The 121,896-nt window shown below is 39.9% G+C and overlaps 2 protein-coding genes across 2 annotated transcripts; one reads left to right on the top strand and one right to left on the bottom strand.

Moving 5' to 3' along the window:
- Positions 1-59,707: 59,707 nt before the first annotated feature.
- On the top strand, positions 59,708-91,943 carry APBA1 (amyloid beta precursor protein binding family A member 1; the record flags this gene model as incomplete). Its single annotated transcript, XM_079548353.1, has 12 exons — positions 59,708-60,859; positions 72,722-72,823; positions 75,845-75,884; positions 77,992-78,137; positions 81,522-81,554; positions 82,671-82,757; positions 83,299-83,484; positions 85,824-86,003; positions 86,865-87,077; positions 90,648-90,767; positions 91,359-91,499; positions 91,872-91,943. The coding sequence occupies 12 exons, from the start codon at positions 59,708-59,710 to the stop codon at positions 91,941-91,943; spliced, it is 2,472 nt and encodes an 823-aa protein (XP_079404479.1).
- A 6,471-nt stretch (positions 91,944-98,414) lies between these two features.
- On the bottom strand, positions 98,415-120,510 carry ENTREP1 (endosomal transmembrane epsin interactor 1; the record flags this gene model as incomplete). The annotated part of the gene is made up of 11 exons (XM_079548206.1): positions 98,415-98,618; positions 99,598-99,887; positions 101,446-101,592; positions 104,141-104,216; positions 104,727-104,856; positions 107,637-107,770; positions 107,894-108,001; positions 108,719-108,847; positions 110,471-110,581; positions 118,334-118,390; positions 120,151-120,510. The coding sequence occupies 11 exons, from the start codon at positions 120,508-120,510 to the stop codon at positions 98,415-98,417; spliced, it is 1,746 nt and encodes a 581-aa protein (XP_079404332.1).
- Positions 120,511-121,896: the final 1,386 nt, after the last annotated feature.

Raw genomic sequence — 121,896 nt, forward strand, 5'->3', positions numbered from 1 at the left:
GGGAAGTTCAAAATTTGCTATATAAAATGTTCAGTTCTCTGAAAAACATAGGAGGGCATCCTAATAGTGCTTTCCGTTTGTGCACACTGAGTTTTACCTTGTTTATCTCAAATATTTTGTATTGCATGTTGATTATATTTTTACATATTCTAGTAGTACAAAATATATTAAAAAAAAAAAGAATATCCCTAGGATCCTAACCATCCTATGCAGATGTCTTCCAGAATTTACAGGTACAATTTTAGTGGTGGTGGTTGGTAATTTTTTTTCTCACTTATTTATCAGCAGACTTGTTTTTATATGTATTAGTAATAAGTATACTAAGCACAGCTGTAAGTTATTGTATTTCTGTAGAAAATGGAAAATAGTGTAAAATTGTTTTTGTTAAATGTTGGCAGTTTTTAAATAAATTTTTCGTCTCCTAAAAACTGTTTTCTGTGGCAGTGTATTTACCCTGGAGTAGAATTTCATTGTTAACAGATATCCTTCCGTATTGTTCCTGATCTCTTTTTGCTGATAAGCTTATTTTAACAAGAACTGTGCCATCTTATACGAATTTAGATATCAGTGGCTATGTTAAGGCACTTGCAAGATGAGGAGGTGATCCAAGATAGCCAGCATGGCTTCAGCGAGAGCAGATTGTGCCTGAACAATCTGATATGGCCCTCTGTGAAGTGACAACATCAGTGGGCAAAGGAAGAGTGCTGATGTAATCAATCTGGCCTTCTCAAAGGCCTTTGACATGGTCCTGCACCGCATCCTTATCTCTGAAGGGGGAGAGATATGGATTTGAAGAGTAGGCTATTCAGTGGATAAGAAATTGGTTGGATAGTCATGGCTGGAGGGTTGTGTTCAATGGCTCTGTGTCCTGCTGGAGGTCAGTGATGAGTGATATCCCTCAGAGGTCCATCTTGGTACCAGTGTTCTCTAATACTTTTATTGGTGGCTGGGTGTGTCCAACCTATGGCCCATAGGCCACACGCAGCCCTGAACAGCTAATAGTGTGCCCCCACAAGATTGTAGGCATGTAAAATTATCAAGCTTTTTTTTTTTTTTTTTTTAAAGCAATATTTTTCATGAGTTGATTGCACATAGTTTGAGTGCAGATTGCGTAGGTGACAACGCTGTGGAAGGGAGGGCAGCACAGTGCAGTGCCTCTCATGCCCACCACATGCAACATTGAATTGATATCTACATGTATTACATGTGCTTGTGCTACTGCTTGGCAAGGAAAAGGCAGTGATTACCAATAGTAGTATTTCAACTTACCTTCAACTTACATGTGTGCCTGTGATGACATACATTTTTTCGTATTAAACAGACATGTAAGATTTGGTCTTGTTATTTTGTAAAATAATGAGTTAAAGCATTCACTGCAGAAGAAATATACAAAATACTTGTGTGGTTCTGACAAATTGCCATTTTCAGCATCTCAAAAAGCTCACAAAAAGTTTAAGTAACTTGTGATACAGTTCTTGGTGGATTTGACTGCTCATTTAAATGAGTAAAATGTGTGTCTTCAAGGTGTAAATCAACAGATCATTGCTATGTTTGAAAACATTGCAGCATTTAAAATGAAACCTAAATTATAGCAAGCTCAAATGATGGCAAATAATTGTAGGCATTGTGATAAATTGGCTAAGCACAGTCCTGTGAACAGTGAAAAATATGCAGTGTTGCTTTCTGTTGTAATAAAAGAATTTTAGAATAGGTTTCAAGACTTCTGAAAATATCTTTTTTTGGTGTATCTGCAACTCCGTTTTCACTTGACATAAATAAATAGTCTGCAAATCTTCAAATGGAATGTATAGAGTTGCAATCAGATATTCAACTCAAGGAAAAATCTGATCATGTCTACCAGACTTCTGAAAGCTGTATGTTAGTAGAGAAAATTATCCTTTGCTTCACAATCACACCTTATTCTTGTCGTTGCTTTTTGGCAGTACGTACATTTGTGAACAACTGTTTTCACGGATGAAGCACAGGAGGAATAAAATAAGATGAAAAATCTCTGATGTGCACTTTAAGAACTTGCTAAGAATTGCAGCCACTTCCGTCAAACTAGATCGATGCATTAGTTGCACAAAGGCAAGGTCAGATGCCCCACCATTTTATGCTTTTGTTGCCCTCATTTTTTGTTTTAATAAGTAGTTTTTTAATTAACTATTTCACATATTTTCTGTGAGGCCAAGGCAGGTCCTTGCTTAATGTACCCTAGGCACACTGAAAAGTCAGACCATCCCAGTCATGTCTACTGAGTTTCTTAGTGCCACAAATCCACATCTCTTGAACACCTCCATGGATGGTGACTCCATGACCTCCTTGGGCAGCCTGTGCCAAATGCCTCACTATTCTTTTAGAGAAGAAGTTTTTTCTGATATCCATCTATATGATGAGTGCTCAGATGATAACTAATCTGAACTTGATGAAAAGTTATGTGAGGTATACTAATTAGTTTTGTAAAATTTCAAAGTATTTTAAATATATATGCATTAAAGCATGGTGAGTTTTTAGATCCACAGTTGTGATCTTTGGCATTTATATTATGTTTAGTTTTGAACTTTCATTTATCAAAAATTGTTCTTAATATCTTAAAACTGACTTCCATGTTAAAATATACTTAACAGACTTCATTTAACACTGCAGTAGATTTATTTCTACTCCTTGTGTTTCGGGGCAGTTAATAATTCTATAAAGAATTTCCATTCCAGGCTGTTAACCAAATAACTGAGATTCATCCTACTAAAATGTATTATGATAACCAGAATGCTGTGGAGTTATAACAGTACTAATCAATAAACAGGAGAAACATAGGTTAGATAGACAAACTATTTGCTGGATATGGAATTGACTAGATGGCTGTTCTCAGAGAGCTGCAGTCAACAGCTCAGTGTCCAAGTGAAGACCAGTGATGAGTGGCGTTCCTCTCATCATTGAGAGGAATGAGGATCATTGCTGGGACCAGTGCTGTTTAACATCTCTGTAGGCAACATGGACAGTGGGACTGAGTGCACACTCAGCAAGTTTGAAGATGACTCCAAGCTGAGCGGTGCAGCTGGCAAACTAAAGGGAAGGGATGCCATACATTGGGATCTGGAGAGGATTGAGAGGTAGAACCCTCGTAAAATTCAACAAGGCCAAGTGCAAGGTCCTGCACCTTGGTTGGGGCAATCCCAAGCACAGATACAGGTTGGGTAGAGAATGGCTTTGAAGCAGCCCTGAGGAGAAGGATTTGGAAGCGCTGAACTACAAAAGACTCAGCATGATCAAGCAATGTGTGCTTGCAAGCCCACAGGGCCAATTGTATCCTGGGTTGCATCAAAAGAAGCCTGACCAGCAGGTTGACGGAGGTAATTCTGTCCATCTGCTCTTCTCTCATGAGACTCCACCTGGACTATTGTGTCCAGCTCTGGGGCCCTCCACACAAGAAGGACATGGAGCTGTTGGAGCAGGTCCAGAGAGGGGACACAATGATAAAGGGATGGAGCACTTCCCCTTTGAGGACAGAGAGCTGGGGCTCTTCAGCCTGGAGAAAAGAAGGCTCTGGGAGGACCTCATAGTGACCTTCCAGTACTTAAAGGGGGCCTGAAAGAGGGTAGATTTGGACTAGATACTAGAAAAAATTGTTTACTGTGAGAGTGGTGAGATCCTGGAGCAGGTTGCCCAGAAAGGTTGTGGGTGCTCCCTTCCTGGAAGCATTCAAGGCCAGGCTGGATGGGGCTTTGAACAACCTGATCTAGTGGGAGGTGGCCCTTCCTATAGCAGGGGATTTAGAACTAAGTGATCTTAAAGGTCCCTTCCAAGCCAAACCATTCTATGATTCTTTTTTCCTTTTTTCTTCTTCACTTTTTCTCTCTATTTCTTCTCTACCTTTTTAGTTATTGGTTCCCTGTTTATTTATCCCTTTTTGTTTCAAAAAGATACTTGATCAGGTATCCTTAAAAGAGCAGAAGTTCTCTCTTTTTATTAGTCCTTGCACAAACAAGTTTGTATGTTTTCAGGGAAGATGAAAATCTTGCTGTGGTGTAGGTTATTGCATCCTAGATTGGCTTTATTCTTCATACTCTGCAAGATTTTCAGTTTGAGTAGAAACATAAATGCTTTGAAAATCCATGAAAAGATTGCTTGGCTTTTACAGTCCTGGCAGTCTAGCAGTGCTTCATTCGAATAAATGACAAAATTAAAAATGCTTCCAGCTGCTCCATGATTGTGCCATCTTAAACAGATACTGTAACTACTGCTAAGAGGTCAGAAACTGAAAATTACGAAATATAAATAATTTAATACCCTTTCTGTCTTAATGGACTGGGTTTTTTCAGTCAGCAGTTGGTCTTCAGTTATAATAGCCCAAATCTTATGTAACTGTTTTTTTTTTTTTCTTTAAAGAGAAATAAAGAGAATAAAGATGCTTCTTTCTTAAAAAAAAAAAAAAAAAAAAAAAAAGGAGATAAAGGAGATACACAGTTAAAATGCTAATTTCACCCTGCATGTCAAAGCTGTCTCCACAGTGAGACATTTTTAGGAACAACTAAATGAAGGAAACATCAGTTCCTTGCTAGACCTAGTGACAATTCTAATCACTGTAACTTTACCAGCATGTGAGGAGACTGTCAGCTCAGTGCTAAACAGGAATGACCTGTTGTTGACAGGTCATAAAGGAGAGAGAAAGGAAGCTGTGCATCACAAAATTGTAGAATGACTTGGGTTGGCAAGGACCTTAAAGGTGATCTAGTTTCAATTCCACTACCATGGACAGGATTACCACAACACTGGGGGTCCCACTACTGGGACACCACTCATCACTGCACTCCACTTGGACACAGAGCCCTGTCCAGCCTGGAACATCTTTAGGAATGGGAAATCCACAATTTCTCTCAGCAGTCTGTGCCAGTGCCTCACCACCCTCAAGTAAATATCCAATCTAAATCTCCACTCTTTCAGTTTAAAACCATTCTTCTTTGTTGTGTCACTGTCTGCCCTTGTAAAAAGTCTGTCACCATCTTATTTATAAGCTCTCTTTAAGTTCTAAAATGTCACAGTGAGATCTACCCAAAGCCTTCTCCAGTCTGGACAAGCCCAGCTCCCTCGATGTTTTCTTCAGAGGAGAGGTTCTCCAGCCTTCCAAGCATCTTCACAGCCCTTCTCTGGACTTGTTTCATCAGCTCCACATCTTCCTTGTGCTGGGGGCCCCAGACCTGGATGCCGTACTCCAGATGGGGCCTTACAAGGGCAGAGCAGTGAGGGACAATCACTTCTTTCGCTCTACTGACCACCCCTTTCTTGATGCAGCCCAGGATGTAGTTGACCTCCTGAGCTGCAAGTACACATTTCTGGCACATGTCCGGCCAGGATCCCTAAGTCTTTCTCTGCAGGCCTTCTCTCAAGAAGTTCTTAATCCAATCCATACATCTCTGAGATTGCTTTGGCTCAGGTGCAGCACCTTGCACTTGGCCTTCTTGAATCTCATTAGGTTACCCTGGGCCTCCTTCTATTGTATCAATTGCACTGCTCACCTTAGAGTCATCAGCAAACTTGCTGAAGGCACACTCAATCCCACTATGTCATTGATAAAGATGCTGAAGAACTTTGGTCCCAAGATGGACCTCTAGGAGACACCTCTCATCACCATATTCCACCTGGACATCGAGTCATTGACCACAAATCCGTTTGTGACTACTGAACAAATTTTTTATCCACCAAATATTTCATCCTTCAAATCTGTATCTCCCCAGTTTAGAGATAATTATGTGACGTGGAGCCATGTCAAATCCTAGGTAGATGGCATCAGTTGCTCTTTCTTTGTCTACTAATACCATCACTCCATCAATAGAAGGCCACCACCAGATTGCTGAGGTATGGTCTGCCCTTGGTGAAGCCATGCTGGCTGTCTCCGATCACCCACCTGTCCCTCGTGTACCTTAACATCTCTTCTGAAAGGATATGTTCCATAATTTGTCAGGCACTAATGTGAGGGTCACTGGCCTGTAGTTCCCCTGGTCTTCCTTTCTCCTTACCGAGAATGGGAGTGATGTTCCCCTTTTTCCAGTCAAAGGAGACCTCACCTTACATCCATGACTTTTCAAACACTAAGGTGACTTGGCAACTGCATCATGCAACTCCTTCAGAACCCTGGGATGCATGTCACCAGGCCCCATGGAATTGTACGTGTTCAGTCTCATCTACATCTCCATCCCTTGTCTAGTCAGAAGTTCCCATAAGGGAAGCAGAAATACAAGTTTATATAGTTTATATTTCCTTAAACCTGGAGTACAAATGAGGAAATGAGAAACCTACTGGATTATTTAGGTTTTCTTTGTCACACCAAATGTAAGATAGTTTCACATCTTCAAAGAAGTCATGCAAAATGAGAAACCTGCATGGCCACTGTAGTTAAGCTGGGAAAGAAGCCAAAGGACTTTTTTTGTCAAAAGATCCCAAGTTCATCTAGTCCTTCTGGTGAACAATGGAAGCTAATTTATGCATTGTGTTTATTGGAGTGTGGCATTCAATAAGCAGACTTGCCTTTTCAGGTCTTCTGCAGGATCACACAAGCATTAAGAGCCTGACTGTCGCTAGAATCAAATGGCAGTAGTTGGGCCTTCTTCGTATGTTCCACTGTTCCACAGCAAAGCCTATAAGGGGCATTTTCTCAATGTCTTTGTTACAGAATTTTAGAAGAATATACACTATTTGATTTATTCAAGAGTTCTATATAAAGCACTACCATCAACTTGATTATCTTTGTTCATGTCACAGAAAAACAGAAAAAGACAAAACTGTACAAAATAGCAACTAATTAACTAGTAAAGGGGAATAGTGAAGCAAAATTCTCCATACTGTGTATAGAAAATAAATAAGTTGAAGATGACCTTCGAGTAGATCATATTCCTTTAATATTTTTCCAAATATTCAAAATCACATTCTTCAATGAGTTGTTGCTAAATTCTCCCAAATACTACCATATATCATATTAACTACGACTGATTCCAGATGATTTGTTCTTCTATTATTTATCATTAAATTTTTTTTTTTCACTTTTTTATTATTTTAGGTCTATTATCTAATACTCCAGAAGGCACAACTGTTCTCTATTTATAGTTTTCTCCTTGCAAGCTGTCTGTTTAAAGTCCTCTTCATTAGATGATACTGCATTCTTTTAAATTTAAATTAAATATTTATGCATGTGGCTCCTCAGGCAAAATTAATGCTTCAAAGCATAACTGATTAGCTATACTGTTTTCTCAGAGTATTAAAATATTAGAAAAGGGACAACCTGTTTCAGCAGATTGTAGATAGTCAGGCTACAATAATTGCAACCTAATAGAAGTCCATCTTTCTTTTCTGGCGTGTGCAATGCCTGCTCCAATGGGATGATAGGAAATCATCAGAAAACAAGATTTTTAGAAATTTCTGTTGAACTTTTTGGGGGCAAATTAAGATTCTTCAAGATACCAAATCACAGATAATGAACAGGCTCTTTTGGGTGAGGTATAACATAAAGGAAGAGGAAGAAGAATGTCTTACAGAATAAAATCTCTGATGTCTTTAGTATCACCTTAGATTATACCTATACAAGTGACACAGGAAATGTTAGGCATCCTCTTGATGCCCTTGTCTAATGTAAAGGACTTTTTAAAGATGCTAGCATAAGAATTTATGAGGAAAAATACCCATGGAACTAGAGTGTTCCAGTTCTGCAGATTAGCAACAGGTTTAATACAGACACAACTGGGCAAAATGTTACCTGTATTTTATAAAGGAATTTATAATAAATGATGACATGGGTAAATCCCAGCCTAGAATTCCATAGGTGTAACTCTGAACTCCTGATAGCTATTCCAGAACAAACTAATGAAGAGGACTGGATGTATAGAACATTTTATTAATAAAATCTGTCTTCTCATTAATTGGACCTGGACACTGCAAAAGAGGGAGGAGTTACTTTGAAGGTTTCTCTTTCCAGGAAAAAGTAAAAATAAAAATGACACTCATCAGAATTTGGAAATGAAATTTCCAGTTACGAAAGCTATTTACTTTAATATCAGGAGATCCTCTGAAACAATCCTTGCTGTTCTAGCAGCAGACATTCCACAAATACTCTTCCGAGATTGATGCTTTTTGACATGAAAGCTGTAATTCCCAGCTTTCAGACTGTAAAAAGCACTCATTTATGTCCCTAGCGGATCTTGAGCTATCTGACCTTAAAACTATGTCAAGTTTCCACTGGTCTTTTCAGTCTGGGAGAGCTGTTTTGTCTGTGGCCTAAGGCTGAAAGTAGCAAGCCATAGACCTCTGAGCTGTGTGATTTCCAGATCCTGAAAATACATTCAGGTTGATTAGATTAAAAGAGCAATGTAGCAAAAAATGTTTCAGCTGCCACAGCCAAGGTTTTATCTAGGCTAATGGATATATCTATAGACCTGGAGTGTAAACATGCTGAATCCAATTAATGCACTTTACGGAGTGCAATTTTGTTTCTGAAAAGAGAAGCATTCAACATGACTTCCTCTCTTTGAAGTATCCAGGCCCAGTTAATGAGATGTGTGTATAAGAGCTGGGCCAGGTTCTTCCCCCTGAAATAGACGCTTTACTGGCACTCACACAGCGCTTTGTACCTAATGAGTCTTAAAAGCCATTGACACACTGGATGGTGTTAAGCATTTGTCTCTAAAGTAAAATACAAGTGGGAGATAAAAGCACTTACAACAAAAAAGTTCAGCATAAATAGCACTGCTTAGATGGCAATAGTGTCTGAATATTTCAAGATCAGGCTGCTTTGCTTCTGTGACAGATTACCACTGTGACTTAGTAAATATAACCTAATGAAACCACAGACATCACAAGCTGGACATTAAGTTATAACATTCTGAGATTGAATTTTTTATGCTTAAATGTGGACTGGACAGCTCTAAAAGGGCAGTTTACATTCACCCGGGAGATCTATTCCATGTAAGTGTGGTCTTAACCCAACAAGTGTTTCTACATTTTCAAAAAGAGCAAAACTGTGTTGCATAAATCAAAGCTTCACCGCTAAAATAAGCAGATCGCAACTTCCAGCATTTTAACTGAAAAAAAAAGATACATAAATAATGACTATCAGATCGATAACATGTTGGAGGTAGAAGGTCAATGATGATGCAAGTACACTGATACTGCTGCACAACAGTAGTATCTTTCCAAGTTCAGAAGTAACTTGTACCCAAGAACACCTGTTGATGTTGATGACAGTGAGACAAATGGGAAAAAAATGAAACTTAAGAAGAAAAAGATTCATAGTACAGATTTTTCTTTTTTCTTGAGCATAATTGAGCATGAAAACTGCAATGATTAGTCTTCAATAGTCATAAGACTTCAGTGGAGTCTCCTAGGTTGAAAGAGAGCTCTAGGGGTCACCTGGCCAAAACTACCTCTTACAGGAGTACAAACTTCGATCATATTCAATTCTTACTGCTTGATTACTGTGAGAGAGGGCTAGAAGTGCTTTATGTAATGTAACAATTCAGTAATGAACAGCTTTGAAAGCCTCTCAAGTCTACACCTGTGAAATTGTAACCTGGGGCTGTAGCAGGGCCATATACCAGAGCCATAAAATAAGAGAGAGAACAGAGCAGAAATCTCCTTCTGGTTTTGTTATTTTCACATTGAAAGCCATCAGACAGAGAGTTGTCTCCAGGATAAGAAAGAAATCAATAAATGAAGACTATTAAGAATAAAATGAGGTGTTGCGGTAAAATAGATGTAGAGGAAAGGGCAGCAGTTGTCTAAACAGCAGCAGTCACTTATAATTTTTCCCATTCTTTAGCAATGGATATTTTTTGTACTCTCATTTTCAGAATTTGCACTGGTGGAGTACTGCAGTGTTTTGAATAAGATATGAAAGTATGGTTGTGCTTACAGAGCGGCCAAGCATATCACAGGGCCTGGAAGCCTTTTTTGGAAGGCAGTGAACATTCCAAATGAACACTGTTATCATAGTAACTAATTGCAAGCCCACATATAGCATTGTTACGGTTGGAAAAGACCTCTATGATCAACCATCTTGTCCAACCACCCAGCCATCAACACCATGCCTACTAAACCCTAAGTATACAACTCCATGTTTCTTGAAAACCTCCAGGGGTGGTGGATGGTGTCTCCACCAATTCCCTGGGCAGCCTGTTCCTATCCTTGGCTACTCATTCAGAGAATAATTTTTTCGTTATATCCAATCTGAACTCTGCTATCTATATTTACTTAAGATAGTTTGCACTGGGCTACGCCTAAGCACTTCACAGATCACATTGAATGTCTCCAAGGATGAATTGACCACTTCTCTGGGCAACCTGTTCCAGTGCTTTACCACTCGTACTGTAAAAAACTTCTTCCTTATATCCAATCTAAATCTCCTCTCCTTCAGTTTGAAACTATTTCCTATTGTTTTATCACAGACCCTGCTACCCTTTGGATACTGAAAGGCTGCTAGCAGGTGTCCTTGCAGCCTTGTCTTCTCCAGACTGAACAACCCCAGCTCTCTCAGCCTGTCCTTGTAGGGAAATTTATTTTAGTCTTTACTATCTAGCCATATTGCTTTAAATACCATACATGTAAGGCATTATCTCAAGGATTTTAGCATTCTGTCTGTGTATGTGGAATTACTGTAAAGCATAGGAGCAATAACTCAGGGAAGCAATTACAACAGCTGTTTACAGCCTGCACTACAGATGAGGTGTCCGGCTCCATCTTTGATTCCATCAAGGGAGTAGAGATCTTGTAGAGATCTAGACAAAATAGACAGCTGCCTAGCCATGAGCCGCATGAATTCTAACGAGAGCAAGTACCAGATCCTGCACCTGGGAAGGGGCAACCCTGGCTATACATACAGACTGGGAGATGAGACTCTGCAGAGCAGCCTTGCTGAAACAGATTTGAGGATGTTGACAGCAAGTTGAATATGAGCCAGCAGTGTGCACAGGCAGCCAGGAAGGCCAACTGTATCCTGGGGTGCATCAAGCATGGCACTGCTAGCCTTTCAAGGGAAGGGGAAGGGAGTCCCTCTCTGCAATGCACTGATGTGTCCTCAACTGTGCAGAGTTTTGGGCACCGCAATTCAAAAAGGGCATAAAAACCTTGTAGTCCAAAGCAGGGCTACAGAGATGGCGAAGGGTCTAAAGGGCAAGACATATGAGGAGTGGCTGAGGTCTTTTGGTTTGTTTGTTTGGCCCAGAGCAGAGGAGGCTGAGGGGGCAGCTTCATGACAGTCTTCAGCTCCTCATAGGGAGTGGAGAGGCAGTGCTGGGCTCTGCTTTCTGGTGACAGTGATATGATATGAGAGAAGGGCATGGAGCTGTGTCAGGGGAGTATCAGGCTGGGGGTCAGGGAATGGCTCTCCACCTTAGGTTGATGGGACAGGCTCCCGTAGGCCATGGTCATGGCACTAAGCCGCCAATGCTCTTAGCCATACACGGTTTGTGATTTGGGTGGTTCTGCATGGAGCTATGCATCGGACTCGACGATCCTTAATGGTTCTCTTCGAACTCATGACCTCCTATGACTAATACCACGTTTGTATGCATGAAGAGGGAGCAAGCAGTCGCGTGCAGCGAGACACACTGTCTCGGTGCAATGCCCACCGCCGGGCGGGAAGGGCTGCCCGGCGCCTGGCTACAGGTACGCGATCCTGCGGCGCCCGGCTGTCGGGCAGCCACTGCTCCCCCCGCGGCAGGGTCGGGCTCCGGGCCGCTCTCGGCCCACTCTCCGGGGGCGTTCGGGCAGCCCGCTGAGCGGAGGGCGGTCCAGCTCGGCGGCCGCCATCTCCTCGCCTCCCACCGGCGCGGCCCGTGATGGCGGCACCGCCCCGCACCGCCGCGGGACCAGGAGGCGGCGGCGGACGCGCTGACGCGAAGGGCGGCGCGGAACGGCGGGAGGGGCCGTGCCGGGCGGTGCTGGCGGCGGGGGCGGCGGCCGGAGGAAGATGGTGGCGGGAGGAAAAGCTGCCTGCCGGGCTGTCCGCCCCGCGCTGCGCTGCCAGCCCCGCCGGAGCCGCCCCGCGTGGTGAGGAGGCGGCGCGGATCCGCACCAGGTGTGGAGGGGCCGGGCCGAGGCCCGGGTGCGGGACTCTGGGCCCCGCTCGACGGTGCCCAGCGGCGCGGCTGCGGGAGGGGCCGCCCCTCCCTCGCAGAGGCTCCGCGAGCGGGGAGCGGCCGGGAGAGGTGCGGCGGGGGGCGGGCGGGTGCGGGCTGGTGGCTGGGTCGGCGCTGTGCTGCGGCGGCCGGCGCGCGCATCCCGCTCGGGCCGAGCTGCAGAACCGCCCCTCCTCCCCCGCGCCCCGTGCCCGACGGCAGGGAGCGGCGGGCAGGCTGCGGTGCCCGGGGCTGCGGCTCTCGGGGACACGGCAGGCCCGAACGTGGCGGGGTTGCGGTGGCCCCGCGCGCTGCGGCTCTTTCTGGAAGGGTCAGCGTTAGCAGGGACTGTCCGGGCAGGGCTGCGCTGCCGCCCTCGTACATAAACCTGCCTCATAAGAGATGCGGGAACTCGGGCCGCGGCTGGGAGATCGGCTGTAGGGGCTGTAGGATTGCAGTTGGTTTCAGACGCGACTGCTCTCGTCGCTGCAACCGGAGGGATGTCCGCCGGCTGTGCGTGCACGGAGCTGCTGTGGGTGTAGGGCAGGCCGGGATACTGCGTTTCTGCTCCCTGGTGCGCACCCATCGCGCTGTGCCCATCTGACGGGAGCTCGCCCGGTGCCGTGGCGATTTTGCGTCTGCTTCGCGGATGCGGCCTGCGGCTCTCCAGCAGGTTGCCCTGGAAGATATCCCTGTCACAGCACCTCAAGTTCTACTGCATTGCTGTCGAATCCGTTCCGGCTGCACCTGCCTCTGCAGCCCCGTGGCCGAAACAGGCAGCGGCACCCTGTTTTCCTAGACGCTGGCACTGACAAAGAACCTGCTCGATCTCCAGGTGTGTTACATCTTAGTGATGTGCAGATAACAAAAAGTGAGGGACACATCTACATTTTGCCGTGTTGGGCGGTGGGGAGGTGCATGAAGGTGATGGGTGGCTGAAGGTTCTGCGGTGCATTAGTGCATATTTATACTCAGTAATTGAGCATCACGCAAGCTGTAGTGGGAGACGGTGGAAAAGACGAGAGCAGAAAATGCATCATCCTGATGCACTTTGGGAAGGGTGCTGTGCGTGTTCAATGGCTGAAATGTGAAACGGAGCCAAAAGCAGCCTGCCTCCCTTGGAACAGTGTGATCCAAGTTGGGGGATCTGTTGAGATTTGAGGCTAACCTGATTTTCATAAAGTAATGGCAACTCAAGGTCAGCTGTGTAGTACTGGTCATGCTATTTATTGGTCCGAGTTTTTCTTGAGCACTGTCAGTTGCATCTTGAAGCGTTCATCTTGCATTAAAACATCGTCTTTACTTAAAATATAAATGCTTTTCAGACCGTTGAGCTGTTTTCTAACAGACACAAGACCGACCTCTCACAAGCCTGTGGAAATAAAGATATGCACAGATTGTCCCTTTGGTTATAAATGCATTTTGGTTGGACAAGGAACTGACTTCTGATTTCATTGATACCATTATGAGCCACAGTCATGTACAGCGTTTGCATTCTTGAACTCAGAAAGCCTGCAGTATGAAAGCTGTGCCCATCTTTAAGGCACACTTAGTTTTCACTTCTTAGAAGCAGTGCTTATGAGCTCTAGAACCACATGAAAGACATGAAGGTACGAAAAAATGGAGTCTTTTGCTGAGCTTCTTGTTTTGTGTTTTTAATAGGTCAGTGTGATTGTTCATGTGCAGTATTTTAGTTATTTGGTTTGAGGTCATCTCAGTGTGCATTAGTATTTGTGGCAAATAAGGCAGGGAAGTGGAGCAGTAAGTCCAGAAATGTTGGCCGAGAAGGTTGGCCTTGGGGTGTTAATGCATCTGTGTACTTTCAGGGTTAGTATCCAAACTAGCAATCCCTTTAAAAAATAAAATAAGCTTTGAAGTCATGTAGGAAAACCAAGCAAGTGCTCAGGCTTTCTGCTTGTATCTATTTGCCTCAACTTTTAAAGATCCAATTTTGCATTTCTTTGCTCAGCACACGAATTGGATAGCTATTGACAGTAGATGTCCTGGATTTATTCTAGATTATGAATTAGAAGAATTAGACCTTTTATTTTCCCCTCTACCTCGCCCTCCCCTGAAAAAATTAAAAAAATAGAGGCACTTCAGACAGCGTAGTAAGCATTGTCCATAAACAATGCAGCTAGATTAATTGAGGCTTAACTTTGAATGAGGTCCTATTACTGTTGATTTAAGTCGAGCATTGATGTTCTGGTAATGCATTTTTCAATGTGGTTTTCTCATTTTACAGAAGATGAAGATTTCTACTTAATCAGAGATCTAGCAAGCAATCCTCTGCTCATTATTTCCAACAGATTGTGTGTAATATGTATTGTGTAGAGGTTAAAGGTTTTTGAAGAACAGATTGTTTTGTTTCATACTGTTGATTGATTTGATAAGCCAGCTGCTCAGAGCAGTGCAATGGTATTTTTCTGTTTCCACTGCATAAGACTGTGTTCTTAAAAAAAAAAAAAAAAAAAAAAAAAAAAAGTCATATGTTTGTTGTTTTACTTGAAGGATCTGGGGAATAATCTTTATTTGCTGTTTTCACACAGACAGCCATTTTGGTGATCCCTGTTCTCATTCTGATCAGCACTTGCTATGCGTATGGGAACTGAAACAAGGTGGCAGAAGACTTCCTTCAAGGCATTCCAGGGCTGCAGAACAGACTCCTTTTTTGGGGAAGGATTCATCCTGATGTGAGCAATGAGGGAATGAGACTGGTTCCAAGGAGTCTGTAGGGACATGCTGTTGAGAAGAGGGGTGCAGCTGTGTTATGTCCACCAAGTCCATCTTGTAATGACGGGATCATGTCCTAAAACATGTTCCCTAGATGATGATTTGTGTAATCTTAGATGTTATTCTTAAGAATTTTTCTTCATCTAATAAGGCTACAAGAAGACCAGTTTGCTGAAAAGCAGTGGGATTTTGTACATTAGAAAGGAAACTAGTGGAAGAAATGGATTATGGGTATTTAAAACAATGAAAATTCTAGTTGAGGTAGACCACGGTAGGAATTTCTGGTTTTTCTGTAGCTCAGCAAAAGGAGATGACCTGTGAAATCTATGCATTTCAGAATGTTCAATATATATGAGATGTTTTAAAGTCTTTTTTAGATATATGCCCATCTCCCCTGCCATCATAGGTTATCTGTTTGGTCTATCAAATCTTACTCGTAAGACAGCAATTAAATATTATTTCCTTTTTTTTTTTTTTTTTTTTTTTTAATGAACAGTTCAGTAAAAACTACCCTCTGTAAGTCAACAGCCACCTTATCATACATGAGGTCAAAATGAGATTTAAGAGTGAGAGACATCATGAAAAATCTGTTGGTAAATATGGCAGATTCCAAGGATGTAACAGCACATCCTTGGATTTTTTGGCTGAGTCCTTCTTGGGCTAATTTACCTTTTCAACTTAATAAGCTTTTCTAAGGCTTTATTCTTTTTATTTTTTCTAACGCATTCTGATCTGTGTGTTGCAATTTGTGATGACAGCATTACTATCACTGTGCATTTGTATAACGTGTATTCTGATGGGACTTTTGTCAGGTTTGAAATTGTGCTGCTTCTGTGGTCTTAAGTAGAACCACATGGAATCACAGAATCTCGGGGTTGGAAGAGACCTCAAGAGATCACCGAGTGCAACTCCCTAGATAAACCTTAATTAGAAAAGCTTTTTTAAAAAATGAACTGACATTCATATTAGTTGATGGGGGAGGCATTAGCAGGCAGAGATCTATGTCTCTGTCTTCCCTGGGCTGAAATAAAAGGTAGTGTTCTCCGTAATGCACTTCAGATCCAGCAAGCAGACAGAACCAGTCTTCAGTACATTGCCTGACGCGATGGATTCGGGGTGAGTGGGTGCTGTCTCTGCTGCTGGGGAGGGAAGTTGGCACTGTCTGTGGGATGTGTGTGGGGAACTGTGGATTTTTTTTTTTTTTCTTAACAGCTTTCTTACGCCAGCTCTTTTATGGTCATAGGAATAATATAAGCTGGAAAGGATTCCTGAACGTCGTCTGATCTAAACTCTGCTCAAACTGAGTGACTGAGACAGAAGGTACACATACAGCGTGTGTAGGGCTTGGCTTGCTCATGTCTGAAATTGGAATTGAGGTGCTGCTTCTCTGGGGGATTCAGAAATAACAACAATGTGCAGAAGGTTCTGCTTGCAGTCGGTGAGCAGGAGGCTATGCTGCTGAGTCTGGGCTTTCTCTGAGCAGGCCCTGCTGGGCGCTGCTGGCTCTGCTGCTGCCATTAAGCCCAGGGCTGCTGCAGAGTGCTTGCCTTGTGTAGGAAACAGTGGCCACCTCGCCTTGGCTCTGTTTTTCAGATCTGTCCTACTGCATTTGTTCCGTGCAGGCTGTCATGCAGGTATACTTGCTGTATGGTGTTGTCTGATCAGAAGACAATCACCTGCTTTTTCTAAATTGGACTCGTAAGACTAAGTGAGGAAATAACCTCCCCAAATTCAGGAAACATTTTTGTTTTCAGTTGTGTTGTAACATGTTTTTTTTACTTACCTATCTGTTTGATTTGATCCCTATTTTTTCTAAACGAAAGATTTGTTAAGATGTTTTCCTCCTAATTGTTGTACAGTGTTGTACCGTCACCTTTTAGCTGACTAAGAAAACCTCCTGTAATATCTGTGTTAAACAGAAGATCCTATGTAGAAAAAATCTGTGGCTTTGTAATTTCAGTATATCTCAGTGGACATTTTAAAAATCCTCTTCATGCACGTTATTTGTGTTTCTGATATCCTCAGCTGTTGTACCCTTTGTCTTTGGGTGTTAAATAGGGATAAACCTCAGGTTCTGCTCTCGCTCAATTATTATCTTGCCTTGCTGATAAATGATTAATGTAATCCACTTACAAGATTGCCATGACATCATTCAGATTTTGGCATGCTTAATTTCATTTCATAAGAATGTTTCAATGAGCAAATCCTAAAGTCCTTGATGGGTTCTTCCTGCAGGAAGGTGCTTGGGCTGCGAGCAGAGAGGGAGGGGTGGCTGAGCTGCCTGCCTGCCTTTGGAGCTGGGAGAGGGCTGCTATGTGCCTGGTGTTGGTGGTTCTGATCAGCTTCAGCATCTAGGCTTTCTAGATGCCAGCCGTTTTGCCATGACCTTATGTCTGGTCTGACAGTGCCTGGGTGATTTAGGCTTTGTTTGAAATCTCACATCAGTGTGTGGTTCTCACTTGTTGCAGTGTGCAACCTCTTTGGCCATTCTGGCTCTAGGTCCAATTTTATCTGTAGGTGAAAGTGATTTGCGAGTTCACTCTTCCTTCCTCACTGGAAGGAAACACTCAAGCAGTTAATTAGCTTAACACACATTTTGGTGATTTTTTTAATTTCTTTGTTTAAGAAAACTGTAAAGGTTGAATGATAGTATTTCAAGTTAGGCCAAACTGGCTTTGAATGTAAATATAGAGGTAATTAAGACCACAAAAGACACATCTGTCTTCTGTAGACGCACATCTGTGTATCAGCAGTTAGACACAGTACCTCAGTGTGCAATTCATCAAAATGTTCTGGATACAAGTACAACTACTTCATTGAAAATAACTATTATTTCTAGTTAACTACTGATCTCATTATTTTGGTCAGTAGTTTGCAGCCAAGATATTTCTTGAACAAAATTTTTGGCTGAAGAAGGAAAGCGAGCAGATCTTCCTAAAAATAATTGTGGAATATACTGTCTGCCTGTATCAGTACTCATTTTAGATTGGAGAGTCGCACTTATGTATGCGGTGCCTCTGAGGTACTTCAGTCCTGTTTTCTGGTGCATTGGTGGTGAGACTGCAGATGTTTCTGAAACCTGGTTCTTAAGTTCTTAATAATCTTAATAATCTTAATAGTTGAGGGACTTCTCTAATGAGAACTATGGGTGATAGGTAGACGGTTGGGCTGGATGATCTTGTAGGTCTTTTCCAGCCTTGGTGATTCTATGATCCTATGATAGCCTTGAAGGAGTAAATAACAGAGTATTTATCAGAGGAGATCTGTCTAAGCATAGTAGGAAGAACTGTCCCTTTATGGTAGATAGAAGCACTTTGAACTGAATGGCAGTGTGTAAAAGCTACATATTAAAAGATTATGGAAGCACTAAAGAGCATGTACTGTTCTTTTGAAGGTGTCTTACATCTGGAATCATAGGGAAGGAGTTCAAGGGTTATGATAAGGAATTTTTGTGATGTAAGAAAGATTTTTTTTCAGACTGTTGGAGGTTAAATGGATAGTAGGGTGAAAGTGCACTAAAAAAAACTGTTATTATTTTGTATTTATAATGTTCTGTGTCTCTGCTACTAAGGCTTGGAGCATTAAAAAAACCAAACAGGTACTCCCCTGAAAGATTGAGCTCCTGCAGCTGGATGCAATTCTGCTGTCTCTTTGCGCACCCCACCTATTGAGGTCTTTGCGTTTCTCTGATCCATGATGGAAATCTTGCTGCTTTAAGGCTTTTTGCAATATCTGAAATTGTTGTTATGGTGTAGGATCACACAAGCCACAGTTACTGCTTTTCTGGGTTGGCTTTGTAGCTGTAGTAGGATGCTGAACAGCGGACACACTGAATAATCCAGGTAAAACTCAGTGTTTTAGTGGATTCAAGTCAGTATTCAGCAATGCCCAAGTCTGTGTGTGAATTTCAGGGCAAAGAGAAGACACGTTTGTAAACAGGTTGTCCAACTCAGGTCTTCCAAATCTCTTAGAGGTAACATGCTGTCAAGTTGTTTGTGGCTGTTTATAAGTAGTTTGAAACACTGGTGGGTTTGAATAAAGAGACTGTGCTTGTATTGAATGGTCTCCATGCACAACAGCAATTTATGACTGCAGTTTCATTGGAAGCTGGCAGGAAGTCCAGTTGCACAAGGGTTTTCTACTGGTGTCACCAACTGAGCATCCAGGCCTCATCATGCAGAGCAAACAGGGTCAGGTTTTGTGGTCTGTCTACCTGGAGAGCTTGAAAGATGGGGTGGAAAGTAATGCAGTGTGAGCATAAGGGAAAGAATAGGGTGAAGGGAGAGCTATGGTTAATTTTATTTTTCCCAAGAGGAGAAATTGGGGTGCTGAAAATGCAGAGAAGCATAAGTAGTCAGCCATGTGTTCATTCCCTTTCAGAGGAGCTTGTGTCAGCTTAATGGCAGAGAGGTTATTTAGAATAAACAGTGTGAAACAGCATGTAATTCTGTCTTCACCATGGTAAAAAGCCTCGCAAATGCTGCTGTGATATGGTTTTGTAAATGGTTCCATAATCAACACCAAATTTTGCCATTATTATTGATTAAGTAATTGGAGTAGTGATTATGGTAAGGTAAGTAATTACACATGATTTTCAATGCTGACATCTGTAGTTGCTCTTTAAAATTTACATTGTATTTGGAGGAGGGAAATGGGGAAATGATAGTGTGTAATTGCAGCATCAATCTGATGTATTTTGATGATGCAGTATGTCAGTGAGTTGAGTTTTCTCATATTTGCAGTGATGTTTGCAAATACTAAATACATAAAGGGGACTGGGCAAACAGTATAGAAAGTACCTGTTCTTGTATTTTATATATTCAAATTTTTGTAGTTTCTGAAGTCTGTTTTTTGTTTTTTTGTTTTTTTTTTCAAAGTCCTTTAAGGACAGCCTAAGATCCCATGGCCACAGCCATTAAAGAGAATAATCATGGAGAGTTGGTTTTGTTTTGGTTTTTTTTTCATCAAGAAGGGGAAATCTCCCTTAAAATCACCACCATTCTTTTATTTTGCAAGGAGTAAGTCTGCTGTTTTAAGTCTTTTCTTAACAGAAAATGGATGGATTACCTGTTAAAGTTCAAGGATGCATATCTGGAACACATTTTTGTTGAGGAGACTAAAACCTGAGAATTTTAGTCTTCTAATGTGTTGCTCATTAGCTAAAAGTATTGCTGTGTGGTGTGCTTTCCTCACAGACAGTGGTTTCTGAATTCTCCTGTTAATGGTTCCCAGATCTTTTCTTACTGATGTTCGTAGTTTACCAAGCACTGACACAGAACTGATGAGATTTTTGACACCGTTGCTTGTGAGGAAGCATTTGAATGCCAGAAGGAAGACTGCAGAGAAGATAGACTGATTTCACCTTGCTTTTTATGAGATGGCAGCAGTATGGTTTCCTGTTTTGTTTAGGGACTTGGTAGAAATGCTTTTGTTTGGGTTTCCAGGATTATCTTTAACCTTGGTTCCTTCAGTCTCAGATACCTGAGAGGAAAGCTTCCTGTGTGCTTGTTACAATTTTATTTTCCTGTCTTCAAGTGTTACATGTGAATATGGAATTCTGTCTTATAAAGCATGATAGCATTGTCATCTTTCAGATTCACCTACCCATGGGTCATCCTTGTGGCAAGGTGTATAAGGTGGTCTCACAGATGCATTTCATACTGTGTCTGGTGTACCTGTTCATGCTTTGTTGTAGGTACTGTGTGTTTTAAGCGTGTTTGGATTGTATGTGGTGGGGATTTAATCTTTTTTTTTTTTTAATAATTCTCATCCATCAATGTCTGGCTTGTAAGTTATGTCGTAATTATGACCTCTTGTTCCTTTTTACCCAAAAGGAAGCTAAATTTCCCGCTTAATAAATGAAGCTCCATTCATGAGTTCCCAGTGAATGTGACAAATTCCACAAGAAAAAATTGATATAACGGTGGATTGTATCTGCAATAGTTCACGGTTCGGAGGCACTGCTTTGAGCAGGGTCTGCTGAACCTGTGGAGGAAACATGGAGTGTGTGAGTTCATGTGTCTGGATGTGCGTTTCATCTGGAAGCATTTGTTTCAGAAAAAAACAACAACCTTTATCTCTTGGCATTTGTTGAAGAATTATGGCCAGGATTAATGGGTAAACCTTGGAGTATAAAGATTGACAGGTGCTTCACTATTTTGACAGGAACTGCTTCATTGTCCACAGTTAGAAGCCCAGTGTATCTAAATAAATCTGTCTTCTCGTGTTAAAGGCCTGGCAGCGTGTGGTTCTGTGTTGCTCTGATACAGTAGCATGGGGGATAAATCTTTCGGTTCTCTTTGCCTGAATTTTAAAGAATTTACTATCAAAGAAATCAAAGCAGTTTCATAGTTGGATTTTTTAATAATGCTGAGTGGTATTCATCGGGATGGTATCTATTCATTCTTACATGTTGTGTGAATAAGATGATGTTTGTTTTTTTCCTACCACAAATAAAGGTGCTCATTGACTTCCAGAAATAGAAGACCTCATTGTGAGAGATGTGGACAGAGTTTCTCTTGTTAAAAACTACATGTTAAGTACTTGGCACCTTTGTATGTTTGGTTGGCAAAGGAAATTCCTCTGTTGTTGCAGCTGTGCACTGTTTTGTACAAGATTTTTGCACTGATTGTGCACAGATTTGTACAAGAATTTGTGCTGTTTTATTGATTCATTAAGGGCAGGTGAGATGTATTCCTGGATTGCAGAAACAAGCTTTGGCTTTTTTTTGTTTTTTTGTAAACCTTTATAAAGTATCAAGAAAATAATGATACTAATTTTGAGCAGAAATTGAGTTATTAGTCTTCCTCTGAAAATCACGTTTAGTTTTAATACAAGTAAAATAATTTTTTATTTTCTTTGAAATGAAATGCATCAGAAGTCCAGGTATAGTGGTTTCAAATGGCCATTGTGAGAAAAATAGCTACTTCTGCTAAATTCTGACCTAAGGGAGACAGCACTGAGTGCAGGGAGAGATGCTAGGGGGGTAGTGTTGGAATCTTAGTAGCAAGTTTCCAGTCTTGGAGCATAACTTTCCATTAAAAGTTCGGGATTAAAATCTAAAAAGAAGATCTACTTGACTGCCGTATTACCAGCATCTGCCATTGATGTCACGAGCTGACATAATGAAATGGGAGGCATTAATTTCAAGAGCAGCCCTTGTACATAACTTTTTTCTGTTCTGAAATGATAGAGTGATTGCAAGACATTTTGATCTACTTAGCTATTTTGGTCATCTTGCGTCCTTGTAGGTCGTTCATGCAATACTGTTGTAGTTCTGGAGATCCTCATTGCCTTAGTTCTATCTTAAAATCTGTCATTGTGACAAATGCTCATTATTAATTGAAGAGTGATTATCATTATTTCTGTCAATGTGGCTGTCTGATTAATCATGCTGAATTTCATGATGATCTTTGTAATACACCTCCATTTACACATTTTACCCGTCACCTTTAAACCCTCAGCAGGCGGAGTGAGCAGCATGACCAATTAAGCCATCACAATCTGTACTTGTCCAGACAGTAATCAGACATCAGGCCTGACTGCTGGATGATAAGAGTTGCAAATTGCAAATGGTATTATTGCAGCTGTTTAGAGCTGGTATTGTGGCTTCAGTACTACTCAGAATTGAGGAAATTATTTTGAACTATCTCATTGAATTGACTGATTTTCTGAATGTGCTAAGAATGGAACTGCTTATTTTTTTTCTTATGAGCATTTCATGACTTAACAGATCTGAAGTTCTATTCCTTCCTCCCTCAACTTTTAAAATTCATTTTTTAACCGAAGAAGAGCCTTAGCTTTGAGTCAGAACTGAGAAAGTACAATCTCATGCAGCAGGATGGAGCAGACTCTGTTACATTTTGAGATCTTTAGGATTTATCCTGCTTTTTAAAGCTCTGTGAAACTTTCGCAGACGTTTGGGACTGGAAGAACAGTGAAGTGGTGTGGAGAAGATAGCATGGTCTTAGTTGCCATGTACTGTGTGTGCATTGGTCGCTCTGTTGAGGTGACTCCAAAGACTGTTTTTTGATGGTGTCTGATGTGGAAGCCTGCTTGCTGAAACAGAGAATTTACATGCTCTGATGGTGGTGTGCCTGTCTCCTGTGCTTCATGGTGGCTGTGCTTCTTTTGCCTCTTGTTAGTAGTTGGAGGCGTTCGAAGACACAATGCAGCTTCATGGCTTGAAGTTCAGCAGCAACATCCTGGAAGTCGCCAAGTCTGAGCGCATTAAGCTCTGTGTGCAGAACACAAAACAGAAATAGTCATTTTTTCTTGCGTGAATTTGAATTCTGACTGGAAGATGAGCCAGGAAACTGTCAACATTTGTTTTTGTTCTCTAAGTCTGATAAATGCTGTTATTGTTGCTGGTTTGCAACCCAGATTAGAAATTGTCGAGACACTGGGGGGAGGTGCATTTGCAGTTTTATGTTGAATGGACAGGCAGCTCAGGTCTAGAGTTTGTGACTTTTGGGAACCTACAAGATTTAAAGTAATGCTAACGTTGTCTTTTTTAATGAATAGAAAACATGTAATTACAAGACAACTGCCTGATGCCCAGAGCTTTTTCGTAAAGAATTCATAGTCTTCTGTGACTTGGCTAAATCCACTGAAACTTTTGTAAAGACTTCTGTGTGCATTGTGTGCCAAGTGCTACAAATGTCTGGAAGTTGGTAATAGAAGACATTTCTAAACGTCCTTCTACATGTTTGTTTCTATGTGGAATGACCAAAAAGATTAAAGTGCTGCTCTGTTGTTGGGGAGTAAGGGCAGAAATAATGAATTGATAATCCTCTCTACATGTAGGAGATTGCCTTTTCTGTATCAAGCAGCTCTTAGTATATTTTGATAGTTATGATCGTGTTGCAGGCTTACATTTCCACTAATTGCTCCTGGAAGTGTCCCTTAGAGGAGCACATTACACTGCCATTTTCAGAGCAATGAGTAGACTGGCAGAGGGTAACATTAAGAAGTCCTGAACAGCAGCTAAGGCTATTTTGAACAGTGACATCCAAATCTCTGAGATGAAAATTAAAGAAAGTGGAAGGTACTATCAACAACATTCTTTCTGAGTTTAACTGTTGCTTCCTTAAGTGGGATTTTCTTCCTGAATATCCCAGGATTACAAATCCTCTGGAATTTGGAACAGATATGTGAGTAGGAAATAGCATCTGAGGGTCTGATCTGTTTCTAGGCTAACTAGCCAACCCAGACAGAGATTTTCAATTGAATTTAGAAAAAGCAATAATTCTAATGAGGAAAGAAAGATCGTTGATTTACATCTTTGTATTTTGCTGTAATCATGAGAGTGGTGCAAAGCTATATTCAATTTTGTGGAGTTTACATATATTTAGAATCATCATTATGTCTATGCTTAGTATTTAATCCACAAGTTTGTTACTGTCAGAAGGCTTACTTGGGGACAAAATGGAGATGTCATTGTGGCTTTGTGAACATCCCTAACGGACATACCTGTATTTTATTTGGAAGCTATTCTGAAAGCAAGTTTCCACATTGCCCTTTTGGTACTGCTCTCAAACAAAGTCTGTTCAAGTAACTCTTTCTTCTTGTTGAAAACCATATACCACACTCTTTTCATTCTTGCTTGAGTTTAAAAACTCTTTTAAATTCAAAATGGCTCGGTTGATGAGAAGCATTTTCAACTCAGTATTTGCATAGGTGTAGCTAATAACAAGATGCTGCCTGTATCCATGGATGGCCTGTGGTTAATTTTGTATTCTCATTTTGTATTCTAATGTTGTATTCTGATGTTGTATTTGCTTCAAGGTGCATTGTAAAATGTGGAAAATATGTTCCAGAAGATGGAACATCTCCTTGCTCAGTAGCAAGGATAGCTTTTTACAAATATGTATACCAGCTTGTAGCACAGAGAAGGGTGAATAGATCTGAAGAGGCTGTTTCCTTGATAGTATACATATCTAAGTTTTCAGGCTTCAGGTACCAAAGTGACTTTATTACCGTTCTGCCTCTCTCTAGTGTAGGTAGTTTTGATTCCAGTCTGGAAGGATTTGCTGTCAGTTTTTAATTTTGATAAGGAAGTTTTTCTGTAAACCAACAAACCAAACCCAACAATAACAACAACAAAAAACCAACACACCTTAATCTCAGGAGCTAGTCAGCTGCCACTGTATGCAGCTTTAAAGCAATTTTGCTATTATTGAGGATTTGTTGTTGTTGTTGTTGCTTCTGGAATCAAAGTGGCACCATTTAGCCTTGTTTTGTGACTGTATTTTTGACTTCCCCATGGTATGATTAGGTGATTGGGAAACTGCCCATTCAAGGAATTGTCTCTTTCAGATCTGTAATTCTGTGTTTGAGAAATGCTTTTGTGCAGTTACTCCTACAGGTAATGTTTTACTTTCTGTCACTTTGTCCCTATTTATGTTGCCAGAAAACAGCAAGGTTCAATAGACACATTGCAAAATTTAGAAAAAATCAGTTTTGGATTAAATCTGAGCAGGCCCATAATTTATCAAATAAATGTTTGCTGAGTAACTGGACTCTGTGCAATGGGGCTTTTGGTTGGTTTGGACCTTTCTGCAGAGTCCCTTATATTAAAACGGTATTCAATAAGATTACAATATTCAGATGGAGTGTCTTCCTCGGTATGACTGGCTCATTATTGTTGGTACCCATGCTGTGTTACATCCTCTACTGCCCAAGCGTCTGTGTTTGTCAGCAAAGGTGGGCCACATGGAACCTGATTTTTGCAGGATTTCAGAAGTTTGCCTTTCTTTTACAGCTTCAATTCTTTGTTATCCCACTCTTAATATTCTATCCACATGTCTTCCAAGAAAGCCATGAAATTAGTTAAGAAACAGAATGGAAATAATATAAAGCTGAATGCTTGGGTCATTGTGGGCCAGTTTGTGCCTGCAGGTTGGCCTACTGACTGCTGCCAAACTTGTGTTAGCCTTTCTTATAGTAGGAGGATAAACTGGGATTGCCCATTCAGCTTAAAGAAAATGCACTAACTTTGAAACTTCTACCACTATAGAATAAATTTAAAAGTGACTAGTGGTTAAAAAGTGAAAGGTGAGAAATAAGCAACTATTTTATCACTTTAACATGTTATTTGTTCATTATCAACCTTATAAAAATCCTGTATTCCAAGACATTTAATCATAGGGATTTTTTTCACTGTAATATTATACATAGCATGTAAATCTTAACTACTGTTTGTGATTCTTTGCTACCTTTCTGGTAAATGGTAATTGAAAATCAGCAATGTAATATATAAAATCTTAATTTATTATGCCTATGTGTTTCTGTTTGAATTGTATCAAGTTGTATGAAAACATCAGGTGTACTTCACAGATGTGATAGCCTACCCACAAAATTCACAAACAGTTTTTTACAAATGAGTTTTTTCACAAACAGTTTTTTACAAATGAGTGAGCTCTTCAGAATGGTATTTTTTATTATCTTGGAAGAGATATAGAATGTAACGGTAACCAGATTTTTGCATATTTTAAGTATTTTCTTTTAATGTTTTTCAACAGAACTTTGATCTAATTTGGAATCCCTGCAGTTGCTAGTACTTGTGCATCTACCAGTTGCTACATGGTGACAGCCAGTGGATTAAAAAAAGCAAAACCCATCTTCTTCTCAGTTATAAATAAGCTTGCTAGACAGTTGAAGTGATTTCATGTATAACCTTTTCAGTGCTAGGAATGATACAACAAATCATCAAAACAATTGTATTAGCATGACTTATTAGGGAAGAGAGAACCATTCAGACTTTTTAGTTTTTTAAATATGTTTTATCAAAATTTCTGGGATATTATCTTACTAAGTATATGAAAATGTAGTGGACAATTTTTATGCTCGAAAGTGTGATGATACATGGTGCTTCTCTCATAAGCATTTTTTCCTCCTTATAACAGTAAACCAGAAAAATTTCTTCATAGTTATCCTTACCCTAAACTGTTATGGTGTTTTCAGCCATGTGTGCCTGATTCAGTAGGTTATGAAAGAAAACTAAGTATTGCCTTTTCAGAGCTTTACTAGGAGATAATAATTTTAACTTCATTGGCTATCAACACTGTAACTTTCTTTTGCCTCATCTTTGAGTTGTTTTCAGATATGTGTAGACAATATAAAGCATTGTGGACAGATTAAGTACAGATTTTAATTCTTAGCTTTTATTATTCTGTTTTCTGTCCTTCTCACATGCTCCTGTTTTATGTGATTGCCCTAAACAGCAGGAAGACTCAAGGAGGTTGTGGATGCCCCATCCCTGGAAGCATTCAAGGCCAGGCTGGATGTGGCTCTGGGCAGGCTGGTGTAGTGGCTGGTGACCCTGCACATAGCAGGGGGGTTTAAACTAGTTGATCTTTGTGGTTCTTTTCAACCCAGGCCATTCTGTGGTTCTGATTCTGTGTTCAGTATTAGGACAAAATGGAGAGAAAAAGTTGTTTCTGCAGGTGTTGACTGCTGTAAACCTGAAGCACTGAAATATATGCACTTGCTATTAAAGCTTTTTTTTTTTTGTTAGAAGTTTGGTGCTAGTTTGTATACACAGCTTCTTTACATTCCAGAGTATTTTATCTTTTTACATTTACTAGCCTGGTTTGCTCAATTTCTTCTGCTCATTTTCCTGTTGTTCCTTCCCAGTTGTTCAATTTCTGTTGAAAGTTAATCACTATGAATTACATTTTGGCTGGAAACACAGGGCTAAACAGTAGTCTTACTTTGTAGATATAGGTGGCAACCTGCCTTCAGAAGTACACCACCATTTGTTACAGCTGTTACGCAGCTAAGTATGTAGCCCAGATATGTCCAGTTGATGACCTGCAGGCTGCATCTGGCCCAGCACAGCCATTCATATGGCTGCTTTCTGCCCCAGGCCTTCATGGCTGGCAACTCTTCCTGCTGAGCAGGCTGGCCCAGCCCTGGATGTAATTATCACTCAGTAACAACCAAACTTTGGTGTTCTATTAATGCTATTTGGGCTGAAATTGGGACAAGGGGAGGGTGCACTGCAGTGCTAGCTCAAGGGATAGCAAATAATTGTATGCATTGTGATACATTGGCTAAGCATAGCCCTATGAACAGCAAAAAATATGCAGCTGTACTTTCTGCTTTGATAACGTGATGTGAGAGCAGGATTTGGGATTTCTAATAAGATCAGTTTTTTTTTATATTTGCCACTCTGTTTTAAGTTGACATAAACAAGTAACCTGCAGATTTTCAAATGGAATGTACTGAGTTGATATCAGACATTCTACTCAATGAAAAGCTTGATCATGTCTTTTTACCAGACCTTTATAAGCCCTCTTTTTCCAGAGAAAAATATCCCTTCTTTCACAGGTACGAGTTACTCATGTCACTGCTTTTTTTGGCAGTATGTATATTTTTGAACAACTGTTTTCAAGGATGAAATTCAGGAAGAGCAGAACTTTGTCAAAGATCTCAGATGAACCCCTCGAGAACCCATAAAGAATTGCAGCCATTGCCATCAAACCAAATTGATTCTTCAGTTTCACAAAAAAAATGAGGTCAAATATCCCACCAATTTTATGTTTTTGTGGTCCTCTTCAATTGAATAAAAATTACTAAAGATTTTTGAAGTTTTGTTACTTATATACATGTATTTGGAGGTCTGCTCCAAAAGTAATGTCTCCTGTTTTATTATGTTAGTTCAATATCAGTGGCAGATGATGATATTGCAGTAGAGGCCAAACTCTCCTACCATTGTTTCATTGCATTTTATTGCCACAGGACAGATGGCAGCAGAGGGGAACTCTCAGAATAGCCTCTGACGTTAAAATGCACTTGAAGCAACGGTGTGTCAATTCCTCCATGTGGAAAAAATGGCCTCCACTGACATTCATTGATGTTTCATGAATGTTTCTGGAGACCATACTGTGGATGTAAGCATGGTGAGGCAGTGGGTGATATGTTTCCATGATGGTGACAGTGTCACCTCCACTGATGCAGATTTTTATGAGTGCAACATGCAGGCTCTTGTTCATTGCTGACAAAAACACACAGCTCGTGGTGGTGACTGTGTTGAAAAATAGTGTTTTGTCGCTGAGAATTTGCTCAGTCGAAGAGTGTTATTGTGCTATTTGTATCTGTTGTATTTTTCATGGAAATAAGTGTGAGGCAGTACTTTCAGTGCAGCCTGTATATATGCAGACCAAGAAGATTCCCCATGAGTGAATTCAGTGCAGCTGAGGCAAGCCAGAATTTTGGACTTCCGTGATCTAGACAGTATGTAGCAACAGTTCACTTCCTTTGTGTGCTTCAATTGCTGATTTGTGTGATTTGTTTATGTAAATGTTGTGGGGAGGCACTTATAAATGAAACTGTGGCTAACAGTGGGATTTTTCACATCTATCTTTCTGATTATAATTTTAATTCAAATGCTGTATCCACTGATATTAAAGACAACATAGACCTTACTTTGCTATGATATAATATTTTCAGAGAATATAAGCTTTAGGAGATGGTTAAGTAGATTTTGTAGATGCATGTGTTCTTTGTCAGCACTGAATAGACTTAAATGGAAAGTGGGTTAAAGTAAAAAGGAATCTTTTTCACTTAAAAAAAAATTGTAAATATTTGCAAAAAAAGTTTTTATTGATTTATCGTCTTGTACATTTTTAATTCTTCTTCTAGAGGAAGAATTTTTCAAGAACAGTTGATTCTTTAACAATTGATTATTTTGGTTACATTTTTTGTGTTTCAGCATTTGTGACTGAATTCCACTCAGTGCTGCCCATTAGATTCATTTTTAACTGGGCCATAGGTTGCGTTATGTAAAACACAGGGAGGAATCTTAAGATATTGAAAGGTCTGGGCTCTAAATTATGGTGCTATTGACTGATGTACACCTGAAGCGTGTTTCTTATGTTAGGAGCTCTGACGGTTTTGTTGATTTTGGAGTACCATTGAAATTGACTTCAAATTGCACTAATAGTTATTGGAGGCACCCATGTTCTGCATCAGATTTCTACCAGATTTCTCTAAGTGAGCAGCATGTGATCTTAGAATGAGTTGTGAACTGTGAATCACTGAATGAGCACTTATCTCAGCTGTTGTTACAGTCACACTAGGGGAGGTGTTTCTGAGGAAGTTAGTGAGATAAAAGCAAGCACATACCAGTAGCTCAGTGCTGAAATGGAAAGCTACAGGGATATGGGAACTGCGGGAATTGTTTCTGCCACAGATGCATTCAGGATACTGAAAATAGCTGTGGTAAAGAGAAGGCATGCAATCTGTGCTTGAATTGACAGGATATAAATAATCAGCTTCCACTGAAACAGCACAAAGTCAGACTAGGTCTTGGAGATGCTTTACTAATAGTAAGGATATTGGAACACTCAAGCCTGACCAGCTGATTGTGGATGCCTTTGAAAATCGGTAAATGCTTTGAAATATTGGAAATGTCACTGATGCTGACTTCAGGAACAGGCACGTTGGTATGACTGTACCAAGAACCATCTCAGTATGCAACTCTGTGATTGTAGAGTTTTTGATATGCTACCATGTGACTGTTTGATTTGAGATTTTTTTAGTTACAGGGTTAGAATACAATGAGGTGGAGGAGGTCATAAGCACCACCAAGCTCCCCCCTTTTTTTTTTGTAGCGTGATATTGTAAAATGAAAATGAATTTTCTGTGAGCTTCCCTTTTCCCTTTGTATCCAAGCTGTACCCTTGATGGTTGGTTTCGGCCAGAATTAGAGGAAGAGTTTTGAAAATAAATCGATTTGCATTTTATGACATTAATGATCAGATAATGAGAAGATGTGCTGATTTTTCTCCACAGAGATTCAAAGGAGCTGAACTGACTTGTGCAGAACTTGTCAGTAGCCAGTTGACTGAGCAGGTTGATGTATTGAAGAACCATTCCTTCTGTAGCTCTGGACTCATTATAGATTGTTCTGGTTTTTGTCTGATGAGATTTTTCAAGTGTTAGAATTAACTTTGTTCTGATAATAATAGAAGGTTCTTCTCAAACCCATAGAATTGAGGGTGTTTTCTGAGTTGTCTGAGTACCAAGGTTGCTTTAATTTAAGAAGAATTGATTTAAGAATTAATTTAAGAACCTCTTTCTTTGCAGAAGGAATGTCTTCATCCTATGCTCGTATCTATTATTGTAGTATTGTGTTTATAACTCTCGACTTCTTCCATTATTTTTTCATTTGCACTGATTAAATTTCAGCTATAATCTGTAGCAGACACCATAGGAATCATGCGTGTGTTTGGGAGAAGACCAGTTATCTTGTCAGAATTGTATTTGATGATTTCCAATACATAGTTCAGATGCTGATATCTTACAGCATGTACCCAGGAGGGTTCTGGAAAGGATGCTTGTGTACTGTGTGTGATTTTAAGTGAGGGCTGTAAATTCAGGGTAATGAGTATTTATTTGCTAGTGCTTTAAATCTGTTAGTTTGTATTCTGTTCTAACATTTGTTAGAATTTGTAATACATCTAAGTGTCCTGTTTATACAGGTATTCAAGGTAGAGTGAAAGAAGTCTAGATTTTATGCTTTTCAGGTAGCTTTGAAATTCCAGAAATCTCAGGTTGGCTGTGCCTCCCTCTCAGAGAAAATGAAGAAAATTGGAGGAGGTCCATTTGGTGTAAAATACTTTCATATCTCTAAGTAACTGAGAACAGAAGTATAATTTGGTTCATGTCACAAATAGAGCAGTAGGCCTAAGAAAACATAAATGGAAACTGCTTATGCAGTGGAAAGAGTGAACTGCATTACACTGGGTACTGTTTTCCACGTGTGATCTGAAAATCCATTCAAAGGAGATTCTTCTCCTTTGTCTCTGTACAATTACAGAAGGCCTCAGTATGAATGAATAAGCAGCATAATTACTTTAGCTCAGCATTTTTCAGTGTTCAAATTGTACCATGGCACATTTTGTTGACCAGAATGGCCTAAAGTTCCTAGAGCTTTCAGAGGGAACTGTTTAGTTAGTGTAGCATAGTATAGTACACTTAAATTTATGAAAGTGTTTCCAGCTGGAATTGTACAAAAGACAAGAAGCAGTACAAAAACAAGACAATAATGAAATAAGAGAGATGAGTGAAATAAAAACAAATTAATCTTGAAAGTAAGTAACCATGAATTATTCTGTACAATAGTTTTCCATGTTCTTTTTGTTTGTTTCTCTCTTTCTTTCATTTTACCAATTACCCAAAAGTAATTTGTACTGTAAGTATTCCAGAAAACACGTTTTAATCTGGAAGGATTTTCAAGATCCTTTGCTGTAATCTATGAAAGACTATGCAGATTTGGGGAAGGTTGTCTTCAGTTTGTGATAGGCAAAATTATATACATCCTCAGAAGAAAGTGCAATTCTGAGAACTAGTCTTATTTGCCTAACTCTTATCCCTGGAAAAGTCTTGGAGGTCTGTTGGAATGCATTTCTGAGTGTGTGATAGAGAATGCAGTGTGATTGGTAGCTGGCACAAGGATTGATAAAGGCTACCCACCTGATTATTTAATGTGATAAAATGAGTATAGAAGAGCAGTGGATGTTAATTATCTGGACTCAAGCATTGTTTTGTCACAACAGTATTCTTTTATCCAGTTTGGATGTTACTGTATGGGAAATAGAAGAGCGGTTGGGCACTGGAACAGGCCCCCTGGGATGCTTATCATGGCACCAAGATGCTGAGGTTTAAATGTTTGAACAGTGCTCTCAGACATAGGATTTGATTTTTGGGGTGGTCTTGTGTGGGGAATTGGATGTGATAATTCTTATCACATATCACGGGATATTCTGTGATTGTATGACATCCAGAAGGGTAAAAAATAATTTTTTTTTTTTGCTGGTTGCTGGTTGAGCTTAAAGTTCATTGTTAAGGGTCATGTGCTGCCTGGAGTCCAAAATCCTGAGACATATCACAGAAGTGTGTTGTGGTGCCTGTTGTGTTCAGCGTCTTTCTCAGTGACTCGCAGAGGAGGATAAAAGGCTCATCAGTTTTGCAGATTACATTATACTGAGAAGACGAGTCAATCTGTGGTTGTTCAGAGGAATCTAACCAGGCAGGATAGTTGAACAGGGACCTGATGAAAATTAAAAAGAGCAGAGACTGAGACCTGCCCCTGTCAGAGTCTCTGGCAACAGTACAGGGTTGGGCAGAAGGGTCCTGGAAGCAGCTCTGCAGAGATCATTAACTGCCCAAAGATGGCTTGGTGAGTTGATCTTGGCTGGATGTTGCATACACACCCAGCTGCTATTGCAGCCTTTCCTCCAACAGGATGAGAAAGAAAATAAAAAAGCTTATGGGTTCTGAAAAGGAGCATGGAAATGGCTTACCAGTTATTGTCACACTTAAAGCGTACTTTGCTTGGAGAGGATGTTTAACTTCTTTTGCCAATTAAAAATAGAGTTGAATTGTGAGAAGCAAAGACAAAGCTAAAACACTTCAACTGCTTCTTTTCGAGATCAACTTCGTGACTTCATTCCTGCCTCCCCCCCTCCAGGGGGAGCACAAGTGGGATGGGCAACTGCGGTGCTCTGCCAGTTCATCCCTCTATCCTGCTCCTCCTCCCCTACCTGAAGCCTGGTATCCCTCATATGGGAATACCATCCATCAGGAACAGACTGGATGCTTTGCAGGCCAATTGGTGCCAGCAGCATGCTCCTGCGGGGACTCTCCATGGGCTGTACCTCCTTCAGGTTTCATCCACTGTGGGCTCCTCCATGGCTGCACAAGAAGATCTGCTCTGCATGTTGATTATGAGCTGCAGGGAAACAGCCTGTTCCTTCATGGGCCTCTCCTGGGCTGCAGGGAACATCCTTTAAAAGCAAGAGGATGGCAAAACTTGGTGAGAAATACCCTGCTACAATTTATTTTTGTGTTTCACAAAAAGTTCCTGATGTTTTGGGTAATCCCTTGCATAAAATCTTGGAGCTTTCAGAACAACTAAACTTGAAACTTTTTTTGTTCCTTCCACCAGAAACCCAAGTTTGAGAGCTGTTGCATAACCAGCTTGTTTCCTGACTGAATTTAAGCCTCTTCATCCTTTTACAAAGACCAGTCTTCAGTTTTAAAAAATGCATGTATTTCTTTTAATTCAAGTTCTCAGTTTCTCATTTTGTTAAAATCAAGTGTAGCTCTTCTAGAATCTTTTGTAAGACTTGAAAGCTTGTCCTAATTATTCTTGTAAATTACTTCAGTACCTGTACCAACTTCTGACCTGTTAATTGTTTCTGACTATGAGATTCCTGCTGAGGTCTGAATGAGATATTATGTTTTTGCTTGTGAGTTTGTTTGGTGTGCTGCTTAAATTCTGATCTTCATTCGTGGGAGTTTTGAAGAGAAGCAGTTCTGGGCTCCACAGAATGAGGCCGCTGTGTTGAGTACATGTGACTTTCCCTTTGAAAGATCTGTGAAGGAGCTGTCCAAAGAAGGGAGTGCCCTCTCAGTCTAGGAAGATGTGTTTATACAATACAATTTGATATTTTATTGATCTAAATGATGTCTTTGCCTTGATTATCTTGGTTGTAGAGGTCTGTGTTGTTTCCAGGTTTAATTCTTTGGTTTTTATTAATTAATTGTTTAATTAATTTGTCTTCTCTTTGCACTCAGTGACATTATCTGAAGTTCAAACTTCGATCTTCAAGGTTGTTCTTTTTTTCCACACTGAACAAGTGCATGAAATCATACAGCAAAACGGCAAAATAATGTTTACATTAAAATGTTTCTGAAGTTAGGGACAGGGAGGAGAAAGAAAAATATAGGCAATGTTTTTCACAGTGCTACATTTAAATTGCTCCATGTTATAAGTATTTCAGACTAAAATCCTGGTATTTAAGTATCCAGTCTTCCCAGGAAGCACTGGAAATGTGTATTGTCAAGCTGTACTTAAAATGAACTGAAACAACTTAGAATTTGTTTTTTGATGGTGTTTATTTACTTGCCTTGTGTAATTCTAAATCCTGTGCAGGTTAATCACACATTGGACTTTGGAACTAATGGGAGGATTAGATGAACAGATCCTTTTCTGCATTCTCTGGTCCTTTTGAATTTGCTTGTCTTGTAGCACAGACTTAGGAGTCCACCTGCAGGAATGCTGTAATTGGAGCTGGAGTTTGTCAGACTGAGGTTACTTTGTCACTCCAGTGGTTCTGAGGGTGGTGTTTGGGAATTGTGAGTAAACAGCCTTGACCTTGTAAGCTTTCTCCACGTAGCATGATTGTCTGTCTATAGTGCCATTCTGTAAGCTCTCCTTATTCAACCTACTAGTATGCTTGCAACTTTTGATCCCAGCTTGTTAAAATATAAGCTGTTTTCTATATCTCCATATGCATTCAGGTCTGGGGATGTCTGCTGGGAGAGCAAGTATGCAGATGACAACCTGCTGTTCACATCTTGTGTAGATGCATCAATTAATACAGTTCACAAAGCTTGCTTTGTGGAATAGCAGTCTGTCTTTGAGGAAGAAAATTTAGTTCAAGTTTGTACGCTGCCTGTTATGATTTCGCTGAAGTCCAATCCATTTGGATTACCTAGTTAGCTGAGATGGTAGGATTGATATCTGTGATTTCTACTAGGAAAGAAAGATCTAATCCTTTTTTTTTCCAGGAACAAACTCTTTTAAGCTTCCCTCCTCGTCTGTACTAGGAATTAGAAAATAAATTACTTTAAACAGGCGACATTAATCCCTGGTAAAATTCAACAAATTTAATTTGGACCATTATTTTTATGCCAGTGTGTCAATGAGATTATAGGTTTTACGTTTCTCTACATTTCTTGATAGTTTGAAAGGTATCGTTGTTAATGCAGAACTTATGTTCAGAAAGCGTGTCACCCTCCCTTCTGTCCTTGTCACCCCACTGTTGAGTTTGGTTAATAAAGAACTGTTACTGAATACTTCCAAAGAAGAATTTTGTATTTTTCTGCCATTGTCTGAAGCAGTTATTTTAAGGAAAAATTACAGAAATTTTAAATATTTTGGAGGAAGTAGGAAAGGTTGTGTTACCACATTTACAGCTCATGCTGAAGGCACTGACAGTTTTTCCTGTGAACTGGTTTTGGGATTAGATAGACAACATACGTGGATTAAGAGGATCAGTCTGTGACTTGGCCTGTGAAGAGAATCTGGGTCTGCCCTGCGGTAGTGCTGTGAAAATGTTACATTGCTCTCTGCCTTTAAAAGCATTTCTCATAATATGTAAAGACATTTACAAGGGAACTTCTGACCTCTTCATGATGCCAACTTGCTTCAGTGAGTCTACAGCAAGTAGGACTGCCCAAGTCATTCCAAACACTGTAAACTGAGAAAATCTGTAGTTTTACTGAAAAAACGTAACATCAGTTTCAAAGAAAAAGACATACCGCTTCAGCTTGCTGCCATCTACCTAATACTTAGAAGACTTTAAATCTTGTACCTTGAAGAGTAACTCGGCACACTGTAATGTTTCTTTGCTGTGTTACAAGCACACCTGACTTTAAATGCTGTTCAGTTTGATTTAAAGGAAACAAAATAATTATTCTTCAACTCCTGCATCTCCATAAAGGTGTGTAGAGAGTTTGGTGGTATGTTTTACAGTTAAATTTACAATCCTTATTTATTGGTATTTAAATCTGTCTGCTGCAGTAAGCCTGTTTTAACTTGCAATGAAACATTTGCATCATATATAATTAATACGCTTCAGATATGTTTGATTTAATTAGTGTTGTTGCATGTCCTTATGTACCAACTATACATTTATTGTAAATTCTCCTAGATGATTATCTTCAAAAGATGTGTGTTCCAGAGTGACGCTGTTTTTGTATTTTTAAACTGCATGTTTAAGGAGACCGGGCTTGTTTTAGGCTTTTATTTTTGTCACTACTACAAAAATAAAATAGGTGAAAGAGATGGGTTGTGGCTGTTCCCTCTGCTTATAGATGTTGTGTTTTCTTTTTTTTTTTTTTCTTCTTCCTTTCCACTGTATTTCACATTACCAGTGCTGTATCCAACATTTTGGGATTAGCTGATCGAAATTTACATTTTCTGAATTCACTGCAAATATTCATTGATAATTTTCAGTGCAGTCTAAAAATGTTTTTGTACTGTGCTATTTGCTTGTTACAGACATGCAAACTGAAGGAGAGATTTTATATGACTTGCCCTCTATCAAGAAGGGATTAGGTAGAAATGAAGAATTTCTGGTTGGTACATCATTGGAGTATCTATTTCTGTCTCAATTAAAAAAAAATCAAACTGTTAAAAACTTGCAGGAATGGCACCACAGAAATTGATTAAGCATTCAAGCTATCTAGTGCTTTGTTAGGTTTAATGGAGACTCCTACAGTGTTTCATCAAAAACACTTTTCTTGTGGTGATTGGCAGAAATACTTGTGAATGCTATTTTTATTTAATAGTATTTTAACTTGTAGGTACAGTGGCCAAAGTGATTTTGATTTAGCTTGATAGGATTATAGTGCATTGCTTGCATATTGGCTTTATAGAGCAGGTTGTGTTTTGTGTCTAGTTTAATACTACACTGTTAGAGTAAAATATATCATGCCAGACTCGACAGCTCAACGGAACTGAGGCAGATGCTGCTGCTCATGACTCATCTTGGTTGTTTTCCATGCCTGCACAGCAGAGTTGAAGCTCAGAGGGAACGCCAGTGCTTGTTTCACAAGGACAGTGTAGTTTGGGTTCTTATATTCCCCAGGGCTCGTGGAAACTCCTGTGATGGTCTGGGAGTAACTGAGGCAGGGTATCTGGGGACTTTCCTCTTCTTTATTGTCTCTCTATTCTGCTTGATGAGTGTGCAAGTGGAATTTTATCATGTAAACTAATGTACACATTCTGTAAGAAATATTTCCAATATTCTTTAACTGGCAAGGTTTGATGCTCCACCCTATAGAATGCAGATTGGAGACTTAGGTGATGTGAGCTATTAAAATGGTTATGGATTGATAAACATAATAATAGGAAATGGCTGGAACAAGAAAATGATACATACAAAGTAACCTGTGCTCTATGAAGTCAAATATAATGATCTACAATTTTATAATTCGGTATAATGGAGATTTCAAGGAATGGCATTATGTGATCACCACAGTGTTACAGTTTTAAAAGTACTAATGTGTAAGTCTGTTCTCCAGCACTCTGCAGTCTTAGGAATATAAACTTGATGGATAGTCCAGCATATCGTCTTGTGGACTTGAATCCACGTGTCAGTTTATTACCATTTGTAGGTACCATTGCAAGACCAGCCTTCCTGTTTTTCTCCACCTGATTAATATTTTCTTCTTAGTTAGAAGATTACTTCTCAGGCTGCCCAAAGAGGTTGTGGATGCCCTGTGCTTCAGTGTGTTTAAGACCAGGTTGAATGGGGCCCTGAGCAATCTGATAAAGCACTTGAGCTGGCAGTTGGCAGCCCTGCCTGTGGTAGGGGTTTGAAGGGGGTTGATCCTTGAGCCTCTTCTGACCCAAGCCATTCTATGATTCCATTACTTATTTGTGATTTTGGGCTCAGTATTTCATGACTTTTACGTTTCCTTGTCTCTGTCAAAACTCTTGCCAGGTAAGCAACCCTCCTATAACAAATTACTTGCTCAGATTCCAGTTTTGCTACAACCATACCCAGATTTCATATCTCTGATGTTGTCATATAGGCAGTGTAGACTTCATGTAGTGTTATCAACTGGGTATCAGAGTGAGTGTGCTGATAGCCCCAAATTCTCCAATTATTACCATTGTGGAGTGTTTGGATTTTATTAACTTTGTTCAATTACTGGATATAATGATTCTGCTTCAGCCTCAGCTCCATTTTCAGCTCATCGTGATCAGGTTCTTACTGTATGTGCTGGTGCTCTATGTGCCAGAGCAGTGGGGTAATGTATTTTCACACTTCTGCTGTGGGCTGCCATGGTCATTACTAGAGCCTTACCTATTATGAAACCTTGTGCTCCAAAGTCACATCTCACAACTTCCTTTATGTACTATCAATTTCTTACTGAAGTCTTCCTGTTTTGTAAAATCGCACAGAATCTTACGAGTAGAAAGGGACCTCTGGAAGTCATTTACTTAGTATTAAAGAGGACCTTGGTGAAAGATCTAGATTCTCTTGATTTTCCTGCCTTAAAGAAGCCTAGAAATGTTTTAATAAGCAAGAAAAGCTTCCTGCTGTAGAATTTGTATCACTGATGTGAAATTATAGAGTTATTTATGAACCTAATTAATTCCTGCAGGAATTAATTATAACATCTTAAATCATTTTGATTACATGTTTTTTGTAGCCTCTCTTTAGTTCTTCAGATAAGAAATTCTGTAACCTCCAAAATTAATCAGATCTAGGGCTCTGCTGTCTTTTAAAAGTTACAAGCGTATACTTACTTTTTTCTTTCGTTAACTTTTCTTTTGTTTTCCCTAAGACGCAATCTCAGTGTTTTCAGTATTTTTAGTTGTAAAAGCTGGTTTTTTTTGTTTGTTTGTTTGTTTGTTTTTGTTTTTCCCTAGGTGACTAGAAAAGTAATTTTCTTCAGACTTTCTCACTGAGGCCTTGTATTCCAGGTATCCTGTAATTATTTGTACTTATCTGGCACCTCTCCTGAATTATTCTCATCTTGTCATTCTTAGAATCCTGCTCTTCTTACAAGCCTGTACTTCATTGTTTTGTGATTGTGATGCAGCTATATATCCCATCTCATTTGTCAGTGCTGATTCCTTTGTATCTAGTAATTTCTGAAGCAATAAGGTTCTTTATATTCTTCAAGAATTAAAATACTTCTGTTATAAGGGACATATGTAGATCATCAAGTCCAACTGCAGTAACTGTGTTATGCATAGCTTTCTCATCCAGTGCCTGAGTTAATGACTTCTTGTATTTTACCAACTGTCTTTTGAGTAGCTGGGGTATTTTGTTAGTAAAAACAAGTCTTGTCTGTGTTTGTCTGAGAACTTGATTCATCTGTATTTCCTTTGTTGTCTTCTCTATCTTCCATCTTAAGTTTTGTTCAGTCTTTTGTATTTTCTTGAATTTCAGAATAAATACACTGCTCTCAAAATGCAGTGTAGAGCTCCTTGCCATAGTTGTCCTCCATGAAAAGCTTTTTTCTTCCATTCTGTTACAGTTAGTTGTTCCACAGAGTTTTCATGATGGATAATAAGATGTACAGCAGAACTTTCTGCTAGTTTTTCTGTTTTGGCATTTTATGACAATGTCCCCAGTATTCAAGGAACTGTCTTTTGATACTGTTGCTGTTTCTTGTATAATCCTGTTGCAGTTTCATAGAATCATAGGATGGTTTGGGTTGGAATGGACCTTTAAGATCATCCAGTTCCAACCCCCTGCTATAGGCAGGGACACCTCCTTCTAGGTGAGGTTTCTCAAAGCCCATCTAGCCTGGCCTTGAATGCTTCCAGGGAGGGGGCATCTACAGCTTCTATGGGCAGCCCATTCTAGTGTCTCTTCTACAATTACAACTGTCTAAATGTATAATTCTTTTCCCATGAATTCCCTCAAAAACTATTTTAATTGCTTTTAGCTGTTGCTAAGCAATTATTCTGAATAGCTTCAGAATCTCTGCATTTTTTGGCCATCTTTCATTTGCCAAACGGGATCTCTCAGCTGAAAAAAGTGAAGCTTTTCTGTCTGTGCAGGCATTCGCTCACTTCCAATTATGCATCTGCTCCTGCTTGGGTCTTTACACCTGACTAGGGGATTGAATAGGAAGCCACCTGTGTCCCTGACTGCATCAGCAATTTTCTAGAAAGTAAACATTTCTGATGTATTACAGCTCTGTCTGGAAATGTTTTTACTGCTGTGTGTCTGGGCAGCATAGGGAAGGAGGGGCCTCTCTTGAAATCGTGTGGTATTGAAGCTTCCTAAAAGGCTTTAGAAAGTCAAGCAGTAACATTCACATGATTACTTCCAAAAGCGTTTGTGTTCTTCAGCTGTATTTCAGAGCATGACTGAGGACAAGATTATTTTATGTTCTTAGTCTGTGTTCTCCAGATTAATTAGATGCTTGCTGCAGTTTCTCTACTGCAGCTTTTTTACCACTTTTAAGTTGCAGAGACATGAAACACGTTTCAGCAAAGAGATCTTTGCAAACAGGATCATATGCAGTTACATGCGGTAATCTGTCAGTCTGTTTGGTGGTACCCTGGCAACTGTATTTTACCAAGTACGAAGCTCTTTTTAAGTGATGTTTGTTTGGTTTGGTTTGGGTTTGGTTTTGTTGCTGATTAGGATTTCTTTGGTGTAGTCACAGAACAATAACCTTTTGTTTAAAAAAAAGTAAAAACTAGAAGTGGTTAAGAATGGATTTGAAGGAGAACCTGACTTTATTCAAACTAGAAAATACTTCCTTCTGAAAATTGAGTATACTGACTTCAGTGCACTACTTTTAACATCTTTTTGCATGTCTGTTCGAGAATCACAATGTGTTGTCAGTGTCAGTTGAGGGTAACTGTGAGCCGTAGAGTTGCCTTTAAAAGATTATGAGAGGGTTCAGACAGTGATGACTGAACTTCATGTAGAATAACCACTGCAGTAACCTTTGTGACTTAAGTAAGGTGATTTCTTTACAACTTCATAGAGTTGTGGGTGACCTTGGGTTTACTTATAAGAAGGAAGGCTGAGCGATTTTGAAAGGTGCCAGGTAACATGCAGCAGTGTGACTGGGGCTTTCCTGCGGTGGTAGAAGTGCAGGCTTTGAGAGTAGGACATTTGGGAAAGGTAATTCACGAGGAGTTTGCACATGCTCCTTCAATACCTTCATCATATTGCTTATGTTTCTTCTTGGTTGTGCCCTCTAATCCAGCTGATGCTGCAGGTATTGGTTTGAGCAAGTGATTTTCCCATCCAGGCTGGTATAGGAAGAATTGTTTGACAGAGACCTAAAGAATTAGAGTTTTGGATTGGGAGACAGAAGTGAAATAACACATTTTTACTTTTTTTTAGTCTTTTGAAGCATTCAGAATATTGTGGGTGAAACTGACAGCTGTATTTTCTAGAATGGGTGTCAGGTGTGGAAGACCTGGGCTGTGATGTTATAGAGCTTGATACTGTTGAGGCTGACCTCTCTAGGTCATGTGCTGAATGTATGTTGAAGGGATTTAGCTGCACTTAAGAGGGCTTGCACAAAGAAAGCCAAGAAAGCCGTCATGTCACTGCTTCGAGTCCTTCGGCTGTGGTGTTTTGCAGTCACTTAAATTGTGGTGTTCGCTCTGTCATCTCCAGCAATTCCCTTATGCTCATTTTCTTTCTGATATTTAGTTCTTCATGGTGGGCATGGATTATTGATTTGAACTTGTTAACTAGAGAATCTGCTGTGCCTTGAAATGCTCTGATGGATTTCTTCTTCTTTTTGTTTCTATTTCCAGATTTCCCTGATGAGCCCTTTAAAATGTTTGTCTGCGTGTTGTTACTTTCACAGGCTACAAACGAAATCCATATTTCAGCTTTTCAACATGTTGGCTTACCTGAATTATGATTTGTGTTGTTATTCCCTAACAATGTGTAAGAACCTAGTAAAAATTATTAATTGTATATTTTCTGAACCTTAAGGGAAGAAAATGTGTTTTCTGCGCTATTGTTTACCAGTTCATTAAGCAGTTGTTTTTCTGTCACTAGAGTTTTCCTTTGATTTTCCGTTGATTTTTTGCTGTTGAATTTTTGCTGTTTGGTTAAGTTTGTCTGTTTTGCATTTTTACCTCAACTTCGCTAGAGCAGGTATTTGAGATTCATCTTGCTTTGTGCATGCTGGTGTTTGTTCGAATGCGCTTGGATGTTTATGCAGTGTCATCATTTCTGTGCTTGATAAAAAAAATTGAGGACATAGTTTATCTGTCCAGTTTTCCTTTTTTTTTTTTTTAAATTTTATTTCAGTGTTTCCATTTACAGTTGAATACTGTCCCCTTGAGAGAATAATGTCTACTATATGCAGATTTGCCTACTCCTCTAAGTTGGGAGAAGTTGGGAGGATTGGCTGACACGCCTGAAGGTTGTGCTGCCATTCAGCAAGACCTGGACAGGCTGGAGAGCTGGACAGAAAAAAAACAGATGAGGTTTAACAAAAGCAAGTGTAGAGTTTTGCATCTGGGAAGGAATAATTGCATGCACCAGTACAGGTTGGAGGATGACCTGCTGGAGGGGAGCTCTGCGGAAAGGGACCTGGGTGTCCTGGTGGATGACAGGTTGGCCATGAGCCAGCAGTGTGCCCTTGTGACCAAGAGGGCCAATGGCATCCTGGGGTGCATTAAAAAGAGCGTGGCCAGCAGGTCGAGGGAGGTGATCCTCCCCCTCTACTCTGCCCTGGTGAGGCCTCATCTGGAGTACTGCGTCCAGTTCTGGGCTCCCCAGTACAAAAAGGACAGGGATCTCTTGGAGAGAGTCCAGCGGAGGGCCACAGAAATGGTGAAGGGCCTGGAGCATCTCTCCTATGAGGAAAGGCTGAGTGAACTGGGTCTGTTCAGCCTTGAGAAAAGTAGACTGAGAGGGGACCTGATCCAGGTCTATAAGTATCTAAGGTGTGGGGGGCAGAATGGCGAGGACGGACTCTTTTCAGTGGTGAGTGGAGACAGGACAAGGGGAAACGGCTGGAAACTGCAGCATAGGAAGTTCCGCACAAACATGCGCAAGAACTTCTTTACAGTGAGGTGACGGAGCACTGGAACAGGCTGCCCAGGGAGGTGGTGGAGTCTCCTTCTCTGGAGATGTTCAAGACCTGCCTGGATGCCTACCTGTGCGACCTGCTGTAGGGAACCTGCTTTGGCAGGGGGGCTGGACTCGATGATCTCTGGAGGTCCCTTCCAACCCCTACAATTCTGTGATTCTGTGATTCTGTGATTCTATGACTGCACATCAGTATAACTGTGATTAAGAATTTTACTATTTGCTTCCAGGTTTTCTGAGTTAATGCTTAATGTTTGTTCTGTACTCTAGCATCATGTCCAGTGACGCAAAAACATACTGCTACACTGTCAAGACTAATTTGAGCTATGCAAGGAAAGGCTTTTTTTACCCTTTGGTTTTTCCATAGCCTGCTCTTAAGAGCAATCATAGAACCACAGAATCACAGAATGGCCTGAGTTAGAAGGGACCTCTAGGATCATGAACATCCAACCCCCCTGCCACAGGCAGGGCCATCAGCCTCCACATTCAGTACCAGACCAGGCTGCCCAGGGCCCCATCCAGACTGGCCTTGAACACCTCCAAGGACGGGGCATCCACAGTCTCTCTGGGCAGCCTGTTCTAGAACCTTATCACTTTCATAGTAAAGAACGTCCCCCTGGCATCCAGCCTAAATCTTCCCTCTCTCAACTTAAAATAATTTCCTCTTGTCCTGCTGTTATCTGCCTTCCAAGGGGTTGATTCCTCTCCTGTTTGTAGGCTCCCTTTAGGTATTGAAAGGCTGCAATGAGGTCACCCTGGAGCCTTCTTTTCTCCAGGCTGAACAAGCCCAGCTCCCTCAGCCCCTCTTTGTAGTGGAGGTGCTCCAGTCCTCTGATCATCTTTGTGGCTCTCCTCTGGACCCTCTCCAACAGCTCCCTGTCTTTCTTGTACTGGTGGCTCCAGACCTGGACACAGTTCTCCAGATGGGGCCTCACAAGAGCAGAGTAGAGGGGGACAATCACCTCCCTGTCCCTGCTGGCCATCCCTCTTCTGATGGAGCCCAGGATACCATTTGCTTTCTGAACTGCAAGAGCACACTGCTGGCTCATGTTAAGCTTTTCATCCATCAAGACCCGCAGGTCCTTCTCTGCAGGGCTGCTCTCAAGCACCGCTCCTTCCAGTCTGTATGGATGCCTGGGATTCCTCCGGCCCAAGTGCAAAACTCTGCACTTTGCTGTGTTGAACCTCATCAGGTTCATGCAGGCCCACCTTTCAAGTCTGTTGAGGTCCCTCTGAATGCCATCCCTTCCTTCCACTGTGTCAACTGCGCCACTCGGCTTGGTGTCCTCAGCAAACTTGCAGAGTGTGCACTCGATTCCGTCATCGATGTCATTGACAAAGATGTTAAAGAGCACCGGTCCCAGGACAGACCCTTGGGTGACGCTGCTCATTACCAGCCTCCACCTGGACTCAGAACCATTGATGACCACCCTCTGTCTGCGGCTTTTCAACCAGTTTCTTATCCATCGAGTGGTCCACCCATCAGATCCACATCCCTCCAATTTGGAGATAAGGATGTGGGGGGGACCATGTCAAAGGCCTTGCTCGAGTCCAGATAAATAACATCGGTCGCCTTTCCCTTGTCCATCTGTGCTGTCACTCCATCGGCCTGTAGTTCCCCAGGTCCTCCTTGCTCCCTTTCTTGTAAATGGGAGTGACGTGACCCTTCCTACAGTCATCTGGGACCTCACCTGAATGGAATGTTTTGTGTGCTTTCCTCTGCACTCAAGCTTGGAGGTAGTGTGTCTACTACTGCTGTATTTCATATGTTTGTATCTCTGAGTAGTTTACAGTTATATTATTTGGGTTTACAAAGACATGTCCAAAGAGCAACATTGCAGGGATCATGAGATTCCTTCTCCTGTGGATGTTAAAGCTCTTGTGATGCTGGAGTTTGTCTCTCTGTTTCATCTTTGCTCCAGGAAATGCTAAGCTGAAAAGTTTGCAGGAAATCCGAAAGGTTTGTTCCCCTCCAAGTGGAACTACTGTCAGGGAGTCAGGACATTACATCATTTGATCCATTCCTGCCCTCTGATTCACGATGTCCTGCAGCTCTTCCTATACGTGTTGAGATTTGTGTCTCATTTGGTTAAAATAACCTTCATGTTAAGCATGTTGACTGTGCCTTATAAAATTCAAGAGCTTAATGTACCTGGGTTGCTCTGAAAGTAATGTCTCCTGATTATTTCCATGGAAACTGCAACGGATACAAAGAGCACAAATTGATACAAAGAATACTATTTGATAGAGCAAATCCTATTTTTCAGTCTTTTTGCTGTATTAGCTCTGAACAAAATGAACAAGAGTCTGTGTGCCATGCTCATAAAAATCTGTACCAGAGGAGAGGACCCTCTGTTTCACAGCTGTGATGATAGTATCACTGCTGAAACATACCACCCACCACCTAATTATGCTCACATCCACTGTTTGGTCTCTGTAAATGTTCAACAAGCATCAGTGAATATAAGCGGATGCCATTTTTTCTGTATGGGGGAATTCAGTTCCACCCCTTTCTTCACCTGCACTTTCATGTTAGGCTGCTTTCTGTCAGAGTGCTCCTCTGCTGCCACCTGTCGCACAGCAACAACGTATAACAGTATTTGTGGGAAGGTTCAACCTCTGTTGCCGTACCACTAGCACCTGCCTTTGACATGGTCCAAGATAATAAAACAGGAAGCTTTACTGTTGGAGTAGCCCTTGTAATTTGGATTGTCTGTTTAGCTTCCAGCCTGATCTAAGGTTTGCATGTGTTCATTTCAGTTACTGTAGATTTGATTTGTGACCCACTGCTTATCTCTTTTAGAGATAATGATCTCTTATGATATGTGAAGTGGTTGTAATTTAGATACTTGAGCAAAATCTCATACTTCAGATTAGCTGAATGTTACTTAGTAATATAGTAATATTATATAGTAATATATTATTATATTATATATATAATATTATATAGTAATATATTATATAGTAATATAGTCTTTAGTCAAAGACTAAATTAGTTTTATATGGAACAGATAATTTTCTCTAACTGGAGGTAATTCTGAAAAGGATGTAGGTGACAAGTTTTGGAGGTTTTTTTTTGTTTTTGTTTTTGTTTTTTTTTCCCAACCAATTGATTCATTAATCAAGCTACATAAGAATTTTCTTTTTTTGCAGCGGTAATTTGTAGGTGTTGGCAAGAATCACAGGGAAGTTGTTGTTGTCTGTTCCTAATCTGAATACAGTTTCATGTTTTCTCCATTTTTCCCAAAGAAGATTTATATACTGAATAGTCCCTCTTGTAATACAGCTCACTATAAAAAATACAATTTCAGTGGTTGAAGAAGTCAGTCTGCAAGGTTGAAGAGAGGATTGTTATCTGAGATAGCGATGTAGAAGCATGGTCTTTCATCTTTTAGGTTAAACTTTTTTTCAGTGTTCCCATATGTATCAAATAGCATAGGTGCTTGACCTGTGGCGGTTATCCTGTTCATATTGCTTGATGACATGCCAGCATAATCCTTGCTGATAATAAATAAGATCTGTTCAGCTGAAAAGCTATCTTTCTTGGTTTCTTAACACTGCGTGTAGAAAAGAAAAAGGATTCTCACAATACTTGAAAAAAGTAAGTGCTATTAAAAGAAGACATGCACCTTTGGCAAATTGGATGTAATATTGAAAGGAAAATACTGGCACAAGACCTAACCTGCTTCACAGACAAGTCTTTTCTACTTTTTTTTTGATCTTTTGCAAAGGTTCTTTGGGTATCTTGTGTGGAAAAAAAGTATTTTACTTTTAAGCATTAATCTAATGCTGTATTTTTCTCTCTTGCAAAAATGCAGTCTCTTTGATATCCTATTTGATTTCTTTGTGTACAAAGTGGTAGGAATTTCACCTGAAGTGAAATCTTGGAAAAACTGAAAGAAGTGGAATATCACTGGAGCCTATCTAAGTGCAGAAAGTACTTGGGAACAATAAGAGAGAAAAGTTTTAAGCTCACAGGAAAACTTCATTGCGTGTGAAACATTTTTCAGTCCATCAGTGATTGTTAAGCCAGAAAAAAGGCTGACGGATAAAATAAGAAAGAGTTTTGAGGAGTTTTGGGTGGAGTTTTTTCTAATGGTTAAGTATGACAAATAGATTCAATTTTGTGTTCCTGGCAGTGCTCCATCATTCTGGCAAAACCTGTATGCGAATGTGAAAGCGATGGAACATCTGGGGTAGTTGATAGAGTTGTGGGATGGTTTTACTTTGGTTTTTTTTTTTTTTTTTTTTTTTTTTTTTTTTTTTTTTTTCAGTATTCTACCAAGGCTGCTCTGAAGGCTCTGATTTGGGATTTGTGCAATTTTGAAGTTATTAGACCGTGCTGCAGCCTCATCTTGCCAACAGAATTAGTCATTTTATGGACTAGTCTGTCTGAGTAGTGACAGAGTATGCTTTGGAGCCTGTAAACACATACATAGGAAGAGTTGCTGTAGAGTTACAAGATGCAGATTTGTGGCTTCTATTACATAGGAGGTCATGTATGATGGTTTTGGTCTCAGAACAGTCTGTGTGTATGCACCTACTTTGCAGGTGAGAGTGGGAGACACTTTTCTCAGAGGACGTTAATTCAGGTAAGTGGTGAAATTGCCCTCCTCACAGTAACACAGGTTGAGCAGTGCTACAAAAGCTATGTTGTCAGTAATCATAACTGAAGTGTTACACTTAGGTACCCTGATACATTAAAGGAGAATCTCCTAATAGGTGCTTTGATTGTGGTTACCTTAACTTTGCAGTCTTGTAACTAGAAATGATGGATGCTACAGAGTTTCACTGAACAGTTCTGATCTAATGTACATCAATCACAATCTGTTTCAACTGAATTAGGCTGTTGTGATTCCTTGAATATTTTTGGTGCCGCCAGATAAATGTTAGCCACTGTCTAATGTTTGCAGAAGATGAAATTCACAATACATTCAAGATTAAAAGATAAAATTTCTAAGTACACTTTTAAAAAGTTAGGAAGTTAGGTATCTGTTTTTCCCCTTTCTTCTTCAACAGCTATATTTTCTTAACAACTTACATAACTTTATTTTGATTCTTTGTATTTGTTCATAAAAATGTATTTTTGGAACATTTTTTAAAAGGGAAAAATGTTGGTATGCATGCGAAGGAAATGAAAATAATTGCTTAAATAATAAACAGATATCCCTGGATCTCATGTCTTGTTTCAAGAGTGTGGAGTTCAAACACTAATGTGGAGTGTAAAGAAATGTTTAAATTCAAGAATTAAAAACAGTATGTCACTGGCAAAGTTTTGAAACTGAATGCCAGGTCTTCAGCTATAATACTTGTATCTGCATGAGTTGCAGAAGAGTTTCACATGAATCAATTCTTGCCTTATTAATTTACCTTGCATATAACGTGCCACATTTCCACTGAGCCTTCACCCTACCCTGCCCCACTTAGTTTCTCTAAGAAACTTCCTGATCTTCTGCATGTTTCTTTTCAGGCACATATTTACTCATGTGAACAGGTGCATTATATAGACATATGATGAATTTGCAGCAGGTAGTCAGTTCCAGTGTTTTAGCTGTAAGAGTTTTCATAGTAATAGACATCTAGTCAGGACGTCGTGGAAGAATTCTCTGCAAAATCATTGAATAGCCAAAAAAGAAGTATACTTTAGAAGTGTACTTCAGTGACAGACATGAATGTAGGCCTGCCTTGAGCAACTCGCTCTGACGAGTGCGGATGATAATTCATCCTTGCAAACTGCAGAGGCTTTTTTGTTTTTTGCCAATTCTCTTCATCTCCTTTTTTTTTTTTTTCCCCTGGATATTTTTCCCCTTCTTCAAATTGATGAAAGACAGAAATGCAGAGGCTTTCAGAACTGGCAAAATCTAGTCACAGAGCTCAAAAGGCAAGCAGTTTTTTTTCCCCAGCACTGACTGAGGTTCATTAATATTGTGTCTGCTGGAGACAGGTTTGTGAAACATTGCTTATATTTGCAGTGCTTTACTTTTAATTCCAGACCTTGGCTGTTAAGTATATGAGCTCAGGATCTGCAGAAGATTTGCATGGCTTTTAATGCTAGTGAAATACTACTGGAGAATAATGGCATTTAAGCTTGGATGTCAGAAGAGAAAGACAGGATTGTAGAAGGGGTGGTCCTTCACTGAAAAGAAATAAAAGGACAATGCAGAATAAGTTTAAATCCCTGGTAGTGTAGAATCCTTCTTACCTAGGTCTTATGGAACATATAAAGTGCATCATGTTCTCTCTTTATAAAACATAATAGAGCAAAATAATTAGGACTTAATTGCCTGGAAAGAAATGGTCATGTTATTGTACATTTCTTTCTAATAACTCCTGTCAGTAAGCAAAAAGGAGCCATTGACTTCCATATGCTGTCTGTAAGCAAAAAAAGAAAAAAGAAAAAAATTAATAGTTGAGTACCTAAATACTTCAATTTTAGGCTTGTACTTTTCGTCCTGTAAGCTTACCCACATGAAATGTTTTTTACATTACAATTGCACTTTTTAATTGCTACTTTTCTCTGCTGTAATTGCAGTATTTGCTTGTCTGAGTATTATAAAAAGATTAGGAGACTATCATAGAAGTATTTTCAATGTGTTTATTTTTCTACTAAATCTGAGTAATTCTTTTCTAAGGAGAAGACAAAGTAACATATTTTCACAGAAATGTGAGACACCTGAAGCTTGAAGTAATTTTTATTTGAAAGGGAGTCAAAAGCACTGGGCAGTGAGGGAGGAACAGTAATTTAAAAGGAAGACGACTGCCACCGTACCTGCGTTTAGAAAATGTCTTGTTTGTGTTCTGTCTCTTATGACTCCAACATTTTGTCCCTTTTTCCTGTTGTTGTGTGTATTGCTTGGCTTGACTTGTTGGAAGTTCTAGCTGTAAACTTTGAATAGGGAAGTGTACTTGGGTGATAGCCCTCTAGTTTTTGTTTGCTTGTTTGTTTGTTTCTAACTGGGAGAACGCTTCTGTATAATTACCATTATGTATGGTAAGCTTGTTTGCTTAGTGGATAGAAACTGAGGAATGTGGATAGTTTTATGTTTTTGACGTAATATATCTGGTTCCGATTTCCTTGATTTGGCAATACATTGGCAATGTGATCTGTTTAAGTTGATCAGCATCACCAGGGTTATTTTTTTCTTCAACTGAGGAGTTCAGGAAGCTGCAGCTAAGTACAGTTCTCCTTTCCACCCCACCATGAATCTCCTTTGCTGAGTCTGTGCTGAGTCTGCTTGTTGTGAGATGTTTCTGAGGACCCAGCGAGGACTGTAATTAGTGAGACTCTTCAAGTTTGGTTCTGAGCTGCAGATGTGGAGAAATGCCAGCCTTCAGTAGGGTTTAATTATGTCTGGGAACAGATTTAATGTGTAGTTGCCTTGTAGTACTAACAGAAATGTGCTTGTGTAGAAAGTAGGCTTCAGTCAAGGTCTTCCCCTGTGTGGGGGAATAAGACCCGTCTTGGTACTCACCTCTGGGACAAGTGACCTTTCTCACATCAGCCCTGTAGAGGAGCACAGGGGCACAGCTTCCTAAGGCACAGAAGCTGTTCCTGTCAGACTAGATAAAAATTGGGGCAGCCTGGGACACCTCTAGTGGTGCTGGTCAAATGCAAGTAGGTGCTGGTCTAGTCAGACCAGCCTCTGGCAGCCAAAAATCTTGTATGGGATACCTTGTGGTGCATCTGCTCTGTTGCTGGGAAGTCATCACCGTTCAAGAAGCTAGTGGAAGATATGCTTGTGTAATGTCCAGTTTGGCCATTTTTTTCTCTAATAGCTTCAGACGTAAATGGCATCCTTCCAAATGGTACTTAGGAGGGCAGTGAGGCTGCCTTTATGGTGTAGCACTGTGATAGAATTGTGAATCTATGAGAAGATGGAAGTGACAGATCAGTTTTCTTTCAAGCCTCTGGAGCTATTCCCTGTAGTTTTGGGTTTTTTAGGTCTTTTGTTGTTGTTGCTTTGTTCTGACTTGTTTTTGTTGGCAGTGGGTTTTGTTTTGTTTTACTGGGACTAAATCAGTTTATCCTCAGAATAGAAGAAACTGAAGGAGCTGCAAGAGCTGTTGCCGCTTATGTCTGAGATTGGTTGGGCTAAAACTGTAACAGAAAGTGTAGAAGAGAAAGGTGTCTGTTTTGGGGATGATAAAAAACAATTAATTTTAACTGCTGTAACCTATGTTATACATTCCCACTTTCTCCCCCTTTGCATCTTTGTTGTTGTTCCATAGGTTTTTTTTTGTTTGTTTGTTTGTTTTTTGTTTTTTGGTTTTTTTTACTGAATGTAGAAGTTGTATAGGTAGAAGCTCGAACCTTTTGAAGTTGCATTCAGTGTATTTAGTTAGTTAATTAATTTTGGTTAGCCTGGACCTTTGAGTAAAATCCTTCTATTAGTGGGATTTTTCTGTTTCTCCACCAGGCAAGCTATCCAGTGCTTAAAAGCAGCTTCTTAATAATGTAGTCCAAGTATACATCATGTCCTTGAAGAGGAGCCTAGGGTTGTCAGGTAACAAGTGTTAATTCAGTTGTTTTTGAGTCTTTCACGCTTCTGAGTTGAAGGAGGGGGGTAGTGTAAAATCTGGTGTTTTTCATAGCTGATGTTATGGTTGCCAGACAGTGGTTTTTATCTCCCTATTGCATGATAGATGGTAAGCACATTCTTTATCCTGTCTTTCCCACCGGCTTTCAGCTTAACTGAGATACAGCTCCTTCAATAGCAGTGAAATAAAGTTGTTGCTTTCTGTGAGGGTGTATCTGTTAGCTTGAAGCTCTGAGGCAATTGTGAGCTCCACAGAACAAATCCTTTCATGGATCGGATGATCCACAATCTAGTGGTTTCAGTTTCAGTGGTATTTCCATACCTTTTTGATGAGCCTTGGATTTGGGAAGATAAGAAACAGACTTTTTACCTCAAGAAGTGTTGTCTTGGTAACTGCTAGATTTGTTACAGATGCCTTTAAGAAGTAAATAATCTATTGCTTGGCAGTCCTAGGGACTTTTTATTATTTCTACTCTAGCCTTTCTGTTTGCTTGAAACAATTGCCACTAGAAGTATTGTTCTTCTCGCTTCGTTCAGCTGAAGGACACAATTAACTAAGAGACTGGTTCTAGCAGATCCTTCTTTTACTGAGGTCATCTCAGCGCTGTCAGAATGTTTCTGTGTACCTGACACAACGTGTGTCTTGTTCACATTAAGGAATTAACAAATCTAGTTTTTAAGTCACTTGAAAATTGCGCTTTCCACAACAAAATTGATAAAAATTGACTTTCCCTTCACACTGTAATTTCAAGTTATTAAATCAGAAGGACTAAATGACTCAGAATTTTTAACAGATGCAGAGTGTTTTGAATCTTAATTCTTGTCTGGTATATTTTCTGTCTCCATTGCATCAAAGAATAGTTGTGCATGGTAGATATTTACATCTAGAGTATAACAACAGTCAAGAATACACCTGAGTAAGATTGTCTCAGCCAGAAAGGTAGGATACTCTTTATTTGTGAACAGAGGAGGAAAATTCAAAAGTTTATAGGGTATCTTAGTTTTAATCTCATGACACAAGCATGGGCATACACACTCACTATGAAGGTTGTGTCATCCTCTGCAGTTTACTGTATCATGTTTGTTAGCTCTGCTTACAGATGCTTTGTATGTACATGCTGTGGCATGTAAAAGGAGATGGAAGAGGTCTTGTGTTTGTTAGGTTGACTTGAGGATTTTTGTTTGTGTGCATTTTGTTTGTTTTTAGCATAGATTGTCCCATTGTTTAAATAGACATATATAGTTTTCACTGCTATAAAAACGTCACAGTTGTAAAGATAACATCCTTCAATCTTTGAAGAGTTGCTGTTTTCCATTATGCTTTCTGAGACAGTTCTTCCCTTTTTACACAGAAAGGAAAATATTGTAAATTACAGATAACCATGTGCCCAGATTCAGTAAATGTTCATTTTTAATATCAGTACCTCTAACAGAGACTGAAATTAGTTTCCTAGTCAACTATTGATCTTAGATGTCATTATGCTTTGACACTTTGTATATGGCTTTAACGTCTCTTTCTTATGTGGAAATTGATGCAATTAACAGATTATAAAGCTGTTAATTAAAGATTCAATCCATAGTACAGCCAGAAATAAAGATAGCTATAACCTGTCAGAGAATCAAAGCAGAGTGGAAAGAGTAAGCTACATTTCCTTAGCTTAGCTTTTAGAATAACAGTTTTACTTATGATGCTTTATTGTTCTGTTTGGTGAGAGCAGTCAGATTTATTCTCTCAACCAGTTTCAAACTGGGATTTGTGTTTTTTTCTTTTCCTTTCTTATAAGGATCTTTGGTTTACTGCGTATAGTTTTTGTATTCTACTGCAGAGGTTGCCTGGGGTTCTTCTCAACATTTTTCTCTGATGCTTTTGGGCCTTAATACAGTTAACCTTTGTCTGGCAGCATATGGATACTTTCACATAGTCCCAGAGTCCTTTGTCTCTGTTTCTTGTACAAACAGAACTTCAGTAGCAAAAGGTGATGGGAAGAATCTCTTTTATGAGCAGAACATTCTCTCCAGTGCCCTAAAGCTTCACCAGTGCTTGAGACCTCTTGTCTTTCTGTTTTGAACAGTTACTGAATAGTGTTCCTTGCACAAATTTAAAGTTTTGAATAAAATGAGGATTGCAGGAACATGGTGTGGTTGCAGTACTCTGTTACAAGTTTAGCAGAGAATTATGACATTTCCGAACTGCTGGGTACAGGTTTCTTTGGCTTTGATGTCAATTCAAATTAAAAGAGATGTGTAAGGACTGTTGTTAATGATGTGGAAATTGATTCTAAATCAGCCTAAATTAATTCCATGTATTCAAGCAGATTATACCATTTGGGTCTGTGCTGAAGCATATTCATCCCTTGCACCACAAAGTTTTACACTCTTTGTAAAAATCTGTAAAAGTAGATTTAGAAATAGTGGAGAAATGAAATCCAGTGTGTGACTGACCTTTCAGTCAGTTAGGTGCATACTGCAGCTTGGTTCTTTGTTCCACACGAATCCCTGGAGTTAAGAATGTTTATTGTGTTATTTATATATATTGGTATATATATTAGTATATATATATATACATACACTAATATTTATGTAATAGATGTAATTATCTGTCCCAAATAATTTTTACAATTTACTTATGTTTCTACCAGAGACCTAAATCTGTTCATGGTTCTGTTCAAGTAGTTGAGTGTTCCTTTGGTCATAAATTTATGGTTTCTTCTTCCTCTGTTTCATCCAAAGTTCAGTCTCTCGTGCTTTCAGTTGTGGGGAGGCCTGAATGGTAAGTCCCTGAATCTTGTGCCACAGAGCCTGGCTGGCTCCAGTTCTCATTTAGGCAATGGATTTTTTGGGTGCCGTGGTTACTCAGCATGGGCCAGTGTACAACTATTTTATAGCAAGAATATTGCCTTTCTTCTAGGAATCTGCATATTCTTTTAGGCTAGTTGTGATTAGAAAAAAAATCTCTGCAGTAAGAAATCTTAGTCCAGAAATTTACGTAGCTTATTTTAATTAGTAAATGTGTCAAGTACTGAATGCAGCCTTTCCAGTCTTAATAGAGTAAGAGTAACATATTACCTGTTTATTTATTGATTAAGACTAAGACATATGGGCAACAAGCACATATTTACGTACGTGTGTACTGTAAGTGTTTCTGCATATAGGTAACTACACTTGCAGTTTTCATTTTGTTTATTTCAGTGATACAGCTTGTATTTGGAGATGGGTATTTTTCAGTGCCTTGTCTTGAGCAAGAATAATCCTCCCCTAATCCCTGATGTGTTTTTCCGGGGAAGGAGTTTGGAAATCATGTACAATTGATGCAGTCCTTGGTACAGTTTAACGTATTGAAGCAATTTTAGATATAAAATAGGTTCAGTAACATAATTTGAATATGAATCCTGCACTGAAAACATTTTTTTGCTATGGCACTGTGACTAACTGAATATTACTCTCGTTGTGTATTTTTTCTTTCCAAGGCTTCCTCTGCTGCCTGGAGTGAAATGTGTGTGTGCTACCAAGTAGCATAGTTCCTGAGGGACTGAGAATCATGCTGTATTTAAATAAATGTTACTTTTTTGTCTTTTGTAAAGACCTGTACAAGTGAAATATTGGTGCATTGCTGGAGTACTTTATGAAATTCTGTGGAGAGCGTGCTGTGACAGCTTACACTCAGTGTGATGACTTTGCAAATTCAGCCTGAGGTCTCTCTGCTTCTAATGTGACTTGGGGTTGTGGGTAAACATGTTCAGGGAACAGCTGACTTCTAGGACAGACAAAGCTCTTTTTGCTTACAAGGTCACCACACATACTCATTTTTCTCTTAAAAACATTGTGTGAAATAAGAGGAAACAGTTATGACTTATATATATGAGAAAATTGATTAAAAAATGTGTGTGTAAATAATCTGTTTCAGTGATGCAGACTGGGCCAGGTGGGGCTGGGGTGCAACTCAGGGGTGGCCCCAGGTGTTCGTGGCATGGAGCTGAGCTGGGGCAGCACTGCGTCTGGGCAGAAGTGAGGGGCGGTGGGAATGGTAGGTGGCCCCTCAGACGGGGAGGGCAGGGGCTGTGCTCACAGCATGAGACACACAGAATGAGCATGAGGGGAGGGCAAGCCTTGGGGCTGTGGGGCTGGAGACTGTGCCCTATGAGGGGAGGCTGCATGGTGGGACTGTTTCAGCTGGGAGAAGGGGCTGCTTTGGGGGCACCCTAAAGTACTCTTATGAAGTAAACATGCATAAGAAGGCAAGTGATTATACAGATGAATGAATGAAACAAATAATCGAATTGGAATCTCATATTTTTACCTTATTGGAAATTTTTCCTGAACATTAATGTGGTAGTCTTGTTTCCAGATGATAGCATAGCCTTTGCTGGTATTTTAAATATTCTTTAATGTAAAGTAGCAAGGAAAAATTCTCAAGCAGTTTAATACTGTTGCATGAAAAATATGTGGAGATGTTTAATTTTTCTTTTTTGTGGGCAATGAGGTAGTTTAACCTTCAGGAAGAAGCTGGTTGCACTAGCAATCAACCTCTGATTTCTCTGTTCTGGAGACAGATTCATCCATCAAGTCTTGAGTGCAGAGCTGAGTGCTCAGAAAGCACTTTCCTGTATATGTGTGATTACTGAATCACAGCTGCTGTTCCAGGCAAATTAATGGGAGAGTATGATACATTTCAGATGAGTGCTTTGTCTTTATTTCCCGGGTCAGATGACCTTTCTTGCTTATATTCTCTTCTGTCTATGGCATTTTATTTAGGGTATTGATTTCTGTTTGCTTGTAGGAGATGAAGTGCTCTTGGAAGGCCTAGTGAGAAAAATCAGGAAAAATCAGAAAAATAATATTTTAGTAGTCTTCAGCTTCCACATAGGAAAACAGATCTAGTTAAACATGTATCTTATTATTTAAATAGGTAGTTTAAAGACTGGTTGTTAGGTAGTTGAATGGATATACTTAGATGCTTGGTTCTCACTGAAGATTATTGGGACTTCTATTCAGATCCCCAGTTCAGTGAATCAATTTCAGTGCTTTTTGAAATATTCAATTTTTTTCCCCCAAAGTTAAAAAGTAAAACTTAATTAACCGAGTAAGTACAGCCAGAATAGGACCTTCCTTGGGAGAAAGCTTAAAAGTGAAACAGTTTTCTCATTCCCTCAAAAGACATAACCTGGAAATTTCAGTATATGAAATTAGTCTGAGATCATTCTTTAGTAAGTGAAAGAATTTTACTGTGGAAGCATCCATTTTGCTTAAAGAAAATGTTGAGGCTTTTGGGGGGTCATTAGAATTTTTTGTATTGTCTGTAATCCCTCTAATTTGTTTCATACATCTATATCTGTCCACAATGCTATCTCTCCATAGTAAGCTAGTGTGTTGCATTCTCCTATTAAGATTCATAAAATTGAATCATGTATTTTCAGGTACTATTGGAAATTTGGTTGTCCTAAAGCACATTGTGTCATCTGGAATTTTTCCTTCTCTTCTAACTTATTATCATTCAGTTGAAGGTGTGCTGGCATATATGTGTTCAAGATTTCAGAAAGTTGGTCATTCTCCTGTGTTTTTGCGTAGCTTCATTTCTTTCTGCAATACTGCCCTTTCTCTGTGAAGGATACTTAAATATGAGTTTGCAACATATTTAAATAAAAATTAGTAAGTAATCCTCTATTCTGTCCAAATTAAGGGAAAGGAAATCTTTTTTGGGATGAACTTCTCAAGGGGCTGTTACACATCTTCACTGTTTTTATGGGCTTGAAATTGAAAGTGCTGGAGAGCTTTTGTTCTTATTTCCTTAAATAGCAGTTTCTTATTCTGTGCTGGGGGCAGAGGAATGCTTGCTTTGGTAGTTTTGACACACATCTGTCCATTCTTTCCAGCAAACCTTAGAAGCAAAAGGCCTTATCTTGTCATTGAAAGTTTCTTACTTGGATATCTTTGTTAGATGGAGAAAGCGAACTGAGTTTCCTCATAGTTATTTTGAAACAATATTAATTTGTATAGAAAATCTTTACCTGTTCAATTCATGTGATACATTAACTATTACTTTGAAAATTCAATTTTGATATTAAGATATGCTATACTTCTTCCTCCCTTGTGAAGGAGATAAAAAGTCAAATTTTAGAGCTGAAACACAGTGTGCCAGGTTTGCAAGAATTACACACAGACTGTTTCTGAAAATGAGATTAGTCTGGAACAAGGGCAGTGTTCTATTTTGCTCCCTTACTTCCTTATTTATGTAAGAATTCTTAAGTTTTAGACTAAAGCAATAGGTGTGGCTAAGACAAGACAAGGAGGAGTACTTGCTCATCTGGAAGCTGATCCCATTAGATTTCCCCTGCGGCTGCAATGCAAGTGGTTCCCATCTAGCTTTTCCTGCCTGTCAAATTCTCTGACAGAGGGCAGCTGAAATTGGTATTGTTTTCTTGTCAGTATTTCCAACGCCCATTCATGGAGCTTGTTTATTCAGCTATTTGCTATCGAAACCTCTCTGTCTGTACTCGGGGGATTGACTTCAACTTTTATTTTACATTAATTTTAATTTTTTAATTAGTATTTGGTACATGGTTTTATAGATCTTTGAAGTTTGAAGTATTCCAACAATAAAACACAGGCTGAAGTTGTATTTTACCCACAGACATACAGTTTAACTTAGAATTCTGGAGATGTCCTTTTCATGACACTACATTTTAAAATGTAGGGTAAGGTTCAGAATAGCTGAAGCTATTATGTGCAAATGAAACCTTCTAAGGTAGATAAGCCTGCTTGCTCTAAGAAACTCTCATACTTTAAACTGTATTCTTATGGGTTTTTCCTGTTTCTGTGGGCTTTATTGTTGGCAGACATCTCTAGTATTTGTATCATCTTTTGAGGCTTTTAATCAGTCAGCAAGGCTAACATGCCTTGCTAGTCTCACTGTGGTCAGGTTATGAGAATTAGTAATGCTGCTTCATGTTACAGGAAAGATATTTGGTGCAGGAGTCATCATCCATCTTAGATAATTTTAGATAGATTCCATGAAGATATCTATGTTGAATGTAGCTGTCATATGCTTCCCTAGGAGAAGAAACAGGTTACTTCAGATGCACGCTGAGTCTCCCTTTTTATCTCTGCTGATCTCAGAAGTTAGGGTGGTCAGCTCAGCTGGAGATACCCCATTAGAGAAATGTGGTCTGCATAGGTGTCATGTATCTTACCAATTGCAGACTGCAGTGGTAGGACTAAATCTACCATTTTACATTATTACATTGTTCCTTTATGCAGAGATAGTAAGCTCCAGATAAAGTGGTGGAATATTTCTGTCATACCTCTACAATGTTAGAGCCCCTGGCAATTGTTAGTTTTTCTAATGCATGCCTTTCAGTGTCACTTAAATGCTACAGCAGTCCATAGAAGGTGCTCCATGGAGGTGCTTGGAAATGATTCTTCTGCAGAGAATTTGTTGGTAAAAGTGGGAAGTGCACTACCCAAGAGAATCATGGTTTGTTCATGCTTTTGGAGAGTATTTCTACAGGAGGTTGTACTGTAGTACTGGCTGTCCTCTGACTTCAGAGCTGATGGAATCAGAAGTTTATCTGCTAGGAATGGAAGGGTGCCATTTATTGCTTCTGTTCATTGTCTCCACTTTTTCTTAGAGTAACTTCATAGTTTGTTGCTTTTTCTTTTCTTTCCAGCTGTGATTGACAAAATGTCAATAGAGTAAGTGACCTACCCACCAGAATTTGCCATGAATCATTTGGTTGGACCGCCTGATGGGGAGGTAAGTGAAGAGCCAGCAAGTGGAGCAGTGAATGAGTCAGTAGAAGCTGACCTGGAGCACTCACGGGTGGAAGAGGAGCAGCGGTATGCAACTCACTATCCAAGGCATACAAACAGCAGCCAAGGGGGCCTGTCTGGGCAGGAGGAGGAAGGGATGTTAGCTCGGTCAGCCAGCACTGAGAGTGGCTTCCACAATCATACAGATACTGCAGAAGGGGATGTGATAGCCACAGTGGAGGATAGTTACGACACAGAGAGAGTTCAGGAGAATGAAGATGAGAGTGCGTATGCAGTGCAGTATAGGCCTGAGTCTGAGGAATACACAGAGAATGCTGAGGCTGAGCATGGCGAGGCCATTCATAACCGAACACTGCCCAATCACTTACACTTCCATTCCATCGAGCATGAGGAAGCCATGAACGCAGCCTACTCGGGTTATGTCTACACACATCGACTATTCCACCGAGGGGAGGATGAGCAGTATGCTGAGCCTTACGCTGACTATGGACTGCAGGAGCATGTGTATGAGGAGATAGGGGATACACCAGACCTTGATGCTAGGGAGGGGATCCAGCTGTATGAGCGGGAAAGGGAGGAGGCTGACAATTACCGCAAGGAGGCCCTTGGTGCCCGCCTTCACCATTATGATGAGCGGTCTGATGGAGAGTCTGACAGCCCAGAAAAGGAGGCAGAGTTTGCACCCTACCCAAGGATGGATAGTTACGAACAAGAGGAGGACATTGATCAGATTGTGGCAGAGGTGAAGCAGAGCATGAGCTCCCAAAGCTTGGACAAGGCAGCTGAAGACATGCCAGAAGCCGAGCAGAGTTTGGAGCATGCTCATGCTCTTCCTGGTGGGGGGCATGAAAGCAATGGCCAGCTCCCACCTGGTTCTCGAGTTACATCCAGCTCGGGAGAAACTGTGCAGAGGTACAGCAAGGAAAAGAGAGATGCAATTTCACTAGCCATTAAGGATATTAAAGAGGCTATTGAGGAAGTGAAGACAAGAACCATCCGTTCTCCTTATACTCCCGATGAACCGAAGGAGCCTATCTGGGTGATGCGGCAGGACATCAGCCCGACCAGGGATTCTGACGACCAGAGGCCACTAGATGGAGATGTGAGTACACAAAGCTTTCAGTTCTCAATTACGTATTTCTTCATGTGTTTCTTTAGTAGTAGCATACATTGCAGTGAGAGAGGGTGGACTTTGTTCATGTTCTGGGACATGTTCTTCAGCAAATTATGCAGTGCTTTACTTATTTAAGATATGTACTCTAGAGGGATTATAAAAGGTAAACATGTATATATGTGTGTTGTAAGTGGACCAAAATTTTCTTGTTGAAATACTTCTGACCCCAGTTAAGCTAGTAAGGGATTTGACACACAAAGTTCTTCACTTTTTTTGCTCCTGAAGCAAATGCTTTTCAATTTTTCATTGCCATGGGATATTTACAGTAGCTCTGAACACTGTCTTATATAATATAATTTAGCCTTTCATTTTTCTGTTAATTCTAGGTTTCTAAGTCTCAATAGCAATATTAACAGTTCCATCAAAAATATATAAATTTTATATGTGATGTTGTCACATATCCAGATTCCAGAAAAGCTTCACTGGCTTTGGCCTCCTGCGTTCTCTAGAACTGTATTTTGATCTTCAGTATATTAACACTGTAAAATGTATTTGATCTCCATCAGCGTAAGTATCAAAGACCATTGAGATATACAGTGTGAACATTTCTCACATTCTTTACTTCTGGCATGACGTTTAACTTGAATCAGAATTAATTCACAGTCTGTGGTTCCTGTGGCTTATATAATAATATTTACTTGAAATTTCATGCGTTTTCTGTATTTCTAATAAAATAAACTCATAAACAGCTGTTAACTGTGTTAAATTTATGCCTGTGAAAATAGCTGGGATACTAAACCTACCAGGCAAAAACAATTTCTGAAGCGGTCCCATGCTATTACTTAAAGAATAATTGCGCTGCACTGCAAACATCTGCTCCATCCTCTTCATTGCTGTTGAATCATCTTTCTGTGTTTTGTTGTTTTGGAAGAACTTTTTGTGGTGTTTTTTTTTTTTTTTTTTTTTTTTTCTTTTGGCCTGTTAAGCTAAATTACTCTAAAATTCTAGGATAGTGTCAGAATTGTCCAGAACACCTCAGGCTCAGAAAAGAGAATTCAGTTGGTGAAAAAAGATCACATGTTGTATAGATATACTGCATTCTTCTGTTTTTCTTTTTTTTTTTTTTTTTTTAATCTTTTTTTACAAACTGTGAATGCTAGTTTTCTACAAATGAGAAAATATTTTTGGAACGTGGGATTGAAGTAGCTTTCAGATTTTATTTTTGTTTCAAAGCTGTTAGAAACATATAGTGATAAGTGTGTTTGAGTTTGTTTTTGTTTCTTCACATTTTCATTGAAATTTTTAATGAAACCAAAATAAATAACACTGCAAAAACTATTCCTACTAATATTTTTTTTACATTAAGTAAGTTACAGAATTGATTAGCAGTCTTTTGAAGGCTAAAGGAACAATCTCAGATTGTTCTGTAAAAGAGAACGAGTATCTTTAATATAAAAAATTTCCAAAAGCTTTCATTAATTCTCTGCTGTTGTTTGAATATGGATTACATTACTCTTTTGCTGTACATTTTGATCCTTGGACTGTATCTTCCAGTGCTGTCTTTTTCTGCGAAGGTCAGAGAACATTCTGTTGGTTCCTGACTGTCTGATCGTAACAGCCAGAATGAGTGATATTCTCAGCAAGACTAAGTTGTGTATCCATGGTGAGTCCTTTCTGAGGGCATGCTGGCATGCTCGCTGATCTCTTAAGTATCAGTACACTTTGCAGAATTTGATTTTCCAGGTATTCTGGTAGGTGTATTCATACAGTAGTTGGAACAGATTTCTATCAGTCTCCCTCAATATTGGTATCTATATTGAAGTACTTTGATGTTTCAGTTTTGCACCAATTCAGTAGTTTTCATTGTCTGTCAGGTAAGAACCTGACTGAGAATGTAAGTTCCAACTACAATTAAAACAGTGATGTGCAGTGATAAGTATAACTCTGTGCAAAGTTAAATGGTGGTTGTAGTCTGTACAGACTGTACAGGCAGTCTGTGCTCTTGGAAAGAGAAAGTAAGTCGAATAATGGTTTAGAAGATCTGTAGCAGATTGGGGGAAGTCTGTATTGCAGAAGAAGAATATAGTACAGGACTTGGGAGTGAATGGGGATTTTGTTTCTAATTTAAGATTGTATGGTGTATGCTTTAGTAGACTCTTCACATCATATTTCAGCTTATACTGTTCTGAACAGCTTGTTTTCTTAAACAGAGCATTTCTATGATTTCATAGCAGTAAATTGAACAAAATTGTGTTAATGCTGACTAAGTGACTGTGAGTGATCAGAGTGAAAATGTAGCCAAAGCCTGTTTATCTGGATGTAGATTTTCCTTCTCCATTTGGAAGGAAGAGAAACAGGATCCTCAAACACAAGCTTTTCAGTGTAATCAAGTCTATGCCAGAGATGTAACTCAATCTGACTACTAATATTTGGTTTTGATATAAGAAGGAATGACAGATAGAGGCAGTGCAGACATGCTTTTCTTTGCCTAGAAGTACCATGGACCATCAGATGATGCAAATTGAGTATTTTATTGCCTTCATTATTTTGGAAGGTCTGCTTTGAAAATTGTCCTCACATTGCTTTTTTTTTTTTTTAACAAAACTGTTTTGCTTTTAGAGGTAATACTTGCTTGGAAATACTTGTAATCATTCTGTACAGTTAATCATGTGATACTGAAACTGGTAGAGTCCATTTTAGAGCTAAGTAATGGTCGCTTTTTGCTTAGCAAGGAGCTCTTTGAGAGAGCGATTCAGCTAGAGAGTCAGGAGAATGATTTCCAGTTGAGAGTCATTAAATATGACAAACTCTTTTCCTTTTTTTCACAACAAAGTCACTCCTTAGTTCTGAGCATTTAGATGATAATTTCATAGAAGAATGTGTGGACGAAGACGATTTTGTACTGCCCAGAGACTATTTTGAGAAGCTAGAAACCAAGAAGTTTTCGGCTAGCCTGCAGCTGGATATATTTTGGTACTTAGGAAAGATTTATGCAGTAAACATCTGAAGGATACAGATCACTTGAGTAAAAGTCTGTTTGTTCTTAAGAAGCCATGTTTCCACATTTACTTAATATTTAATCTGCCAGGAATTTCAGACACTCTATTTCTCCCCACAGCAAATGTATTGTATGTATACAAAGAATGAAAACTACTCAACAGCCATGAGAAGTTCTACTGCAATAAATGGGTAGTATGGTGATGTCAAAGGTAGACAGCAGACTTGTGTGAATAAATAAATAGGGTAACCAACTATCTGCAACTATCTATTAAACAATAGAGACTTTTTGCTGCAGTGATCTTGTGCACCTTCTTTAGTGATGCTTTCTCTTAGGTACCAGGTGGTTTGTGGAAAAGTATAGTACTTGTGTATTTGATAAAACCTGAACAATTCTCTGTTGTACAATTTGTGTGCCAGAATACTCCACCTTATTCTGAGGTATCTCCTATGAAGAACTATTATTCCTTTTTCTACTCTGCATCCATGCACTGCAAACGTCTTCTACACTGATCTTTAATCTTCGTCTTTGTAATAAATACAGGTTTTTTTGTGGTTTTTTTTTTTTTTGTTTGTTTGTTTTTGTAGCTTGACATCTGAGATAGGAAAAATCAACGTACATTTCTAAAATCTATGGAAATTTCTAAAATCTATTGGAAATAGCCTCATGAGTCCATCTTTTTCAAGTGCAGTAACAGTTAAAGCTGCTCAGCTGTGAGAAATGTGACATCAGAAAACTGACCCATGGAAAAGAGCTGTGAAGCTGCAGTTAGGTTAAGTCAGTGTGAAACTGGAGATACTCTGTTCATAGCTACTAAACAATACTTATAGCTGGAGGCCAGTGTGAAGCTTATGGTCTGCCTACATATCCCCTAAAGGGATACTGTTCTCAATTCCTACAGTTATCTCCATGGAAGGGAATGCCTGTACTTCATTTAGGTAGCTCAGGCTTATGACTCTTTTCAGATTCTCCATTAGAAAATTGTTGTGGGTACAACTAGCCAAGCATAGGAATTACAGTGCTTAAAGATCAGTGTAGAAGATGTTTGCAGTGCGTGGATGCAGAGTAGACAAAAGAATAATAGTTCTTCGTAGGAGATGCCTCAGAATAAGGTGGAGTATTCTGGTATAAATTGTACAAAAGGTCTGAAAATCGTTTAAAATGTCAGCTGTGATAATAGTGGCTTTTTATGTTGTGAAAATATATGGGCCTGCTGAGAAATTCACCAAAAGGCCCAAACACTCAAGTAGATCTTCTTTTGGCTGGGATTTAAGGAATATTTCTGTCTTCTCATGACCAAAGAATAGAGTCAGATTACCTACTTTATTTCCTCCACTAGCAGGAGAAAACAGTGGTTTACTGAGGTCTGTTATTTATTAAATTATAGATCTTAAAACTGTTTCGTTGACCTGCAAGGAATGTTTTATTGCTGTGTTCTGAGACTTCAGTTTTGTAAAGATCCCTCAGTGGTGGCCACAGTCTCTGTTTCTCTGCAGACACTTGAGATGGTGATTTCATTAGAATAAAACCTAATGCAAATTCAAACTGAATACGTAGATGGCTTGGATTTGTGAGGTGGAGACTCACAGCTTAAAGTAAGCCTTTCACATAAAACAGAATGTGCTGTATTGTCTGTGTCTCTGTTCTTTTTGGTTATGGGTATTTTATTTCAATCCTTGAGTTCTCAGCCGTATATCTCAATTGTGATGAGTCCAGAAATTGAGTGTCTTTATGGTGATGAAGTTGCCTCACTTTTTCCAGAAGATGACTGATGTTTTATTAACAAGGGAATAAAGAAGTCTGTTTTAAATAATTAAGCAGGTTTCACTAATACATGAACTGGGAGTGAAAGAATAGAAGTGAAATAAATATGAGTTTGTATTATTAAGATACTGCGTTCTTTCTCTGAGTGAGCCTTTTAAAACTCTTTGTTGAGCACAAAAACTATGGGTCATCTTTCTGTCAAGATCACAGTCTTAAAAATCTATAGAAAGTTCAGCTTAAGAAAAAAAATAAATTATTTTAATCCCCAGAGCAGAAAGTTTTATGGTGATTCATCAGTCACACAGAAGAAAGCCAGTCAGAGTTTCTTAGTAGCTGAGGGTACTGCTGAAAAGAAAATGCAGTAGTAGTCACGTAAAAAATATGTATTTTCTATAAAGAATGTCAGAAAGTACACCGTCATGTGTTTGAAAATGCAAGAAATACACCATTCATTTAGCATCCTCATTCTTTCAGATGTACATCTGTGGTCCTGTGACGTGCGCTTTTGTGAGCAGTGAGTACCAAATGAGGGCTGTCTATGAGAAAATTAAGATGCCATAATGTTCCTGTATTGAATCACTACATCTTGCATACAGGATTTATGACTAAGTTTTCATGTCATCCTCAATTGGCATTTCTCAATTGTAGAATACTATTCTTTGCTCTGTCATTTGCTTGTGCCCTTATTTGCTATTATGTTGGAATACAAGAAAAACTGTTCAGAGCAGCAGCTGTGGAGCGAGATAAACAGCATGAGTACAAGGGCACCTCTAGAAGAAAAAAGAATGTCTTACGGTTCTGATTGGATAAGTGCCTGCATGAATGTTTGAAGAGTGTTTTGTAAAATGCTCTATTGACATGTAAAGGTGGATGGGAAAGTTGTAGAGCTGGATGAGAAAGCTAGAAAAAAAAACATGTTAAGGTATATAAGTGGTATGAAACTTGTAATAAACAGTTTGAATCATTCACATGAGTCTGTGCATCAGACACTGCACTATTGTTGTCCTGTAAGTCCGTGCTAGGCTGCCTTCTAACTTTCTCCACTCTCAGACATAGAGTTTGAATTTTGAGTAGTCCTTTACAGAGCCAGGAGTTGGATTTGATGATCTTTGTAGGTCTCTCCTAACTCAGAGTGTTCTATGATTCTGTGAGACGTTTATCAATTAATGTTCATGATGGTAAGTGCTTTCTAGAGCACGCTTTTTTTGTTTTGTTTTGTTTTGTTTTGTTTTTTAAACTGAGTCATGGAACTGTATTCAAACTATGAATTCAAGTGAAAGTACAGCTGTGGAAGTCCATGCTTGAGAGGGAGAAGCAGTCAGCACTGCACCAGCTCTAGGAGTCCTGTTGTGCTGTCAGCCTTCCTTCTGTTGCACACGCTGCTGAATGGACCCTGCCCTCTTCATATGTGTGCTGTCTGATGGACAGTCAGAGCTTGTACAGACTTAAGGTTTTATTTAGAGAGAAGTTACCAGCCCATAGAGTAAGGTTTTATTTAGAGAGAAGTTACCAGCCCATAGAGCGTGGCTGTGGTACTGCATGTTTACTACTCCTGTTTTCTGTGGCTGAGAGGTTCTTTGGAGCAGGCAAAGGGCCTCTTTCCCTAGCAGTCTGAGTTACATTTATTGTAAGCTCATCTGAATTAATTTTCTGCATCAAATCTAATGTTCTTCTTATCCTTAGGTATATTGTATCCAAGATTTAGTAATTAAAACAGTAACAGATTGGGATCTTTTCTGAAAGACATTGGTGTAGATATGCAATCATAACTCAGATAAAAAAATCTCAGTTTTTTTAACCTCAGTGAATTTTGCTGTAGAATTATGTGTTTGTCTTGTAATGGACAGTGTTTTAAAAGCTAGTTTATTCAGACTTTCAGCACTCGCAGACATTCATATCCCTCAGGAGGTTTGTCAGTCACTGTCTTCTGGCTCTGAGTGGCAGGAAGCTTTATCATCAGCAGACATCTTCAGCCAAACCAGTGAGATCACCTCAAACCAAGACGCCTTGAACTGCTGAAGTTCTCAGATCTTATATAAAGCTCATTTCTGATCACATACAACCTCTTTGGCACATGCGCATCTCACTGTTGCAGATCACTTTAAACTACATACAAAACGTAACCTGTCTTAGCTGTGTTTACAGGCTATTCGTGGCCATATCTGAATCTGCAGGAATAGTGATTTGTTGACTATAAGCAAGTATTTTACTTGTGTTCTGTTTGGTCATTTTTTGCAGCAGAAGTTGCACTGCACAGGCAAAGTCCCTGCTGAAGGCAGTGGTCTGCTCATTGAAGCAAAGAGTGATACCTCTGAGTTGCTGAATGTGCAGCAGGAGTCACCTGGGGTGCCTGGGATTTCTATATGGAGAGGTGCTATAGCCACTAAATGTTTTGTTCTCATTTGAATAGATAGTCAGTTTGTTATCTTCCCTCAAGTTAACCTCTGTTATCATCTGCGCAAATTAGCAGTATTAAGAGGATGTCCTGAACTACCTATGAAACTGATGCATGAGTGTGCTGTTATGCAGAGAGATGTGGTTGTGTCACATTTTTAACTGGAGAACAAATTGGAGTCTCTTTCTTGTGTCACAGGTAAAAAATGAATTCCGTACATTGCTCCACAGTATGTGTGTATGTGTACAATAGTTTTTTCTTTTTTTTTCCAAAGCCTTCATCTTAACACTACATTTAATGCAAATTTATACAAAGCAGACTAGTAATAATGATTAGTTATATTGTAAAGAAATTCAGCTCCTTAGCTCTATTCTTAATGGGTACTTGAGATCATTTAAAAGCTATGAATATATGTTGGTGGTGTCAGTCTAGTTTTTAGTGAACAGAATTTTAACTGTTCAAGCCACAGTAGGTGCTCTACAACAACAAAATAGGCAGTTTTGGCCAAGAAATATTGCCTTCTGATAGCTAGTTGAGGTAGCCATAGGTAGGAGTGGAAGGTAGATTACTTGTGTTGAGTGATTTATGTCTTTTTGCATTGGGAAGTTCTACTTATAAAGCACACTGTCTTGTGGTACTTTAGTGTTGTACTTAGCTATCCAAGAAAATGTTTTCATATTTGGCACATGAAAATTACAGTTTGTTCTTTTTTTTATGAACTGAGCTAGCAGCAAAGAAGTAAAATCAAGTTTTTTTCCTTTATACTGTCATTTTTATACATTAATATAACAGACACAGGTCACTAACTTGAATTCACAGAGCTCTACTTAAGTGCTTTTTTTCCTGCAGACCTTTCCTGAAGTGATGAAAATGTTTCCTGATGTGAGAAAATGTTGGTGCTCCTAAGATCCAGCAATCTGATTTCTAGTTCCATTTTTAAGAATCAGAAATCAAACTTACATAAGTCTTGTGAGGCCGCACCTCGAGTACTGCATTCAGTTTTGGGCCCCTCACTACATGAAAGACATAGAGGCCATGGAGCATGTCCAGAGGACAGTGAAGCTGTGAAGGATCTAGAGCACAGATCTTACGGGGAACAGCTGAGGGAACTGGGATTGTATGGTCTGGAGAAGAGGATGCGCAGGAGTGACGTTATTGCTCTCTATAACTACCTGAAGGGAGGATGTGGTGAGCTGGGATCGGCCTCTTCTCCCATTTGACTAGTGATAAGACAAGAGGGAATGGCCTCAACTTGTCCTAGGGGAGATTCAGGTTGGAAATAATGTTAGGAAATAGTACCTCTCCATGAGAGTGGTCTGGTGCTGGAATGGGGCTGCCCAGAGAGGTGGTGGAGTCGCCATCTTGGGAGGAGTTCAAGAAGCATTTAGATGTTGTACTGAGGGATATGAGTGGGAAAATATTGGTGACTGGTGGATGGTTGGACTGGATGATCTTGGAGGTCTTTTCCAGCCTTGGTGATTCTGTGATTCTAAATACTATCATGTTATTGCTCACGTGATCAGACAGAACTTGTTTTATGTCTTTCTAGAGAAGAGTAGTGAATACACATAACATCCTGCTTAACTGGAGATTCTGTAGACTGTAAGAGAGTTTCTGACAAACTCAAGGTCCTAATCCAGCATCTGTTAAATGAATGGTCTAAATCCTGTTGTCTTCTATGTGGTATACTTCGAATCAAGTCCTGAAAAAGGTCAGCTGTGATGGATTGCTTATTAAAAACTTTAGCTGTGGAATTTAGGTGCATTTTCTTTCCTCTTTCTCCTCCTGAAGGAAAGAACAACTTCAACACTAGCTCATAACTATACTGAATGTACAATGCTTAATAACACTATCTATAGTATATAAGGAATGCAGTCATGGTCTGAAAGTCAGTTTTAAATTAATAGCAAGAAATAGTTTGATAGATTACAGTGGATAGACAATTAAAACAACGGGGCACAGATCTGACTACACTTGCATGCTGGATCTGAAAATTTTGTAATGCTTTGACTTTTGCTTAGTATGTGTGGTAGCATTCAGGGGACTTCTTGTCACTGAGGTCAATTAAATTTAAAGCCCTTGCTTTACCCAATTATCTTCTGGGAATTAGGTACAGGAAGAGGTAATCTGCTGTTCTTTGGCCAAGAAGCCTGTATGCAGACATTTTAAGTAATGGTCTTTTGTTTAACTTCATCTTGCTGTGCTGAAGTAGCATTTCATCCTTTCTGTTCCAGTTTTATTTGTGGCCCAAAGTTATACTGTTTTCAGAGACTCTGCTGCCATAAATAGGTAAAACAGCATTGCTTTTATAAAACAAAAGCAGATGGTTGTGTTTGAAGAAGTTTCAGTGCTGGTTATGTTTTTCTTCACAAGTTATTCAGCAGCCAGCTGGATTGACCTGGATAAGTTCCATGCAACACAATGCTTCATCCTCTCCAGTTACAAGTTCTGTTGCAGAATTTCTTTGAGCAATAGCAGGGAAGGCTTCTCAAGTGGAGTGAGTTGTGTGTTAGTTAGAATCAAACAACATTGAAATTGAGATGGAGAATTTTTGGATGTACCAGGTTGAGTATCGTAAGAAAAGCGTAAGTAGATATTCAAGTGGGCAACTTGTTCTTTTTTATTACTGCACTTTAGAAAACACTTTCATTCCTCTGCTGGATCTCTCTGTGTAATAACAGCATGCTTCACATGCATTTATTTTGTTTGTTCTGAAAGCATTTTTGTTAGGTTTCTAGAACTTGTTTTCTTATCAGATAATGAAGCAGTCGATAAGCATTTATTTTAGAATTCGGTTTGTACCATAGCTGTGCAAGTTGTCTGTCCGCTGTGATTTGTCAGTTTATTTCATTATTGGCACAAAAGCTACTTCCAGACTGTGACTGCATTCTTTCTTTGTGGATTGTAAGTGGTGGCTCTGAACAAACATTGTGATGTGAAGGAAAACTGAATGTTTCTTCTTCAAATGCTGGTAGAAAAGTTTTCATGGGCAGTACTTGTTTCTTCTTGTGTAGCAAACTTTGTAGGGAGTTTGTTATTTGTTATTCGTAGGCAGTATATTATTATTATTGATAATTTTGGTTAGGGAAGAGGATTCTTTTTTTCTTCTTTTTTCTTCTTGTAAAGAAAATGAAAGAATGGTATTAGACTATTTTGACATCATTGCCACTGATTCAACTGTTAATTTGATGAACTGTTGAATCAGCCAAACTGCTTATATCAAAGGAGGTTGTAGAAATCTGGCTCTGCTGAGTTAAAAACTCAGCTTGTATAAACAAATGCTGAAGTTGCTTTAGAGGATTTATGTTTTATCATGTGCACAGACTTGTTTTGCAAATACCTTTTGAAAATCTGCCTTTAAAATGCGTGCTGGCTTGACGCTTTGTACTCTCATATGTTTTGGTCACCATCATTAATTCCAACTCAGTGTTGTGTCACGTTTACATTCCAGTTTGCCCTTCTGTGATACCTCACTATGGTGTTCTTTGTCAGCATTCATCAGGAACAGCTTCTGGTTAGAATAGCCTTTCCCACAGTTACCAAAATACTCACTGACAGATCACATAGAACTGGAAATTTGATGATACTGCTTTGTATGCTGTTCCATTTGTTTTTATATTGTGATGTTCTAATATGATGATGCTGAATGACTAGGAAATGGTATGAGACACAGGTTATGGGTTAAAGGCTATGGGTTAAAGAAGTAAAGAAAATTAGGAAATTTGATGTAGGAGGCATGTATGTTATTTAGATCATAGAATGAACTGTGCAGTATATACAGAGTTTGTAAATCCTCCAGATTGAAGAACCATTGATTATACTGGTACTGTATAGCCATTTAGTACATTAAGAAGTCCTTGAGTATGTTAGTATTTCTTTGTACAGTTAATAAAAGGTATTTTTAAAGATAGTGGACTGACATTTATGGACAAGTTTTACAGCCTGCTTCTGCTTAAATGAAATTAATTTACTACTTCAGGTTTATTATGCCTGAAAGTCTTTGTGCTGCTAGGGGAAACTGCAGTCTTCTCTTCCATCTTTACAGTTTAACATTTAAGAGTAAGTTACCTTTAGCAGAATCTCTTCTCTGGTTGTGATCAACTCACCTGTCTACCATCACAGCTTAGTTCTGCTTAATGACTTCATATTTTCTTTCCTAAATGTCAGAATTCTAGAACATGGGTCGGTGTTGCTCACAGCTTTCAGTAAGCTCACTGAATCATTTGCCTGCATGTAACAGGAATGTTCTTGCGCAACTGGCAGCCCTGTGACTGCAGTGTTGCTGAATGCTGACAGTAAATGTAAGCACTTGGCCCAGTGCCACAGGCAATCCTCCATTTACCTCACAAAAACGATGTTATGACACACTTTTTGGCTCGGTCTTTATTGCCGTTGTGTACAGATTTTCAAGTCTTCCACCTGTTTATTTCATACATTACTGATAAATAAATGGTTTTTTAAAAAGATTTAGCTGTTCAGACCAAGTCCAGTGAGGTACTGAGTTACATGTTATCATTGTGATAAAGTCAAGGTTTACAACATCTCAAAAATGTTTGTCCTGTTTTGTTTTTTATTTTTCCTTTTTTTCACTCATTTCTTATTTCCTCTGCCAAGTGAGAGGAAATTATGAAAGAAGAATTTCTACATTGTTCACTCAGATCATTATTTAATTTTATTTTCTTGCCATGTCTAGTCTCCATCTCCAGATTCTTCTTCACCTCGGGGTGCTGAGTCGTCAAGTAGGCAACATCATCAAGATGTCTGCAGTACAGCAGAGCCCTCCACTAATAAAGAGGTAGAGTGAAACCTTTTTAAAAGCCACAGTCTTGTTCATGCTGCTCATGCCTTTTTGTTGTCATTCCGCTCTTAGACCTGTGCAATCCCTTCTCCTCTGTCAATACTGCAACAAACTACTGATTTACAGCTGATTTACAGCTTTTTCCCCTTGTGCTTGCCTGGCTGTCCAACTGAATTTCTAACATACTTAAGAAGGGTTATCATGACATTTCTGACTCTGTTTGGCTGCTGCAAAATTTACTTACCAGGCTGGAAGAAGAACAGAAGAAATCACTTTTGTATTAGAGACAAATGAAGGAGCTTCTTTCTTTTTTCCCATTCAAAATGTCTTCCAACAAAGAAAGTAATGTTTCTCAGAGAGGTGAATAATCCTCCTTAAATAAAATTAATTCAGTAATTTTTTCTACTTAGTATATTAACATTACTATATTAGCAGACAGAGCTGTTGGAAGAACTAAATGTGATCTGATGATAATTTGCCAGTGATTCACGGTCAGAATTTAGGAGTTCTTGACTCCTCAATAAAGCTTTGCACAATGCAGCTAAATACTTTCTTACGCATTATTTCACCTATTAGCTTTTTACAGCATGCTAGTTCCACCTACTCAAAATTTGATTTATTTTCTTTTTTTTAATCAGTGGATTGCGTCATTACATTTTTAGCTGCAGTATTGTTAGCTTCTTCAAGCGTTTAGCTTTCTTCAGCTTATAAATTTTGTTACTTCATGTACTTTCTAACTATTAAATAATTTTAGATAAACTTACTCAGGGGAAAAATGTGGAAAACAAGATAAGGTGCTGCTCATTTCAGTTTTTAGTATGTGTTCATGCATGGTGACAGTTAATCCTGGTAAACCTGGTAAAATCTACAGTAGGATGAATAAGTCCATTTGCTCCTCTCAAATGAGCAATAGTGCCTGCTTTAGTATCTTCGTGCAAGAGGAGTGATAAAACAGAGTCATAGTTTTGGGGAATTCTTTTAAGATCTTAATAAAAACCTTTTTCTAAGGTACACTTTGTATAATGCTATGCCAAAAGGCAGTAAAAATACTAACAAGAGTAATGAAATATTGATGATCTCAGCATTTCATTATTTTTGGATAATTAAAAGGTGTAGATTTCATCTTATTAGCAGTTTTGCCTGTTTCCTTAGTATTCCTGTGGCCTTAGTGGAATATCCTTTGACCTGGATAAAGAGCAAAAGAAAAAATATGACTTTTTGGTGAGAGTTTTCACTGTAAGAGCGTGTGTAATGACAGTTTAATGGTTTTATCTTGAGAAGAAGTTGTATCCACTAGCCAGATGGCTGAATAGTTGCCAAATCTGTATTTATAAACTTTGGGCACACTGTTTGAATTAAAAAAAAAAAAAAAAAAAAAAAAAAAAGTGTATCAGAAAAGACATTTCTTTGCATAAACTATCTGTGGTGTGCAGTGGATTTGTCCTCTGGTGTGGTCAGCGTCCGTCTGTTAAATATCCTTCTTAGCTACATGCGAGTAGCAATAGCAAATGACTTTTGAGCCTGTATAGGTAGGTGGTGCAGTAAAAAACATTAATCTGAAGAGGTGAAAGAGCCACACATCTGTGAATGAATGTCTCTATCTACGCAGCAGCTGATATGCCTTGGCAGCAGGAGATGGTGGTTTACTGACATCTTTATTTATGTTAGTACTACCTCTGGTGGGGAGCCTTCTTAGTTTTGCAGTACAGCTTAGTCATTTTTAGAAGGAACAAGTACTTAAGGGTTGCATAGACTGTTGGCTGTCATGTATCTTTTGTTTTTCTTTCTTGAGTGGTTTTTATAGCAAGACCAGTATCGGTGCTTGAAAAAAAAAATTACTTGCATGTATTTTCCATTTGCAAAAATGGAAAAAACTTTTTGGGATTAGTCTGTCAATTAACAGAGACCTTCCTGGTCTACCTATATTTATCACTATCATACAGAACCTAGTAAGTTTCCTTCAATAAAGGAGACTAATTTTTCATACTGGTATAAATATGAATATGTATAACTGCAGCTCGAAACTGTCTAAGATACTGTGCAGTATTCTGACTATATGTGGCTCTTCTTTTAATACTACTGAATTGGACAGTCATTGAAGGAGTTACTGCTGATACAAATCAGTTATATGTTCATTGAAGTTTTGTAATCCTTGGGCTATCCAAAATTCTTACTTGCGATGCTTGTGATATCAGCATCTATTTCCATTATTTATTGTCATCTGTATGTGGCATATTGAATTTTCTTTGATAACTTTTCCAATGTGAGTATGTTATTGAGTATAATAACATGGTGAGTCTTACTGAATTTGTAGCTTTCAGGTGTTTGAAGTGTTAGCCAGTGTGTTTCATACGGAAAGCTGCAGCTGGAAATAAGGTCTTCCTTTGCACTGTGTATTGACATATACAAAATAAGTTTTTTTGAACCATTCACCTTTTAGAGAATTGAAGGTAGCAAATATATTCTTATGCTTGATGCAGTGTAAATAGAGCTGGTGTCAAAGTTCTAGTGGCTTCAATTATACCACAGAATATAAAATTTGAAATGTTTTTAATAGGCTGTATGACGTGAAGGATACATGTAAAAACAATCGTGATGAATAACAAAATTTGGTTAATGAATAACTAACTGAGCTGATGGTTTTGGTCATAAAAAAGCATAAGGTAATTTTGTATGTTTCTACATGGCATTCATTTGTGGTGGGAAAACTCTGATCTTTGAGGTGTGATGTGTTTTCCTGCGTACCTTTTGATCAGTGAAAGCAGAGCACCGTTTGATAGTTAATATGCTAACAGATACCAGCATGTAACTGAAAACTGAGCTTAGCATTTTGCCTGATAGCTAAACATGTAAATGGAATACACTGAACTTACGTACCTGGTTAAAGTCTGAAAGTACCAGATAGAATAGTAAATCTTAATATACAGCAATCTTCCTTTAATATCTTTTTTTTCTTTTTGGCATGGAGAACTTTTTAATCTGTATATGCACATGCTCTGTTCTTTGTCTTAATTACAGTCCAGAAAAAGCTTGGCTTCATTTCCAACCTATGTTGAAGGTAAGGTGGTTCTACGATTTCTAAATATTTTTGCATCTCTTAAGAATTCCAGTATTTATAATGCATAAAATTTTATTTTCATTTGCTGAATAGAAAAGCTACTAGAGTTGGGTGCATCAATTTAGATCAAACTGTTTTCAATCTGTAGCCTGAGCTAAATCCTATTAGGCTCTTTCTGAACTTCAGGAATATGCGTACATTCTATTTTTTAGTGTTTCATTCCAAATTCCTGTCTGATCCACTAGGCTTTTATCAGAGTATCATAAAACACTGCTAAATTTTTTATGATGAATAAAGAAAAGAGGTTAAGCAAGATGACTGTAGTGCTCTGTCTAGCACTAATTTCAAGTGTCATGCTCATTCCAATCTCAGTTGGATTAATTAGCAAGATTGAATTAATGGGACTAATTGGTAGGCCTGCCAGAGGAGATCTACACTGCTTTACAGCTACTTGTCCTCTAATTACACAATGCTTCCTGTATTAGAGTTCAGATTGTAATAGGGATGTGTTTATTGAGAAAGACGCGAGAAAACGAATTACCTACTACCTGAACTCATGTTACCTTTTGTGTGAATCTGCACTCCACGCAGACAAACAAAATAATAAATTCAGTTATGTTGTTATGGGTGCACAACAGAAGCCAAACATTCGAAGTTTCATTTGTTGTTCTGCCCCACTAGCAGTTGCAACGTGTGCTTTTACAAAGTGCTGGAAATAGAGTTGGTCGTTTTGACTGTCTTGGAATTTCTTGGATGGCTTTACAGTTTGCTGTATTTAAATGATTAGTAAGATTATCAGCCATTCCCTTTAGACTACAAATTGAGTGTTCTGCTAATCTCTTAGATCTGTTATTCTATTATTAAAAATTACTTGCATTTCTTCAGTGCTCAAGTTTCTCATGCTTGTTTTAAGTGATTGTTGGTCTCTTGTATTATAATTAAAACAGAATTGGCATTGTAAGTAATGTTAAACTTTGGGCTCCATCGCCTCATTTTTCAAAAAAAAAAAAAAAAAAAAAAAAAAGCCTTGAGCTAATGAAAACTCCTTTCTAATATTTTAGAGGTTTTTTTTGTTTGTTTTTTGGGGTTTTTTTGCTTTGTTCCTAGAATAGAAAACCTAAAAAAGCCCTCAAATCCAACTACTTTTGCCAGTTGAATTATTTAAGAAGATACACATTTTCACTTGTCTTGAACATCAGTTATCTTTTCTTCACTTCTAAGGAAGCAAGAAGCTCAGCTTTTCTTTGGGATCCTGACAATTTTAACATGTAGCAATGTGTTAAATTGCAACATACAGTTGCAGTTTTAGATACACAGTTTTTGTGTGGTGTGTTTGGCAATTATATCTAAAAGTTGCAGATAACAAATGCTGCTTTATAATGATTTAAATCGTCAGGCATTGAGTACTTCCTCACCCTCTGACTTTCCAGAGAAGTTGATGGGAATCAGATGATAATCTTTTGGGACTTCAGTGCTGCTTTTTCCCACTGGAACATCCTGCGCTCTGCATATGTAGCAACATTTTTACTGCATTCTGTACTTTCCCTTAATATCCTTGTTGAGACTGAGGATGATTTTTAAAGGCCTGTGAGATGAAAGTAATTTGTTTAATTGGGCTATCAGTCTCCTTGATAAGAGGAGGTGTTGGTACCTGTAAAGCATTGCCAGGGAGGTTCCTCTGCCATGTACTAACTGTGGCTGACAGTGAGCAAGTAACTGATGGCTATTCTTAAATTGCACCCTTTCTCTTTTAGTTATAACTGTCTTAGAATTGCAAGGAGATTTTTGGTGGATGAGGGAAGAGCTTATTACCCTGTTTCTTTGTAACAACAAAAGCTCTGAGAGATTTTGCCATAAGGTGATTCTTTTCAAGAAGAATGAGCTATTGTAAGAGACAGATTGGATTAATGATTACAGTTTTTGTGGAAGAGATGTTGAGAGCTTTTACGTGGTGTGCTCTGAAAGAACTGTTTGCCATGTTGTCATGGGAAACTGTAGTAATTTAGAGGAGCATTTACAACCACCAGGTGCAGGCTCAAGCTGTCAGTGTTGTGTTTTGCCATGATTCAGTGTGATTTTCTGCAGTGATCTCTCTCCTTTGTTTCAGTTCCTGGACCGTGCGATCCTGAAGACCTAATTGATGGAATCATTTTTGCTGCCAACTATCTTGGTTCAACTCAGCTCCTGTCTGATAAAACTCCCTCCAAGAATGTGAGAATGATGCAGGCTCAGGAAGCTGTCAGCAGAATCAAGGTGAGGAATGATTCCGGCTACTTTTCATGCTGTACCTTAAAATTGTGGATATGTAAGCAGTGTGTGGGATTGTCTGTGGTTTCAGGAAGGTTAAGTGCCTTATTTTTCTGCAAGGTAAATCAGTTACGTAGTGCTGCTTTTTGAACATGAGTTATAAAGAAAAGTTAAAGAGTCTAAGAAATTCATTAGCAGAATAAAGTTCTTTTTGAGGTTTCTGTTATGCCTCAGCACTGCTGTGCCTCAACATGGAAGGAATCTGTTCAGCTTATTTCACTCATCAAATCCATAATTTATACATCCATTTAAATGAACAGGCTTGCATGTTCTTGGTTACAGTAAATTTGTCATAGGGCAGAGGTCCTAGTAGTTGTACAGTTGACCTGGTAAAAGCAAGCTTGTGCGCATAATTTTCTGAAACTAAGTGAATTTCAGAAAATTGTTTGCTTACTGCATGGCACACAATACCATTGCACAGTTCTTTGGCAGATTATGTTCTTCTGCATGATGGAAGTGCAAATGTGCCCCTCTGCCCCTTGAGATCTTCGGTGTTGGTTTTGATTGATTTTGTTGGTGATTGCCATTCAAGCCAAACGTTTTAGTGAGAGCTTCATTATGACAAATAGAGTTCCTGCTCCTAGGTTAATCACTGCTTAAATAGCCAAAGTTTATGAATTAAGACAGATCTTAGAAAAATCTGTAAACTTAAGAGTATTGGAAAAGAGGGAACAGCTTTGTTTAAGGCTTGTTGTGTTCACATACCTTCTAATCTCAGTGTGTTCCTTTTGAATTTAATAATTGTTCTAATGCTTCCTTTTAAATGAGCAGTTAGACCACATACTAATTCCTTCAAAATATGAACAAACTTTGAAAACAGTTCTTCATACTTTTTCTTTAAACAAGTACCTCTGCAGATAAAAGCAGAAGAGTTGAGGGTTTTGTTGCATGGACGTATAACTATGTGAAGTCAACATAAGTTGTAACAGATACAATGCTTTGAAGGCATTCATCAAGCTTAATTGATTTCATACTACCACCAACAGGTACTTTTAGTTTTAGGAAAGGAATTGAACTGTTTTCTGACTGTAGTCTTACTCATTTAAATGGCATGGAAAACAGTGTTGTTTACTTGAAATTCATACTTGAAGTTTAATACTTATGGCAGTATAGGAAAAAAAAACTTCTGTTTTACAGTTCACATCTGATTTGTGCAGAGGTGATGCTACAATTTGCATACAGAGGAACAGCTTTCTGTATTATTTTTCATCGGGAGATTTGTCAAATTCAAGCTATCAAATAATTGAATTGCTAAATGTAACTTCAGATGTGCCAATAATTTAATTTTCCACATATTTTGTTTACCAGGTATCTTTCATGTGTTTGATAAGCTGCAGTACCTTTTTTGTAGAAATTAAATGGCTTGAGAATATCTAAGCCGAAAAGTGAAATCTTGTTGATATTTAAAGATTTAAGATTTTGAGTATTGCGAGTATTATGTGGTTACATTTTGTTTAGGTGAAGAGGCTCTTCGTATTTAAAAAATATATCGTTATGTTTAAATCAGGTAGCTTCCTTCTAAGCACACTGAAATAATCTTCTGATCTTCATTAGCAAAACAACAATGAAGAAGATTTGACTGATAGTCTGTAGTGTGAAATTATCCTAATTTGATGAGGTGGTGGTGGTTTTTTTTGTGAACTGTAACTTCTTTCATGACATTTCTGTGTAGTGTCAAATCACTTCTTAGTATCAGTTGCTCCATGTCATTACCTTAGTTCTATGAAATACTTGAAAATCATTCTTCAAAAAGAGTAATGCAGAGTATACACTCTCATTGGAACAAAGAGCAGAATTTTGAATTTCTCATCTTTGCAGCCTATACTTTTCTACTTTTGTGAGGTCGATCATTATGCACAGTTTGGGGGCAGAGGGAAGGGAAAATTGTGTGGAAGGGGATCTTCATTTTGGAGAAGGGTTTGAGTCTCATTAGTGTCTCCCCCTTGCCCAGTGTATACCAGGACTCTATTATTCAACATATGGATAGTATTTCTCAGTACCAATGTAAATTAATATAATGCAGAGCCTGCAGCATGAAGCTGTTCTAATTGCTTTTGCAGTGGTTTGTTATCACCAGACTATCCAATATTACTCCATTTGGAAAAGATGACTAAAAACCTATGTGAGAATATTTTTTCATGTTTGTAAATAAGCAGCATGTCTAAAATTTCAGTAGCTGCATTCAGATTTGTTTACACTAAAATTGACAGAATAAAGAGGTGAGCGTCTATGTAAATTTTCTTTGTGTCTCTTGGTTGAGGCTTCCTTTTTGTTCTTCATAAAAGCAGTTAGCTATGAATTTCTCTTCATGAATGTTGCAATGCTAGGCCTCCACAAGAATGCCTGTAAGTTTAATTGGCTAACATTAATTGTTGGAAGTAAAAGGATATCTGCGTGCTTAATGAGTATTGCATTTCTTTAGTAAGCAGGTTCATAAGTTCATTTCACCTTGGTTTGAATAATGTTTGCAAGATCATAAGAAAGGTGATGTTTGTTTGTGTTGTTATTGTCACAGCAGTAGTGTGTAAATACACTTGTTGCAGTGGGGCAGTATATCTTTGGATATAATTCAGTGGAACTAGTGACAAATCAGTGACAAGAGACTGTTCTAGGAGGCTGTAGCTATGAAGTACATGCTTTTCTTGAAAAAAACACGGGGATATGCAGTTGTCAGAGGAAATCTTTGTTCAGAAATGTAATGTGAATGCTGGCATTGGGTTTATTTGCACGTGAGGAGGAGAAAACGGAGGTGAAGGTTAGCTTCTGTTGCTTCTGTCACGCTGTTTTTCTGGGAGAAACTACTGAAATTTTATAATGTGGGATTTTTTTGTTTGTTTTTTGTTTGATTGGTTTTAAGATTGTGGTGTGGGGGTTTTAAGTAACTTATAATTTAAATTCCTTAGATCAGAAAACAATGGAATAAAATGGTTAAAACTCTTCTTTCACTGTCTATCCAGGTGTTGCTTCAAAGGCTGTACTCATGGCTTCTACTACTGCAAATGAGGGGGAGCTGCTTTTTTTCCCTCTCTTACAAACAAGCAAATAAGCAAAAACCTGTTTGTTGAGAGCAGTATCTTGAATGGAAAAAAAATAATGCTTTTGTATGTTTCTTGACTGATCTTCTCAGTGTGGTTTCTTTTCATGTTTTAAAGTGGTTATGATAAACTTGGATAAGTGAAGAAAAAGAAAATTAATCTGAGTTGGGATTAATTTAGAGCAGCTAGAAGTCTGTGAGCCCTGGCATTAGCATGCAGATTCCTGCTTGACTTGGAGTCTCTGTAAATTCTTCTCTAACCGTTCTCCTGTCTCTGTTTATTCCATGCTAAGCAGATGGCCCAGAAATTAGCCAAAAGCAGGAAGAAGGTGCAGTACAAACTCCATCAGCTTTATTTTATGCCTGTTCTTTTGTTTTCTGGGAGATTTTTCTGCCTTTCTTTTTATTTTGTGTTATTTTCTGCATCCAGCAAGTTTTTGTTTCTTTTCTTTTTTAAGATTATTTCTGAGCCACCATACAAGTTGACATTTCTCAGAAATCAGTTGCCTGGTTGGCCTTTTTTTGTTGCTTATCATTAGCCATTTCATGTTAGAAATAGAGTAAAAATTGGAATTATCAAATGGTTACAGGCAGTACCTAAAATCCATGCTAAAGAAACGGGACTAACACAGAAAAGGTTGTAACTCTGTAAAATGACGGATTAAAAATAAATCTATTTTTATTTTATCTTTTATCTAGATAAAGAATTATTTGTTTGATTCACAGATATGTCAAATTGCTGGATGCAAAAAAAGTTTACATATACATGGTAATCTGCTGATAATGGCTTACTTTAATAATAAGTTTTCTTTATGGAGATTTTAAATACCTTTTAACAAATCTTAACTTGTAAAAAAAAAAAAAAATTACAAGCATTGGCTTTCTGCTGACACACATCTTATTTCTGTGCTGGGATTGATGCTTGATTAGTACATTGTCTGACTGTGAAGGCTTTCTTACCAGAACTGCCCTATGAATTGCTTAGACCCACCTTTGGTATGTTTTCTTTCCATTGGTCTGAGCAGTCGCTGTAAGCTTAAAAAGAAGTTCCTCAGGCAAGAGTAACTGTTAGGTGTTTCTGTTGCTGGTGTGAAAAAAAATTCTTTACAGTGGGATTGCTAATGTGGCAAAAATGGGAGAATCATACTAATTTGCATGAAATATCTATACAGTTCAAGTTGCAGTCACATATAACTTTATTGGATCAGTAAAGATACCAAGGAAGTTTTTATGGGGTTAACAATTGTTTGATATCCAATTCACTTTCATAAATCCGTATGTAGTTTCCATGTCTTTGTGTTTCTCTTTAGCTTCTGCAGTCTAATACTCTATCTTGCATTGCTGTTCTGGTGACTGTGTTTTAGTACACCCCTGCTTGTGATCTAACATCATTAGTAAGGATGCTACTTTGTGTGTGCATTTGACTCTAATTCATTTAATTGCAGGCTCCAGAAGGGGAATCTCAACCCATGACTGAAGTGGATCTCTTCATTTCTACACAAAGAATTAAAGTACTGAATGCAGACACACAGGTATACCTTTGTAACAGTAGGCTACTGAAACAGACTTTCACCTGTCTGCCAGAAGTTGTTTTTAAAAAAGTGCTGGCTCTTTTATTTCCCTGTAGGATTTCTTAGGAAGAAATCCATGTTCAAGAGCCATGTCATATAATCAATTTTCTGGTATGTCTGTAGTTAAATTATTAGAAATTTCAGGTGAACTGACTGCAGTCAGCTCACTTTTTATTAGCTGTCATGTGGCAAGTATTGGTTGTGCCCATAGTAGCCAGGAATGGTTGGCTGTGATAATTTGAAAGCTGTAGTGCTTTGCACATTGAATCTGTATATCCCCAGCATATTCAGGTTCTGATATTGAGGTTTTTGTGTAAATTTGAATTTATAAAACATGTTCTTTGCTTTATTCCTTTGGAAAGCAAAACTCTTCTTTTCTATTGGTGTCTTCTTTCTTTGTATGGGCTTCACTTAACTGAGGTCTTATGTTGACATAGTACTCAGAGTCCAGTAAAAATTCACTGAAACAGCTTCTCAGATTGTTTTTTTTTCTGTTCCCTAGGAAACTATGATGGATCATCCTCTGCGGACCATTTCTTACATCGCAGATATAGGGAATATAGTTGTTCTGATGGCTCGTAGGAGAATGCCACGGTCTAACTCCCAGGATAATGTGGAAGCATCTCACCCTTCCCAGGATGGAAAGAGACAGTACAAAATGATTTGCCATGTCTTCGAGTCTGAGGATGTAAGGAATTACCTGTCTCATAATTTTCTAGGGGTGGAAATGTAAGCGCATCTTGGTAGGCTTGAAGTCCACTAGGAAGTGATCCTGCTTGTTCATTAATCGCAGCAAGATATTTCATCTTGCTTTTTGTTGGCATGTTTGGATCTTACATTTTAACCACAAAGTTGATGTTTATAGAAAAGCTTCCCATTTTTAAGTTTCCACATTATCTTTCTGTAACAGTGATAAGGAGGTTCCATTGTCACAGTTTACTTACGCAAGTTCATAATTTATTTATAAGAATGAATGCCTATTGAAGATGCTTGCTTTCCTAGGGAACTTCTGATCTAAATGTCACCTCATAGATTACTGCATCTGAGAAACATCCTTTTGTTTTGTTTGTTTTTTGTTTGAGTTGAAGAGTAGATGCTGCTATTGTATGAAAAGGCAGCTAGGAAAGTTTTTAATTCTAGTACCCCCAAAGTAGTCATGACAGCTGTGTGAATGTGGTGTAGGTTTGCTAAGTTTAACACGCTTGTTACTAACCTTCATATCCTGTTTTCACAAGCGCTGTTTGTAGCATGGTGGTTTTATGCACTTCGTAAAGCTGGGTTACTGACATATAAAATCAAACACAGACTGGAGTGGCTAGAGATATAGTTGTTGGTCTCATAATCGGGTTAGCTTACACACAGTGTTTCAAAAAATTTGGGAAGATAAAAACTCCCAGTTCTGAGCCTCCAGGTAAAAATATATTAACTGTCTCTGTGGCAACTGTCATATTAATACCAGTCAAATGGGTCACATAGCAGGAGATGAAAGAAGAATTGCAACTGCCTGTAAATTACTTACAGATCACAGAAGTGATGCCAGTTGCAGAAGGCATCCTGCCCAGATTAGGGAGGATGAGGTAATAGCTTACTTCCTGTTCTTGTGGCTTGCACATCACTTAGTTTGAAGGAAGACTTTGTAGTGCAATTTTGCATATACTGAAATAGTTAACAGAAGTGGGAGTATCAGTTCTGTTAAAATCTTTTTATGCTTTCTACTCCATGGTGTATCAGCAAGGACTTTGATGAAGGAAAGTTCCTTGAATAAGCAGCTGATTAAATGTAATGATGAACCTTATATGAGCCTATGTTCAGATGAATTGTGTAGCTGCAGGTGGATGTACATATGTCAGTCCTCCACTGAGGTTGAAAAATGAAGACAGAAGCATTGATAAAAGTAGTCTGTCAATATTTTGTCCAAGAACATAAAAAAAAATTGGCAGCCTGCTGTAAGTAGTGGAGATTGGCCAAAATGTCCTTATCTAAGGAAGCTAGCACTAGATTTTCAGTCCTGTTTTTGGCTGAATATCCAAAAGAACTGATTCTTACTGATGTGTCCAAATAGTGGCTGTTTAAATGGGAATTGATCTCTTCTTGGAGACAAGATGTATCCGTATGAACATACATAAAATACACGTTTATGGCTTAGCTCTTTGTTTTCCCACTGTTGTGCCATCTTGTTCTTCTCATTGAACTGAGTGTTGGCAAATAATGCTAGTCTAGATATTCACGTTCTCAGCACTAGCTATCATGCCATGCTCATCAGCAAGTTAAGTGCTATCTTGAGTTGCTTTGAAATACAATCACTTTCTTAACTGGGAGTTGAGAAACTTTTTGTTACTGGGGACCAAACTGGGCCTTAAAATGCAGTTGGAAAGCTGTACAAAAATACACCGCAGAAGTTTTCATAACAAGCCATCCCCAGGGTCTGGTTAAACATGGCACTTTGTCCATCTGTTCCCTAGCCCCTCTCCCCATTCAGCATCATGCTGCAAGGGACTGTTTCTGTGCAGACTGTAGCCAGCTTCTGTCCCCCACACAGTGGTACTTACATTACAATTCCTGTTACACACAGCATCTGTGTGTGTACTCTGCACCCTGTGTGCTGCTTTCCCCTACTGTCCAGTACCTGTCTTTTTAACTTTACTTTGACCTCAAAGGGTAGTGATCCCAGCTGTCTTCTGTTTCCAACTCCATCAGTGGCATTACCTCTGCTATACAGGAGAGCCATATAGAAGCTGCAGTGTTGAGAAGAACTGCAGGTGGGAGGTAGAGTTGTTTTTTGCCTTCTATTTTTCAGTCACTGCAGCAGGTGTGCCTTTACATTTATGCTAGTCACTCCTAGCTGTGGCAGGATTTCCTTTTCTCAAGAGAACGTATGGACATCTTGTAAAGTTTTAATTTTTAGTGCACAAGTATTTTTTTTTTTTAACTGTGACTTGACATTGTAGGATTGAACCATTTTACAATGTGATTATATAGTGGACCGTCAGAATGTTTTGACTTTCTTTTCTCTGGGAATTGCTGCAGGCACAGCTGATTGCACAGTCCATAGGTCAAGCCTTTAGTGTAGCATACCAGGAGTTTCTGAGGGCGAATGGAATCAACCCAGAAGACCTTAGCCAGAAGGAATATAGCGACTTGCTCAACACCCAGGACATGTACAATGATGACCTCATTCACTTCTCCAAATCTGAAAACTGCAAAGATGTATGTCTCATTTTTCTTCCTAACAACATTAAGACTCTCTGTTCTAGTTGCAGGCCCATACGGGCACAAATCAGAAAAGCATTAATACTTCTTACAAATGACTTAAATGAATCTAGAATATCCTCCCCAGTAGGACAACCTGTCATCGTTTCTCTATCAAAGGCAAACAGAGCAAACCAAGTCTATCATGTGTGAAAAGTGAATTGATTTGCATTCTTTTTATCTAACATTTTTTAAATGTTTGATATTGTATGCTAACGGAATGAATTTAAAGCAGATTAAAAATTAATACAATTCAGAGATTGCAGTAAATAGCGTAAAACTGATGTTGGCACTGATGGAGTGACTGACTCTAGATTGTAAAGAATTGTTTTTGCTGAAGGGGTGTGCTGCTTTATTCTTTTTAATAAATATGAACCTGTGCACCACTGCAACAGACAGCATGTGGTGTTCCAATGTGTAGTCATAAGCTCTTGTAAACTCCTCTTGTTTAACTTTGTCCTGTGAAGCACACAGTAATCACTGTTTCTTCCCCTCCAGTTCCCTCTGCTCATCTGCAGAAAAAAAAATTGTATGAGGAATGTTCTTTACTAAGCAAAATCTATATATTGTTGATTATTTAATGTTTGAATACAACTGTTCTGTTCGCCTTTGAATTAGAAAGGCATGTTGCAAATAGCGAAGGGTACGTGTTGTTAATTTATAAAATATATGGAGGAGTTATATATATAAATATTAGTAAATATAGATAAACTTTTTTTTTTTTTTTTCCAAAAGGTGGAGGAGAAAAGGGAGGGGCAATTAGTCAGTTCTGTGTTTGAGAAGAAGCTTCTGTTTGATGCACTTTTTCTTACGATACAGGTTTACATCGAAAAGCAAAAAGGAGAAATCCTAGGTGTAGTAATTGTGGAGTCTGGCTGGGGATCCATTTTGCCTACAGTTATCATAGCCAATATGATGCATGGGGGACCAGCAGAGAAGTCTGGAAAGCTGAATATAGGGGACCAGATCATGTCAATCAACGGGACCAGTCTGGTTGGCTTACCTCTCTCAACATGTCAGAGCATTATAAAGGTACAGAGAATGTTTCTGGATGTTTTTAAAGGGTTACATAGTAGGAAAGCAGTAAGTGTAGAACAATTAAGTATTAATTCTTCTTGAATTTTTCCATTTGGTGATTTTTAAAGTGTGATGCAAATTGTGCTCTCCCAGTTTTCTGACTCTCAGGAGGTGAACTGTGGCATTTACAGAGTTTAATATCAGAACTTAATGTCTTAATGTACAGAACATCATCAGAACATTTTGTTGGAAAACTAGATGCTGCCAGATGTCTATCTAAAGGCTCTTAACATTTTATGTAACAATGTGTGTGGGAGAAAGAGTTGCCTAATACTGTTATAAGCTATACTAACTGTTTTATTGCCTCTGGCTGAAGTGGAGCTGAGGCTTTTTGTTTGATGTATCTTGAAGTATTTTTAAATTAGAATTAAAGACAAAAGAACATGTTTATCCTCTGTAGAAACTCTGCTTGGATGAAAAGCTTGACATAAGCAAGCAATGAGCACTTGCAACCTGGAAAATCATTCAGCCTGAAGAAGAGAAGACTCCAGGGATACCTCATGGCTCATGGCTGCTTTCGAATACTTAAAGGGAGGATATAAAATGAGGGAGACTAACATTTTTACATGATCTGATAGTGATAGGACAAGGGAGAATGCTTTTAAACGAAAAGAGAGGAGATTTAGATTAGATAGTAGAAGGAAGTTCCTTACTCAGAGGGTGATGAGGCACTAGAAGGCTGCCCAGAGAAGCTCTGGATGCCCTGGATGTATTTGAGGCCAGGTTGGATGGGGCTCTGGACAACCTGATCTCCTTGGAGGTGTCCCTGCTATAGCATGGGCACAGGAACTAGATTTCCCATTTTGGTTTCCAAAACATGAATGCTGTGCTATAGTGAGAAGTAGATGCACAGATTTCTGACCCAGACATTTTAGATTCTGCAAGTGGAAATGAAAGCCCGGAAATGTAGTATACAAAAAATTGACAGAAGCAGTCTTGCATTCGTGAAGTATGGAAAGAAAAATCACGTTACATGTCTCCCAGAAAGCTTCAGTGGAGCTAAGTCCACCACAAGTTCAGGCTTTTCATGTAAGCCATACTTGTTTCCTGTCCCTTATTAGTTTTGTTTCTAAAACTGTGATGACTTACGCTTCTTTGATTCAGAACCTTTCAGGTGGGGTTTTGTTTTTATGAAGCGCATTTGTATTTTCTCAAAACAGAAACAACCAGCTTATCTTCTGCGGACGTTTCCCTTATGGTAGCTGGTAGTTACACTTGTAGCTGTAAAAAACTGCTAGCTGTATATTTTGTGTTTCTAAAGAAAAGTCAACGGATTTTCATGTCTTCCTAACCATACATCAAGAGCTGTTCATATAGCACTTCTTATATCAAGTGTATGAACTGCTGAATGACCTAAATGTGGCAGAAAAATCTCAGGATTTCAGATTTATTTAGAGTGCTCTAAAGGCTCCTATGAAAATATGAATATCATGTTAATTTGAAGAATATCTTGCAAGCTGTTCAGTATGGTAATGTTAGTATTACTGATGTAGGCTCTGCTATTAATCATCTGTAAACCAATTACAGAATGACAGAGCTAGGGAGTAGCTGCTGGTGGTTATTCCCCAATTGTATTACTGTATCTCTCTTTTTCAAAAGCCTCTGGTACTTTTTATTATCAGAAACAGACCCAGGGACTACAGAAGGGAATAAATTGGTCAAGTTATGCAATTGCTTTTTTCTAGTCAGCACTTATCACCATTTTGCATAATACAGAATCAGTCATTTTTAAAATAAATGTGCTTTTTGTAAGGTTAGTAAATTTTTTTATTGGTGACCACATTAGTGCTTTTTGAAGGAACAGGTGTAAATAACTTGTGCATACCTCAGGAAAAATAGGAGTGCATTTGTATCAGTTCTGTTGATGGCATGTAACATGAATGAACTCATATGTCTGAAGTTAATACCTAAATTCCTCACATGAATAATATCTCAGTGTGAGTCCTACTCTTCTGAATTTAGAAGATTAAGGGAGAAGCCCATCAGATTAAGCATGATACCTTCAGCTTAGTATAAGTTAAGTAGTTCCTGTCTTTTACTCCATGTTTGTTTTGGAGGCTCTTGAGCACATACAGCGTGCAGATAAACCCAGTGTTGAGCACTGTCATGGAAGAAGTGGAGTTGGGATGTTCTTTTAGCTGAGAGTGGAGTGGAGGCAGTTTCCATAAGCACGTGCTCACTTCAAGTTCATACAATCATTCTCCTGAAGCCACCTGAATAACAAGCTAAGCTGAGCTCAAGATTGTGTGGAAGTGAGACCAGCCATTGCCCTTGTGATGACTGCGTCCAGACAGTTTAAAGCATTGGCAAGAAAGAAGATGTAAAGCAGTTCGCCCTGAATGCCAGTCCAGTTATTCAAGTCACTGTTGAATCAGGAGTTCAGCTCAACAGAATCACCAACAGTGAACTAAACAGAGAAACTTTATTGTATTACCTTAGCTGCAGTAGAAATTATTTTTCAGAATTAACCTTCTGTTAATGCCAGGTGCCACTTAGTTTCAGTGGGACCCAGATTTTAATTGTACTTATTAAAGGAATTCAGAAATAGATATTGGAATTGATATGTGTTATGCAAGGAAAGGTGGAAGCCACTGTATTCTTTATGAAGCATTTCTTTACTGATATGGATTTACTTATTTATTGAAGGCTAATTTTTTGTGCGAATGAAGCGTTTAAGAGTAGAAAAATGTGTCTCTGCTTCTATGTTGGAAAAAAGATCAGCAGTCTACAAGTAAGATACCCGAGCACCTGTAATTGCACAGAGTGCAGCTACCTGCATTTCAGCATTTGAGCTTTTGTGGAGCTTTGCAACCACATTGCTGATTCTTAGCAGCTTGCAAGCACCTTGGTTCAAAGTAGAATCTGCTGGAAAAGATTCTGTAGGGCTGTTTCTACTGGGGTTTAAATAAATCCAAGGATGGATTCTCCGCGCCGGTCCAGGCAATCTGTTGTTTTAGTGTGTCACTACCACAGAAGGACATAAAAAGAAAATCCTCTTTCATTTTTCTTCTAGTATCAAGGAGTTCACGATGGATGTGTTAAACCAAGAAGGGAGGAGGAGTGCAAAAAAGCAGCGCTGCTTAAACAAGCGTTTGAGAGGAGTAGAACCTTCCAGAATCCCATTGGAGAAGCCAATTGTTTGTTACTATCTTAGCTACATATTTGAAATTTCATTTCCCAGCCACAGTTCGCTTTTTTCAGTGTGCTGGATAAACCAGTTTCATATATTTCTTATACATTTTGTTATGAGACGAAGAAATTGGCAACAGGAAGCCACATTTCTTAAAACAGCAGTTTCAGCTTCTTAACAAGAAACATTTGATATTGTATTGCTGATTTCCCTGAGTAATTTGCATATTTGTTTCTAGCACAGAGTGACCCAGTTCTGTTAGAATGCACGCAGATAAATGTTTATTCAGGAGTATTCCTATGTCAGTATTTTAACACTTACCTTTTTCCCAAAAGTGCTCATGTTAAATGTTTCCCTCTGTCTCCACCATTTCTCATGGTGATTTCTTTTTGCAGGGTTTGAAAAACCAGGCTCGGGTTAAACTGAACATAGTCAGGTGTCCTCCAGTGACCACTGTCTTGATCAGGAGACCGGACCTCAGATATCAGTTGGGCTTCAGTGTGCAAAATGGGATTGTAAGTAGCTTCCTGTGAAGCACATGTGGTAGTGTGGGAAGAAGGAAACTGCCATTTTCTCCATCACAGCATACAGGACATTGCATAGGTATTAAGTCTTAGGATCTAAACATTCAGTTAATCAGAGTTATTTTTGTCTTTGACTCTGCTTAATCCACAACTTCAGAGTTAGGGAAACAAATACAGATGAGAGAAACAAAACTGTGTATCTGAGGCTGTTTCAGTCTTCATTTCTGTCTCTGACAAGACATTGTACATTCTCAAAAGAAAAAGACTATTCTACGTCCTCTTTTGCTGTAAGGCATCTGCATCCCTAACACTGTTAAACTGTGGTCCTTCCTACACCTTTAAATTGCCACACTGTAGCGCATCTGACATGCGGCACAAATAGCCTCTTCTGACTGTTGCGTTCTCGGAAGAGAATATACAGCAGTTATTTGCTGCTAACAGACCTTATTTTGAATCAGTGATAAACAACATTTTAGAATCTGTAGCAAGCCTATATTGAATTACAATTTAGAGGCGAGAAGGGGTAGCTTAATGCCTCTCTTCCATACTTAGGCACTGATGGATTTTTCCTTTGCCTTCCAGATTTGCAGCCTCATGAGAGGTGGTATAGCAGAGCGAGGAGGTGTGCGTGTTGGCCATCGCATCATTGAAATCAATGGACAGAGTGTGGTAGCAACACCCCATGAGAAAATTGTTCACATTCTCTCAAACGCTGTTGGTGAGGTAAGAGCAGTGCAACTAAGCAGTATAATGTACTTCATCATTGTTACCTCTTTTTGGCTGTTGCTACTCAAACCTGAACAGTGCAAGTGAGGGTAAGGATAATCCACCATTTCTTTTTTTTTAATGTACGTGTAGTTCTCATGTGTATTAGATGAACTGTATGCAGGAATTATCAAGTATCTGCAACTTTACGTGGTCAGTTGATGCCGATCACACTGCTTTGTCAACTCACCACCTGCCATATTTTAATAAAGATACAAAAATTCTCAGGCTTTGCTTTTCCCTTCTGTTCTGTCTGACCTTAGCTAGTTCCTTCGCCAAAGTAGTATGCACTTTAGGAAGTAACTGAGTAACTTGTCTTATTTCCTTTAGATTCATATGAAGACTATGCCAGCTGCCATGTACAGACTGCTGACTGCACAAGAGCAACCAGTTTACATCTAAAGCTGACACTCACCGTCACAATGTGCATGGAGGATGTTTTTCCTCAATAGTGCTTGTCACTCTAGTGCTGCATTTATGTGTCTGCAGAGATGTTTATTTCTTTATCTCACTCACAAGCATACTGTCTCTCTCTCCTCCCTTCTCCCCACCATTTTCCTGTATTTAGGGAAGGGGCAAAATATATCTACAGGACTATTTTGGTTGCATCTCTTTTTAAGTGAAACTAAATGCAGTTCCACATGCAAAACAAGAAAATAACAGCAGCATTCTTCACTGCAGGATTCACAAAAAAAGATTAGATTTGTTTGAGTAATTCTAATAACTAGGGGTTTTTGTGATTGTAATTTGACAAATTAAATAAGGTTGATGTTGCAAAATGAAAGATGTTTTTACTAGACAGGCAGAAATGTAGGAAGTGTTCTCTTGGACATCCTGCATGTGACTTCACTTTCCTTCCCATTTTCCCATAGGCTTTCTGAAAGTCTGTAGAGGTTTACATCCGTAGGAAAAGTACAATGCTGGGATAATTTTGCCCTCCAGAAGAATGAGTAAATGCCGCTGTGTTAAAATAGACTGTCCAAATACACACTTTTTAACTACTCCCCATCAGCAGTTTGTCCTGACTGTAGGACTCCAAGAAGTTCTTCCTGAGATGCCTAAACGTGTTACAATTCCATTACTTACACCAAGTAATGGGGGAGGCTTTTTGTTTTTTAACAACTGCCCTCCCTTCTCTGCCCCCAGTTTTCCAACTCTTTGCTTTGTTTTGCTTTGTTTTTAAATGTAACGTGTCTTTTATAGTCCCTTACCTGTTTTAGATGTTAAAGATGGGGAGGGAGGGTGGGGAGGATCTTTAAATATCTACAAGAGAAATAGTGAGGGGCTTTCCTGAATAGCTACACTTTTTCTAGGCTCTTATTTCCGCATTTGGTGCACACAGCAATGCGTGCCGGTGTATATAGATGTTTTTAAAATTGTGCTTGCTATTTATGAAGTTTGAATATAAGAGATCTGCATACTATTCTAAGTCATTTTGTTCTCTGAGCCAATTTTAACATATATTTTTGTCCAAAGACTTGTCTAATTTTATTGACTTTCTCTTTAGTTCATGACATAGATAATAATCGGAGCGGTAAAGTGGGGATAAACATATTTATTTTAAGTTAAGTTGTGACTTTTTTTCCATTTGTATGGCACCTTTAGGATATATATGTGTACTATATGCACTTGTATGAAGATATATTGTAGGGATGTATGAAACATAGGATTTGAGTGGCCTGTAACTTGCATGCTAGAGATAAAAAGGGGAAAACGGGTTGGGTTGTTTCCTTTTTTTTTTTCTTAAGGAATAATAATAAATAAAAGCAGTGACTTTTCTTCCTAGTGAGGAAAATTCTCCATTGTTTGTAGTTACTTTTACCAGGACTGTATACTGGTGTTTACACTGGAATTGTACCATGCATTTAGTCCAAGCTAGTAAGCTGGTCTTCTTTTACGGAAACAGTTTCTGCTATGTCATAGCGTGGTAGGAAGGCTCAGTGGGATGAAAACAAGAACAGGTCACACAGACCTGTCTGTTCTGTTTCGAAGATGTTCTCATGGTCACAGTTACTTGTTTCCCAGTTACTGTGTGGTAGACCGTGCAAAAGAAGCATTATTTGCAGTCTGGTAATGATAGCTTGGAATGTCTCCAGAGATGGATGGATGTGTGTGTGTGCGTAGGCACAGCTGGTGTGCACGCTGATGAGAGCCATGGAGCACGAGCTCCAGAGGCTCATTTTTGGCTTTCAGATATCACAAACATCCATGGCCTGCTGAGAGGTAGAAAACAGAACTTTGTAGTTTTAGGGCAGTAAATCCTAAGGGAGGTAATGGAGCGCTGCATAAACTGTCAGGTATTGTCAGTGAATATGTTTTAGTGTTGAGATTAACGCAGAGTGACTTGTTTTTACTGCAGTTCTCGTTATATACTTTAATCCCAATCTGTGGAATAACAGACTGCACAAGAGCGCCACGTTAGTGTTCCAGGTTAACACTTACCTCTGCCACCAGGCTGATGCAGGTGGATAACGGATGGCGTGTATCTACCTGTCAGCGTCTGCTTTATGGTGATCATCTGAATTTTTTTCAGAACTCTCCATATATATAGTAATATATGTAAATACAATATATATCCATGTACAATTCAGAAGACTATATACAGCGCAGCCTTCCATGAGTTGCCTGAGGTAACTCAGTGAACTCTCAAAGACACAGTTACCGTGCTTCTGCGTCCTGCTGTGCTCACACTCAGCTTCACTCGTTTCTGTGCTTCTGTACCACTCACGTGGTGGGGTCCTTACCTGACTTCACTGCAAAATGCTGAAGACCTGAAAGTACGGAGCGATGAAACAACTGTTTTTTGAAAATCTTGCATCCAAAATTCTGCCAAGTTGTGTGTGTGTGTGTGTGTGTGAGAGAGAGAAAGAGAGAGAGAGAGAGAGAGAGAGAGAGAGAGAGAGGTTTCTGAACTGGCAGGTCCGTAGTTCACACACACTGTTGGTAACTGTCTTCTAACAATCCTGTCTTACGTGTGGAGGAAAGGGGTTTCAAAAAACACGCTCCAAGTGGAAAGCTGGCAGTTCTCTGGGCCATTGCAGCAGTTTGTCAGATGACATGAATTATTAACAGACAAGATGGAGCAAACTGCTGCTTTACATTCCTTCTTCAGTGACAGACCTGAATTTGTTCTCTTTCTTGCTGCTTTGTGCAGTCTTGTTAACTTTTTCTTCAGTGTTTACATTAAGGGTGAAATATCCCTTCTATTTTTTTTATTGGCAAGTTTCTCACATTTGTTTTGAACCTGGCTCAAATTGGGGATTCCGAGTTTGCTTGTTTTCCTTGTTTTTTTAAATAAAATACGTTTCTGAAGACAGCAATGTGGTTGAGATATCCTGTACATATTTAGCGCAGTACCTAGACTATGAAGTTATATTATTGTTCTGTAAAGAGGGTGAATAGAAATTATTGTAAAGCGTTGGGAAAAGTATAGTATTGTATTTGTAACAATATTGTTCTTTGTAAACATTTAATGATCTCTCTATATAAATATAAATATATATATAGATCTATGTGAGCCTGGAATGTTGATACTGCACATCTACTGAATGTAATTCCTCTGATGTTTCTTTGCCACAGGTTTCTGACCTCTGTAATGACGCTGCAGTGGTTTGATTTGGGGTGGGGGTGGGGGGTGGAAGAGGAGTGGTTTGATTTGGGGTGGGGGTTGGGGGGCCCTGGCCAGCTGTTCTGTTGTGATGTGTGTACTGTGCTACATTCCTTTATTTAACAGAGCGCTAATGTCTGTATGATTCGCAACAATAAAATACAAAACAAAAATACCTCAGACAAGGCTGAGAGTTTGCTCATACTAATTTTAGGGGCTGGCTTGCCAGTACTGAGTGCATGAGTGCTTGGAAAGTAACAAAACTGCTTTGTTCTTACTGAGTCTGGAGTAGTAGTACATGTATTTCCACAGATGTGAACCAATACTGTCAATTTTGTTTTTAAAGCAGCATTATTTTCAGTTAATAAATTACACTAGTGCTTCTAAATGAAAATGATTTCTCACCTAATGTTGCATCAGAATCTTTGCCAAATGAGTTGGCTCTATGTTTGAATCTTCTGAAAGGAGGTAATTTCAAGATGCCTTTTATACCAATCACAGAAATACCATCCCAGTGCCTGAATAACTGAATCTGGGGAAAGGGAGGCTCATAAACAAGATTTTACTAAATATTCTTTTCGCTTAATACAATTTCTGAAACAACTGTTTTTCTGCTCAGGTCATCAGTGTGATTTATTCTTAAAGGCCTAATACCACTTGGATAAGCAAAACTAAAAACTGTAATCGAATCATAGATTTGCTTGGGTTGGAAGAGGACCTCAAGGACCACCAGCTCCAACCTCCCCCCCTACAGGCAGGGCTGCCAGCCTCCGCATTTAATAGCAGACCAGGCTGCCCAGGAAAGTGCCTCTGCAAAAGCTTAAAAAATACTTGTATAACTCGATGCTGGTTAGGAGTGATATTTGAAATTCAACCAGCAAAAGCCAATGAAGGAACACTGCTTCAGATGAGGCTTCACAGAATTTTCTGTGCACTGTGGGTTGTCATGAGTACCTTTGAACTACCGCACAACAGCTGTGTTGTGCTCCACGTGTTCCTGGGCCACAGGATGACCTCAGCTGGATGGCTGTTGAGTAGGGAACCTGCAGGCAGCTCCTGGTGCCTGCTGGAGCTGATGCAACTCCTGCATCCTTGCCTTCATCTAAAAGTGCAGCAGGAAGTTTATCCGAACATCCTTTTTGTTTGACAGTAGAAGTGGCAAATCGAGTTGTTTTAAGAAAGACTTTTCGAAGCTTGAACAATGAAAATGGGGTAGTGTCTGCATGGATGGGATCTGAATTAAATCCTGATCCTAGGCCAGTGAGATACTGTAAACTTGAGTTCCCACATCCTCAAGGAGATAGTGTAATCATTTCAGCCCTCATTCTTCATTGCATTCGTTCTCAGAAGCTGCATTTTAAATGATGCTTTCCAGGGCTCCAATTGCCTTTTTTATAGAGATAACAATAAAGGATTCTCTTTCATAACTTCAAGTGCTGCATAAAATGGCCAGACAGATTGTACATATGCCCGCTGGTAGACTTTCTTCCTCACTGTTCAGCAAACTAAAAGCTGTTAAGCAGTGATTTCTTTGGCGTCCACACAACATATATAACAGCCACAGTGCATGAGCAAAACTACTGATTTGGAGACTAGGATGTTGGTAAGATTGACCTACTCAAATAACAAGATGATAGGTAATATTTAACAGACAGAATTGTGTATACAGCAATTATCCCTGAATCTGCATGCTGACCTTCTTTTGAGGGAAGGCAGAAGCAATTCCTAGGAAGCAAAAGAAACTCAACGGTTAGTTAGCATGCTAGTTAGTTAGGAGAGATGGTTCACAGACCACAGTGCAAGCAAATAACTGCAGCACATAGGAGAAAGAAGCTATGGGTATTGCTTGAAGAGGGTGGCTACCTCTGTACCCATAAAACAATCTAGACCTTTTCTACTTTCTCCATATGCTTTTGAATACTTTTGTTTTCTCTGCCACCAACCTGGCATGACTGCTCCCCTGGAACTCTTCACTCCTCAGCATTCCAGACATTTATAGTATTGAAACCTGGTGTTCATTTTATATGTCTGTATTCCAGCTCAGCCAAACAACGTATCGATGGCTTATGCTAACTCTCATGCTTTCAGAGAAGCAATTCAATTGATGCACTTCTCAAGAAAAAAAGGAGTTTTATATGTAATGCAAAATACATACAACATCTGAGATAAATACTAATATGTTCTTGTGATGTTTTCTTTCTTCCATAAGACTCAACTTTTACTTGTTCTGCTCTTAATTCTGAGAACAAAATGTACCAATATGACAGTGCATTTCCTCTACCAGGCCAAAATAAAACAACAAGTCAAGTGCAGAGATGATCATTTTATTTGTCTTTCATAGTTGAAACTACAGTTTCCCCTTCTGAAAGAGCCTACCTAGAACTCATACTAAAGCCTTTAAGTTTTCAGTAAGAAAGCTGTTTAGTAATTGTTAAATGAAGCTTTATCATTAAAATAGCAGCAGGAGTCATCCTACCGAGACACAGAAGTCTGCAACTAGCCTTGCCTATCAGAACTATGTGCCTGATCCCAGGCTAGGGAAATACACAGCGTATTCCCAGTTAGCAGCATACAGAACAGAGCTTTACAAACTACATGCAGCCAACAGCTTGAGCCAAATTACTTATATATATCTGTCTACTAACTAGAGACTAAATTCACAGGTCACTATGGCCTAGTGGTTAGGGTTGGCAAAATAATATTAAGTAAGTAATCCCCTGCACATCTGCAGAAAATCTGAGATGGCTGTATAAATGCTTCCAGCATGGATGGCAGTTGGTACTAGCAGAGGTGTTTTTTTATGTTAAGGTGGTACAAGCCAGCTAAAAGTCAATAGAACTACAGTAGTATACACCACATAAACAGGCTTCAACTCTGGCCATGTTCTTCCACAAGATATAAAGTGCACACATGAATTAACTGTGCTTGCCTGAGCACAGAAGAACCAAGGCAGAGCCCTTCTGCTGTAACTCTTGTAAATAGAGCAAAAACAAAACAACTATTCTAAGTGGCAGTAGCCTACAGAGGTGCAATAGAACAGCAGTGTATCAATCACAAAGACACTAGTTGCAACTAAACAGCCTAATTGGAAGGACTGCTTGCAGTGTACTTAAGAGGGTTTATAGAATGAGTTTCCCACTGGGAGTCTTGAATATGAGGATGTAAAAATGGATTAGCAACACACTTGTCCACTACTTGTCAGAGACGATTTTCCTGTGCCACATGTGTGCCTGACAGAAATGCTCTACTGAAGAACAGAAACCTACTCAAAGTAGAGTTTCCCTGACAACTCCAATAAGACTGTGAGGCCGCTCATGTTCTGTTCTCTGGGTCCTCTTTGCTAGCTGGTCTTCACCTGTTGTGAAAGTGCTCAGATCACCACAGCTCTCCAGGTGCAGCAATCCAGGATGCCGTCTGAAAGGCAGCACATGGGCCCTCAGCCCCACATCTTGCTGGGCAGGTGCCATAACCTTTAACAAGCAAACACAGATACAGTTTTTTTTCAACCTCTTGTTTCATTAACATTTCTTAGCCAACCAGGAAGAACCTAATTGTAGCATTACTCATTTCCTAAATAAATAAATAAGCATTTCAGAGTAAAGCTGGTATTTGCCTAAGAGAGATGATGGGAAATGTCCCATAGATTAAAGGAGTGAGTGTTGTCATTCTTCAGCTTCTTTTTTTTTTTCTTTTTTTCTGGTGAAAACTGCACAAGAGTTAGTTCACCCCAAACCATTTTGTGTCAGGTATCATTTAAAGGAATTAGTCTTAGTCCTGCAGAAGCCACTGAACTAACAAGCTGCAGACCAGTGTGAAAAATAAAATTCCCATAATTATCTTTCAGCAGTTTTTGTCAAATTTGTTGTGTTCTCTGCAGTTGGAAATCCTTCTACTTCCACAGCCTAAATTAATTTTTTAACATGTTTTGCATGATAATTTAAACCAAAGCCAACTCTCACAGCAGATCATTCCCACCCCATTTAAATCAACTCATTTTTTCAAATGCTTTATAAATCAGCCAAAACATGTTTGATAAAGGTTGCAACGTCTAAAGTAACTGGACATTCATTCCATTGATGTAAGCACACCTTTTCTACCTTCTGCTTTCTTTTTTCCCTTGCTACTGTGTCTTATTTTTATTCAAGTCTTATATTTATTCTGGGAACAAATTCCAAAAGGTTGTTTCTAGGGGACTTCTATAACAATGTTCTTATCAGTCTCTGTTCCTGCTAGTTGCTTCTCTTCTCCCCCACAGTTAATGACTCTTTGCAGTCTTCCAACCTACCCTGCTTTATCAACCACAAGGCCAAAATACCCCACATGCACAGCCTCTCTGTCTCTTATATTTTCCCCACATTAAGCTAAAATAAAGCATTGGCACGTGAAGTAGAGTTACAAACGTATACTTCCAAACCAAGGCCAGCCTACAAACGTAAGTAATGAAACTACCTGCTCAAGGAAGGTAGCACTGGTGACAGCTTCTGCCATATGTTCCTCATCTGATTTTAAAACACATTTGATATTTTCCACCAACTCATGTATGTCAGGGGTCATGCTGCAAGAAGATTGCTCCAGAAACCGTGCCACAAGCAGCTTGGTGTCTACGTAGGACTTGTAGTCTACCAAAGATCGGGGTCTTGACTTCAAAGGTCTTCCTTTCAAACTGTTCCGCAATGTAACAGTGTTGAGTTGTGTTTTTATTTCAGTCTGAGTCGCAGCCTCACAGCTGAGCACTGAGCCTGAAGACAAAGATCAACAAAGCAAACAATTTACTTGGTTCAAATACTCTTCAACAAATATCCAATAACACTTCCATACCAATTCAGTGATGAGGCACTACACAATTTAACCAAGTGAAACTTAACAGTCTGGCATGGTAAGGATATTGTTCAAGGCTCTCTTCGTTACTGTGTTTATTCACATTACAGAGAACACTTGTAAAATAACAGTACATATGCACTATGGCTGAGTGCGTATCATGGGGACAAACACTTCTGTGACTGCTGGTTTTCCATTTTGTGTTGGTCAGCTCCTACTTCTGTTCTGATTGGAGATGGGATGAGTATTTAGTCTAAGTGTTGACATGTAAAGCAGGTTAAACGCAGCTTGTGAGTTTTATGACCCTTCCTAGACTTCTATTACTTTTATTTTACTTCCTTTACTTTTACTACTTTACTTTACTACTTTTATATTACTTCCTAGACTTCTAGTAACTTTCAGCTATTAACAGATGACTGTTCACAAAATACCTAAAAATAATTATTTCCCAAAGTGACAGCTGGTAATACTACAAAGCAGAAATTTCATTAAAAAAGCCATTCAAAATGACCTTGCAAGGACTAAACAAGGGACACTGTGGCATCAGTTCCACCGCCTTTAGTCTGAATAAAAATCCACCTTTGTTCTAAATAATACTGATTTTTGACCCTGTTAAAACAGTAAGAACACCCATAAGTCGCTCAAATAGCTCTTCAAAGACCGCATTATTCCAAATACATCACCACCAGGAGCAGATCCAAAATTTTCCAGCAAGAGGAGCACAAGCTAGCTTCAAGCAGCTTTCGCTGCTAAGCAGCTGACTTCCCTTTCTGCAGTGGCTGCATATTCAGCTTCCCCATCCAATCTGAATAGGCCTAACACCTTATACATCAGCCCAAACACTTCTGGCTGACAGACTGCCTCTCCAGCAGAAACACACTGCTCTGCTTTCTCTGCTCTGAATAGGCGCAGTGTGTCACTTTACTACTGCTTCAGCAGCAGATTCTCTGGGGTGCTGTGGTGGAAGCTGATAGGAGGAAAAGAGAAAACAGATGATGCAGCGGAGACATGAACATGTCTCCCACTAAGAATACTCCAGCGTTCAAAACGAAAATTACAAACACTCCCCCATTTCTGTTTTGTGAACACCATTACACATCAACAACTACTACAGGGATTCCAACACACTGCAATAAAAACTGAAAGACTCTGGACTCCTGGATTTTAACTGTGCAGCCACACTAGCAGCTCTTACACAGCAACTGCAGTGGATCACAAACACCTGCCTGCTGCAGATGTTGTTCCTAGAGTTGAAAGCCTACTGAGAAAGTAAGTAAGTAAAGTGAGTAAGTAAGAAAGTAAAACTGAGGTGTTGGCAGCAGTGCATGTGAGAAAGCACAGCCTGCTCGGTGTGATGTAGGCACAGCTAGAAGACAGGAGCTGGTATCTGTAGGCAGTGGGTTGAGGGTGATAACGCAGTCTGACAGATGTGTGCCTAAGGATTTGTTACCTAAGCATGGACAGAGAAAGTCAAGTCACCTTGTGGCAACTGGCAGTGTAGCACAGGGTCACTTTTAGACCGTTTCTGTAAGGGACTGAAGGCTTTCCTGTCAACTTCCGCAGGCGTGGGGCTGGCAGCTGAAGGTGGAAGGCTCGCTCTGCTGGGAGACTTGGGAATTTCTTCACCTGAATAATCAAGAACAGCAATGGTGAAGGAAAGTAGTTAGAACAAAGCAGATCTGATGGCATAATCATTTCAGATTACTGACTTTTTTTTTGCTCCCCAAATAGCTATAATGATTGGACACAAAAGCTTAGAAGTACTTGTATGCGAACATCTGCCTGCACTCACCAGAAACACTCCTTTAGTCACTGGTGTTCTGGTGAGGTGTTTTTTAATACTGTTCCGAAGAATACATTGATTTCATGACCTTAATGAAAATCCATATTAACTTCACAGGTGTTAAAAGGAGTAAGTGGCAGTAAAGCTGAGTGTGTATTGAAAATTCCCAGTTTGCAATTACCAAGGGCAGCTGGTGAGCACCCCAAGGCCTCAGGAGGTGTCTTCCTATTACAATTGGCTGAGAAACACCTATTTGGCTTGACAGGGTCCCTCCTAAGCTGGGATGCACTTAGCTTGCAGGCAGCCTTCACTCCCAGTGTGAACTACACCTTGCCTACCCGCCGCAATGGTGGCATCCAACAGAAATGCCTGGCACAGCAGACTGCCAGCATAAACCATAACTTCACCTTTTATTTATAGACTGTTACTCGACATCAGCTGAGACAGCGGGTGGCGTTCCTCTGCCCCGACTGCAGCACAGCTCCTTGCTCTGCCCCTCCCTGCCCCAGGGCACCTGTGCTATCCCAGTGCTCCAGACTCCTCACTGCAGGGCAGCACTGTTCTGGCCACGGCCCAGAGCACAGCACCCTTCAGGCTGCTAATGAAGAAAACAAACCAGTACAGACCTGGTACACAGCCACTGATATTAATACAGGGGGAGATACTGCTCAGTGTATTTTCTTTTCTTAAATTCACTGCCCGTGCAAAGCTGAGGCACATAGAAGAAATACTGCTTATTATTTCTATCAAAAAATTATTTCTATCAATATATTCTATCTCTCTTGCTTGCACATGAACTCAGCCAGGCTGAGAGTTAAAAGTCACTTTACAGGCCACTTAAAAAAATAAATAAATAAAGAGGGACAAATAAACTAAAAGGATGAGAAGGAGAGTATGATGTGATCAAATCTGCTAGCTTGTGAAGGAAGGTTTTAAATACAAACAATACCTCAAGCGATGCCTTATCACGGCTTTTTTTTTTTTTTTTTTTGTAATCTTTTCTGACTCTCCTTTACAACAAGTTGCCTCTTCTATCGTTTTTTCTATATTCTGTTCTCAAAACTCAAAGCAGGAACCATGCAGCCTCATGTTTGCTATCCTGTATCATTCTGTATATTCGCTGGTTTCTAAGCACCCGGAGAAAGCAACTGCCACTGTATTTACAAGAAGGCCTTCAGAACAAAACTTTGTGCTACCACTTTTTTCAATTTCTTTCTGGCCACCACAACTGACGAAATACCAGAAGCATGTGTTGGTTTTCAGCAGTCTTAGTTTGACTGCTGGAGTGTAGGGAAAGTCGAAATAAACTTGTTCAATTACAGTACAGTTTTATGGAAATACAAAAAACAAATCCTAAATCTTTTCTTTGACATTTGCTGACTTCTTGGGCAAGCTATAAAAAAACCTTGGTGTGAAGCTAAACGGTTGAAATTGTCCATAGAACACAGTGGCAGGAGAAACAGAAGTTTTAAGTGCCTTTTTTCTCAATATTCTTGTGGTGTGATCATCGTGCAACTGGATAAACAGCCATTTGTAGCACCAAAAACAATCTGTACAGCAATGGCAAGTTAAAGTGGAAAGTAAAATAAATTTTTAACAGAGTGAAAAAGCTGCCTGTTGTTTACTTGGGAGCCAGCAATATTTTAACTGCAACTGCACACAGCAACAAATAGAAAATTTATGCTGAGAACAGCTTGGAGCAATTTCTACAGTTTTCTGAAACAATGCTGAAAGAAGGAGCATCCACTTGTAGTGCAGCCATGGTGGTACAGCAGTAGAGGCTGAGCCTTCCCACCAATATCCTGTTACATGTTGATGCCCTGTGACAGATGGCAGCAGAGGGGCACTCTGACACAACGACATCAGACATGGAAGAGCGGATGAAGCAAAGAGATGGCACTGAATTCCTCTATGGCACGCAGTGACATTCACTGAACTTTTCTAGAGCCCAACCAGTGGATGTGAGCACAGTGAAGGAGGGGGCGGTGTGTGCGGCAACAGCAACCACAGGTCACATCTACTGGAGCAGAATTTTACCTTACCACAGCATGCAGGCTCTTGTTCAGGGCTGGTGAAAACATACAGCTAACAGTGACGACTACGTTGAAGAACAGTATTTTGTAGCTGAGAACTTCCTCAATGAAATAGTGTTATTGTGCTCTTTCTAGCTATTACAGTTTCCATGGAAATTAATAGGAAGCATTACACTTAGAGCAACCTACATATTCTTTCCTTTTGTTGTTTGCTGTTAATGTGCTTTTTTCAAGTAATTAATCCCCATTCCTGCTGCCCAATCATAGTCCTGTATCTCTGGCTTACAAAGCCATATGCTGTATGAAATAATTTTGATTGGGCAGAACTGTTCTACAGCAAATTTTAAAATGCTCCTACCTTGAGAGGCCTGCCTGCCACTGGTTTCTGCTGAATCAGCAACAAATTCCTCACCTGCCTCTTGCAGTCCAGTTTCCTGGAATAAAACAGAAAAGTTCAGGAACAAAAACCAGCACAATTTTTTCCAGTGCTTTTCCAGAACTGCAACATTCACCCAAGAGAATGAACTGTGCAGTGAATGTAACTGCACAGTGACTATGTTATTTGGGTTTCTCTCCACTGTAAAACTGGTGAATTTCTATAATCAATCATTATCATCCAGTTCTGCCAATTTCATCCTGCTGAGCAGTTTCAGCAGAAAAAAAAAGCATCTTCTTCAGAACAGCAGCAAGAAGGGATCAGTGAATATGGCAGACTTTGATGTAGTCCCAGATGGGTAGAATACAGTCACAGAACAAAAGCAAAGCAGAAAGGCAGCACAACAGCCCTCAAGGATAACATTCTGCTGCGTGCCCTGCTCTTACATCCATGCTCCCATAGTTTTCTACCATGACGCCCAACTGGGAGAAAGCTTTCAAGGTGAGCAGCTGATCTTACTCTTACAGCAGACAGACAGATAACATTTGGAGACCCCTCCGAACCACACCTGCTCAGAGTCAATCCGGTTCACCACAGCTTCGTAAGGAGGAGGTGGATCCAGGGGGCAGAACACTTCAATGCCTTTAATCCTTGCTCCATAAATGTGAGGCAGTGGAATCACATCAGAGCCCAGCACCCTGTAACATACAACACGGAGACATCAGCATGGCACCTCTTTAGCACGGAAGCAGTTCTGCCAGCACCTTGTGCCTGCTCCAGCTTGGGCTCTCAGTAGCAGCCCCTAACACCCCCCAGAACCGCCAGACCTGCCAGGGCAGGAGGAAATGGCTGCCAAGAAAGTGCTCCTGCAGGAAGCCACCAGGATTTCTGCCCAGGCAGAACCAAGGCCGAGCCTGCTGCAGGTGCAGCTTAGCAGAGACCAAGGTTTACCTCACAGATCCAAACACAGGTGGGTGTTCAAAACATCGTAACCCAGCTCTGATTGTCATGAACTATTAAATTCCTAATTATAGCTGAAATTTAAGATACTTCTAGTCTCATGTTACATGTTCTGATGCAGCTGCACAGGAAGAGGCTAAAGGCTATTTCTGCAGTGATGCTTGGCTGAGGATATTACAGGCGATCAGTTCACAAAGGCAAATTTGTAACATAAGGCAAATAAACCTCATAGTAAAGGTTACTTCTGAATTTTCACTAAAGAGGTCTCAAATACAGCTGAAATCCCAGACCTTTTTCTGCATCATCTTCCTCTCAGGAGGCAGCTCACAAGGGGAAGAATTCAAGAGCATCCTCTGGAGAAACTCTTGTTAGCAAATGCTGCTTTTGGCACTGGGAAAGTTTGGAGATGGACTGACTGCCAAGGGGAGCTTGTCTGCACAGCCTTCAGAGAAGCCTCTGAATCTGCATGCCTAAGATTGTCTCTGCTTTTCCTTGCATTTTTAGGTACTGACTTGGTCCTGAAACAGGCACCTCGAGCAACCATGCATTTTCTTCTCCAGATCTTCTCCTGCCTTCCTGCCATCAGTGGGATGTGTTCTAGGAGACAGTGCTTTAAGGAGAATCCTTCCCCAAGAGCCTAAGGCTTCTCAAGACACAAAGCAAACAAGAATGGCTAGGAGAAGGATACTCATGCCATGATCTGAAGGGGCAGAGAGAATGGAAATGCCAAAAAAAGGCTGCTTATACAAGAAAGGAATAAAATTTGGAAAAAAAAAAATAATAAAATAATAAAAAAAGATTTTGGTAGCCAGCCATTACTTTTTTTAAATTTAAAAGATGGCAGAAATATTTCAGCCACCTTCATCTGCCCCAAAAACCTTCAAAACCATCTGACGCTTTCCAGCAGCTGACATGAATGTTCTTCTGGTGTTATATTTTTCAGTTATTCCACATACATGCTGAGCTTACAGCCGCTGCACCAAATGACCAAACAGATCTTGAACCTTAGTTTGATTTCATTTTTAAACATGAGCTGGTCTACACAGCTCAGTCAGATCTTGAAAATCAATGCTGCAGAAAAATTTTATTGTGTTACATCTCATTAGAGAACATGTAGCCAGAAAAGCATTCCCTTAAGTGCACTCTATTGTCTGTCTCCTAATTTCCACTTTCCACATCTACAGAACCAAAAGATTTAGGTGCGTGTGTGAGGAAACATCAAGTACCACCCTTGCTGAAATGGTGACACAGGGGTTTGGAAGTGGCATGGGAAAGAGTAGCAAAGGCTATCCCTGGGCACCCACGCAGGGCACTCTGAGCACAGGCAAGGGCCTGTCTTTGCCACCTCCTGCCCTCACACCTCCACCCAGCAGTAGCACATGTCTCTGGGTTCACAGAAATGTCTCTCAACACCAAGGCCACACAGAGCCACTGAGAAATAAATGGTGCGGGCCCAGTCTGAGAGCACATCAGATCTGAGAACACACCATGTGAGCAAGCACACTAGCACTTCAGCAAATGCCCAATCCCCAAATAATAAATATTTTTAAACTCGACTGAAGTAGACTTCTTGGCCTCCTTCACACTGTAGCTGCCTGGCCCAGGAAGGCAGGTGACACGCATCAGGGTGAAGAAGAGGCCAGGCTGCTCTTCAGCCATCCCACAGCCCATCTCCTGGTGAGACACAGTGCCTGGCCTGCCAGGGAAGAAAAGAAGGCTGGACTGCTGCTGTGAATTCTGCACTGCCACATAACTGGCCTCAGTGCCTTCACAGAAGCAGCCCCACTTCACAAAGCCGTCATCTGTGCTTGGATGTTATCAGCAAGATTTAATGCTGTAATGGGTGAGGCGGCTGCATTATTCCAGACTGCAAAACACTGAAATACAGCCCAGTGGCTCCTGCTGTGCTGAAAAGACAAACACTGCTGCATGAAAGATACGACATCAAGGCTGCTGTGCCTGACAAGGACAACAGCCCCTCCCCAGGATGGGAAGCTGTGACAAGCACATTTCAATAGATGCCTCCGCTGCCACAGAGATGGCTACATATACCAGTCTGTTAAACAAGCAAACACATTAGGTGCTAGAACCAACTGTCATTTATCAATTGTTTTCAGTGAGGTTTGGATGGCTTTCTCAGTGTAAAACTGTTTTCTTATCATTTTCTAGGTAATCCTGCAACAGAAACTGTAACTACCTCAGCAAGACCCATGAGGTCGCACGCACTGTTTCTGATGAAGCAATGAAATAAACAAAATGCTCCTGCACATGGCAAAATGTGAGAGTTTTAATGAGTCCAGTGATTCAGTTTGCTTGAGCATCATTCTATCTCTGCCTATGAATATTCAGCCCCACTTGGATAATAAACTAATAAACAAAGCCAGCCCAACAGTTACTACGAAAAGCATGTAACTACTGCAAAATGAAGAGTAACAAAACCCACAAGCCCCCACTGAATTTCAAGAAATACAGAAGCTAGTACATCCAAGTAGGAAGGAAAGAGCATCTGAGGCTTTACCTGCGACTCATTCGTGGAGTAAATGAATAAAATGTTGCAAAATATGATGGAGGTGGCACAGGTGGGACAAAATCTTCAGGGTCTGAAATGCGACCTTGTTCTTCAATTTCTTCTGTAGAAATCTGAGATTCATCCTAATCAAATGCAACTCTGTTAACAAAGCTTCCAACTGAGATCTAACAAATTACTGAACTGTGTAATCTAGTAATAATGTTAGTATGATTGTTTATATCAGGCAGTGCCTTGCACTCACGTACTATGCAGGATCTTCTTGTTGCAAATATCTGTAAGTAACGCAGGGCAGCTGCTATCAAGCAAACTGTGGTGGTGAGAGCATTCAGGGCACAAAGAGCAAAGATAACTTTCTGAAGAAAATGAAGATTATGGAAATCAAAAGATTAAATCAAGGTATTTGTAAATGTCAAAAGAAAGAAAAAACAAACACAGAAAACACAAAGATGACCATGACAGTTCTTAGTAAAATATGTGATGCAGACTTCTGCATTCATGACCTCCAGGACTGTAATAATTTGCAAAAGCTTGTTTTGCCCTATAGTGTTTCCTGACAGAGATCGAGGAGGCTTTAATTTACTCAGATGTGATTTGTAGGCCACCTATTCATCCAAGAGTGACAGTCTTCCTCTTAGCTTTTCCATGGGAAATGCAACTGTGAGATAATCACCATTAGAGAAATGTTAAAGCTCTTTTATAGCTGAAGAAGATGCAGCCTTGAAGTTGTATTTTAGTAGTTTGTAAGCTAAGAAGGACTGAGACTACCAAAAGAGATGACAGAGGCCTCTAATCATAAGCCTAACCTTAAGCATCTTTACTCAAGCAGTCTCATCTGAACCAAAATGCAGCTGTGATTGCATAAGGTACAGAACGAACAAGAACTCTATGTTGGATCACCTTGAATGCACTGTTCAAGACCCAGAGATAAGCAAAAAACCCCAAACCTTCTATCAGTATATAAGACCACAAGATAACAGAATTTTTCACAATAAAATCATCACTTCAACACTGTTTGACACAATTTCACAACTTTATCAAAGCAGTCATTTTCATCAGCAAACACAGGGTACCTTGAGAAGGACGTGAACAGCACCGCATGACTTCAGTGGGTACAGCTTCAGCACATTCTCTTTTTCTGCGCATTTAGCAGGATTAAATTCTTCACAGCAGAAACAAACCTTGGTTTCACCCACAACCACCTTTAAAGAAACAAATAAACCCACTTTTAAATATAAGCTGTTTTATACAACATTTTTAGCTGCATAACACAGAGCATGCATGTTAAACTATATCTGGACTGGCATAGAGACTTACGAAGTCAAATTTGTACAGTTCAGCATGCCCAAGATTAATGCATCATAAAGCTCTATTACAAACATCTCTTACCTGAAACAAAACATTAATACACTCAGAACATTTAAATACAACTAATGCTACAGTGACTACTGAACAATTTTACTATCCAACCTCTTGAAAAGACATAGCAGCCTGGAAATTCTTTGCTGACTGACATGTAAACCATGCTATGTTTGGAGTGGATACATCTTCTTTGATTCATGGGTATATTCTGTATCTCTACAAATGGAATGATATCCAAACAGTCGTTTCAACCCAGACAAACCAGTAAGAGTTATATCTGCATACCACTGCTGTTTACAACTTCCAAATTCATATCATTATCTTAGTTTTCAAGTAGAAATTTAATGTTTCTTTGCCACGAGATAATTGTTTGATTAGCTGTCAAATCATAGTTATAGTGTGAAAGGTTTTCAACTGCAAAAACACAGAGTAATTCATGATTTCAGGAACATCTTTCAACTGTACCTTATGCTGCTTCCAGCAACAGAGTACTCTAAAATTCCTGAAACATTTAACCACCTTGTCTCAAATAACATTAGCAGTTCCCCATGCTGCTTCCATACATTGGTATCAAGTGCTTACAATCTGGAACTCTCTCTGCACTAGGCTGACATATTAAGGAACCAAAGACAGCTTTCTGTGAAGCACTGAGTGAAAATTAGCAGTTGAAGATCCTTCCATTAATCCTTAAAAGTTCTGCAAAACACAATCATCTTTATTACCAACTGATTCTATATCTTCCACTGACTTTCTTCTGCTTCTTACATCACCTATTTGATAAAAATCTTTGCATTATAGCGCAAACTGGATTTTCCTGCAGTAAAAGTGTTCTGAGAATCCAATATGGCTTAACCTACCTTATTTTTTTTCTCTCATGGCTTTCACTGCAAGGTATGAACATGTCCCAGCCAGCTGGATTAAAGGGGAAAAACTTCCACCCATGAGCTAACGAGTTAGCGCATTTGTCTTTGTCAAATGACTGTAAAAATCCTTTATGCTCATTCTTAAGTGGTCTTTACATTAAAGGCAGTGCATATTGCTGGCAAGAGGAATTTTTTCGAGATATATTTAGGAACCCAATGCACAGAATTAGCTGCGTCTTCAGACGTTTAAGACAGAGGCCAGCTATCAAGTCAAACAAAACCATTTCTGTGCCAATTATGCTCTTTTAAAACCATTCACAACATACCTTCTGGAAGGATTTTACCCGTGAGAGATTAACAGCTTATGAAGACTCCAGACCTCCAAAAAGTAAGTATTTATAGACAGAGATAATAAAAATGCTGCTGTGAATTTCAGCGAGTTTGTTCACAACTGAATTAACTATAGGTCTGAAGGAGCAAGTTGCCTTTTTTAATCCCAACATGCTACATTTTAATTGCCTTACTTGTATCTCAACATTAGAACATTTTGTGGTCTCAACGTGCATAAATATATCAAAATATGCATAAATCACTGCTCACCAGATCACATCTTGGTAGACTGGACACAAACTGAGCACCCTGACATCCCAGTATAAATCCAGCCAGGTTCAGCAGCACACAGATGACAGACAGCAGAACAAACAGGTTAGCCTGAAATAGCAATGCAAAGTTAACACCAGAGGAAACAGAATTTAGAAATCAGTGCAAGGAATCTATGGCAATGTAAATCTCATCCCCAAACTGAAGACAGGAGTCTCCTCTTCTGGGCAATTTCCAAAACTCGCTCAGATTTCATTGAAGTACTCAAACACGTCCTACCTTAATCCAGAAGACTGTTACTCTGAACACCATTATTATTTCTCTTGCCTTACTCTGTATTAACTGTGCAGTAATAAAATGCATGCAACTACTGAAAAGTGAGCTGTTTTCCGGAGCCATCCAACAAGCTCTATTTATGCTCCAGCCCACTTTAAAATGCTTGGATGAACTTCATAGCAAGCAATTTTCTATAGTTCTCCAAAGTATCATCTGAATTGTCCAGATGCCCTAAAAAAACCACCCCAGTAAAATGGGGAAATGCATGTCAAAAATCGTAAAGCATCTTAGAAGTTTTCAAAACTTTTGAAATCTACTGTATGCCATACCCTTTCACTGAATTCACCTCTCAACACGTTTGAATTATTAAGAAAATGGAAGATGCAATATCCCATGACAACACTGATCCTTCACAGAATTTCCAAAGCTATACTGCAGCATAAATTAATGAAAAATATTTGTTAAAGTACAACGAAGACAATTAAGCTTCAGCTTCATGATTTTCTTTCCTCCTGGCTACTGAAGCCTGAAAACCTAGATTCATAACTCAGGCAATACCCTCAGTTTTATAAAGTCCTATAAAACAGCAAGGGCAGGACTAATAGTATCTGAAAAACAACTAGCAGAAGCACTGGATAAAATGAAGTCCTACCTTCGTGTAAGACTTTACAATCTGCAAACCGTGTTTATATGAGACTATATGGATTTTAAATACAAGTCAGAACTTTTCCTCTCCTAAATTCATACAGGCAAAATTTTCCATATAGGAGTTCTATATATGAGAACAGTAGTTTGGAAACAAGTAACAGATTAATGTCAACATGTTTACATTTTAAGCAGTTCTCAGTTCTACAAAACAAGTTCTACAAAACAAGTACTAGCTCTTTCATGTCCTTTAAAGATACAAAAGAAAAATCCTTGCTAATCTGTGTGCTCAGATGCCTTTGTACGAGAATGGACTGACATTTTTAATTCAGCAATGACAAAAACCTGCAGAAGAGGTGATCCTGTTGGATACAGGCTCAGTTCTGCTCTAAGCAGCTTTACAGCAGTTCCCACAACTAGGCCTTTCCGAACACACAAAGACAGCAACATCATTACAAGTAAATTTAGCTGATGTACCATGGTTAGCTACCTAGATATCTGGACCAAAAATAAATCAGAGCCATTTCAGCAATTCCATGGGAAAAAAATCACTCCTGAGCTGAAGAACATTATAATGGAAGCTCATTCTTTAACTTACATCTCACTACTAGCAGGTTTTACTCAAACCTAATCATAATGCTTTTCAGTAGAGGAATGGGACTGTGTTAGACATGCTACAATAAAAATTAAGAGGAACAGCGTTTTCAACTAGCTTTACACATATCATAAAAACATAGCAGAGATTTTTTTTAACATTAGGATGCACTTTGAGTGCTATTTGGTTATCTTCAACAACACAGAATTTAATTTGAAAGCCATTCCTTAGGCAGTGCTGAAGTGAATCATACTCTAAAAAGAAGCCAGTTAAAAAAAAAAAAAAAAAAAAAAAAAAAAAACCACAACAAAAATACAGCAACAGCACAAGAGGAGGAAAATCCAAATATCAGTCCTCTGCTTTGGTACAGAATCTGTAAAAGAAACAAGCCAGTATACAACTGTAAGCATATAAGTAAACAATCCAGACTTCTATTGTAACAGTTTGCAAAATCTGGGATAACTATCATACCGATCTTTCTAAATTAGACGTGTTAAAATCAAATGATAAAAAGGAAATAACCATTATCATACATACTCAAAAGAAGGATGGTCATCTGTACATTTACATTCTAGTAAATTCTAGCAGACATAAATGAAAACTTTCCTGTTTTTTATTATTTGTAGATCAACTTGTGACTGCAAAATGTAAACCCATTTAAGATGTAGGACATAAAAATAATTCTTCCAACTACAGTTTGAAAAAAATGATCAGGATCTGAGCCACACTTGAGAAGACATTCACATATCTTAGAGGCCAGAAATGAGCATCCAGCAGAACTTGACAAGAGAAAATATGCTTGCTAATTGTTAGCTAGCATTTTCAGAGAAAGGCTGAGGTTGCAGGCACTGGTGATGGAGGAACCTCACTCTGGAGGTGATCAGGTCAGCATCTCCTGCTCAGGCTGAGTCTCCTGCTCAGGCAGAGTCCCCAGCAGCCAGCTGCCCAGCATCGCATCTGCCTGGGTTCTGCATGGCCCCACAGAATGCACAACCTCTTCAGGCAGCCCGAGTCCTACCATGACTATCCTCACAGGAAAAAAAAATAATTATCTCATGTTCACAGCATTTGGACTGCGTCCAGTCAATGGGCACTACCAAGATGGGTCTGGCTCCCTTTTCTTCACTCCCTTCCACCAGCTATTTATACACACAGAAGTCTCCTCCAGACTCACCAGCCCTACCTCTCAGCCTGTCCTTGCTACAGGCCTTTCTGGCCCTATGCTGCACTTGAACCAGTGTGCCTGTGCTGGGAACCACAGAACAGTGCCCAGCACCCAGATATGTCTCAGTAGCGCTGAGGTGAAGGATTCCCTCCCTTGCCTGCTGGCAAGTCTCCTTCTAATGCAGCCCTGGCCTCCTATGCCACAATCACATTTCACTGGCACATGGTCAGCAGCTTCTCTGCACGGGTCCCCAGTGCCTTCTCTGCAGCAGGGCTTCCAACAGATAATACTGCCTGGAGTGCCTGCGGGGGCAGGACTCTGCATTTCCTCTGACTGAACTTCATGAGACTGCTCTCTGCTCATTTCTCCAGCTGACCAAGTTTGTGTTAACGGCAGCACAACCATTCATTGCATCAGTCACTTCTCTCCACTTTCTACCATCTGTGAACATGCTGAGAGAGCACTCTGTTCCATTGTCTAGATCATTCATTAAGATTTTAAATATCACTGCTGACTGGCCTCTGGTCAGGCTGTGCATCACTGACCCCCACCCTCCAGACCCAACTGTTCTTTCAGTTTTCAATCCACCCCACTGTACATTTAACCCACAATTTGCCAGCTGGCTTTATAAATTATATTCTCCTGCAGATGTAAATTTAAAAACCTTCTCCTTCACTACACACCAACAAGTAAAAGCAGGTGGTCCGCTTTATTTCAGTAGAAGGACCCACCCATATCTGAACCAGGATAAACATGCTCCTACATTTAGAACAGGCAAAGACAATTGCGCTATTTTAAAAGTCCAAATAGAGGTAACTAGTCTGAACCAAACTGTGTTGACAAAAATAAAAACAACTCAAATTACGGCTTTAGTTTTGCCCACTGCCCCTCATCTTCTGAATGTCAGATACACGTGGATTGTGAACAGAACAGCTGCAGAAGGTTTTGGTGAACATCTATATGAATTAAACTCCAGGAAATCGAAGTGTATTCTAATGTCAGAGACAGTATCTACTAATCTCTTGCATGGATGACCTTTTCCACATTAAAAACAAAAACAAAAAAAACAAACATTCTGCCCTTTGAGAACCTGTCTAAATGGTGTCAGCCAGCCAATTCTGTTTAAGTTAGTGGCACTTTTCTCATTAGCTTCAAAAGCAGCTGCAGCAGCAGCAGGACAAACATACATGATAAGGCCATGACCCTATAATTTATTCTGCACTGGCAGATTTCTTGCTACCCTGCTGCTGCCACTGTCAAAGCCAATGTCTAAATGCCAAGGAGAAATTGCTTTGACTTTTGATATGTACACACATGACTGAGGCACAAGCAGGCACTTAAAAAGTTAAGTGAAAGGAAAACACTTGCTGCACAGTCACTAACTCTTATCTGTGCATGTCCTACATATAAGCCTTTTAAGCATCCTTTTAGCAAAATCTAAGTCAATGTATTAACTTTCCATACACACACAGCACCAATAGCAATAATCATATGTAAATTATGTGACCTTACTAATTTCCTATTTGTTGTACCACTTGGAGACCTGTAACACACCTACCAGCATAGCATTACGCTGTTGCTAGCAGAGCCAAGATTTTAAGGAATGAGGAATTCAAGTGAACCTAAACAACAACTATTTTGGTATAAACTCTTGATGTGTATGCAAACAAACAAGCAACAGCAAGTTTACACGCCTTCTGAAAGAAGCTACATTTCTTCAGTTGAAAATAAAATGAAAAGTCCTGTGGAAGTAAGGAGTTTTGGAGTGGACAGGAAGAAATCAGCTTCTGTTCAGGCGCAGAATAGCATCCAGCCCAGAACTGTTGATAGCCAATATCCAAACAACCTCAGGAAAAAAAAAATTCCCTTTCTCCCATGAGCACATTTGGGCAGGCATGCACAGGAGGAAGCTTCTCCTCCGAAGTAAAGATCAGAGCACAGGCTAACTTCCGCAGTCACTTGACAACTGATACCCAGGACAGATAAGTCTCAGACAATGACAAGCAAGGTAAGATTTCAGAGCCAGGGTTTCTCAGATGCTACGTTGCTGAAGACCACGCTGGCCCTGCAAGAAGGTCCATCAAGAGAGCTGACGACAATTCTGTTTTGCCTCACAGCATTCCATCTCTGCAACCCGATATTTGCTTCCCATCCTTTTCTGCAGCCACTCCTCTTTGGACTAATTTTCTCCTGACTGTGGTGCTGGAGGCCTATCATCATCTCTATCTGATGATCTATCCCTATTCCTCCAGAGGAAATCCCACCACCCCCTCTGTCCTCTCCCATCACCTCTGACTCCTACAAGCACCACCAGCACCTCTGCCTCACAGCTGGGAATGAATCAGCCCTGCTACCCAGGCTCCCTGCCACTGTGGCCTCCGATTGAAAGAGGCAGCTGCCCTCCTCTCCTCTCCACATCACATCTCCCTCACCCCCAGCTCTCTCTTCTCAGCACTTTGTGAATTCACTCAGTGAATTTCACTGGACAGTCCCCTAGAGACTGGAAAGTGATAATAAAAATCAAAAATAAGTTAACACAAGGAGTCTCAAGAAACAGCATCAGCGTGTCCCTCCCACAAGCTCATTCCAGGACCAACATTTCCTGGTGGGCACCTTCTGTAGCACCCAGCTGGAATGTGGTTCCACTGCCAGCTGCCAGAGGGAGAGGGCTGCAAGGCTCACCTCTGCCCCTGACTACAGCCTCCTCTGAGAGCTCCCGGTGCACAACGAGGCAAAGTCAAAGTCTGTGCAGAATTATCCCACCTGGGCAGGTAACAAAGCTGTTTGTGAAATTAAATGTGTTTGAGGGATTCCAGAGGGTACTTGGAGCAGAGAGCCTGAAGAAATCATGGAACCTAACAACAATAAAAAAGAAAGAATAAGCCTGTCCTTATTGATGCAAGGGCCTGTGTAGATTGAGGTACAGCCACAAATAACGCTCATCACTGTTAATCCTACAGTTACGTTATGCTGTAACTGTTGAGCACAGACCAAGTTCTCCACACGAACACAACTAAACACTAACAAACTGCTGCAATGCAAAATGTGCTAATTCATACCTTGTGCCTGGAATACTCCCCACTTCTCAGATTTCAAGCACGGGTGTAGCACACATACCCAACACACCAAATATCTGAGTTCTGCTGCAATCTCATACAACCACCTTCATGTGGAAATCAATCCTTTCTGCAAAGCTTATTTGCTACATAAAGGCATTTCTACACTGGGCACCTGCTTGAGCTAGTGCTAGGCGTGCCAGGACAGCCGTGTGATGATGGCTGAGAGCTGGCTCTGTGCTATTTCTGAACAGGCAAAGGCAACAGGGACCTGCTCCAAAAGGCGGCAGAGAGGAAGCCCCGTGGTTCTAAAGCACATTTGCAAGAATCAGGTATGAGAGCCTTTCATGAGAAGCAAAAAGTGGAGGCAGTCACAGCTGGAAATGGGATCTGTTTTAGCCCTGAGTGTGTTCTCCACTTTCATTTATGAACACCATAACCCAAAGCTGTACGGTCTAACAAGGCACATTACTTAGATCTTTACAAAACCTGCTTTTGCAACTTACATGGCAGCTGAATGAAAATATTCATTTCAGGAGAAAATATTCAAGATACTAGACTGTGAATGCAATAGAAATGTATCCCAAAATAAATTTGCTTATAGAAACTAACAATCTTTCCTCAACAGACCATAGCCAGTTCAATGTATGACTTCCTGTGAAAGTTAGGTTCCTGTTATTTTTTTAAACTGAAACCCCCATGTACCAGTTAATGCTGGTTTCTTTTCTTTCTTTTTTTCTTTTTTTTTTGCATTTAATTATATTGCTTTCAAAAATTGTCTATAACTGCAAATATAAAAAAAGAAAAAAAAATCGTTCAGTATCTTGCGGTCTTAGAAAAAATGTGAAAGGGACCTCAGGAAGTCCTTGGTGCAGCCTCCTGTTCAGTGCAGGGTCAACTTTGAGATCAGAGCAGGAGTTTAATCTCAGGAACCTCCCCATGTCCTTGCAGCACAACATCCTAGGGCATTCTGTTCCCATCTGTTCACCATCCACCCAAAAGATCATTCCACACAAATTCAAGGATGTGGAAGTTTGCTGCTCCTCTATTTCAGTAAAACCAAAAGGGCCCACAAAGTTTATGCAAGGGAGGCATGAAAGAATTGAAGAGTGAACCTCAGACAAAAGGAAACAATAACAGTAAGTGCTGTAGGAAGAGTACAGAACTCATGTAATACCAAATCAGGCACCATCTGCAAGACTCGGGCATTCTGAGAAAGATGCAACTATATTTATTTTCAAGAAAACATAGCCCATCCAGACTGGTAGGCTGAGATCAGGTTTTTCTTTGTATCCAGAGCAGCAGTACAAAAACTTCTTTTGCTCCTGGAGTACCAAGCAACACATCACTGAGAAATGCAGTCAGAGTCTGTTCTCTGACGCTTGGTACATCTCACTGATGGCCACATGGATACCACACACATCTCAAGGACACACTGTACAGAGACAAAACAACTGCTTTATCCTGGAAAAAGGGCATCAGAAGCGATAGTATAGTGAAAACAAAACCTGCAAAACCAAGAAAACCAACCTTCAAATGCTTTTATGCAAATTCCATTTCTGAGACTTTCAGAGCTACCCAGCTTCCGATTTCACTTACAAGCAGGAACAGTTTACACACCCTGCACATTGATTTTTTCCTCTCAGAACAACGTAATGTCAACTGTATTTGAAACACTAACACTGAATACTGTAGGACAGCAGTGCTTAGTTTAGCTCAGCCTGCCACCAGACACTTGCACAGGACAAACGACCACAGCTTTCAAACCAACTATCTCTAAGGTTTAGCAGCCCTGCCTCAGAGAGATTATCCCTATTAAACCAGCATTTTCTTGTACCTACATAGAAGGTGTTCTGTGAACAACACCAGCACATCTTGCAGGCACGATCCTCTCCTGCCCTTAACAGTCTCCTAAAAGGATTCCAGGATGCACATAAACTCAGCCTTTCATGGCATCTCACCTCTTCAGTAAATATAGCTCTGCAGTCTACAAAAGAGATTCAACAGTACGGTCTGTTTTTTTTCATGGAGAAAGAAGCAGTTTTTTAACCAATGACTACTAACAATCTGATAATTCGTTTACATCTTCTGAAAACACTCAGCAACAAGTTTTAATCCATACTCACCAATAATATCATTGGTCTCTTCCATGTTGTTAGCCCTATGATTCCAGATAAGATTACCTGTAACATTAAGAAAACAGCATTACCAAGAAGGTAACGTTCAGAAAACAGTGTTCAGAAAACGCCGTATTTACACAATATTTGCCACTGCTCTGATGGAAAGTATTTTGGAGTGTGAGAGCAGTGCTGAGATGACGCGGGGCACACTCTATAGCAGATACTCAGAGCCTGTGTTGACGAGGTTCTTCACTCGAAAGAGCACCCCATGGGAAAACACAACTGGAACTGAAATTTTTATCTACGGTTTTGCTTCCTCCCAGAAAACGTCCAGAAAGTCACACCAGCAATTCCCATCTAATCAAATGCAAAAAAAAAAATTAATTTCAACCAAGGACATGTTTTCCTGCTACCCAGCCAGAGAGCCAGCATGCACACAAGGAAAGAGAAAGCAGAAGATCCCCTCCGCAGCAGGTGCTGTTAATCAGACCTGTTGAACCATGGGCTGTCCCCACCGTCTTCATCTGGCAGCAAGACAGTTAAGGAAGGAGAAAGCACTGCTGTAGAACTGAAGCAAACCACACACCAGAGACTCCCCACTGGACGAATGAGAACCAAAAGAAAAGGCAAACACATTTTTCAGCTGGTCCTGGGTGCAAGCACGAATTACCCTTAGTTTGGTGGCCTTTGTGACTAAGCCAATTCAGACTGCGCTCCCACCCCAAAGCCAAGCAGGAACACAAAGGGGAAGCTGCCCACTAACGTTTTTAACAAATCCCTCCAGCCGCTTCATTAACCTGACATGACTGATCTGACCTAGCATTAACAGGCATACATGACTCGGCCAAAACACCTCCCGGTATCACCACTGCTGTTGCAAAAGCACGTACATAACGCTGCAGTTTCATAACAAACATTTTTTAATTCTCTGAGTGCAAAATAGACACGTGTTTTTGTAACAAAGCACACCAATACTTATAAGAATTGGTGTTTTCCCTTAGGGACACCAACACTGGTTTCATTATGATTAAGATTTAAGATGTATGGAAGGAATGCCTTCCTCAGAGTGTCTTTCCTCCATGCATCACAAGAAGGACGCTGCACCTAAAACGAGAAAAAGGCCATATACATATACATACCCAACGCGAGCCCTCAGCAGCCTCTAGCATCCCACACTGCCTCTGGGATGAGACGTTTCACTCACGCTGCTATGCTCAAAAGACACTTCTGGTAATTTTTTTTAAGGCTGTATATGTTACCGTTCCAGAGCCAGCATGAAAAAAAAAAGATCTTTTTTTTTCATTATTAAAGTAATTGGGCATTTCCAGCTTACATGTGCAGCTTCAGAACATTTTTAAATCATAAGCACAGTACTGTTCGCAGAGTTAAAAGCTCGCAACTGCCAGAGATCTAAATAAACTCTGATTTGGAGCGAGAAATAAAAGCGAAGGAAAGCAGAAAGGTAACAGAAAAACGCGAGCGCAGACACCACGCCGCCATCTGGGCAGCTCGGGCTCCAGCCCGGTTAAGGCTGCCCGCGCTCCGGACGTGCCGCCCGGCGTCTAGCCGCACGCCGCTCCGGGCTGCGCTGCGCTCCGCGGCGAACTCACCCGAGGTCCGGGACCTGCCCCGCCGCTCGGACAGCGGCTGCTGCCCGCGCACTATACGTGAAGGCGCAGCCTACAGCGGAACGCAACAGGAGAGGGAAGTCCCGGCGCTCCTTACAGAGCCGCCAGCAGCGAGCCCGGTGCCCGAACACGCGCCTCGGAGCGAGCGCGCACCGCACGCGAGTTCCGTCCCGCCGCCCGGTGCCGGGCACGTACCGAGGAGCCGGCCCAGAAGGGACACGCGTTCTTCACCTGCGGGGCGCCGCTCAGCGATAGCGCCCCGAAGCTGAGTGCCACCATGCAGCAGCCCAGCACCAGCTGTAGCAGCCCCAGCGACAGCAGCGGCCGCGACGGCAGCAGCCCGGCGCCCGGGGCGCGGCGGGCGGGCGAAGAGCGGGCGGCGGGGCGCGGCCGCGGGCAGCCGACGCGACGGGAGCGGAGCGGCGGCAGCGAGGGCTCGGCGGCCGCGCCGGGCAGCGAGCCCGGCGGCTGAGTGGCGGTGCCGGCTGCCGGCGACCCGGCGGCGAGCGCCGGGACGGGGCAGCAGGAGCCCGGCAACACCACCGGCAGCGACATGAGGGGCCGCCGCCGGCTGGGCCTCGCCTGCCCTCCGTCGCCCCTGTGCCAGCCCACCCGGGCGCCGACTTCCTGTGGCTCTGCCCTCCCCGCCCCGCCCGGGAGGTGCCACTGGGGACTGGCCCTGCGGCGGCCCCGCCGCTCCCCGCCCCGGCGCAGGGGCTGGCTCCCGACGCCCCCCGGCCTCGCCCCGCCGCGCCCCTCCCCGTCCCCGCGGCCATCGCGGTGCCCCGGCTGCCCCTCGGCCCTTTTCCCTCTCGCGGCACCGCGCCCCTTCTCCTTTGGTCGTTGTTGTGCCGCGGTGGGTCCCGAGTTCTAAAATAACTGCTCCGGGAGGAGGCGGGAAGCCGCGGGTTGCCTTTCACGCTGCTGGCGGGCGTCCCGGCCGGAGGGGATCGAGCTGCTAAGTGAGCAGGGGGTGCCCAGGCCGCGGGACTCCCTGCGTCCCCTTTGTCCTCCCCTCCTGGGGTAGGAAGGGCTGCTGCGGTGGTGGCTTGTCCCTATGCTTGTCCACTTGTTGAAATGTTCCAGGAAAGGAAGCTCAGGCGTTTAATTCAGCTATGAGTGCTGAATTTTCATCAGCGTGTGGTTTTGTACCTGCTGGGCTTGTCTGGACATGAACTGAAAAAGCAGATCTCAGATACAAAAAAAAAAAAATAATAGTAATAAATACAGCTTTTAGAACTGCAGGAAAATTAGCTGCGTTAAAGGTATTACTGTCTCACTCGACACATGCCACATATGTTGTAGCAGTGGGTAAGGTCTGATGCAAAGAAAGGAGAACCTTGAGTGTTATAAGTAATGCTTTGGAATTAAATACTCTGTGCATTTCTGCTGACTTGCTGCATGAAGTTTTGGGATTTATAGGACTCCTTACCCAGAAGCATGTCTTGCCAGCCAAAGCCATCCTCTTGCATTAAAGACACCACAGACCAATTTATGTGCCAGGGTTTATGGACCAAGGGCCAGAGCAGCAGAATTTAATGCCCTAGTGGTTAGCAGGCTGCCCAAATACTGCTGCCATCTGTGCTGCATGATTATGCCCCCTAACTCAAGTAATGGATGAGTAAACTTGCAACTTCAGCCATCTCTGTGAGGCTAAAGGCTATTTGCTGCTCTCTTCATGGCTGTAAGATTTTGCCTTTCGTGTGGTTAAAACAGATTTACAGATACTGTAAATACGCTGAAAGATACCAAGCCCCTGGAAAATGAACGGCAGAATAGATGCCCCAGTGTTACATGTCAAATACACAAAGCAGAGCCAAAGTTAGAGTGCTGCGTCAGAAGTCATGTTTCAGCCCTATCCAGCTAACATCTTGCTTAGAAAAAATAAAAGCGGGATATCTGCATTTCATCTGGTGGATGGAATCTTCTAAGATCTTCCAA

This window comes from Tetrao urogallus (genome assembly GCF_951394365.1).
Source record: "Tetrao urogallus genome assembly, chromosome: Z".
NCBI lineage: Eukaryota > Metazoa > Chordata > Aves > Galliformes > Phasianidae > Tetrao > Tetrao urogallus.